This window comes from Manis pentadactyla, chromosome 1, assembly GCF_030020395.1.
Source record: "Manis pentadactyla isolate mManPen7 chromosome 1, mManPen7.hap1, whole genome shotgun sequence".
NCBI lineage: Eukaryota > Metazoa > Chordata > Mammalia > Pholidota > Manidae > Manis > Manis pentadactyla.
In genome coordinates, this window is record NC_080019.1 from 97833728 (window position 1) to 97977906 (window position 144179).

Consider the following 144179-nt stretch of genomic DNA (forward strand, 5'->3'; position numbering starts at 1 on the left):
CGTATTTACTTTAAATGAAAGCACAATCGATGTACGGGCAGTATGAGATTTTGTGTCAGGTTCTAAAGAGGTTTCGTGTTACAATAGAAAAAGCAAACCAAAATAGAACAGCCACCAAAATGGCTGACTTCAAGTCCAATCCTAGCCACACAACACTGAGTAAACCTCTTGTTTTCTGTGCATGCTTTATTTCTCATATTTCAAGTGGGTGTCATCCTAGTTTTCTTCTCTCACCAGCTTATGAAATTCTTATGCTATAAAATATATAAATGTCTTTGTAAAGAATAAAACTTAATGTAAATGTGACATGATTATTATTAGAAGTCTGCTAAGTGAAATATTTATGTTTATGTTTTCTCAGTTAATTCGGAATAGTTTCCAGAATTTCACAGTACTTAGGTTTTGTAACTGATGTAGCTTTCTCAAAAACGTAAATGGATTGATGGGTGGGCAGGTAGATAGATATTTAAAGGCATACCTATTTAGAGAGTGAAAAAAAATGTGTTCTAAAGGAAGATTTAAAATGTATTAAGAAAACCCCTCTTTCGGAGTAAGTGATTTTAGAGAGTTAATATCATTGTAAATGTCTCAACTCATTATACACTCCTATGTAATTTATATACTTCTTAAAAGAAAAGTTGCTCAAGCAGCAAATTCAAAGTGACAAGACTCTTTATATCATATATGTGGCATTACCAATTTTGTAGCATCTGTAGGAGATGCTAAAAATAGTATGGCATTAAATCATAGATGTGCCTAGACAGTTCTAAGTTCTAGGTACTCACAAGTCTAAACTCACAAAGAAAATATGAAGGCATTAGGAAGTTCATTAATATAAATAATAGAATGAACAAGACAGATACTGCCTTAGGTAGTATAATTATAGGTCAATAACTCTTTATTAGTTGTCTGTGTTATCATCTCTTTATTTCAGCACTTCACTTCTTATACTTCGATCTGATAATTGCCTTTATACACTCTGGACCCTTTTGTTATTTTCTAGCAAACATACTGACCTAGTAAAGAGTCAACACACTCAGTCAACATTTAAGGATTTTCGCTAAATCTTTATTAATACTGAATTTTAAAAGTTTTATTTTTTTCTTCTTCAGTGGTTTTCAAAATAAGGTTATGATGTGCCTTGGTGTTTTTTTCTTTATATTTATACTGATTGGTTTTGTTGACCTTATTTTATCTGGAAGTTCATAGTTTTCATCAAATTAGGATATTCTTTGGCTGTTCTGCCAAGTATTTCTTCCCTCTTCAGGCCTTATTCTCTGTGTGCTTCATGCTATTTCTACACCTTCAAGCATGCTGCTTCTCTTCTGCAGCTCTGATCTGCTTCGCACCATCCAATGTCCTATTTACATCATATATTGGTTTGTAGCTCTACAAGTTCTACTGCCTTCTTTAAAACTTTTGGTCTCTTTGTTCAGGCTTCTAGTTCTCTCCTCATCATATTTATAATTTTGTTTATATCCTTGAGCACTTGGGGCATATGCATTATAGCTATGTAAGATGCTTGTCTGCTAATTATCTCATCTCGGTTATTTGTGCATCTTTCCTTTGATTCATTTTCTGCTAGTTTTAGGCCATATTTTTTCATGCTTGTTTGCGTACATTGTATTTTTGTATTAGATCCTGGAGGTTATGAATTGTACATTGTTGGGTGATAGATTTTGCATTATTTAGTTATTTGGATTTTTCTCTGCCATGGAGGAAAGCCACTTGCAGTCAGGTTGATTCTTTGGGGGACAGCTATTGAGTATTTTAGGGGTAGATTCAAAGAGTCTTTAGTCTATAGCTGATTTGGCCAAAATTTTAAAATGATACCCATAGGTGGACTATCCCTAATGTCCCATAAATTTGAATATATTTCTGATTTTGGCATTTTTTGAGCCCTCAGATTTGTTCAGATTGGCATTAACAGTCACCTCACAGCATTTCACTGCATTCAGGTACCGTAATTAGGGAAATAGCCGAGGGATCTTCTCGGTAGTTCTCTGAATGCTCTCTCTGCTGTTGACATCTCTCCAGGATTCTTTCCAACACATCTGGGCCTCCTCTACCTCCACTAATTCTGACTATGGCTCTGAACTCACTGAGATTCCTTGGCTTTCTTTGGCTTCTCTTTTCCTGCAAAAGAGATTGGAAACTGCCTTCAGAGAGAAAGAAGCCTGTGCCAGTCATAAGGGCGATTTATTTGTTCCCTTCCTCAGGGATCACAGTCCAGTTCTGGCTGTTGTCTAATGCCTGGGATAAATGACCATATATAGATATACACATATATTTGTTGTTTTGCTTTGTTTTGTTGTTTTCCTAGTTGTTTATAGCAGCAAATTCATTCTTATAGCAGCACTTTATGGGCAGAAGCAGAAATACCCTTGCAGTCATTAAACATATTTTTCCTACCTCTTTTCACTGGAAGGGTCAAGAAATAATGACATATCATAGATGTATGAATACCCAGTACCCAGATCTTTGCTTTAAAATACTAATATTTGCTTGAAAATGAACCAGGACTCCTTAGAGCAATGATTGATTTTAGATATGGGACAAAGAAAGTAAAAGATAACTTAGAAATTGTTGTTACGCTGGAATGCAAAAAAATACTAAAAAATTGATGAAGGTCTGTCAAAATTTAACAGGTGCCTGAATAGCTCATATGGATGTTTGGAGAAAACTTCAGAAATTCCAATGGAACACAGATGTAAATCTACACTGTAAAAATAATACACTAAATATAGACTTATCCCAACAAAGCCTAAATTTAAAGCCATTACAGAATAAAATAGATCCATCAATAATTTAGCTGCTAGGTATTAAAATTCAACACTTTCAATGAAGATAAAAAGGTTCCCTATAATATGTAACCTATAATGTTTCATATGTAATTAAAAATTACTAGACATGTAAAGAAGCAGGAAAATATGATGGCCCACTTGTTGGAATTTGTAGACAAGGACTTCAAAATAACTACTCTGCATGCGTTAAGTAATTTACATCAAAAGGTGAATTGAATGGTGAAGACATAAGGAATTTCAGGAGAGACATAAATCTCTTTTGAAAAGTACCAAAAAGAAATCTTACAAATAAAAAGGTACAATATTTCAAGTAAAATTATTGGATGGGATTAATAACAGAAAGGGCCCTACAGAAAAAGAATAATTGTACTTAAAAACCAATAAATAGAAACTAATCTCATCTGATGCAGACAGAAAACAGACTGAAGGAAAGAAAAAGAGCCACAGTGACCCTAGGGGATAATAAGAAACAGTCTAAAATGCAATGCAATTGTTGTCCTAGAAGGAGGAAAGAAAGTGGGAAAGGAAAATATTAATATTGCCTAAAAATAGCTTTTTAAAACATCAACCCACACATCCAAGAAGAAAGGAAATCCCAGGCTGGATAAACAACAGTGCAAACTACACCAGGTCAGAGCATAGAAGAACTACAAAAAAAGAGATATAAAGAGATCCTCTTGAAAGCAACTAGTGAAAAAAAAAAAAAGTAATGCATAATGGTAGAAAAACGATAAACAGGACATCTGATTTATCATCAAGAATAATGGAAAGCAGAAAGCAATGAAATGACATCTTAAAAGTGTTTGAAAATACACATTTATCCAGCATTTTACATACAGTGAATGTATCCTTACAAAAAGAAGGCAAAATAAAGAAACTTTCAGATGAACAAAACTCAAGAGAATCAGTTGCAATCTGAGCAGCACTGCAAGAACCACTACAGGAAGTGAATGAGGCCAAAGAAAATGAGAGCGAAAATAATTCTTGCATTGTATGTGAGGTGGTGTGATATTAATTAAAGGGAGAGAAAAAGTTAAGGATGTGTATTGTAATCCCTAAAATAATCACTATAAAGTTGCAATTGACCCCTGAACAACATGGGTTTGAACTACATGGGTTTACTTATACATGGATCTTTTTCATTAAATATACAGGAAAAGGTTTTGGAGATTTGCAACAATTTGAAAAAAGAAGATTTTCTTTTCTTCAGCTTACTTTATTGTAAGATTACAGTATATAATACAGATAACACACAAAATATGTGTTAATCGACAATTTATGTTATCCATAAGACTTCAGGTCAACAGTAGGTGATTAGTAGTTAAGTTTTGGGGGAGTTAGAAGTTATATGCGCATTTTTGACTGTAAGGTGGTTGCCACCCCGAACCCTCCATTTTTCAAGGGTCAGTTCTAAGTGAAAAAGTTCATAATAAAATTCCATATGGGAGATAAAGTGGAATACTAAAAACAATTATTTTAAAAGAAGACAGCAGAGGGATAGAAACTGGACCCTTAAAGGCTCCCAACACATTGCTTCCCTCTTTGAGGTAGACTGGACCCTGTAGATCCCAAGGCAGAAAATCACTAAGAAATGGATGGCTTTCTACCAAAATTGAGGCAGAAGATCAAAATCAGAGTGGCAGGTGAGTAGGACTTTGAGAAAATGCAGGGGCAACTGGGAAATGATGTGGTTAAAAAAGATATGACTATATTTTCTAGAAAATGGCTAGGTAGTGTACAAAAATGGGAAACTTGTGCAAACAGGATATTCATGGTCACCTGCCCTAATCCAACATTTAATCAACTAATTGCAGAAACTGAACTCTCATTGACATTCTAAATGGGATATTAAATGTGTCCTTTATTGGAGAAACTAACTTGTCCACCCAGGCTCTCACCCAGAATTTGACTTAAGGGTGGGAGCAGCTGGGGCTGGGACTCTTATCTCCCTCCCTCATTCTGCAAATTCTTTGTAGAACTGGAAGGAAGCTGAAGGCCTTAGTCAAGAAAGCAGTCAAAGAGAGCTTTTCAAGAAAGAGCTCATATGTCACTTTTCAGGAGATGGAAATGTTGGGACCCACAAACCCTCTGTGATGCATGCTGGGGCCTGCTTTGGTCCTCAGTGTGGCCTCTGCTGGGGGCTCACCTATCTGAATTTCTGGCCAGAGGGGGCCCTGTGCTCTCTATCCCCTGCCTCCAAGCCCCAATCCAGTGATTTCACCACAGATAAATAATAATTCCTTCCAAGCCTTCCTGTCAACTTGGGTTTGTGTTAGTTCAGGTTTGGGTTAGGGGAAAGTAATAAGAAATGCGGTCCTAGAAAAATCTGTCGCCCTTTGCCTACTCCTGTTTATAACATATAGAAATGACATTTCTCAGTGATTCCTAGGACATGGCCATCCACTGGCATTTTTCTCTGTTGAATTTTGCAGATGATACTGTAATGATCTTTGAAAATGAAAAATAGCAAAATAGTTTTATTGTTTCCTAAAAAATAAAATAAAGTAAAGCAGTGAAGAAGGAACAATGAGGCAAGGAACAAATGCTAAAAAACTGAAAGCAAATAGCAAGAACCCAAATATAACAATAATCATGTTAAATACATGTGGACTGCATGCTCCAATTAAGAGTCACAGATTGCCAAATTGGGTAAATAAGCAAAATTCATCCATATGCAGGTTAAAAGAGATAAATTTTAAACACAGGTGAGTTGAAAGTAAAAGAAACAGAAAATATATACTATGAAAACAGCACAATAAAGCTGATATGGGTATACTAATATCAAATAAAATAGATTTTAGGACAGGGTGTTACCAAGTATAAAGGGTATTCATAATGATAAAAGAGTTAACTTAACAAGAGTATTTAAAATATTAAACTTGTATGTACCTAATACAGAGCTCAATAAAACATGAAGCAATAATTGTCAAAACTAAAGGGAAAGCTAGAGAAATCCATTATTGTTGGATATACTGTATGATTTTATTTATATATGTTTCCAGAATACAAAACACTAATAAAGTCTGGGGAAAATCTCAATAATGGTTGTTTTTGGTGCAGATTTTACTTTATAGTAAAATATATATTTTAGAGACAAGTACTTATTTTTTTTCTTTCTGGGATGGTTGTTTCACAGGAGTACACATTTGTCAAACTCCTTGGACTATATACTTAAATCTGTGCATCTTATTGCCTTTAAATTATATCTCAACAAAACCTGAAAGCATTCCCTAGTATTCTACATGATTTCCTTTTGTCCCTTACCACATTTAATATTGGATTTTCTATGTATGTATATGCATTTTTTCCCCCTGTTGAAATTATACAGTCCTACCTCAGGTATTCATTTACCTTTGCAATTTTGCAGCACTTTGCCCAATTTAGGTAATCAGTATATATTGACTGAGCAAGTAAAAATTAACTGTAAATACTGAATCCAACATTTTAAATAAGATTAACTCTGTTTTATGTTGTAGAGGAGGGGTTAGCGCACAATGCTCCATGGGCTAAATTCGGCCCACTGTTTGCTTTCACATGACCCACAGGCTAAGGATGGTTTTTACATTGTAAATGGTTGGAAAAAAATCAAAAGAAGAAAATAATTGTGTGACAAGTGAAAAATTATATGAAAATCAACTTCAGAATACATCAAAAAGGCTTATTGTAACACAGGAAAGAAGGATGAGAAAAGATGTACTATGCAAATATGGATCATGATAAAGCTGATATGGCTTTATTAGTACCGGATAAAGTAGGTTTTAGGGTGCAGGGAATTACCAGATATAAATAAGGAGAATTTATAAAGTTTAAAGTGCAGTTGGCACTGTTGAGCTAGAGCCCAAGAATCTGGATTATCACAAACCCTAGCACCCTCTGTAACAAAAACTCTGCTATAGTGTAATTGTAATAACAAAATAATTCCTAACGTGAGCCATACAAATAATCAGCTATTTCACAGGATACAAAATAACATATGGGGTCATGCAACAGATTTAGTAAGAGGAGTATAAGTGATTATGTAGGCTACAGGAGTAGATACAATTAGGAAGGCTGTGAGGTAAGGAGATAACTGGTTTCTGCCTACACAGTTTCAGCAGCTTTGCAAAGATGAGATTTATAAATACTTTATAAATTAAAGAAATTAACTACAGCACCACTAAACTGAAAGTACCACCTACACCACTTGCACAGTTTTCTATTAATAGTGAGTGAAGCATTAGCTGCCAAGGCCTTGGAATAAATTATTATGGAATTACAGCTTGCAGAGATGAGTTATTGCCTCTCATATGCACATTACTTGTAGCGAGAAAATACCTTATTTGGAGACAATCTCTTGTAAAGGCCAAAAGCTACACACAGTTACAATGACATAAGAGCTTAGACTTACAGCCTTATTAATGTTTTATAGAAGTGGGGTGGAGAATATAAAATGGATAATAATTTAAATGAAGATGAGATGGTTCAGTACTTCTTGATCTTTTTCTGGTTTCTCAGCTACTTCTAAGAGTACAAGCAGGCATTCCTTGTTTTAAAAGAAACTCATTATTCTGTGCCATTATTTATTAAGGAGGGAATAAATTCCCCATTGATTACATTGAAGATGATCATTAAGAAATGTTGAGGTCCACATTTAATCAATTGTGATATATCTCTGCAATGTGGGTGAAAGGAGGTTTCCAATCAGGACCATCTACCTATAATTAATATAATGATCATAGCTCTCACTGGCAAATAAAAAAACCATTGGGAATTGCTTAATCAAAAAGGAAAATTTATTACCAGAATAGAATATAAGGGTAATTCACAGTTCATAGTGGCCTCATGTGACCAGGCCTTAGGGAAAAAACTAGAACTACTAATGTGATTACCATTAAGGATTTCTCTTCAATTATCACGTTGGGCTGTTCCTTGTTGAATTTTGCTGTTGACAAACCTCCTCTCATTGCTGAAAATGTCTGCCATTCGCTTTCAGTTTAGAATCTTCTATTGGAGAGGAGTGCCATAACTGAAATTAAATATTTTGCTAAGAACTATTTGACCCATTTGGTGTCAGTAACTAATCACTCCTAGTCTAACCAAAATGGGTTCTGTAGCCCTATTATTGCATCCGGAGAAAGAGGTCTCACTGTTCTAATCTGAAAGGTACTCATAGGTCAAACCAGAAAATAGAGCAATAGATCTGAGTTGACAAAATATCAGTTTGTCTAAAAAATTGCCTCATCCATAAGACAAAATATAAAACTTGCCCTGTTATGATTTTATAGGATTGCTGGGCAAAAAAACAAAATGATGTATATTAGCAATATTTAAGATTTTTTTGGTGCCAATCACATGGATTTCCTCTTCCTCACTATACTTAAATAATTTCTTTCTTTATAGTTCTTGTTGGGAAGCTAAGCTCCCTGCACATACTACAGAAGCTAAAAACGCTAGATTCTCACATTCCAAGTTTCCCTAACACCTCAGGCAAGAACATATGACCTAGGTGGGCCACACAGGAGCATTCACCAGGGACTGTGCATCATGCCATGTACACTGTCCATGAATAGTGTTTGGTGTTGGGCCATGGCAGTCAAGGACATTGGTCAGCTGGACCTCATTCCACTTAGCGGTAGCAATGGTGCTGTGACAATATTCAGTTTCTGTTGCATCCTGTCTTCATTGAACAGGTTTGATGGTCCTTCTTATTACCTCAGCCCGTGTTACTACTTTAAGATACTGGCTCTTCCAGTTGCTTGGTGCCATTTTCTATGCTCTTCAACTGGAATACATAAACTCAATATATTTTCAATGAATTTCTTCTTTGCTTAGGCAGAAAGGATTTAAATCTGCTTTAGATGGTTTCTGTTGCTTGCAATTTAGAATTCTAACTAGCAGTGAAAGTACTGAAAATATAAAATTAATTAATGCTGAATGTTTCATTTTCAACTATAGTCCTTAATGCACCAACCTGAAAAGCTATTGAGAAAATAACAGCAAGAAGATGAACTTAATATGAGTCTATGTTCTTTTAAAATTAACATATAGAAGTATTTGCCAAAATTCATTGAGAGGACACTTATGATTTATTCATTTAATTGTATATAAAATTTACCTCAAAACAACATCAATAAAGCATTGGAAACATATATTTAACTCCGTTAAATGATATGCATGTTGAAGTATTTGTGAGAATATACTAATGTCTATAACTGTTTAAAAATGTACCAAAAAATTAGATCACCTGATGGTTAGAGGAATGTGTAGATGAATACAGATGAATAGATATGTGAAAAATCAAATATAGTAAAATGTTGATTGCAGTATTGACCTAGTGCATATATGAATGTTTACTGTAAATTTCTTTCAACTTTTCTATATGTTTGAAAATTAGCCTAACACAATGTTGGAAGAAAAAAAAGCACTTAATGAATCAGCACCTCCTAACACAGAGAATGCATTCTCAGTTAATATTTTTTTGCACTTGAGAATGTAGAAGAATCTCTATTCCTACTACTTTCATGATAGTATTTCACCTTGCTTTAAATTCACATACCTTTGGAGTTTTTAAGTTCAATGTGTACCGTGTTCACTCTTTACAATTGATCATCTTAAATATTCATTTCAATGTTGTAATCCCACAATGAATAGAAACACATTTTAGAATTAGAGAAGAGCAAAATCTAAAATATAAATTATTTGTATACTCACTATTCAGTGATATTTGGTGTATGTTCTCCTAGAATTTGCTTTAATAAAAGCCCTTTTAAAAGTTGGAAAGACTAAAGCAAATATATGGGAAGCATGTATTATGTTTGTCATTTAACAGATCTGGCCAGACATCCTGCTTCTTAAAATCCAAATTTATTATTTCCCAACTGAACCTTATTATGACAAATATTTGTTTTTATCCTTCAGATTTCTCATTTGACCTATTCCATGGGTATTTTATGTTCTATTGATTTTCTCAGCTAGTACAATATTGTACATGTACTTCATAATACAATATTATTGGATTGTACTATCTCAATAGCTTAGGGACTAAGATGTTTATCAAGTACTACCTAATAGGCACCACTATAAATAGTGCCACAAAAATAATATAAAGGAAATTAAACTCTTTTAAGAAATATTAAGCAGGTGTTTTATTGAATGGTTAAGATAGATAACTTCTCTGAGCACCTGTTCTCTGAGCCTTAACAACTTTAAGTAGAATAACATACTTGTAAGCACCTTGTCCAGTACATGTCACATGCTCGGTAAATGTGATAATTGTCATTACTACATTACTTTTGATTTGCACATTAACATGTTAACAGACTAAAATGTGCAAAAAATGTTTGCACTCAAAAAAGTTTCAACACTTTCCCATATTATCACATCATTGATATTTTTATTAAGCCTTTTTACATCGCTAATGTAGGCCTATCTTCACTTTTGACAAGTTCAATAACCCAAACTCTAAATCTTTTGTCTCACTAAATGAGACTTTGTTATTTAGGAATCTAAGATAATGAAGCTTATGTTTTAGATTCTCTGGTAAGACATCATTCTTCTACCTCGTTACTGGAAATGACTCTGGTAATCCACTTCTTTGTAATGAGTCATTGAAGAAAATAAAGATGTTGAAGACATTTAATTAAGTAAATTCTTCAAATTACGTAATTTTACTTATTTGAATTAAAGTTTTCCCATTTGTCATGTAGCAGCCATTACTAGGTTGTAAAAATCATTTGTGAAATTTTCACTTTCCATCAATGCTATTTTTTTCAATCACAATGAAGAACACACGAGACATTAATTTTACTCTCTTCTTTATCTAATGAAATTTCCCTTCCAACCCAACTTATGTGAGTCCACTGACATGTGGCAAGTCCCAGCCTCACAGATGGATCAGTAATGGCAATCACACAATCGCTGAGTTTTGCAACACAGGTGCTTGGATTGGCTTTGCTTGCCTGCCAGCATTTCAAAGCTTTTGGCAGACCTTTATGGCTGTAAAAAGAAGCAGGGAGAACACATACTCATTCAGCTGGCACTCACGCTTCTCTGAAAAGGCCCTGCAGTTAAGCCAGACTTACTGCTATCATTGCCTCTTAGTCCCCCAATCATTGTCAGATTCTTGATCTGTCTGCAACTTGCAAAGAAATTGCTTTGGTTTAATTACAAATGTGAAAATTAGTATGGAAATAATGTCTTCTTTCCTGTACTATTTACTACCAACAAAGGAGTGGAAACTCAGAAACTGGAAGACAGTATTTTTTCCTTACCAATCCAAAATGAAATGTTTCTACACCAAAAATAAAAATATATTTAAAAAGAGGTTTTCTTTGATGTAAAGACATAAATGCTATGTATTTTCAAATTAAACCTTAGATTTTCCAATCATGCCTTTGTCCTTCATACTTGATGTATCTAGAGAGAGTGATTGCTATTTATATGTATGTGGGTTGGTCTGAAAATACTGCTTGTGAGATGTTTTTTGGTATAAATGCATATGAAACTGTGTTCAGTAAGAATTAATGCACTGGGCTCATTTCCAGGAATCCTAGTATGAATTAGAGGTAGACCCACCCTTGAGGAACTTAGTAGAGTTGAGAAATTTAGTGTCACACATTCTACTAAAATGTATGAATAAAGTGGTGATAACTGCTAGGGAAGAGGCAATTGTATCTAATAAGGATCAAGGAAAACAATAGGAAGAAACTGACATATACTTAAAAATTGTAAAATGTGAAGTACTTCATTAGGAAAGCATGCAGATGTAGGTAGTTCAAAGGGAAATGGAAGAGAAGGTTTGTTTTGGATAGTGGGATTTACATATGTTAGGATTAACTAGAGATGTGATTGGAGAGTTAGTCTTGGATTAGAAACATACATCTAATAATTTATCCTAAGGAGTATGGGGTTTACTTAAATATAGGTAATGAACAGAATATGTGAATTACACCCTCAACTAATAAACTTGTTCCACTGTGAGTTTCCTCATCCCAGCTGCCCCATCTCACGGCAGTACACTGAGTTAATCAACCCCCAAAATCTTAACAATCATTCTCAAGTCAATCCATTTAAAAGTCTTGATGACTTCAAGGAATATTCCATCTTCTTATGTGAACCTACACTTTTATTCACTCTCAAGCCACAGCCATTTTCCATCTGGACTATTTTAATACCCTCCTATTGGTCTTTCTCCTTCCACTTGGACTACCTTCCCCAGGAATCCATTTGTCTAATAGCAGTCAAAATGATCTTTTAAATCCTAATAAGAGCATGTCATTTCCAAGTTTATTACCCTCCTCATTTAGAGGACAATCCATCCAATTTAGAATTAAATGCAAAGTCCTAAGGCTCTTATAAGGCACTACAAGTTTCAATTTTTTCTCTTGTGGCTTATTCTAGCCTTTCTGAATTGTTTTCCTCAAACACAAGAAGCGATTTTTGCTTTGTAGTCTTTGCACTAGTCTAGAATGTTCTTTCTTCTCAGGTATCTGTATGACAGTCTCATTCTTGTTATATTCACCTCAGATTTAGGTATCACTGAGTTGGGAGACCATTTCTGACCACTCAACCTATGTCATCCTGTAGGCATCCACTATCATAGTGACCTTCTAAGTAAGGCTTTCTGAGTAGTTAGAAATGGAAATATGACACTATGGGTAAAATTGCAATATTTCCAGAATCTCTTGTCAAGCCTCAGTGTATCTCCATATCCACATATGGATTAAGGGTTTGCAAGGGGTAGAGAGAAGTAGTCCATGTCCACATCAATAGGTGATCACATGGGGGTGTGAGGGTGTATCTGGACTGGAGAGGTTGGGTGGGGTCCCTTTTGGCAGATAGGTCATGAGAGACATGGGAGAGCAGAAGTGGATGACTGATTGTAAGCAATAAACAAGTTTCTCACACTTTATTTCTCCCTTTGACTGATTCCGGTTTCAAAGGTAATTTGACCTGAGCAGGGAACTTATTTTATCCCCAGAGTTACAGACTCTTGCAACAAACATAAAACAATGTACTTCTTTCTTTATCAATAAAGTTTTGTTGTGTAACAAAAAAATGTCAATTACAGTATTTTATGTGTAAAGTCATACTTGCTTTACTCAGAAACTACAGATGCCATCTGGTGAAAACTCTAGGAAGAAGTAGCTTTATTTTGATCAGAAAACAGATCTGATTGTCTGAAAAACAGAAAGGACCTGTCTGGACATGAAGTTCTGACTTTTTGTCCTTTGTTACCCTCCTCTTACATCTATCTACAGAAAAAGGGAGGAAGAAAGTTGTATGGGTCCCATGAAGGGTAAAGAAATTCTGTCTGGGTGTGGTTATGATAAAATGTCAGTGTTACTTTATCTCATGAAAATGGGTAAGGGCCTGAACTAGGCAGGTCCTCATATCCATTTTATCTATTCCAGCAACCTAAGGTATAGATACATTCTGGTATTGATTAAAGCAAATTGAAAATGCCCATTTTACTATTCCATTATGGAAATTAAAAACTATAAATTGTATTTTCATTTAGGAAGTTCTACTGGCTATTTTTTTTCCTGTAAAATAATCAGTGTGGAATGTGGAATGGCCATTTTGGCTTGGAAATGTTAGGGGCAGTTATTACCAGCTACCTATAGGCACTGAGGAACTTTAGTAAATCCCTTGCCAAATGTAAAATTTTGAATAGCACTGCCTTCATGGGCCCTCTAGGATTAGTTAGCAGCTGAATGCTGCTCCAAGTAGTTGAAGAGATGTTGGATGGAATTATTTAGCATCATCCATTATATTGCTGAACAATACTTGCCAAAAGCAACAGTATGAATATTTTTTGTGTGTGTTTCCCTGAGAATAATTAAAGAGGTTTAGCTGCCTTTTTAAATTACATGCTATTATTTGTTTTGACTAGGTAATATACGCACATACTACAAAGAAGGCGTTTGAGGACAACATGAAAAATTTTTCGGTCCCACATTTATATTACTGCCATCTAGTTCCTTCCTCAAAGACATTCACTATTATACTTCTTAAATGGGCTTATAGAAATAATCTATGTATATTCAAGCATATATAGCACGCATACTGTTTTTAAATAAAAAATAATTGTGCATGCATACCATTATATACATTGATTTCTTCAAATTAAAAATCTTGGAGGTTTTTCTGTATCAGCACGTAAAGAGTTACCTCATCTAACTGCTGCATAGTATTCCATATTATGAATATACCAAGTTCTCTTTGATACTTTCCTATTAGTGGACATTTATGTTGTTTCTAATCTTCCTAATAAAAAATAATTTTTAAAAAGTCTTGTAAAATTTCTAGAATACATGTACTACTCTAACCCTTTTTTTCCCCTGAGAAATAATGTCATTTTTTAATTTATAGACAAAAAGTTGTGTTGAACACACTTTTTCTTGAATTACATCAATTCTTTTTTATTTCAATTTCCATGCTTAGCAAGTTGATTGCATTGAATCTCCTTTTTTAATCTTTTTTATTTATCTTTGTCTTGTTTTACTTTTATTATTTTATTTGCTTTTCAATTTTATAATAATTTCACTGTGTTTTCAACCAAAATAGTTCTCTTTTGAGTTGCTCCTAATGTGGGCTTCATACCTGACATTTTTTTTTTCCTCTTACTTCTTTCCTGGGCTTTGCTAACTCATGTGATGACTTTCTCTGTTATCTACCACATCTTTCCTTAATTCTTACATGTATATTTTGAAGTATTGGTTATGTCATTGTGTGGTTTATTGTTAAGATATTTTTTATTTAATGGCAAGATATTTGATTCCAGTTTTTGTCTGTTCCATGAAACAAGGTTTTTCCCCAGTAAGTGTTTTTTATCCATCCTTTATTTTCCTGTTATCTTCCTTCTTATTCAAGCATTTTCATGTAAATCTTGTGCTGGATTCTTAATTTATTTTTTGAGTTCTGGGACCAATAATTTGTAGAAATTTTATATAAGGCAGGAATTTTCCTTAGGACATTATTGAATTGTGACACTATTTCCTTTATTTGTTATAAATTATTATATTCAAAATTAATTTTGATATTTAATTATGAAATTTTTATTAAAATAGTTTAGTAGTCCCAGTTCATCTTGACCTTCATCATCCAGAGTTATCTTAAAACAATGCAAAGAAGAGGCATTAAATATGCCTGAGCAGCAAGAATTGATTTATGACAACTCAGGGTTAGCAGCACCATGCCTCTTGGCTCTATTGAGAAAGACACCTCAATAAAAAATAAAAGGAGTCTTTAAATACTACTGGACATATAAACATATTATATAAAGTATGTCTGAGAGTGATTGCAACTATTACAAAAATAAAATCATTGGTAGATAATGCTACTCAAACTGAAAATTATAATGCTATGATTCAGTAAAAATAATTTTATAGCTCTTATTATCTGTTGGTTATCTCTTTTATTTGGTGGTGTTGACATACATTTTTGGTGGTCTTTTTCTATAGAGCAACTAATACCAGCATTGGGACTACAAGTCCATAACACTATACCTGAGTTAGTTACTTTTTCTTGGGTCATATACCTCTTTGAGATGCTGATGAAAGGTTTATGACACACTGATTTACCTATGGTGCTGAAGATGTAGTATTTTTTCTTCTTTTTCCAGCACTGGAATTTCTTCACTGATATCACACATAATTCATCCTACACACCTTTACCTTCCCAGTATCTTTAAAATATTTACTCCTGTAGGTCAGCACTTGGATGCTATCATTTAGACTAATTGTATTTCTAATATTGAAAGCTGAGCCAAGCACAGAGCAAACAGACCCCTGAAGGTAAATCCTGGTGTAGCTCAGGGTCATGCAAGGCTGAAATAATGTGAAATAAAAATAAGCAAGTAAAATGAAAAATAAACAGAAATGGGACATTGCTAAGGCTGTTTTCTTCCTATCCTACCTATGTTGCAGAAAAAACTCTCTGGAATCCAGATAAATATCCTGCCATGGCAGGGACCTCCACTAGAATTTCCTCTTAGACCCTACCAGATATTGGATATCTGGTTGATAAATTAAAGTTACATTAAATATAATCTGCTCCCTCTTCCTTTGCCTGTGTTTGAAGGATTAGATCAGGAATTCTCACTTATTTCTGCCAAAATATCTCCACATTTATATTACATTACTGTGTTAACATAGACCTATGTAAAAATAATTCACCTAAGAGGAATGACTGTATTTCCTGACCTCCTCTCCTACCACCCTCCCTTACTTAGTTCCTCCAGCAGTTTAGGTTTGTCTCATATATCCTCTGTTACCAGACAGGCTTTGTCCCACTGTAAATCTGTATCCTTACCTTGCCGCATTTTATTCAAGGCTCTGACATCATGTAATTATTCATTTATGTAATATATGCATCATGTAATTGTGCATCCCACACCACAAGAATTGAAGCTTCATGAGCGTAGAGGCTTTTCCTCTTTGAACTCCCCCAGTGCCTGAAAGTATACATGACACGTAAGTCACACTAATGGCTGCTCAATTAATATGTTTGAATAAACACATTTAATGAATAATAAATCATAAATGAAAATTTACCCCAGTATATCCTGAGATAACTTTTGAAGTATATATGTTATATAAGCATATGTTTTTATAATATACAGAAATTCATTTATATATATATATATGGAAAAACACCAATAAAAGAGGTTATCTTTGGCATATTTTCTTTTTCATATTTTCTAAGATCTTTTTACAGTGAACACATACTTTTAAAATTAGGACATGTACTATTAACTTTTTTTTTTACAGATAAAGAACAAAAAAAAGAAGGTTAATTAATTAGGATATGGATAAAACCATCAAATTGTTTTGAAGATGGTGAGCCCCAGGTACCTGTCCTCTCATTTGGTCAAGAGTCCTCCTCTAAAACTGCCTTCAAAATCTGTTTAGTAGGACCACCTCAAATGGGAAAATGTCCCAAGATATTTCACCACTGAATTTCTTTAAATAGGATCCAAACCAGACTCACTTTACTAAAATTGACTTCCTATGTATCGGACTCATAATACTAATGTGAAAAATCAAATACTTTTCATTAGGACATTAGCATGTAATAATTAAAATCTTTGTTCTAAAGGAAAATGACAGTTAAAAAATGTTTGAAAAGATAATTAAAGGACACTGTGGAACAATTTAAAATGTTTTTCAGGCACTAAAAAATGTGTATGAAATGATGGAATTCCACATAGCAGTGCAGCCAATGACCAAGAAGCTCGGTGCTCTAGAACTTGACGCACTTGTTGGTAGCCTTTAACTACTCTGAGAGACGGACAGCTGCCTCTCTAACTGACTGTATTACCAGGTGAACTGAGAGAGAGGACATGTACTCACTGTCTTTGAAAGCTTCAAAAATCTTAAAAGAAGTAAGTAAAATGTTCTGTTAGATTCTAACAATATTTTGCCTGTGACTTCAAAGAGACATCTCCAAGGGAGATGATTAAAATGTTATCTTTCATGGTTATATGAAAATGTTAATTCACTTACTGAAGAGAATATTACATACACATTTCGTTTAAAATTGAAATGCCACAGCAGATGTTAGCATTTGAGTTTTTCACTCACTTATTACCTTGCACAAAGATAGTCACTTCAAAATTAGATATTACAATGTTGTGAAACAAAAATAGCACATTTCATCTAAAGAAAAGCAGGGAAATGTCTAAGAACAGTGGGAGAGGAAAAGTCCTCTTGGACTAAAAATGTTGTTTTGTGCCTGGGGCTATAGACTAAAGGCTCTTTTCTGTTCCTGCAGTGAAAAACAACAGCTAAACCAAGTTCTGTTTCTCTTGAAACTAGTGACTTTCTGGGAAACCTCTTTAAGAAAAATAGCAAAATTACAAATAGTATCTTCCAAGGTACTTGGAAGTATTCTTGCAAGTGAGGATTCTTGAAGTTTAAGTTGTATTTGTTTCATGATAAATATTTCTCTGGGAAAAATGTTATTTTTTAGGGTCTATTTCCAAAGGCCTAACAGTATAATGGAAATTTGCATTACAGATGCAAATGTAATTCTTTATAGTGACTACTGGACCATGCACAAAGTTTTGTATCTGTGCCTTTGCATTAGTGAAAAAGGGAAAAAGGACAGAGGAAAGAGGAGAAGAGAGAAAATGAAAAGAAAAGAAACCTTTTCCCCCATTTTTTCACAGCCATTCTACCAGGAAAACAGTATGACCATGAAAGCTTAAATTTGATATAGAAGGGAAGAAAAAAAAATACTCTAGAACATTAAGAAGCACTAAAAATGAAAAAAAATAATAATAACTTTATAAGTCTATCTTGGTCTTAGCAATGACTTTGAATTTGTAGTCCAGGTTGGATTAGATATATTAATAACATTCCTCTGGTTTCCCTCCCTCCTCAACACTTTAGCTATAATTTGGATTGGCTGTCCTAGATAGATGATAGATAGACAGATGACAGATAGAGAGATGATAGATAGATAGATAGATAGATAGATAGATAGATAGATAGATAGATAGATAGATAGATAGATATAGATAGATAGATAGATAGATAGATAGATAGATAGATAGATAGATAGATAGATAGATAGATAGAGATTAAATAGATTAGATGGATCATTTTCTTGGCATATTCATTTTCAAGGATTTTGAAATACCTACTATTATCAAGTACATTATTATAGCTTATTGTTACTATAGCTTATTCCAGAGACTTCTTTGATAAGCTTCTCTTTTCCTTGTTCTATCTGAACTGTTGAAGGAAATCAAAACAATTAAAAAAGAATGGAAGGTTTCACTTCAAACAAATAAGGTTATACAATAATTGCTTCAAGCCAAAGACTTCTGCTAATTCTTCTGAGATGAAAAGCGACTCTTGGGACTCACTTACCTAGTTTAATAATCATTAAGTAATTAATCCTAACACCATCTCTTTATGAGCTTGGCAAGAATGATTACTTGTGTTTGAGAGTTCACATGACAGCTGATACCTTTTTTCATGAAAAGTACACTGAAAAATGAGAATCAAAATCTGATTTCTTAACTTGAAACTGAGTTACTGTTACCAGTTATTGGTAGCAAACTTTGAGTTAGCTCAAAACAAAAAATGACCTTCTGAAATGACTGCTATTATGTAAACCACTGTAAAATATTAAATAGATTTCATTTTCTCTTTCTTATTTTTCAAACATACCTCTCTCCAGAGCTTATATCTTTATTAGTAAAATGATATCTATTGTAGAAGTCCTAGAAAAAAAAATTGCACCCCAAATTTATTCTATACATTCAGTAATCTATTACAGTTCCTCGTTCAGAAGAAAGCTGTTAGTTTCTCAGATATCAATAACAAGTATATTTCCTTCTCACATGAAATTAGACATTTTACAGTTATCTGCTTTTGAGTGTTAAAACAATGTGAATAGCCTCCAAGTTCTTTAAATTAACCATCTACAATGGATAATTCATTTCCAATCTTTGCTGTACATTAGAACAAATCAGAGATGATTAGGAAATATTAATGGCTGGCTCCCACCCTTTTATTGTGATCTAATTGGTATGGGGTGTGACATGGATATTGGGATCATTAATAACTTCTCAGGACATTCAAATATGTAACAGTTTGGAAACTACTGACCTATAATTTCTTCTGTAGAGAAAGCACTGTCCTTTAACCTGTCAAGACAAACAATACTATCATAGAAAAATAAATCAGTGCATCTCAACTTGATGAAATCAAAATAACCTGAGAAACTTTAACAATATCCTGATATCTGGGTTATACTCTCAAAGATTCTAATTTATTGGGTTGGGGTACACAGGCCCCAGCTAACTCCAGGGATTCTAGTGTGAAGTCAATGAGAATTACTGAGTTAAATATCCCATATATCAATGTGAAATTATCTATGATATATGTATCTCTGATTTCCTATATCTCATCAATTCTTCTGTCCTGAAACTCTAAGAGCCTAGACAGTCCATTTGGATAAATTCAGTTCCAAATGGTGACAGTAGTGCCTCTTCTTTTCCTCCCCTATCTCCTTCTCTTCCTGCCCCTCCTTCTTTTTTTCTTCCTCCAAATTTGTTTTCATGCTTCCTCTGCTATCCAAAGACTCTCAATGCAATTTTTCTCCTTCATACTGGAACTGAATTCTGCTGTATCTTATCCTCTCACTCAGTCAATCAAGAAGCACCATACAAAGTGTGGTAACATGGTGTAAGCAGTTCCTAGCTGGGAATACAGAGGTGAATCTCAAAATCTCAAGACACTGACTGTTAATTCCCTTGAAAAATTCAAGGTAGTTTTTTTTTTTTTTTTTTTGTAGATAATTATTTTTTATTGAAGGGTAGTTGACACACAGTATTACATTAGTTTCAGGTGTACAACACAGTGATTCAACATTTATATACATGATAATTCTAGGTACCAGCTATCACCATACCAAGTTGTTACAATATTTTGACTATATTCCTTATGCTATACATTACATCCCGGTTACTTATTTATTTTACAATTGGAAGTGTGTACTTTTTTTTTTTTTTTTTTGTGAGGGCATCTCTCATATTTATTGATCAAATGGTTAACAACAATAAAATTCTGTATAGGGGAGTCAATGCTCAATGCACAATCATTAATCCACCCCAAGCCTAATTTTTGTCAGTCTCCAATCTTCTGAAGCATAACGAACAATAACGAACAAGTTCTTACATGGAGAACAAATTCTTACATAGTGAATAAGTTACATGGTGAACAGTACAAGGGCAGTCATCACAGAAACTTTCGGTTTTGCTCATGCATTATGAACTATAAAAAGTCAGTTCAAATATGAATATTCATTTGATTTTTATACTTGATTTATATGTGGATACCACATTTCTCCCTTATTATTATTGTTATTATTTTTTTAATAAAATGCTGAAGTGGTAGGTAGATGCAAGATAAAGGTAGAAAACATAGTTTAGTGTTGTAAGAGAGCAAATGTAGATGAGCAGGTGTGTGCCTGTAGACTATGTGTTAATCCAAGCTAGACCAGGGCAATAAAACATCCACATATGCAGAAGATTTCTCTCAGAACGGGGGGGAGTGAGGTTCTAAGCCTCACCTCTGTTGATCCCCAATTTCTCACCTGATGGCCCCCCTGCGACTGTGCCTGTCTTAGGTTGTTCCTCCCTTGAGGAATCTTACCCGTCTCTGGCTAACCAGTCATCTTCCGGGGCCATACAGGGAAATGTAAAGTTGGTAAGTGAGAGAGATGCCTTATTGTTTGAAAAGGTTAGCTTTTTACTTCTTTGCATATTAATGCCCTGTGGCTTCTATGCCCAGCATTTGTCTTGAGGTATCTTTACCACTTGGAAGAATTTTGATATTCGGTAAATTTGACGTGAAGCACGAATTCTATTTAAGGGTTGTAATTAGGAAGGAAGAAGAAAAGCTATAGAAGTAGCAGGCGGAAGAAAACATGGGAAGATTGATTATTTCTTTGACATATCTTCTTGTAGAGTAACTTCAGCATATATAGGTTTTAAGCTACTACTTAAATTGCGCACACACATTAACATAATAGGAGTATAGTTACATAACCAAAGCATATCTGTAATTACCAGCCATCTCCAGTGAAACCAAGAAAACCATTAAGGCACCTTAGGCATTTGTGAAAACTTATCTATGATATGGTGGATATTGTACAACTGAACTTGAACAGTCTGAGAGAAATCAGACAAATTAAAACAACCCATTCCTGGGGACTGTTCACATGCCATATGTTCTTTTAACAGTAAATAGTCTGTAGTTGTAAGAGTTTGGAGAGCTACAATTTGCACTTCTCCAAATTCTTGGTTGAGTTCCAACAGTATAGATCCAGTCAAATTTGTTGTTTTACTGTATACACAGGCCAGCTTAGATATCTCCTTCCTCATTCCCATGGCAAGTCCAGGAACTGGTGGGATGAGTGCATCTACAGCTGTAGCAGTGCATGGATCTTTGTTGGGGTTTTTTGATGATCATCTTCTGGCATGAGTCTTCCAGAGAGTGCAGATGTTGGAAGTTCTTTTTCATATCGTATCTTAGTTCATTTTCGGGGTAGCCCAATTAGGCTTTGATCCTCTGTATAAACACAAACAGACCCTTTGCCTACACTTTTATATGCCCTTTATACCCTTGTGTAGAACTCGTTGGAGGTTACCACACAGGAACTGCAATTTTTTTTTTTTTTTGATTTGTTTTTCGTATCACTAATCTACACTTACATGACGAATATTATGTTTACTAGGCTCTCCCCTATACCAGGTCTCCCCTATAAACCCCTTTACAGTCACTGTCCATCAGCATAGCAAAATGTTGTAGAATCACTACTTGCCTTCTCTGTGTTGTACAGCCCTCCCTTTTCTCCTACCCCCCCATGTATGTTAATCTTAATAACCCCCCTACTTCTCCCCCCATTATCCCTCCCTACCCACCCATCCTCCCCAGTCCCTTTCCCTTTGGTACCTGTTAGTCCATTCTTTAATTCTGTGATTCTGCTGCTGTTTTGTTCCTTCAGTTTTTCCTTTGTTCTTATATTCCACAGATAAGTGAAATCATTTGATATTTCTCTTTCTCCGCTTGGCTTGTTTCACTGAGCATAATACCCTCCAGCTCCATCCATGTTGCTGCAAATGATTGGATTTGCCCTTTTCTTATGGCTGAGTAGTATTCCATTGTGTATATATACCACATCTTCTTTATCCATTCATCTATTGATGGACATTTAGGTTGCTTCCAATTCTTGGCTATTGTAAATAGTGCTGCAATAAACATAGGGGTGCATCTGTCTTTCTCAAACTTGATTGCTGCGTTCTTAGGGTAAATTCCTAGGAGTGCAATTCCTGGGTCAAATGGTAAGTCTGTTTTGAGCATTTTGATATACCTCCATACTGCTTTCCACAATGGTTGAACTAGTTTACATTCCCACCAGCAGTGTAGGAGGGTTCCCCTTTCTCCACAGCCTCACCAACATTTGTTGTTGTTTGTCTTTTGGATGGCAGCCATCCTTACTGGTGTGAGGTGATACCTCATTGTAGTTTTAATTTGCATTTCTCTGATAATTAGCGATGTGGAGCATCTTTTCATGTGTCTGTTGGCCATCTGTATTTCTTTTTTGGAGAACTGTCTGTTCAGTTCCTCTGCCCATTTTTTAATTGGGTTATTTGTTTTTTGTTTGTTGAGGCGTGTGAGCTCCTTATATATTCTGGACGTCAAGCCTTTATCGGATGTGTCATTTTCAAATATATTCTCCCATACTGTAGGGATTCTTCTTGTTCTATTGATGGTGTCTTTTGCTGTACAGAAGCTTTTCAGCTTAATATAGTCCCACTTACTCATTTTTGCTGTTGTTTTCCTTGCCCGGGGAGATATGTTCAAGAAGAGGTCACTCATGTTTATGTCTAAGAGGTTTTCGCCTATGTTTTCTTCCAAGAGTTTAATGGTTTCATGGCTTACATTCAGGTCTTTGATCCATTTTGAGTTTACTTTTGTATATGGGGTTAGACAATGGTCCAGTTTCATTCTCCTACATGTAGCTGTCCAGTTTTGCCAGCACCACCTGTTGAAGAGACTGTCATTTCGCCATTGTATGTCCATGGCTCCTTTATCAAATATTAATTGACCATATATGTCTGGGTTAATGTCTGGATTCTCTAGTCTGTTCCATTGGTCTGTGGCTCTGCTCTTGTGCCAGTACCAAATTGTCTTGATTACTATGGCTTTATAGTAGAGCTTGAAGTTGGGGAGTGAGATCCCCCCTACTTTATTCTTCTTTCTCAGGATTGCTTTGGCTATTCGGGGTCTTTGGTAGTTCCATATGAATTTTTGAATTATTTGTTCCAGTTCATTGAAGAATGTTGCTCGTAGTTTCATAGGGATTGCATCAAATCTGTATATTGCTTTGGGCAGGATGGCCATTTTAACGATATTAATTCTTCCTAGCCACGAGCATGGGATGTGTTTCCATCTGTTAGTGTCCCCTTTAATTTCTCTTAAGAGTGACTTGTAGTTTTCAGAGTATAACTCTTTCACTTCTTTGGTTAGGTTTATTCCTAGGTATTTTATTTTTTTTGATGCAATTGTGAATGGAGTTGTTTTCCTGATTTCTCTTTCTGTTGGTTCATTGTTAGTATATAGGAAAGCCACAGATTTCTGTGTGTTGATTTTGTATCCTGCAACTTTGCTGTATTCTGATATCAGTTCTAGTAGTTTTGGGATGGAGTCTTTAGGGTTTTTTCTGTACAGTATCATGTCATCTGCAAATAGTGACAGTTTAACTTCTTCTTTTCCAATCTGGATTCCTTGTATTTCTTTATTTTGTCTGATTGCCGTGGCTAGGACCTCCAGTACTATGTTAAATAGCAGTGGGGAGAGTGGGCATCCCTGTCTAGTTCCCGATCTCAGCGGAAATGCTTTCAGCTTCTCACTGTTCAATATAATGTTGGCTGTGGGTTTATCATAGATGGCCTTTATTATGTTGAGGTACTTGCCCTCCATTCCCATTTTGCTGAGAGTTTTTAACATGAATGGATGTTGAACTTTGTCAAATGCTTTTTCAGCATCTATGGAGATGATCATGTGGTTTTTGTCTTTCTTTTTGTTGATGTGGTGGATGATGTTGATGGACTTTCGAATGTTGTACCATCCTTGCATCCCTGGGATGAATCCCACTTGGTCATGGTGTATGATCCTTTTGATGTATTTTTGAATTCGGTTTGCTAATATTTTGTTGAGTATTTTTGCATCTATATTCATCAGGGATATTGGTCTGTAGTTTTCTTTTTTGGTGGGGTCTTTGCCTGGTTTTGGTATTAGGGTGATGTTAGCTTCATAGAATGAGTTTGGGAGTATCCCCTCCTCCTCTATTTTTTGGAAAACTTTAAGGAGCGTGGGTATTATGTCTTCCCTGTATGTCTGATAAAATTCCGAGGTAAATCCATCTGGCCCGGGGGTTTTGTTCTTTGGTAGTTTTTTGATTACCGCTTCAATTTCGTTGCTGGTAATTGGTCTGTTTAGATTTTCTGTTTCTTCCTGGGTCAATCATGGAAGGTTATATTTTTCTAGGAAGTTGTCCATTTCTCATAGGTTTCCCAGCTTGTTAGCATATAGGTTTTCATAGTATTCTCCAATAATTCTTTGCATTTCCGTGGGTTCCGTCGTGATTTTTCCTTTCTCGTTTCTGATACTGTTGATTTGTGTTGACTCTCTTTTCTTCTTAATAAGTCTGGCTAGAGGCTTATCTATTTTGTTTATTTTCTCGAAGAATCAGCTCTTGGTTTCATTGATTTTTGCTATTGTTTTATTCTTCTCAATTTTATTTATTTCTTCTCTGATCTTTATTATGTCCCTCCTTCTGCTGACCTTAGGCCTCATCTGTTCTTCTTTTTCCAATTTTGATAATTGTGACATTAGACCATTCATTTGGGATTGCTCTTCCTTTTTTAAATATGCTTGAATTGCTATATACTTTCCTCTTAAGACTGCTTTTCTGTGTCCCACAGAAGTTGGGGCTTAGTGTTGTTGTTGTCATTTGTTTCCATATATTGCTGGATCTCCATTTTGATTTGGTCATTGATCCATTGATTATTTAGGAGCGTGTTGTTAAGCCTCCATGTGTTTGTGAGCCTCTTTGCTTTCTTTGTACAGTTTATTTCTAGTTTTATGCCTTTGTGGTCTGAAAAGTTGGTTGGTAGGATTTCAATCTTTCGGAATTTTCTGAGGCTCTTTTTGTGGCCTCGTATGTGGTCTATTCTAGAGAATGTTCCATGTGCACTTGAGAAGAATGTTTATCCCGCTGCTTTTTTGATGTAGAGTTCTATAGATGTCTATTAGGTCCATCTGCTTTACTGTGTTGTTCAGAGCTTCCGTGTCCTTACTTATTTTCTGCCCAGTGGATCTATCCTTTGGGGTGAGTGGTGTGTTGAAGTCTCCTAGAATGAATGCATTGCAGTCTATATCCCCCTTTAGTTCTGTTAGTATTTGTTTCACATATGCTGGTCCTCCTGTGTTGGGTGCATATATATTTAGAATGATTATATCCTCTTGTTTGACTGAGCCCTTTATCATTATGTAGTGTCCTTCTTTATCTCTTGTTACTTTCTTTGTTTTGAAGTCTATTTTGTCTGATATTAGTACTGCAACCCCTGCTTTCTTCTCACTGTTGTTTGCTTGAAATATGTTTTTCCATCCCTTGACTTTTAGTCTGTACATGTCTTTGGGTTTGAGGTGAGTTTCTTGTAAGCAGCATATAGATGGGTCTTGCTTTTTTATCCATTCTGTTACTCTGTGTCTTTTGATTGGTTCATTCAACCCATTAACATTTAGGGTGACTATTGAATGATATGTACTTATTGCCATTGAAGGCTTTAAATTCGTGGTTACCAAAGGTTCAAGGTTAGCCTCTTTAGTATCTTACTGCCTAACTTAGCTCGCTTATTGAGCTGTTATATACACTATCTGGATATTCTTTTCTTCTCTCCCTTCTTGTTCCTCTTCCTCGATTCTTCATATGTTGGGTGTTTTGTGCTGTGCTCTTTCTAGGAGTGCTCCCATCTAGAGCAGTCCCTGTAAGATGTTCTGTAGAGGTGGTTTGTGGGCATCAAATTCCCTCAGCTTTTGTTTGTCTGGGAATTGTTTAATCCCACCGTCATATTTGAATGATAGTCGTGCTGGATACAGTATCCTTGGTTCAAGGCCCTTCTGTTTCATTGTATTAAATATATCATGCCATTCTCTTCTGGCCTGTAGGGTTTCTGTTGAGAAATCTGACGTTAGCCTGATGGGTTTCCCTTTATAGGTGACCTTTTTCTCTCTAGCTGCCTTTAACACTCTTTCCTTGTCCTTGATCTTTGCCATTTTAATTATTATGTGTCTTGGTGTTGCCCTTCTTGGATCCTTTCTGTTGGGGGTTCTGTGTATTTCCGTGGTCTGTTCGATTACTTCCTCCCCCAGTGTGGGGAAGTTTTCAGCAATTATTTCTTCTAAGATACTTTCCATCTCTTTTCCTCTCTCTTCTTCTTCTGGGACCCCTATAATACGGATATTGTTCCTTTTGGATTGGTCACAGAGTTCTCTTAATATTGTTTCATTCCTGGAGATCCTTTTGTCTCTCTCTATGTCAGCTTCTATGCGTTCCTGTTCTCTGATTTCAATTCCATCAATGGCCTCTTGCATTCTATCCATTCTGCTTATAAACCCTTCCAGAGTTTGTTTCATTTCTGCGATCTCCTTTCTGGCATCTGTGATCTCCTTCCGGACTTCATCCCATTTCTCTTGCGTATTTCTCTGCATCTCTGTCAGCATGTTTATGATTCTTATTTTGAATTCTTTTTCAGGGAGACTGGTTAGGTCTGTCTCCTTCTCTGGTGTTGTCTCTGTGATCTTTGTCTGCCTGTAGCTTTGCCTTTTCATGGTGATAGGAATAGTCTGCAGAACTGGGACGAGTGACGGCTGGAAGGACTTCCTTTCTTGTTGGTTTGTGGCCCTCCTCTCCTGGGAGAACAGCGGCCTCTAGTGGCTTGTGCTGGGCAGCTGCGCGCAGACAGGGTTTCTGCTTCCTGCCCGGCTGCTATGGAGTTAATCTCCGCTGTTGCTGTGGGCGTGGCCTGGCTCGAGCAGCTACTCCAAAATGGTGGAGTCGCGTTGGAGCAGGAGCGGCTGGGAGGCTATTTATCTCCGTAAGGGGCCTCCCTGCTCCCTGCAGCCCAGGGGTTAGGGTGCCCAGAGATCCCGGATTCCCTACCTCTGGATTAAGTGACCCGCCCTGCCCCTTTAAGACTTTCAAAAAGCACCCGCCAAAACAAAACAACGCCCACCAAAAAAAAAGAAAAAATTTTTTTAATTAAAAAAAAAAAAAAAAAGTTTTTAATTTAAAAAAAAAAAAAAAAAAAAAAGGTGGTCGTTCGTTTTTCTTTATTCTGCGGTGCCAGCCTCAGGCCTCTGCTCACCGGTCTTTCTGCCCTGTTTCCCTAGTATTGGGGTCCCTATCCCTTTAAGACTTCCAAAAAGCGCTCGCCAAAACTAAACAGCAAAAAAGCAAAAAGAAATGGTCGCGCGCTTTTCTTATGCCCTCTGTCGCCCAGCCTCCAGTGCCTGCTCACTGTTCTTGCTGCCCTGTTTTCCTAGTATCGAGCGCCCTGCACTCTGGCCCTGATGGCTGGGGCTGGGTGTTCGGCAGTCCTGGGCTCCGTCTCCCTCCCGCTCTGCCTGCTCTTCTCCCTCCGGGAGCTGGGGGGGAGGGGCGCTTGTCTCCCACGGGGCCGGGGCTTGTATCTTACCCCCTTCGCGAGTCACTGGGTTCTCTCAGGTGCGGATGTGGTCTGGATATTGTCCTGTGTCCTCTGGTCTCTATTCTAGGAAGGGTTGTCTTTGTTATATTTTCATAGATATATGTTGTTTTGGGAGGAGATTTCCGCTGCTCTACTCACGCCGCCATCTTCTGCCCCTCTCTCAAGGTAGTTTTTTTTTACACCTTTCAAGGTACATGAAGGATTAAACTAGGCTTAAAATATGCAATGTCTGGAGAAGAAACCAGGTCAGATAAATGTATTTTGTTTTGTGTGTGTATAGTTATTTGTGTTTTCATTCACCTCAAAATTACTATGTCCCTTCTATAGGCTTATTATCTCATCAATTAGTAATTCTAATGGTGAGGTATTGGATCAGGGATAGACAGATTGGTATAAGCTAAACTCATGGAAACTGGGGTCTAATTGAGGACAGAATTTTCTTCTTTCCTATGTTCTTTCTTTTCTTCCTTCCTTCCTCCCTCCCTTCCTTCCCTGCTTCCTTCCTTCCTTCCTTCTTCCTTCCTTTTCTTTTTTTTCTCTTTCTTTTCAAGAAAATTGGAATTTTAGATGTTCATATTTGGATATAGTATTATACTTGTGGCCTGGTTATAGAAAGATTTTGCCTTTTCTGTGCCCTGAAAACTTGTAATGCCTTCCCCATATTTTGACTGCCAATATTTCTTCATTCAGTAACTGACAACAAAATCAGTCTATTATCTTTCTCTTCAATCAACTTGTAAGTAAAATGCTTCCAATTACAACAGCTCTTGCCAATGAGATGTCAAAATGACTACTGTGTTTTATCACAATTGGTCCTAATGTATGTTGTTATATATGATAAATATTTTTCAAGTTAAATATTTATGCACAATAAATATATATTTATATTATAAAATATATTTTATGTCCTGCATTAGTATTTAACGTGTGATTAGATGACTATCATAGGATCATCATCATACACTATCCTTTTCTAATGCAGGTCTTTCTTGACTGACATTGGGGTTGCATCCCAATAAACTCATCCTGTAAGTTGAAAATATCATAAGTCAAAAATGCATTTAATACAGCTAACCTACCAAATATCATAGCCTAAATATGTTTAGAACACATACATTAGCCTATAATTGAGCAAAATCATATAACACAAAACCTATTTTATAATAAAGTGTTGAATATTTTATGTAATTTATTGAATACTGTACTGAAAATGAAAAAACAGAATGGTTGTATAGGAACAGAATGGTTATAAGTGTATTGGTTGTGTGGTTTATCCTTGTATCCCACGGCATAGTTAGCAAGGGACAGAAAAGGCAAAATCTTTCTATAACCAAGCCATAAGTCTAATGCTATATCCAAATGTGAACATCTAAAATTCCAATTTTCCTGAAAAGAAAGAAAGAAATTAAAAAAGGAAGGAATGAAGGAAGGAGGAAGGGAGGGAAAAAGGGAGAAAGGGAGGAAGGAAGAAAATTCTGTCCTCACTTAGACCCCAGCTTCCATGATTTTAGCTTACATTGCTTGTAAGTCAAACCATCATAAGTTGGGGACTGTCTCTATCCCAAAACCCTCATTTTTCTCTCCTTCTTGGAAGTGTTCAGTGAATTCTTTACCGTGATCTCTTGTTGGACATTAATATACCCTTGTATGTGTAAATGTATGTATGTGTGTATTTCCCTTTGTGTATATTTTTAAATCTGCTTTATTCTTTGACATCTGCAACTTCCACCAAGATTGTGTTGATGAACAACACTACTGGTTTACATTTACATTAAGTACATTTAGTAAAAAAAAAATTATATGTCTTATTTTTCTTGCCATCCTAATTTAAAAAACAACTCTTTATTAAGAGAATACTTCTGCTGAGTTCAGTAAGACCACAGGTGCAACAGGAAATCTTACTGACTGTTGAGTGCGTCATACTTCTCCAGCAATGAAGGGAAAGTTCCATTTCTTAAGATATTCTGCTAAAATGTTATGGCTACAATTATGTTAAGATTTATCCATAAGATTTAATTTCTGATAGCCCAGAAATTATCATATCTTTAAAAATTATACCCTTCATGCTGATAATATTCAGCAGCCAATTTTTTTTTGGAAAAACAAATCTAGTTATAATGGTTTAAAAAATTTTTAAAGGTATGTGACTTGTTACCTTAATCCTTATAAATATTACATGGGTAATCAATTTTCAGTAAGGCCACATACTGTAATGTCTTGCAGAGAGTGGCACAACATGATAACATGTTTTCAGTTTAATAATTGATCAAGCTAAGTGTCATGACACTGGCTAGACAAATTACACTTGTTCTGTTGTAACCTTAGACATACTAGTCCCTCACACTTTTGAGAAATGCATCTAAAAATTTTACCAGAATTAGGGACAGCCTCCATGGCTTTGTACATTTATACTAAGATAATATCTCCCCACACTCTGCTCTGTAGGAAGGGTTTTAACATTTTGAGGTTTTAATACTTACACAACTCTTAGTATCTCAAACAACTAAACCTTTCATCTCTAAGCCTGCAGAAATACAAAACTCTAAAAGGTATTTAGAGATTCTCCTTTCCATTTTTCTTTATTCAACAGTTTCTCCCTTGGCCTGGGGACCCTGAATTAGAAACCCTGAAATTGCCCTTTAAATGGCAATCATAGTAAATGAAACTGTACAGACTCTGTTATACAAGTTTTTTTTTTTTAAGCCTTAACCTGAATTTCTGCAGTAGTGTTGGACACAGTGGATTCTTGCTAGGTTATTTATTTATTGAACAAACATGGAGGTTTTTTACATGGTGGGTAACACTTCTTGCTGCTTCCCAGGATGAGGGAAGAACTGTAAACCAAAAATGTCTATTTACAGCACCACTAAAATGATATCAAAACTGACTCAGTTTGTATAACAACTCTCTCAAACCAGCAGAAGCTGATAAAGTAGCATGAACTTTGAGAAACTTTTTGAGTGAGGATGACAACCCATAGTGGGTCTAACTATAGACACACTTATGACCAGTGAACAAAGAGATATGACTGAACCAACAATCCACAGACCTATATGCACTTTATTCTATCCTGGGTGCTAGTTTTCAATGCTTAACTACCATAGTCAACATACACTGTCCTTATCTGGGAATTATAATCCTCTGATTTTGCCCCTTCAGTGAACTACTCAGGGAATTTTTCAATGGACACATGTTCCTTTACCAAGAAAGTTAGTAAATGCAGCTTTGTAATTTTTTAATTATAAAAATAATATCACTTGTATGCACAAAGTATAACCATTTCTGTCCTAGAACTGAACAATATCCCTATTAAAGTTCTATTTCTGTGTCCAGCGTAGTGTTACCCTATGCCAAATGGTACATGACTTCTGACTTTAGACTTTCACTCAACCACTTTTTTTAGTGAGTTACAGGAAGAGCAATTTACATATGTACATCTTTGGGGAGAGTCAGAGATTGGGGAGGTGAGGAAGGGCAAGGGTTAAAAGACACAAGAATATAATGTGAAGATTCTAAGCATACATATTTTTGAAAATACTGAATAGAAGTAATTACAGTATTTTATGTACTATGTCTTGGAAGCAACATTTTGTTTCTATCATTAGGTGTTTCTAAGTGACCAACCCTCTTTAAGATTCATTCTTGCCACCCTATAAAAATTAAACAAATTATTTTGTGTTTGGTTTAATATCACCTATGACATTAAATTAATATTAATAAGAGGAGATAGTGTTGTAAATTATAGTGTCCCATGTGTCAAGACATAATTCATTTAAAGAAGATACCTTTTTTATAAGTGGTAATGATAATGCATTATGCAACTAAAAACAGAATACAAATACTTGTTAGGAGAAAAATTATTCAAGTTATCAGAAAAGAGAGTTTGAAGTTGCAAATCATTTTATTATGCATATAATTAATTGTCAAACTTAATATTGTGAAATTTCATTAAACATGTTTTAGCCATTTGGGTTTTGAAATGCTAGGTACAATACTAAATGAAAAATATGAGGAATCGATATTATCCTTCTGGCATTTTGTTTCAGCTATATAATAGCTTTCTTACTAGGTGATATTTTTGCCTTGATCTATAGGAAAACAAACATTCTATAAAGGTTGAATGCATTAATTAGAGACCTGCACAGCTTTCTTTCTTGCTAGTATAATCATTAAATTGATTTTTCCAGTCCATCAAGTAATTGTTCCAGCGATGGAATCCTGCTTTCCATTCCCTTTCTGCTTCATCAATATTTCCTGTAAAACATGAGATAATTTGTATTAATGTAAATTTTAATCTATGTTTGCAATGATTGAAAAATAATTTTGAATGCAGATGCCATTTTATCCAAGTATACTGCATATCAGTTTTTTAATCTTCATTATTCATTATCAGCTTTACTCACTATCTGAAAAACTTTAAATAAAATTTTATGTATTATATGAAATTTATAGATATTATATATACAATGTTATATAACAAAATGCAGAAGAGTTTATATATTATGCCAAATTGTATTATATATATTTGCATTAATTTCTAAGAAGATATATAGATATTATTCTCTTTTCTTGATCTCTCTACATATAACAAAAATCTCATTTAATGAATTGCACATACATATATAATTTTATAGCAGATGATTATTTCTGATGAAAATGTTAGTTATGAATATTTGTTAATGCATAAGGATAACCTTATAATTTGCATTCTATATAGATTTCACATTTTTCCTATATCAGTATATCTTAATTCCAAACAATGTCCAGTCATTAAAAAGTTTATTAAAACTACTATGCGCAATCAGGTTATTAATTACTACCCAATTAGAAAGATGACTAAGACAATCTCTGCTTTTCTGTAGTTTGCAAAGTGTATGTGTCAAGGGAGAGGAGTATTTATGCCAGAAATAATGTGAGTCAATGTACCAAAAGTTTTATGTACTACACAGACCTTGAAATCTTGATTTATTTGGAATCATAGTACATTAAAATATAAAGTTTGTGAGCAATAGACACTTTCACATTTTAAACTTTAAAATAATATATTTATGTTCCTAATATAAAGACCTATATGATAGGGCTAGAAGATGGTTTAAATTATTTAAGTCTACAAGTATTTAAAAAATTTGTAATTCTCTTACTTCTTATCCTTTTAGTATGCAGAGCTATAGTTATTGAATTAAAAACAAAAATTTAACTTATTTCAACTATCCTGAAAATAGGGAAGGACTGACATTTTAAATATACACTTTTCAATTAAGAATTTTTAAAATTAATTATAACTTTGTAAGATATTAATTTGAAGTTTATGTGATCTCATACCATGTTATAATATATATGAAGTGTCTCCTTTATATTCATACTATTAACAATGGAGCATATTCAATGATTCATTTTCAATTTATATGAAAATCAAAGTATTTCAGACATTTGCACAACCATTAAAATATCCCCTGCAATTTACGATATATTTAGGTTTGAAATGTTTACAATGCTTGGACATTGGACAAATATTTAAGGATATATATAAAAATGCCCCATTTTTATGTAAAAATGGCTTTTAAAAGGTCAGTGACTATAATTATTTTGTGAATAATAGAACTTTTCAAGAGCCAAAAAAATGAGTCGTGGAAGAAAGACATTACCAAAAGATCATACCATATGATCTACTATTGTGTTTTTTTAAATAATTAAATGCTGTTTAAATGTTACTTATGCAAAATAAGGGTCCTAAAGTTCAGAAAGAACAAAATACTTGCTATAACAAGTCAATTATTAGTAATTTAGCATTTAGATAATGAATTTTAAAATTTAGAGAAAAGGTCCTAGATCTGCTTTTCTCTTCTTATGCCTGAAATGATACCAAATCCTTGATTCACATAAATGTAGATTTCCTTATGTGTCATAATCAAATATCTATACAATTTAGTGTATTGAAATACTTACTTTTCAATATACAAATGTTTTGTAAACCTGGGTACATTTTCCCTTTAAAAGTACTGAACATTGATTGAGACAATAAAATATGAAACATTTGATTATTTTCTAACAAAATCCAGAAGAACTGAATAACCATAATAAAAAGATGATAAAAATTTGGAGTTCTATGACATAAATCAAACCAAATCTAGAAGTTTTTTCCTCTCACCTACTTCTACAGAACTGGAAAATTGAAGTGAAAAGAGATTTATTATCTGTGAGATGTAGATTTGTTTTGTAGTTAACAAAGCACTGCAGTGTGAAACAAAGAACGTCAGAATAGGAGTGATATGGGCTGTAATTCCAGCTTGAGCACTTACTATACTAGTGACAGAAAATATTTTGAACTTTTCAAATTAGTTTTCCAACTGTACATGGTGTTGGTAAACCCTGTTTTGCCATGTTTACTATGAAGGGAAAATCAGATGGTTTGTACATTAGATATATGCATCTATCAGGAGTGCCACTAAGAGGAACTTACTGTCCTTGTTACAAAAATGTATTCCTAACTTTGTTCTTTATTGAATTCATGTATACCTAGATCAATATCAATATCACTAGTTCATAAGCATATTGACACAACTTTGTCAGGACTTCTGTGATCTTTGTTTTGCCCACACTGTTGTCTCATTTGAGGGGAAAAAGTCAGGCTTTCTTCCCCATAGAAAAAGCAGTAATTTTTTGTCATGTCAATTAAAAAAGAGTGACCAATAATTTCACCAGAGCTGAGTGTATTTAGTCAAGTCTGAAGAATTAAGAGAGAACACAGGAGGGGTGAGTCAACCCAAAATTCTTAATGGAGATGAAGTTAAAAGAAGAGATTTAATTGGTATTGAATTGTGTTTAGGATTTATAATAAAAAGAAAATTTCATGTACCTTGAATGTTGAAACTCTGTCCTCATTACTGGCTTATTTCCCTGTTTGTCAAACAATTATTAAAATTACCAAGAAATATAATTCTTTCTGAAGTAGATAAAAAAAAAATTTGTTGTCCTGTTATAATTTTAAGTATGGTGTGACACAGTAGAGTAAACTAATATAAACTCAGGCCAGGCTTTGTGAGGGCTTCAGGTACTTTTAAAGTGAAACAAAAGGGTAATTTGATTAACAAGTTACCTAAATCTTCATTATTTTTTTGCTTTGCTTTGCTTTTAATGAGGAATGAAAAATTCAGTCATATGAAAACAATAAAACAGTTTGATTTTTTCTCCAAACCACCTCCACTCTCTCATCTTTGGTGGCCAGTCTTGATGACTGATGAGCAAATAGCACTAATGATTCTCTGAAGTGACCAATCCATGTGGCAACTCCACTCCTAAATGTATATGTAGTCTTCTTTAGTTATGTCAAGAAACAATGTTTCATGATTTACTCAAAGGCCAAAGGAGAAAACACTGGACTTAATGATTTTCTTTATTGGGAAGAAGTGAAGTTTAAAGACTTTTTCCTTTAAATTTACTCTACCACTTTTAGTGAAAAATGACATCTATTGACATTGAATGGGTCATTTCTCTATTTTCTTTTCTTTCTTTTTCAAATAATCACGAGATATGATGAAGTTAACACATTTAGCGAAAAATATGAATTTGAAAACATTTCAACAAACATTGGACATTTTATCTCTTGTTGGTGCATGCTATAACAGCATAGGCATGTGCTGAAGTATAGTAACAGTTAAGTGCTGAAATTCATGTGTTTAAACAAGTCTTAAGGATCGTTTTATTTGAGACTGTTTATTGCTAAAATGTAAACTGCTGCTCAAGTAGCATTTATAAAGCTTATTGGGCTTCGATTTTAAGTGAGGTAAACACTTCTCCTGTCAAGAAATCCAGTTGGTAGTTATTCTTTGAAATTTTCCTTACAGAGCTGCTTTGAAAAAATATTCCATAAAAATTTCAACTCAGGTTATCTGAATAATCCTAATTTTCAGGTTATCTGAATAACCCCAATTTTTATTCTTTTGCATTAAAGAAAAATGTTTGAAGCTTTGTGACTTGAAAAATGTAAAATATGGGAAAAACATTGTTCTCAATCTTTGTAATCCTCTATTATTTATTTATAAACCTTAACATGCAACTTCAAATTGGTTTCCTTGTTTAAGTGTAAAAAGTTCTGATTAATGAAGAATTAAATATATAAAGGATAATGAATTAATTGTTGATATGTGTTAATATGAATTATAAAGAACAATGAATTAAATTGTTATAATAATCATATATGCATTAACTTTAAAATTTATTAAATATATTTAACATAACTTTTGGGGAAGTATACTCTGAAATAAAAAGGTAAAATATAACAATGTTTTCAAGACACACTGGAACCCTCCTAGAGCCCGGCACTAACGCAGAGCAAGGGTAGTTCGCACAGCTCAACTAGTTGAGCTGCAACTAGGGAAAAAGTGAGTTAGGAGTTTGTTTATTCAACCTGCTTTATGTCAGTTGAGTATTTAGATATAGAGATAATTGATATTTATTTTTTCAACACGTAAATCACAATAGACCACATGTGCTTGAATCAGAATGGCTTAGTTTGGTTTATAATAAATCAGTCATTTAAAGTCTTCTCCACCCCCTCTTATTGTCACTCAATTACAGACCTATCATTTAAAAATATTTCAAGTAAAGATTAAGAATGTGTAGTCTGCGGTATGTTAAATGGTACCTCTCCAGGTCTCTTTGGCAGATTAACCGTGTTGCCTCATTGTTATTCACACCCGGAGGACACCAGGGCAGATCACAGTAGCTCTGCCAAGGGATGCAAAAGCCCATCTCTGGATATATATTATGTCGCAGAACATTTGGTGATGCACTGGTATATCAGAAACATCTCCCAAACAGATGGAGTGCACAATTATAATTTTGGTGAGTAATGTCTGATAATCAAAAGGCACATTAAACAATCAAATCCAGCTCTGAGGTGCCTGTATTTGCCTGAAACTAACCCCCAACATCTTTAAACAAGAAACTAAAAACATCAACCCTGTGGAGATCTCTAATACACAGCCTAAAAATTGTAAAATATGGTAATGAGCAGAATGGGAAAGGTTAAAGGAAATGGTCAATAATATGTCTGATAGTTGAAAGTCAATTATTTTTATTTGAAAAATAAAGGTAAAAAAAGACTTGAGCCACATGGTTAGAAACAGCTGGGCATTTTAAATCTCAGTAGTGAATTGGATATATCTCTTATCTTTCTCACAGAAGATGTTATCATTCAATTTGATTTAAATATTTTCTTACTAATGAATTTTGAAATGATATGCTCATCTGAATAAGTTTTCCTACTATTGCTTTATATAAGTCTAAGTAATCATTTCCTGAAGAGTTGTTAACTTACTATCGGTTTATTCTATTATGCAATATGTGTACATGTTCTTAGGTATATATCTTGAGGCTCCGAATATTTAAAAATATTTGGATGGTGTTTTTAAATATGTAAATTCTGGAGTTATTTTCCCTCTTAGGAATCAAGGCTTCTACTACTTATCAATTAACTTGTTTTGACCTCTTTTTTAGTACAAATTATATTTGGTCCTATTCTACTTTTTTTTTTTTAATTAATTGATTTATTTATTTTGTTGTCATTAATCTACAATTACATGAAGAATATTATGTTTACTAGGGTCCCCCCTTCACCAAGTCCCCCCCCCACATACCCCATTACAGTCACTGTCCATCAGCATAGTAAGATGCTGTAGAATCACTACTTGTCTTCTCTGTGTTGCACAGCCCTCCCCATGCCCCCCACACACATTATACATGCTAATCATAATGTTCCCTTTCTTTTTCCCCATCCTTATCCCTCCCTTCCCTCCCTTTCTCCCCAGTCCCTTTCCCTTTGGTAACTGTTAGTCCATTCTTAGGTTCTATGATTCTGCTGCTGTTTTGTTCCTTCAGTCTTTCTTTGTTTCTATAGTCTTTGGGTTTGAGGTGAGTCTCTTGTAAGCAGCATAGAGATGGGTCTTGCTTTTTTATCCATTCTATTATTCTGTGTCTTTTGATTGGTGCATTCAGTCATTTACATTTAGGGTGATTATTGAAAGATATGTACTTATTGCCATTGCAGGCTTTAGATTCATGGTTGCCAAAGGTTCAAGGTTAGCTTCTTTAGTATCTTACCGTCTAACTTAACTCACTTATTGAGCTATTTTAGACACTGTCTGGTCATTCTTTATTTTTGTCCTTTCTTATTCCTCCTCCTCCATTCTTTATATGTTGGTTGTTTTATTCTGCACTCTTTTGTGCTTCCTTTAACTGCTTTTGTGGGTAGTTGATTTTATTTTTTTCCTTTAGTTAGTATTTGGTTGGTCTGCTTTCTTTGCTGTGATTTTATTTTCTCTGGTGACATCTATTTAGTTTTAGAAGTGCTCCCATCTAGAGCAGTCCCTCTAAAATACCCTGTAGAGGTGGTTTGTGGGAGGCAAATTCTCTCAACTTTTGCTTGTCTGGGAATTGTTTAATCCCTCCTTCATATTTAAATGATAGTCGTGCTGGATACGGTATTCTTGGTTCAAGGCCCTTCTGTTTCATTGCATTAAACATATCATGCCATTCTCTTCTGGCCTGTAAGGTTTCTGTTGAGAAGTCTGGTGATAGCCTGATGGGTTTTCCTTTGTAGGTGACCTTTTCCCTCTCTCTAGCTGCCTTTAAAACTCTGTCCTTGTTCTTGATCTTTGCCATTTTAATTATTATGTGTCTTGGTGTTGTCCTCCTTGGATCCTTTCTGTTGGGAGTTCTGTACACTTCCATGGTCTGATCGATTATTTCCTCCCTAGTTTGGGGAAGTTTTCAGCAATTATTTCTTCAAATACTCTTTCTATTCCTTTTTCCCTCTCTTCTTCTTCTGGTACCCCTATAATGTGGATATTGTTCCATTTCAATTGGTCACACAGTTCTCTTAATATTGTTTCATTCCTGAAGATCCTTTTATCTCTCTCTGCATCAGCTTTCAGCTTCTATGTGTTCCTGTTCTCTGGTTTCTATTCCATCAATGGCCTCTTGTATCTTATCCATTCTGTTTATAAATCCTCCAGAGGTTGTTTCATTTCTGTAATCTCCCTCCGGACTTCATCCCTTAGCTCTTGCATATTTCTCTGCAGCTCCATCATCATGGTTATGAGCTTTATTTTTAATTCTTTTTCAAGAAGACTGGTTAGGTCTATCTCCTTCTCAGGGTTTGCCTCTGTGATCTTGGACTGTATCAATTTCTTCTGCCTTTTCATGGCGATAGATATATTTGTGGGGAGCTGGAGCGTGTGTTGGGTAAGAGAAAGTCCCTTCTTGCCAGTTTATGACCTTCCTTTCCTGGGAGAACAGCGGCCTCTAGCAGCTTGTGCTGGGCAGCTGCATGCAGATGGGGCTTCTGATCTTGTCCGGCCGCTATGGAGTTTATTTAGCTCTCCAGTTGCTGTGGGAGTGGCCGGCCTCAGGTCGCTGCTCCAATATGGTGGAGCTGAGTCAGAGGGGTGCAGGCGGGAGGCTGTTTATCGTGGTGAGGGGCCTCCGAGCTGTGTTGCAGGGGTTCGAGCATCCAGAGCTCCCTTAGGTTCACAGCTGCTGGGCTAAGTGTCCCAGGACGCTTCCGTCCAGCTGTGGGGTCCCTGTCCCTTTAAGACTTTCAAAAAGCACTCGCTTTTCTTTGTCCCAGGTGCACTGGCTGCGGGGACCCGCTCACAGGTCTTACTGTCCTGTTTCCCTAGTATCCAGGACCCCACACATGCACTGTGTTTGCGCTCTGGTGCAGATGGCTGGGGCTTGGTGTTCAGCAGTCCTGGGCTCCCTCTCCCTCCCTGCTCTGACTCCTCTCCTCTTGCCAGGAGCTGGGGGGAGGGGCGCTTAGGTCCTGCCAGGCCATGGCTTGTACCTTACCCCCTTCGCGAGGTGCTGGGTTCTCGTGGGTGTGGATGTAGTCTGGTATTGTCCTGTGTCTTCTGGTCTCTCTTTTAGGATTAGTTGTATTTGTTGTATTTTCAAAAATATATTTGGTTTTGGGAGGAGATTTCCACTGCTCTACTCATGCTGCCATCTTGGTTCTCCGTCTTATTCTACTTTTTAGTTCTATAAATTGTTTATTTTATATATTTATAGATTTGTCCATTGATTCAATAAATAATTCTATAAAGATTGGCTGAATATCAAGTAGTCCTCTATTTTAGTTCCACTACTAGCTTTTACATTTCTCTAGGAGAAAATTTCTATTTAATTTTCTTTATTTTAGTGCTGACTTGCTCCTTATATTGAAAGCCCTCAAATGTAGCAAAACTTGCTACAAGAAAATTATTAAAATACTGAGCACATTAGAGTCAAGTCATTGTAAAAAAAATCCCAGAATAACATCATCATCGTGTCTTGGATAGTCTACCTTACCCTCCTTTTACATAATCCACAACCAGTCATTTAACCAAATACTAAAAAACACACACCTGTCATTTCCAAGACTCTGGGAAAAAACAATGTCCAGAATCGGCATTGTTGAGCACGTAGTTTACTGTATATTCTTGGTGCCTCTGTATTCAAAGTAAAATATTTTTGTTCAGTGCTTTTGAAGGCAGGCCATCTTGTACTATTGTTCTGGGTCCCATTTGGATTTCTAAAAATGAAAGAGAGACATTATAATTCTAGTGAAATCACTGTTTGATAAAAGGAATATTTTCAAAATTGAGAGTTTTTAAAAGGTCAGAAAGAATTATAGATTTGTCTTGATGATGTCAGGCGTGAGTGAAGTAGGTTGAGTGTTTTCAGTGACTGGAAGTACTATGTTAGTTAAAAGTGTAGGAATTAAAACTGAAGAACTTTTTATATAAATTTATGCTTAACGTACAGGAAGAAAAAAAGTATCTTCTATTTCAATAATGCTAATGTCTTCTTCACATTTAAACATGCTCAAAGGGGCAGTGTTAATTTGTTTCATTTTTGTTCCTTAATCCCAATCCAGTTTTTTAGAATGAATATTAATGTCTTTTACTCAATATCTCTTGCATCTATTTCATTTTATTTGTTTTTATTACTGCTGTCTAACTTTGGGACTGGTTACATATGTCATTATTTAATAACCTTATTACTTTAGGAAACTGTCTTTTGTCTCACTTTTAAGTTGATCATACATTCTTGTAGATATGTTTACCGCTGAAAAATCTTTCAGTTATTCCCTACTGGGTTCAGATAAAGGTTAATGAACTAGGCGCTGCCCACATTTCCGAGTTTATTTTCAGCTATTCTCTTCATGAGCCAATCAACAGGAATAAGGGATAGTTCCTTAGTAGTTCCCTTTTCTATTTCACTTCCTTGCCTTGCCTCTGCTTTTATTTCTGCTTGGATTCCCATCAGTCCCCAACATCATGTGTCTAAGTGGATTGAGAACCTTCATATTCTCTTTTTGTGCTGATATTTCCATACCTCTTATTGTGATTTTTAAATCAATAATACTTTCCTCTATTTTTTAGAAATTTAAAGTTTTGGGTTCATTTACACCTGTATAGCACTCAATAATATGTTATTGCCTAGGTCACACAAACAGTAGTAGAGTGAACTTTTTTGGAAGTGGATCCAAATAGTCAGTCACTAGCAACTCTTATTGATTTCCTTTAAATATATTTTTATGCTATAAGAATGAATCAGACACTGCCCTAAAATCTACAACTACAAATAAAATGGGAGACGTAGTTTCTCTCAGGGACTTTACAACCAAGAACCAAGTGTAAACAAAGGGGCCCCAGTTGTGAGAAGAGAGAGCAATCAATACTTGTTTAAAAGGAAATTACCTGAAGGAATGAGATTCTAGCTGAAGTAAGGAGAAGGAATAGGAAATGAGCCACAAAAAAAAGTTGGGACAGCTAGAGAAAGGGAACAGAATTAACATAGGCATAAAGAATGCATGTTTATTTTAGTGTGAATAACAATGAAAAAAGTAGTTTTCCTGATTCTAGGATAGAGGAGATCCTATTAGGACTTTAGCTTTAGTTTTTTAGTGTTATCACATTAAGATCTGACAGCCTAAGAGAAAGGTTCAGACTTCAGCTTGTAGGCATTTACTATTCTTGAGGCATTTTCCTCTAACTGGCTTTTTGTAACCATAGCAGAAACACTGACCTTGAGGTATGTAAAATAATCAAGAAACCTATGAAATAGTCACAGATACTTCTATCATAAACAGAAGACTAAAATGATAAGGGCAAGTAATTCATTCTTCTTCCTTCAATACATTGTTAAGCAAAATCATGTAAGAAAGACTCCAGTTGAACATTTCTAAAAATTCAGCACATAAAATTCTTCATCATTTGAATAGCTCTGTCAATTCTTAATTGATAGAAAATTGGGAGTAGTGACAATAGATTCAAGAATTTTTTGGCCAAAAGCCTGTGAACCCAGTAAATTTTGGGCACAGAAACAGGCAGTCATCCAGGAGTTATCTACAGGCAGATTTTACCTTCAAGAACTTGTATCAAATAAACACTATAAATTCATATTTTGTATTACAGAAACAGACATATTCAACTATGAGTTCAGGAGCTTTAGAGATAAATAGCTTGTGGATGGACTACTTGATTCTATGTAGGAATGGATGATTTAATAAGAATTATTAATAACCAGAGCTATTCAAATGAAACCAATATCATAACAGGATTGAAACCTCCTGCTTTAGGATATTATTTAAGTGAGGTCATGAAGAAAATCTTTCCAGATCACAGATGGCACATTTGTCTAGGTGAATTGTGTAGTCTTATTTCTTTCTTTTTAAGCTTTAGAAATTAACAAGTACAGCTGCTGGAGGCTGGATACTAAGCCAGGAGAACCATTGGTCTGATTCGGTACAGTAATTCTTACATTCCTAAATTGCCCACTTTCCTTCTAATCCCACTCTAATTAACTTATGGCATTGTTTTAACAGCACATTCATTTCTGACTACTGCAAATGGTGACTTAAACAGAGCTGTCTTGTACTTGAGTTCAAGAGCAAAGCACTAACGGCACTGCCAGTGTTGATTTGACAAACTTTGTCATATGAAATAACTCATGACAGTCCAAATTGCAATTCAGAGATAATAAATTTCTTTTGCCTATGGATGCAGATATACTTTGCAAAAAGTGATTGAAATAGTTATGAAGTGACAGAACATTTTACTCTATAATTTGAAGAAATCTCCAAAGACTTTACAACTTACGAGAGACAATTCTCTTCTTATCTGTAGCAATTAGAAACTTTGTGGAATGCAACATATTTTTTCAGACACACAATTCTGAAACACCATACAATTTTAATCCACAATTGTAAGATCCATTTAAATATCTTGGCTTTGCTATTTTTCAAAATTATTTTCTGTTTGTGTCATGAAATAGGCCTCAAAGTGATAATACCTAAAATTTTCCATGAACTAGAGAAATCTCTGCTCATTTTTATCATCATATTCTTGTTCTACTCTGCTGTATATAAAAGTAGTATCATCCATTACACTTTCCTGTTATACAAGTTTGAAATGTTTCAAGACATAGTTTATTTAATCAAAAAAGACAAAATATCTTCCTAATATCTATGTTTCAGCAAATTACCTGCTTGTCATTGATATTTGAAAACAGATTTGATAAAAATCACTAAATAGATTTTTTAAAAAACATTGACTCAGGATACCTGATATGAAGAAGTAGTATGCATTCTGCTTCATGCATCACTTTCTTGGGGTTATAAATCCAATATCATCTCCTAATGCTGACACAGGAATTAAGTTTTTTTTAAAGAATTAAGAGACAGTATATCTAAGAAAACTCTATTATGAATTTAAAGTTAACATATTTCAGTGTGCTGAACAATCTAGTAAAATGAGGTCATCATTAGTATTAGTAAATTAAAAGTCCATCTGAAATATTCCATTGTTATAAGAGGGCTAAAAAGATACAGTTCATATTGGATAATTTCTCACATATGCAAAAATTCATGGATTCATATTTAGATAAGTTTTTTCAATTTAACAAATGGAGGGACTATTAGGAAATCTGAATTTAAAGAAAAAACTCATTCATTCATTCAATAAATATTAATTGAATACATACTATATCAGGCTTATTAAAATCATGGAAGATTCAACAAAGACAAAAATAGAAATTCCTGCTTCTTGCAGTTTTAATCCTTTAAGAAAGATAGATAATAATCAAGATATACAAATCACATATAGAATATGTTAGATAGGAATCACTACTAGAGATAATAAAACAAAGATGGGGTAACAGGAAATGAGAAGGGACAGTGGGAGGTGTAATAATTAATTTATTGGCCTTTGTCCACTATTCTTTTGATGTAACCTCTAAGTCTTTGGATTTTCACACTGACCTGATTATGCCATGATTCATGGTGGGCACCTGATTGTGTTTGCTAAAGACATGACTCAGGGTAAGGCTGCTCACACTAATAATCCCAGGGAAGGAACTGGCCATGCCAGAAAGACAAACCCTGTGACTAGAGGGTTGGGACTTTGAGCTGTATGGTATCAGCCTGACTTCCAGGAAGGGGAGCAAGCAGAAGATTGAGTTCAACCACATGGCCAATAAGTCAATCATGACTGTATAATGACACCTCAATGAAACTTGGACTACAAGCTCAGGTGAGCTTCCTGGGCTGGCAAAACTCCACGTGCATATTGCCACAATTAATGCCATGAAGGTAACGCCTCTCTGAGGATACAGAATATGTGCCTTTGGAATCCTCTCAGTACCAGATCCTGTTTTATGTATCTCTTCCTTTGACTGGTTCTGATGTATGTTCTGCTGTTATATTAAAAAAAGAATTATAAGTAAAGCATCTTCCTGAGTTCTGTGAGTCATTCTGGTGAATTATTAAATCTGAGGGAGCCTGTGGAGATCCCGAGTCTGTAGCCAGCTAGTCTCAAGTGAAGGTAGGCCTGATGACCCTGAACTTGCAACTGGTGTTAGAAATCTTGGGTCAATTGGAAGTATGAAGGACTGAGCCCTTCACCTTGACTTTGGCTAACTCTGGGTGGGGAAACTGCAATACTTGATAGGAAAGGAACTTTAAGGAAATGGGTAAGGAACTTGATAGAAAACAGGAGGGAGTCACACAGTTTTTGGAGGAACATTTTAATAGAAGGAATAGAAAGCAAAGGCCATGATACATATGTGTGCCTGGAGTTTTACAAAAAAAACAAGTAAGAGAGTGTGGCTAGAGTGGAGACAACCAGAGGGAGTAGTCTGAGTTGAAGTCAGAGAGGTGACAGGAGGCCCATATTATTTAGTGAGCTGTAGGTTCTTGTAAGCTTTGAAGAAGTCCAAGAGGTTTTTGCACAAAGAAAGGGCAAGATCTCAATATTTAAAAAGATCTGGCAGTTCTGGGAATGGACAGCAGAGAATCTAAGGCCAGAACAGGGAGACCAGTTAGAAGACTACTGGAAAAGTTTAGGTGAGAGAGGCTGGGTACATGAACAGGGAGGTAGTAGTAGAAATTGAAAGAAGTGGTCAGATCTTGAATATATTTTGAAGGTAGAAAGAGCCCCATTGGCTTAGCCATTGGATTCAGTATGGAGAGAAAGAGAGCTATCAACAATGATGCCAATCTGGCCTTGGAAATTGGATGGACGAGTAGAGATGCTACTACCAAAAAAGTAAATGCTTCAGGAAGAGCTCGTTTGGAGGAAAATATCAAGAATTCAGCTCTTCCCATGTTAAATTTGAGATCCAAATAGAGATGGTAAGTACGCAGTTGCAATTTAATGGTTAATCTTTATTTTACTGAGGGAATTTGCATCCCTAATGGATTCACAAGCTCTTTAATGTAGTATGCCCTTAGGAGTACTAAAAATGTAACTCAATTTATACATTTCAATAAGAAATGATATTTAAAATGTAGATACTGCAATAAATTAATTCATAGGATATACAGCCACATGTCCCCTTCTGGATTGTACCTCCTTGTTCTATGCTTATCCTGTCTTCTTTTCAGACACATCTTCCTTTATGACTCAATTAAAATAGCCAATCTCTATTTCCTCATATTTTAAAATATATTTTAATTGTGCTTTTTTCCTCTTCTGTCATTAGAGAGTGCTATGATCTGAACATTCGTGTCATCCTAAAATAAGGTGATGGTTAAACTAGGGCCAGGAGCCTCAGGGTCCTCATGAATGGGGTTAGTGCCTTTAGAAAAGAGGCCCAACATGGGTTCCTTGCCCCTTCCCAATGTGAACACACAGTAAGAGGAGCTGACTATGAATCAGGAAGAGGATCCTCGCCAGGAGGTGACTATGTGGTGCCTTAATATTGGGCTTTCAGCCTCCAGAACTGTTAGCAAGAAATTTCTGTTTATAAGTAGTTTTGTTACAGCAACCTGAATGGATGAATGTAGTAGGTAAGTGCTATGCTAGCCATCATTTGATTGCTTTGTTTACAACCTGGAACTGTGCCTGACTCACAGTATTTAGGCTGGAAATATGACTAGAATAAGTGAGAAACAGCATGACCGATAGTTCAAGTTATCTCACTTTCCTTTAATTGTAGTAAATGTTCACATTTAAAAACTACTGCTGCATAGAAAATTAAAATTAACAGATGACTGTTTCTCCAATTTCAGAATTCTGAGCCAAGTAATATGAAATTCTGCTACAAATAAGTTTTTAATATGGCTATAAGACACTGTCAGGAAGTTTTAACATGTGACTTACATACATGTCAACTAATTTTTCCCTAAATAGCTTCATATTTAAATAAAAATTAATTGATAACATAGCCTATATCTGTGTCTAAAGGATCCTCATTTCAAAAGTAAGATGTGCAGATTCAGAGCCTTCAGAAAAAATTAGAACTGATTGAGCAAAATTGAGCAAAAAGAAAACTGAAAGGAGACAGTATCATGATTAGTAGTGGGAACAAAGAATGAAAGATTTCACAAGTTGCTACTGTTATTTTTACATATTTGAATAAAGAACAAAGCAATTTTCAAATAGTAAACAAATTTACCCCTCATATTTAAGTATATGATGATGAACATGAGTTTCTAACATAATTAGAAAAATTTGAAGACACATGTGAAACAGTAGTGTTAATAAATAGCAAATGAAAAATAAAATCCTGTAAATCCTGTATCTGTCAAGTCTATATTCTCCACCTCATTTTGCATACTGGAAACTCCTTAGGATAAATGGAGATTTTTAAATACATCTAAATTTTGATACCTTCTAGAGGAATTTTCTGTGACTGTAGTATATTTATAAATCTGACCAAGTTCCATAACTGATTTCGTATAATTAAGTGTTCTGAAATCTGTGCAGTCTTTAAAAGTGACCCAAAGGTAGCTTCTTAAATTAAATAAATGAATTAATTGTAACATTTATTTTTAATCATATATCCAAATTAAATGAGTTTAATGCCCACTGAATTCTATTAAAGCAACTTAGTATTAATTCATGAATCTATTTCCAATAATTCACACTGACTCCATATTAATCTACAAGGCTATATCCTATGTTGATTGAGCAGTTTTATAAAACTTCTAAAACTGGGCTTCACAGTTTTCTACATGAAATCCACAAGATGAATCTTTAAAGACATAAGGAATAATTTAAATAATTTTGCTTTACATATACACAATACATACACACACAAATGCACACATTCTTGTGTATCTGACTCCTGATGAGTGTGTGTGTGGTGTATATTCTGCAACTTGAATATTACCAAAACAATTGAACAAATATCATTTACATAAAAAATTAATGTATAACATATCATACTATTACAACTCACTGTAAAGGTGCCAAATTATGTAAATAACAACTATATTTTGAGCTTCAGAGCAAATCACCTCTTATTTATTCTTGCATGCTCAATATCTATCACTAGCCTTAACAAAAAGTGTATGTTCAACAGATGTTTGTTGAAATGACAAGTGAAAAGCCTCCAGAACTTTAGATCTTAGATTAATTCAGTATCAATTATAAAATATTAATTTTCATAGTATTAGAAGAGAGAAATTTGCTTTATTTTCATGTGCTAAGATGAAAGAAGTCCTATAAATATTATTCTTCTAAGATTAAAAAGTTAAAATCTCACATTGATTAAGTGCCTAGAGCAAAAATATATACATGTGACTTGGAAGTCCTCCATCAGCTGATGAGTAGTCACAATATGCACTAGTTTCTCTTAAGCCTATTCACAAATGGTCACTCTTTTCCAAAGCTCATTCATGGCCTCCAGCTAGACTCACTGTCAGTTGTTGGGCATCTTTTTATGATTGTGCTATTTTCCCTTTGGATGTAGTAAGGGCAAAAAATACTACTTACTAAAGCAGTATAGGGTGTATAATGATATAGTTGTCCATAGAGAACATTTATAAGTGGGTTATTTACAGTTTAGATTGTATGAAATGCAAATATCTAAATGTAGTTCACTTTTGGTACTTGCTTCTTCCCATGTCCTGACATTTCCATTGTAAATTGTGGAGATGAGGGAAGTAATTATGGAACAATTCCCTAGATTCATTGGTTTGTTAAATTTCCTTCGTAATTCAATGGGTTTGTTATTCTAGATAGCAATCTGGGTATCTAGAGGGGCAGGATTGTATTAATACATGGTAAAAGTTTGTAGTAATTCAGAAATTGCCTTAACAATGACTTCTTGGATCTAAATGTACTGTGTAAGTAGAATCTATGGTCTAGTTGGTTATTAAATTTTTATTATTTCATTATTCCTGGCTAGTGGATTGGGATACATTCACAACTTCATAGAGGAATAGGAACACAGATAGTTATGAGAGAAAGAAGAGCAGAGCAGAAAAGATAGCCAAGCGAAAGGGTGGGGCAGGGGAAGGAAGGAAAGAGAAGAATCCCAAAGGAAATATACAAACTGTATGATCATGTTACCAACTTTGCTCAAAAGGCAGTGTGCTAAATCTTTTAGGGAAGGGGAAAAGAAAGAGAGGAAGATTTATTTTCATTCAGCATTGATAAAAAGGAACAAATTACATTTCCATTAAATAAATACTATTAGGAAGATGAGATATATTTAGCTGCACATCATCTTCTAACTAAAGGATGAATTTTGAAAGTACAGCAGATTGCTGCATATGAGGTGAGATTTCTTGAGTGCTCCCTGGTGTCAGGAACCTTGTTGAATCATCTACGTATTTTAATTTTTGTATTACTAGTACCTCAGAAAGACCTTAGCCCAGGGTGTCAATCAGTGTTGTTGAACATGATCATTAAGAAGAAAAAGAAAAAACAGAGTAAAAAAATGTCTGAAACACAAACATGTTTCACCTTTTAATACAAATTTTTTTTTACCTAAATTTAATACTAGGAATCAGGTGCTCACTTAAAAGCACACTTTCTATTTTTTTATAAGAACATTTAAATCTTAATTAGTATTTAGAAGAGGTTTTTGTACTTAACTCACTCTCCTGAATACTTCACTGAAGTAGTTGGATAGAGTCGTGCAAACAAACTGATTCCCAAAGCACAGTTCTCATTTAGCAATTAGGTTGTGTTGCACATCTTTGGTTGTTCATCAGCCAAAGGGCAAAAGGTTGCCAGACAAAAGATCTCTAAGATCTTTTTTATGCTGTTGGTATGATGGATGAACAAAGCTTTCATGGTCTGGAAGATTATTCTTTCTTCTTTCCTCAGCATTGTTTGGACAGAATAGTTTGCTTAATTATCTGGAAAGTTAAAGAGGAATACCAGGCAATGTTCAGCCTCCTTGTTAGCCAGAAAATGAACTGGGCTGAATACTAGATTGATTTAGAGGGGAACAGGAACCTGTCTTCCTTCCCTGCTTCCCTTTCTACCCTTTTTGCTTCCTTTCTCTCCCTTTCTCCCCTTACCTTTACTATTTCCTTCTTTGCTTTAGGAGCTGAACAAATGCATCCAGACATCTTGCCTATTTCTAAATGTGGAAGTGCTTTTTATTTGTACCTATTTTTGTTTTCTAGTGACAGTGGAACAACTGCTGTCATTTGGAAGCAATCATCTGAATCCCAAAGGGTCTGTAGAAAGCTGAAATGCACTTTCATATAATGGCACTGGAGCATTTATTTTATTAAGGGTCAGATTTAGCATTAATTATGGATAAGAAAATAATCCCAAACTTGAAACAAATTGGCTTCTCTTCAACTCTTCCAAATTCTATCTGTTTCACTCTTCTTCATGTTGGTTTGCTCTAGTCTGTGCCATAAATTTGATGGCAGCAAGCCCACAGTTTCAGGAATAAAGCTAGAGAATGCCAAGAAAAAGTCCTGGAAACTTAGTTTTGTAGTAATACAAGCCTTAAAATATCTTGATTTTAAGGAAACATTCGAACGTTAGAAGAGATCTGGGAAATCAAATACTCTAAGAAAATTAAACAAAACTGTAATTATTGTGGTTTTTTCTTTAATGGGTAGTTTGAGTATATCAAATAATTCTTCTTGAGTTTGAAATTATTTTCTTTATGTTGCTCTACACTGGAGATCCCTGTATTTGAGTAATCACCTCCATTAGACTGGAAAGCTCAATGAAAGCAGAGAATATGTCTGTTCATTCCTATAGCCTAGCACAATCAGTGCTCAATAAAAGCTGCTTGGTAAAGATTTTACCTACCAAGGGTTTGCTTAAGTGAGTAAACCATTAGATTGATTGTATTGGAACCTAGTGAAAATTTAAATACAAATATATAAATATCTCCAACGTGTAAAGAAAAGACTGAAGTTATATTATGAATATACTGGAAACTAAAATTTTAAAAATATCTTTGTATATTTGATTTTATTTGTACATCTAAAGGACATTGCTTTTAGGGAAAGTAAAGTAAAAGAAACAAAGATACCGTGTTAAGGTGGCATGGACAGCAATGACACTATTTTTGGAGAAACCTGTCATCCCAAGATATATTTCAAGTAAGTTTTATTGCAATACACATATGTAGAGAATAGAGCCCCAAATCATGCTTAATGAATTTTCCAAAGTGAGCACCCAACACTAATGAATTTCTAATCATTGGAATGGTTATACATACAAAATAATCTTATTTCATTTTAATGATCAATTTTATATAATTTAACAAATTATTGAAAACCTTTGACAAGTGATATTATATCTATATTAACATTGGAGAGATAAGAGTAAATATATTTGTTACCTACCATGTAAAATATCATGTTGTTTTTATCAATAATTCTATTAATTATATGACCAACAATTAGTAAATTAAAAATTATCCTATAAATATTTTCCATTACTTAAAACTTGATGATGTCCCATATCAACCTTCAATTATTTCTCATTGAGGTATCATACCTTATTATCATGTAGTTGGAAGTATTTTATAATCAAAGATTTTCTATTATCAACTGTTCCTGTTAATCCTTTTCTGGATATTTTTCCTAGTTTTTCTTTTACTTATTTTTTTTTCATTCAAAGATAAATATTATGCCTTTTAAGTAAAGTTCAAGTTTTCTTAATGTCTGATCTCCTATCCAGATTATCTAGAATATTTTCATGAAGTTATCCTTTCCTGTTTTTTAACGTTCCATAATGGGATGTGTGTCCCAATCTGCACAATGCCTGTCATTTCAGTCTCTGACAACTTTATTCATTACTAACTTCAGTTGATAAGACAGACCTTTACTCAGGCCCTACCAGGAGTTGAGAGACACTGGAGGTATTTTTTATTCCTTCTTAAAGAGAAATTTCTATAAATGGTCTCTCTATGAATTTTACCCAAAGGTTCTCTGCTTTGTGCCCCCATTAAATGTATCTAGGTTCGCTTTTACGACTTGATTTTTGTTTTACTTGAAGCCAGATACATTCACCCCTCCACACGAACAGCTTTTCTTGTCCTTCAGACTAATGATGACCTTTTGATTTGTGAGACAATGAGGTTATTCTTATCTGGTGCTGTACCACATGAGAGCCAGTATTCTGTTGATTTTTTTTTTAATCCACAATAAAATATCAAACTGTGTTCAAAATTTTTTTTGAGGAAGCTGTTATTCATTCATTGAATTTTATTGCCTAGTGCATGCCAGGAAGTCCTGTATGGGCAATGTATAGAGCAGTGATCAGAACTGATAAGGTCACTAAAAACATAGATTCATCAATTTAGTCTGGATATTGACAAAAAAGTAATCAACATTAAAAACTGAAGTAATAATATTGTTCATGAAGAAAGACAAATGGTATAGTCAAACATCCTTAAAAAGCATGTCATAATTCATAACTGGCTATTGACTTATAGACAAGAGTTGTGAGATAAACTGAAAGGTATTGAAAGGAAATCTTACTTTTTACATTATTTCTGTGCTACAGCTTCCTGGCTTTTACTTAGAGAAATGTGAGAAGGATGAACAAAGCAGTCTTTGCAGTTCTCATAGACACTAAATAGAGCTCAGGCAGTTCCTTCCAGATTGTTTTTAGGTGACAATGATGAATGTGATTTCCAAATGACTTGCTAATTGCAGCCAAGTCAGTCACAGGATTTTACTTCTTACATCCAAGGCAGATGTACCATAATAAAAGCAAAAAGATAACTATTTTGTTTTCTCAGTAAGGTCAGATTATCCCTGGCCAGTCTTGTCCTAACTCTCTGTGTTGCAACTTCTAACATCCTGTAAAACTTGCTCTTGCCCCAAATCCCTGGGGAAGGTGCTCCATTGCTTGTGAGGCACTTTGCTCCGCCAGTCCCATTGTCCCTTGTATAAAGGACATTAAACTCGACATTACTAAAGTTTTAGTTTTGTCATTTGACAAGATTAAAATAAATTTGTAAATTTTAATTCGATATTCTATAAAAGTTTCAATTTAAGAAAGGGCAATTGCAAAGAAGTTTAATTTCATATTTAGAAATTAGTTTTTCTCACTTTAATGTTCTTATTCATTACATATAAATGATCTCCATTGTACTAATGGAAGAAAAAGAAAGTAATTAAATACAGAAGATATAAAACAACCAATGTGGCTCTATATAATAATTTACATGGAGACCAAAAAAACCTATCTTAATTTATACATAGTCTATTATAAGCCTGAGTAACTAATAGACTATCTGAACTCAAACCTTATGGACAAGACAAAATTAGGACTTGTACATTCTTAAATTTTAATCATTTTTATAATTGTTAAGTTTCTTTGACTTCTGCAATGGTTACTTCATGATAAAATACTTTATATTACAAGGTCTGAATAATTTATTTCCTAATAACTCAAATTGATAAGTTAAGAGAGCATTGTAAATAGTTTTTTTGGTAATAAATTATTTCAAAATGAAACCTGAGATTTCAAATTCTTGTTATGAGTAGTATTAGTTTAAAAATTCTACAGATACATTTTCTGGTTTATGTTACTTTTTCCCGATTCTCTATTTCAGGTTCATTAATACAACTCAAAAGTCTTTATGAATACATTTGATGAAACATTCATTTCCCAGAGGATGTCTTCCTTAAGTAGAAAAGAAGAAGTTCAAAGATAAACAATAAAATAACTCAAATGCATATTCAGAGCTTTAGGGATTCCAGCTAAGGGAGAAGGAAACCTTATGTCTGTTATAATGTTAATATTTACATCAACTTTTGCCCTCACTGTGTTAATTATTACTCTTCCTCATCTCACTTAACACCTAATGTAAATCCTAAACATGGAAACTGAGCTCTGCCAGCCCCAGAGCCAATCTTGACTGCTGCAGCCAGGACATAGTAATCAGGGGGTCCCTGAAAAGTTCCCATCCTCTGGTCCCTGCTGCCCAATCTAGTTCTCATTTCAGTGTCCAGTTTTTCTTTGTGTTTTCCCATTAACATACGGGCCATTTACTGAACTTTCCTTGGATTCCTTTCTTAGCTTTTGCCAAGCGAGGCTCCTCCTAGGAGCATCGGCGTTTGTAGGCCAGCTGACTTGCAGTTAGGGATACCAGATTTGGCAAAAACAAAACAAACAAAACAAAACAAAACAACTCAGTTAAAAATGAATTGCAGCTAAATAACAAGTAATTTTTTAGTATAGGTATACCCCATGCATATTTATGGGACATACTTACACTAAATAAAAGTATTCGTTGAACTGTTCAGCTGGTTTTCTTTTTCTTAGTGTATGTCTCCTAAACCTGTATTTATCTGGTAACCCCACTTACAGTATGTGTCTGGTTTATTTTAATACCTGTGGAATTTTGAGCAGCTTAGTCTCTAAGCTTCCAAATCCTTTTCACTCCACCTGCTGGTGATGATCATATTTCTTTAGAGGGTTGTCATAATGTAAGTGAAGTCCTGAGAGACAGCTAGCACATTAGCAGTTAATACACTTTAATTGGTGTCATTAATACGGACAATACTATAGGCTTAAAGTTATTAATCCAATGGCTATTTGATCAGAACTTTCTCAAGAATATTCTGACCATCCAGTAAGGCTATTACTACTTATAGGTCATGTGCAAAGCATATTCCTTAAGGCCTCAGACATTTTTGTTATAACCATAGTCATTTTTACTTTAACAAATTAATTTTCCATCAGATGTTGCATAATATTCCCCTGAGTGATAACAGACACCTAGAGGACAGTACATAGTATGTTCTATGATCTTGGGGTCCATATGTGTCACCACTGATCCTAGCTCACATACAAGAGGGTGTTTTCCTCCCAGCTGCTTGTCTTGCTGTCAGTCTGCGACCTCTTAGACTGTTGTAAAGCTGCTTGCATCCTGCTTAGTTCTCAGAAAACTGCTGCTTCAAATTTGTCTCTCATATTAAAAATAAAGGAGTAATTATTATAGAATATAGGGCACATTACAAGCCAACAGGTTCCAAATGATGAAATACAACCTTTTCTATGAAATAATTATCAAAGAAATATTTCATGACAGCTTTTTTTGATAGATCAGAATATTTGGGTGGTGGTTTGTTAATTTGTCCTTTGCTTCTCATGTTTTGATTCCCACAGGTTGTTCTCTGCCAAATCCAAATTACTGACAGCCTAACTTCTAATCAAGTGGCTCACATTTTATTTGTAAAAATGAGGTAGACTCATTTGGTAAAATCAAATTAGTCACATTAATCACTATATTATTCCCATCAGCACACATGCATGTTGTGGTATTTTCCACAAAAAAAGCCAAAAAAACCCCACAAACAATTGTGAAATATTGACAAGACTGAAGCCATTTTAAGATGGAGCAGGAGCAGCCACTTCAGAGAAACTACCTTCCCTGCCTTTGTCTGAACTGGGCTGAAACCGACTGGACAAAGCAGCAACCACTTTAGGCAAGTGTGTGAGAAATCAGCTGGAGGACCACATCCTGAAGCGAGACTGATAGCTGTGGGCTTCCTGAGGGTCAAGCCAGCATTCGGTTCATGTATAACCCAGAGTGGCTGAGCTTCTTAGCACCCAGAGGTAGCTGGTTAACACCTATAGGAAAACTTTTTTCTTTCCTTCAACTCATGCAATTGCCCCCGTCCTTTCCCTCATAAAAACCCCTTGCTTTCACCCGATAAATGAACACTGCCTAGCTATTAGCAAAAAGGTTATATGACATTATTCTCTAAGCCTTCCCTGAGTAAATTCATTGGAATAAAGTTCAGACCTGTATTTGAAAACCTCTTCATGGTTATTATAATAGGCTCCAAATCATTTTTAAGGAACATTCTAAGCTGCCTTTAATTGGACTCTACAAAGGTTGCCTTCTATTCTGTTTATAAACAGCCTGAACTGCCACCTTTTCCTTCTTGTTAAAAAAACTAGTATGAAATGGGGATGTCTTCTATTCCTGACCTAGTCAACCTAACTGACCACTTAGCTTGGACACAGCTCTCGGAGAGCTAAAATTACAAATTTACAGCTTCAGTAACTGTCTCTTCAGCCCCTTCAATGCAGTGAGGCTGCTCCAAGGGAAAGTAAGGTTGTTGTGTTGTTTTATTTTTTAAATCTTCTCTCTTAACCATCTAGGACAAACCTCCACAACAATCAGAAATGAGGCTCTCATTATTTTGGTTGACACCAGGGCAACTGTTTCTGTGCTCAGCCCCACCAGACGCAAACAACCCCTTCCTCAGAGTAGAGGAAAAATCCAAAAAGGGACGTTTCTAATAACTCTATAGCAGTTCATAAATCTCTTCCCTTGCCTTTTTAACTACAGATGATCATTCATTTACTGGAAATAGATTTCTTAGGAAAATATCATGTGTCATCTCCCTTTCTTAAAAGGGGAAAATAATCCTTGAGGTTGATTCAGCCTCCAGCTCAAGCAGCACTGAAAATCCTTCAACAATTCTGTTTTATTCTTAAACCAAGTAACAGGGAATCAGAGTGCTCAGCCCTCTCAGTGAAAACTATCAAGATCTGGGCAAAATTTACAAAAGACATTGGACAGACCTAGTCAGCTCCTCCAGTAAAAATTCAGGTAGCAACCCCTCTTTAACACTAAGCAGCACTCTTTAAATCCTGAAGAGCTTGCTCAAATTAGACCAATTGTAAAGGAATATAAGGCTCAAAGTCTTATGATTTGCTACAACACACTCATCTTAAATCCAAAGAAACCTCATGGATGAGGATGTGGATTTGTTCCGAACCCTGGGGCCATAAACAATATTGTCATTCCCCAACACCTGGTTGTCTGTAATCCCTATATTTTCCTGACCTTTATTCCTAAAAGAGTAAATTCTTTACAGTCACTAATCTCTGTAGTGCTTTATTTTCTTAGCATACCCATAGATCCTGAAAGTCTTTTGTCCTTGCCTTTACTTGGGAAGGTAACAATGCACTTGGACTGTCATGCCACAAGGGTACTCTGAAAGCCCTTCCCACTTTTTGCACATCTTAAGGCCAGGTTTACACACACAAGTTTTTCATATGGGTCAGCTCTTACAATATGTAGATGACTTCCTCCTTTTCTTTCCTCACGAGAAGCATATGAAAGGATAGTGTCCACCTTCTTAACTATTAGCAACCAAAGGCTGCTAGGTATTTAAAGAAAAACTTCAATTTTTTCAGACACAACCCAGGTACTTGGGACATTTGATTTCAAATCAGACACTCCTCTTGGATCCTGAAAGTCTTCAAGACATTTTAAATTCTCCAAAGCCACAAACAAAAAGACAACTTCGTAGACTCCATGGCCTTGCAGGATATTGTAGGAAGTAGATACCAAACTTCTCCCTGATATGCTGACCCTGTATACCTATGAAAACGTGACAAAACCAACCTCGTAGACTGGGCACACATGGCTTTTTGTTAATTAAAAGGACTTAGCTCCTTCCCATTAAGGCACCCTAATTATGAGCTGCCCTTTTTCCTCTTTATTCATGAAAAGGAAATGCCTTGGGGTGCTTACACAGAAACATGGGGAATAACATAGACGTCTTGGCAATTACAGCCAGCAGTTAGACGCACTGGCAGAGAAGGGAGCAATCTCAGCTACAGCAGCCTTCACTAAATCCACCAAAGGAAAAGTCCTGGGCTTACCTCTTAGTGTCTGTGTTCCTCACTCACTAGGGGTCCTGCAGAATCCCACCGTACTCAGCATCTCCTGCCAGTCAACAATGAACTCTTACCTCTGATTTCCCCTCATTCACTCTCCCTCACTCTAACAGTCTTGATCCTGCAGTTCTTCATTTTCCTTCTGACAAAACACCTCATAACTGATTAACTTTGACCAACTGCTGACACCTAGAGCTGATTGACAGAAAACTCCTATCATGAATGCCTTTTGCTCAAGGTTTACTGATGGCTCTTAAAGATAACGAGGGAATGCGGGGTTCCCGGTATGCTGATACAATTCCTTTTGATGTGGTCAGAGCAGCACCACTGAGGAAAGCTCCTTCAGCCCTACAAGCTGAACTGCATGCTCTAACCGGAGTCTGTATTTCAGCTAAAGACAAAAATGCAAATATTTATACAGTTGGTAAGCCTTTGGGGTTGTTCATGATTTTGGTATGCTATGGAAACAAGGAGGATTTCTGGTGTTCAGAAGATCCCAAATTAAAAATGGGAACTTTGTCAAGGAATTACTAAATTCAATGCAACTTTCATCTGTCCTGGTGATTATCAAAATCCTTAGGCATTCTAAACTTCATTTGGATGAGGCAAAAGGAAACAATCTAGCTGACCACGCAGCACAAAGCTAAGGACCTAAGGTCCGTTAAAACTAAAGATGTTATTGCTGACCTTGAGCTTCTTCCAAAGGCAGAGTTCAAATTGTGAAATACAGATCACCTTACCAGGAACGAATTTTTGCACTGAGAACAGTTGTATTTTCATGCCATTTACAAATATTTGCTATGGCCCAAGTAACAAATCAATAATATTAGAATTAAGGGGAAAAAGAAAACACAAAAAAACAAAAAAATAAAAAAGCCTTGCTTGAAATGATTCATCAGGTGACCCACTAATCATCTGACAAATATATTTTGTCAAGCAATATTGGTGGTGAAATGAATCTAAGGCTACAAAGAGAGCCTCATTGTGCTATGTGCCTATAATTCAACTCAGGGAAGAACCCTGTTCAGATAGCCCCTGGTCTTTTTAATCAATCTACTGGTTCCTTTGAGGTATGGCAAATGGGTTTTATCCAGTTGCCTCCCTCCCAAGGCTATAGATATGTTGTATTGATTTGTATGTTTTCTCACTGGGAGAGGCATTCCCTTGCTGATCTGCCACCACAGCCACTGCTAAGACACAGTTAGAAAAGTTTATACCTATGTGGAATGTAACTTCTAAATTACAAAGTGACTGAGAAATGCACTTCACAAGTCATGCTATGAAATAAGTATGTGAGATATGGCACATACTACAACAATTCCATTGTGCCTATCACCGCCAATCCTCAGAAACTGTGGAAAGCAAAGCTAACATGGCCATAGGTGCTTCCTCTGGCCCTGCTGAACCTGGGATCCATCCCTTTGGGTAAACATAAAGCTTTCATCCTTTGAAATAATTACATGTTGACCTATGCATTTAGCTCTATCTGCCTTTGATATCCGGCAGACTAAAGAAGACATGCTTTTGTATTATAAGTAAATAGCTAAAGCTATTGATAAAAATCACAGCCTGATAGAACAATCTTTCTACAGTAAGCTCTTGGAAGTTGAAGACATTAAACACCACAATCTACAACCAAGTGAAATGGGAAAAGACATTTTCAAAAGGACTCTTTACAACCAGGATGGAAGGGACCAAATCAGGTTCTCCTAACAAATCCACTTGCTTACTTTAAAGGTATAGACATTTGGATTCCTGTTTCTCATTTAAAGAAAGTGAAAGTGCCCTGCTCCCAATTGGACCATCCAGCCAACAGATGATTTAGAATTAAATATTGCTGGGAAGTGAAACAGACATTGTTTGACATGAATAGCTTTTCCCAAGACTCTGGACCAGGGCTGTATACTTATAAACATTGTTCTGACTCTGCTCTTAATCTTTCTGACATTAGACCTACCTTGTAACACTGACGAACTTTGATTCTTGGTAACTCAACCTTTCTGGTTTGTCCCAGAATATTGATCCTCTCTTGAATAATAATTAGATGTCAAACACCTGGTATAATCATTATTGTTCCCTTTTTCATCTTGATCTTTGCCTGGAAGGACAATTCCATTTTCTACATATTCCAACACCTTGTATATGGTGGGAACCTACAAAGTGTTGAATTTTTCTCAGAGGCCTTGCTCTATACATGATTCTGGAGATCCTTTAGTACATTTAATCACTTATCTTTCTTCCATTCCACCACTAACTTTCTGTTTTAGCTGTATTGTTGAACCTTCATATAGACTGAGGCTTTCTTGGACTTCTCCTAGGTTGCCTTGCCTGAACACTTAAGCAAAAGATTTAAAGGATGATATTTGCAAAAAGGAAATTTAAGATTACCTGATATTTCTCTATTTAGTCATACTCTACCTATAGATAACTTTCTCAGTTGCTCATACCTCTCAAACCTCTGGTTTAATTGATTTTGTTATAATGACTTCATAATTTGTGCTCCCTGAGGGTATATTTTTCACTTGTATTTGGGAAGAATACCAATGGGAATCATACTATTAAATCCCTATCAAAATAAAGCCCATTGTAAGATTGGATTAGCAGTTACACCTCTTTCACTGTATAATCAACCAGACACTTAGCACTGAGCATCACCTTGAAACTTATTTAACAGACTACCATGCTGCACTGGTTGCAGACATAGCCAAGGGTGTGCAGCACCCTGGGGTGCCAATCCTAGACAAGCTGCCAAGTTTGGATGACTTCTTTTTTGAGTAGGTACTACCATAAATGTATACTTAACTAAAAATCTATCTAAAACCCTGGGGGATAAGGGAAAATCTGCAGGTAAAGCAATTGCCACCCAAGAAAAATCTTTGGATTCCCTTACCTGTTGTGTTAGGTAACAGATTTGCTCTTGATTACCTCCTCGCTGAACAAGGGAGCATTTGTTCTACCATAAACACCTCTGGTTGTACTTGAGTAAATGCCTCTCTCCTGATGTAGAAACAGAACTAGATAAATCTGAGCACAAACCAAGAGGATAATGCAGTGTCACTGACACTCCATGGTTCTTTGGTCTTTGTAGCTGGCTGCCCTCTGGAATTGCTTCCTCGTTCAGGACAATCCTCCAATTTGGACTCGGCATTTCATTTACTATTGTTGGACTTTTTGTCATTATAAAACTTTCTCTCTTACGTATAGCTTGATGTTATAATGATGCCACTCAGATAATGGTCACTGAGCAGTTTGAAATTATTTCTAAGTCTTATGAGAGACAGCACATAAGGAAGTTCTGGAAACTATGGAAGGCATTTGGCCCTAAAGTGACTTGACGGTAAAACCTTTCTCCCCTCTGGTGCTCTTGTTGTCCAAATGTCACCTACGACTCTTAAGGAAATCACCTTCCCTCCAATATGGAACATGACACACTGAGAATGAGCTTTCCTGCCGTGAGGGATGAACGACGTTTAATGACTGATCAGCAATATTTCCAGTGGTTGACCACCGATACTCTCAGAGAATGATCTAGATCAAAAGTGGGAGATGTGAAATACTGATGTGACTGGAGCCATATTTTAAGGGAGCTGGAATGGCTGCTGCAGAGAAACTGCCCTACCTGCTTTTGTTTGAATTGGGCAAAAACTGTTGGGAAAAAAAAAGAACTAGGAAAAATTGCATTTGTTTTAAGCAAATGTTTGAGAAGTCAACAGGAGAATGGAAATCTTAGTCACAAGATTGATAGTCATGGACTTTCTGAAGATAAAGCCAGCAGTCAATTCATATATAAACCAGAGTAACTTAGTTTGTTAGCACCCATTGAAAAACTTTTTTCTTTCCTTCAGCTCATGGAATTGCCCCCTTAATTTTCCTCATAAAAACTCCTTGCTTTCACTCTAAAAGCAGGACATTATTTGGGTTTCTGACTGAGTGTGTGCTCCCCAAATTGAAATTATTTAACCCCAAATAAATGCTTGTTTGCCTCTCTTTGTGCCTCTTTGTATTCAGGTTCACACAGTCAAAATGCTTTCTGCTGTCTTTTGTCCCCACAACCCCTGATTTCATTTTCTTGCTCCACCTCACAGTAAAGGTGTCTGAAAAAGTTGATGCAAATTGCAATTTCAAATTCCTCTCCTCCCATTCTCTCCTGAAATTCCATTAAGGTTTTAGGTCCCTCCATTATATCAAAATATCACTTATGTTTGCCACTAATAATCTTCACATGTTGAAACCCACAAACCTTTCTATAAAGTTTCATATAGTTTTCATTATACTCATTCTATATTTGATGCAAATATTCATTCCCTCCTTGAAATGGCTTCTTGGTCTTGGGGAGAGCTTTTGTTCTCCTAGCTGCCCTTTCAAACAATGCTATTCACTCCTTCTGCTGAATGCTCTTCCTTCTCCTGATCTCTAACCTAGAAGTGCTCAGATATATGCTTTGTCTACAGTTTTCATAAGTGATACCCTGTGTCACAGCTTTAAATGCTACTACCTCTCCCTTGATTTCTAGATTTCAGTATCAGAATAGCTATTTTATTGCTCCAAGCGGCTGCAAAATAGGTACCTTAAACTTAAAATGTTTAAAATAGCACACTTGATTACACAATCTCAGCCATATCCTCCCACAGTCAGCCTAACCTGATCACACAGTGACTCCTGCAGCAGCTCAGGTCAAAAACCTTGGAGTATCTTCACTTATTTTTCATATTCCACATGAATCTTTCAGCAAATACTGTCAGATTTTCTGTCGAAGTACAGGCATACCTCATTGTATCATGCTTCACTTTATTGCATTTCTAAGATAGCTTCACTTTTAACAAATTCAAGATTTGCAGCAATCCCACATAGAACAAGTTTACTGGTACCACTTTGCTAATAGTATTTGCTTACTTCCTATCTCTGTCACATTTTGGTATTTCTCACAATATTTCAAACTTTTTTCATTACTATTATATTTGTTATGGTGATCTTAAATGTTACTACTGTAATTGTTTTGGAGCACCAAAAACCACACCCATATAAGATAGTAAACTTAATCAGTAAATGTGTATGTATTCTAACTGTTCCACTGACCAGCCATTCCCTTATCTCTCTCCATTTCCATGGGCTTCCCTCTTCCCTAAGACACAACAATATTGAAATTAGGCCAATTAATATCCCTACAATGGCCTTTAAATGTTCAAGTGAAAGGAAGAGTCAGATATTTCCACTTTAAATACAAAGATAAAACAATTACGCTTAAGGGGAAGTCTTTCAAAAGCTGAGATAGGCAGAAAACTGGGCTTCTTGTGCCAAACAGTTAGCTAAGCTGTGAATGCAAAGAAAAAGTTCTTGAAGGAAATTAAAATTAAAATCGCTACTCCAGTGAACTCAGGAATCATAAGAAAGTGAAACAGCCTTATGGCTGATATTGAGAAAGTTTTAGTGGGCTGGATAGGAGATCAAACCAGTCACAACATTCCCTTAAACCGAAGTCTAATCCAGAGCAAGGAAAACTCTAATTCTCTTCAATTCCATGCAGACTGAGAGAGGTGAGAACCCTGCAGCAGAAAATTGGAAGCTAGCAGACGTGGGCTCATGAGTTTCAAAGAAAGAGGCTGTCTCTGTAACATAAAATTGCAAAGTGAAGCAGCAAATGCTGATGTTTCTACATCAGCTACATTTGCTACAAAATGCTGCAATAAAGTATCCAGAAGATCTAGCTCAGATAAGTAATGAGGAGAGCTACACTAAATAACAGATTTTTCCATGTTGACAAAACTGTTTTCTATTGAAAGAAGATGCCTCCTGGAGCTTGGAGAGGAGAAAAATCCTGGCTTCAAAGCTTCAGAGGGTGGAGTGACTCTTGTTAGGGGCTAATGCAGCTATTGGCTTTACGTTGAAGCCAATGTTATATACCATTCTGAAAATGCTATGGTCTTTCAAAGTTATCTTCAGTCTACTCTTCCTGTATTCAATCAGTACAACAAAGCCTTGATGTCAGAAAATCTGTTTGTAACATGGTTTATTGGATATTTTAAGCCTATTACTGAGGCCTACTGATCAGAAAACATTCCTTTCAAAATATTACTGCTCACAGATAATGTGCCTGGTCACCCAAGAGCTCTGAAGGAGATGTACAATGAAATGAATGTTGTTTTCATGCCTGCAAACACAATATCCATACTGCAATCCATGGATCAAGGGGAAACATCTACTTTCAAGTCTTATTATTTATTTAAGAAATACATTTCATGAGATGATAGCTGCCATAGAGAGTGATTTCTCTGATGGAACTGGGAACAGTAAATTGAAAGCTTTCTGGAAAGGATTCCCCATTCTAGATGCTATTATGAACATTCATGATTCATGGGAAGAGGTCAAAATACCAATATTCATAAGAGTTTTGAAGATGTTGATCCTAAGCTTCTTCATGATCATCCATGATCAAACTTATGGATAAGTTTGAGGGGTTCAAGATTTCACTGGAGAAAGTAACTACAGATGTGGTAGAAATAACAAGAAACCTAGAGGTAGTGGAGCCTGAAAATTGAAGTAGTGATTGAATTATTGCAATCTCATGATAAAACTCATATAGATGAGAAGTTTTTTCTTATGAATGAGCAAAGAAAGTGGTTTCTTGAGATGGATTTTGCTCCTGGTGAAGATGCTATGAAGGCTGTTGAAATAACAACCAAAAATTTAGAACAGTATGTAAACTCAGTTGACAAAGTTGTGGCAGGGTTAAGAGGATTGACTCCAATTTTGAAAGAAGTTCTACTGTGGGTCAAGTGCTATCAAACAACATCATGTGCTACAGAGAAACTCTTTGTAAAAGGAAGAGTCATTTGATGCAACCAACTTCATTGTTGTTTTAAGAAATTGTCACTGCCACCCAACCTTCAGCAACTACCACCCTGAACAGTCAGCACCCATCAAGACAAGACCTACAACCAGCAAAAGACTATGACTTAATGTAAGCTGAGATGTGATCAACATTATTTAGCAGTAAAGTATATTTAAATTAAGGTGTACGGGGGGCAGAGCCAAGATGGCGGCATGAGTAGAGCAGTGGAAATCTCCTCCCAAAACCACATATATCTATGAAAATATAACAAAGACAACTCTTCCTAGAATAAAGACCAGAGGACACAGGACAACATCCAGACCACATCCACACCTGCGAGAACCCAGCGCCTAGAGAAGGGGGTAAGATACAAGCCCCGGCCCAGCGGGACCCGAGTGCCCTTCCCCCCAGCTCCCGGCGGGAGAAGAGGAGTCGGAGTGGGAGGGAGAGGGAGCCCAGCACTGCTGAACACCCGCCCCAACCTTCCGGACCAGAGCACAGACACAGTGCATGCACGGGGCCCTGGATACTAGGGAAACAGGGCAGCAGGACCAGTGAGCGGGTACCGAAGGCTGGCGCCGGAGGACAAAAGAAAAGCAAGCGGCCATTTTGTTGTTGTTGTTGTTTTGTTGTGGCGAGAGCTTTCTGGAAGTCTTAAAGGGACAGGGACCCCAATACTAGGGAAACAGGGCAGCAAGACTGGTGAGCGGGTGCCTGAGGCTGGCCCCGGAGAATAAAGAAAAACGAGCGGACAATTTTTTTTTTTTTTTTGTGGTCGTTGTTTTGTTTTGGCGGGTGCTTATTGGAAGTCTTAAAGGGGCAGGGAGGGACACTTAGTCCACAGGTAGGGAATCCGGGGATCTCTGGGCACCCTAACCCCTGGGCTTCAGGGAGCAGGGAGGCCCCTCATTAGATAAATAGCGTCCCAGCTGCTCCCCTCCAACGTGACTCAACCACTTTGGAGCAGCCGCCCGAGCCAGGCCATGCTCACAGCAACAACGGAGATAAACTCCATAGGAGCAGGGCAGGAAGCAGAAGCCCTCTCTGCGTGCAGCTGCCCAGCACAAGCCACTAGAGGTCGCTGTTCTCCCAGGAGAGGAGGGCCACAAACCAACAAGAAGGGAAGTTCTTCCAGACGTCACTCATCCCAGCTCTGCAAACTATTCCTATCACCATGAAAAGACAAAATTACAGGCAAACCAAGATCACAGAGAGACCAGAGAAGGAGACAGACCTAACCAGTCTTCCTGACAAAGAATTCAAAATAAAAATCATAAACATGCTGACAGAGATGCAGAGAAATATGCAAGAGAAATGTGATGAAGTCCAGAGGGAGATCACAGATGCCAGGAAGGAGATTAAAGAAATGAAACAAACTATGGAAGGATTTATAAGCAGAATGGATAGGATGCAAGAGGCCATTGATGGAATAGAAACCAGAGAACAGGAACGCATAGAAGCTGACATAGAGAGAGATAAAAGGATCTCCAGGAATGAAACAATATTAAGAGAACTGTGTGACCAATCCATAAGGAACAATATCCCTATTATAGGGGTACGAGAAGAAGAAGAGAGAGGAAAAGGGATGGAAAGTATCTTGGAAGAAATAATTGCTGAAAACTTCCCCAAACTGGGGGAGGAAATAATTGAACAGACCACGGAAATACACAGAACTCCCAACAGAAAGGATCCAAAGAGGACAACACCAAGACACATAATAATTAAAAAGGCAAAGATCAAGGACAAGGAAAGAGTTTTAAAGGCAGCTAGAGAGAAAAAGCTCACCTATAAAGAAAAACCCATCAGGCTAACATCAGACTTCTCGACAGAAACCCTACAGGCCAGAAGAGAATGGCATGACATATTTAATGCAATGAAATAGAAGGGCCTTGAACCAAGGATACTGTATCCAGCACGACTATCATTTAAATATGATGGCAGGATTAAACAATTCCCAGACAAGCAAAAGCTGAGGGAATTTGCTTCCCACAAACCACCTCTACAGGGTATCTTACAGGGACTGCTCTAGATGGGAGCACTCCTAGAAAGAGCACAGAACAAAACACCCAACATATGAAGAATCGAGGAGGAGGAATAAGAAGGGAGAGAATAAAAGAATCTCCAGACAGTGTATATAACAGCTCAATAAGCGAGCTAAGTTAGGCAGTAAGATACTAAAGAGGCTAACCTTGAACCTTTGGTAACCACGACTTTAAAGCCTGCAATGGCAATAAGTACATATCTTTCAATAGTCACCCTAAATGTAAATGGACTGAATGCACCAATCAAAAGACACAGAGTAATAGAATGGATAAAAAAGCAAGACCCATCTATATGCTGCTTACAGGAAACTCACCTCAAACCCAAAGACATGTACAGACTAAAAGTCAAGGGATGGAAAAACATATTTCAGGCAAACAACAGTGAGAAGAAAGCAGGGGTTGTAGTTTTAATATCAGACAAAATAGACTTCAAAAAAAGAAAGTAACTAGAGATAAAGAAGGACACTACATAATGATAAAGGGCTCAGTCCAACAAGAGGATATAACCGTTCTAAATATATATGCACCCAACACAGGAGCACCAGCATATGTGAAAGAAATGCTAAGAGAACTAAAGGGGGAAATAGACTGCAATGCATTCATTTTAGGAGACTTCAACACACCATTCACCCCAAAGGATAGATCCACCGGGCAGAAAATAAGTAAGGACACGGAAGCACTGAACAACACAGTAGAGCAGATGGACCTAATAGACATCTATAGAACTCTACATCCAAAAGCAACAGGATATACATTCTTCTCAAGTGCACATGGAACATTCTCCAGAATAGACCACATACTAGCCCACAAAAAGAGCCTCAGCAAAATCCAAAATATTGAACTTCTACCAACCAATTTTTTAGACCACAAAGGTATAAAACTAGAAATAAATTCTACAAAGAAAACAAAAAGGCTCACAAACACATGGAGGCTTAACAACATGCTCCTAAATAATCAATGGATCAATGAACAAATTATAATAGAGAGCAAGGAATATATCGAAACAAATGACAACAACAACACAAAGCCCCAACTTCTGTGGGACGCAGCGAAAGCAGTCTTAAGAGGAAAGTATATAGCGATCCAGGCACACATGAAGAAGGAAGAACAATCCCAAATGAATAGTCTAACATCACAATTATCGAAATTGGAAAAAGAAGAACAAACGAGGCCTAAAGTCAGCAGAAGGAGGGACATTATAAAGATCAGAGAAGAAATAAACAAAATTGAGAAGAATAAAACAATAGCAAAAATCAATGAAACCAAGAGCTGGTTCTTTGAGATAATAAACAAAATAGATAATCCTCTAGCCAAACTTATTAAGAGAAAAAGAGAATCAACACAAATAAACAGAATCAGAAATGAGAACGGAAAAATCATGACAGACTCCACAGAAATACAAAGAATTATTAAAGACTACTATGAAAACCTATATGCCAACAAGATGGAAAACCTAGAAGAAATGGACAACCTCCTAGAAAAATATAACCTTCCAAGACTGACCAAGGAAGAAACACAAAAGTTAAACAAACCAATTACGAGCAAACAAATTGAAACGGTAATCAAAAAAATACCAAAGAACAAAACCCCGGGCTGGACGGATTAACCTCGGAATTTTATCAGACAGAAAAAGAAGACATAATACCCATTCTCCTTAAAGTTTTCCAAAAAATAGAAGAGGAGGGAATACTCCCAAACTCATTCTATGAAGCCAACATCACCCTAATACCAAAACCAGGCAAAGACCCCACCAAAAAAGAAAATTGTAGACCAATATCCCTGATGAATGTAGATGCAGAAATACTTAATAAAATATTAGCAAACCGAATTCAAAAGTATATCAAAAGTATCATGCATCATGACCAAGTGGGATTCATCCCAGGGATGCAAGGATGGTACAACATTCGAAAATCCATCAACATCATCCACCACATCAACAAAAAGAAAGACAAAAACTACATGATCATCTCCATACATGCTGAAAAACCATTTGACAAAATTCAACATCCATTCATAATAAAAACTCTCTGCAAAATGGGAAGAGAGGGCAAGTACCTCAACTTAATAAAGGCCGTATATCATAAACCCACAGCCAACATTATACTGAACAGCGAGAAGCTGAAAGCTTTTCCTCTGAGATCGGGAACTAGACAGGGATGCCCACTCTCCCCACTGCTATTTAACATAGTACTGGAGGTCCTAGCCACAGCAATCAGGCAAAACAAAGAAATACAAGGAATCCAGATTGGTAAAGAAGAAGTTAAACTGTCTCTATTTGCAGATGACATGATATTGTACATAAAAAACCCTAAAGACTCCACCCCAAAACTACTAGAACTGATATCGGAATACAGGAAAGTTGAAGGATACAAAATTAACACACAGAAATCTGTAGCTTTCCTGTACACTAACAATGAAATAATCAAAAGAGAAATCAGGAAAACAATTCCATTCACAATTGCATCAAAAAGAATAAAATACCTAGGAATAAATCTAACCAAAGAAGTGAATGACCTATACTCTGAAAACTACAAGTCACTCTTAAGAGAAATTAAAGGGGACACTAACAAATGGAAACTCATCCCATGCTTGTGGCTAGGAAGAATTAATATCGTCAAAATGGCCATCCTGCCCAAAGCAATATACAGTTTTGATGCAATCCCTATCAAATTACCAGCAACATTCTTCAATGAACTGGAACAAATTATTCAAAAATTTATATGGAAACACCAAAGACCCCGAATAGCCAAAGCAATCCTGAGAAAGAAGAATAAAGTAGGGGGGATCTCACTCCCCAAATTCAAGCTCTACTATAAAGCCATAGTAAACAAGACAATTTGGTACTGACAAAAGAACAGAGCCACAGACCAGGGGAACAGATTAGAGACTCCAGACATTAACCCAGACATATATTGTCAATTAATATTTGATAATGGAGCCATGGACATACAATGGCGAAACGACAGTCTCTTCAACAGTTGGTGCTGGCAAAACTGGACAGCTACATGTAGGAGAATGAAACTGGACCATTGTCTAACCCCATATACAAAAGTAAATTCAAAATGGATCAAAGACCTGAATATAAGTCATGAAACCATTAAACTCTTGGAAGAAAAGATAGGCACAAACCTCTTAGACATAAGCATGAGCGACCTCTTCTTGAACATATCTCCCCGGGCAAGGAAAACAACAGCAAAAATGAATAAGTGGGACTATATTAAGCTGAAAAGCTTCTGTATAGCAAAAGATACATCAAAAGAACAAAAAGGAACCCTACAGTATGGGAGCATATATTTGTAAATGACAGATCCGATAAAGGCTTGACGTCCAAAATATATAAAGAGCTCACACGCCTCAACAAACAAAAAACAAATAACCCAATTAAAAAATGGGCAGAGGAACTGAACAGACAGTTCTCCAGAAAAGAAATACAGATGGCTAACAGACACATGAAAAGATGCTCCACATCACTAATTATCAGAGAAATGCAAATTAAAACTACAATGAGGTATCACCTCACACCAGTAAGAATGGCTGCCATCCAAAAGACAAGCAACAACAAATGTTCACGAAGCTGTGGAGAAAGGGGAACCCTCCTACACTGCTGGTGGGAATGTAAATTAGTTCAACCATTGTAGAAAGCAGTATGGAGGTTCATCAAAATGCTCAAAACAGACTTACCATTTGACCCAGGAATTCCACTCCTAGGAATTTACCCTAAGAACGCAGCAATCAAGTTTGAGAAAGAAAGATGCACCCCTATGTTTATCGCAGCACTATTTACAATAGCCAAGAATTGGAAGCAACCTAAATGTCCATCGGTAGATAAATAGATAAAGAAGATGTGGTACATATACACAATGGAATATTACTCAGCCATAAGAATTGGGCAAACCCTACCATTTCTAGCAACATGGATGGAGCTGGAGGGTATTATGCTCAGTGAAATAAGCCAAGCAGAGAAAGAGAAATACCAAACGATTTCACTCATCTGTGGAATATAAGAACAAAGGAAAAACTGAAGGAACAAAACAGCACCAGAATCACAGAACTCAAGAATGGACTAACAGGTACCAAAGGGAAAGGGACTGGGGAGGATGGGTGGGTAGGGAGGGATAAGGGGGGTAGAAAAAGAGGGGTATTAAGATTAGCATCAATAGCGGGGTGGGAGAAAGGGGAGGGCTGTACAACACAGAGAAGACAAGTAGTGATTCTACAACAGTTTGCTACGCTGATGGACAGTGACTGTAAAGGAGTATATAGGGGGGACCTGGTATAGGGGAGAGCCTAGTAAACAAAGTATTCGTCATGTAAGTGTAGATTAATGATTAAAAAAAAAAAAAAAGCAGTTCCTATGTGGTGACCTCTAATGAGTTCTACACAATGATATAAAGGGCATATAAAAGTGTAGGCAAAGTGTCTGTTTGTGTTTATACAGAGGATCAAAGCCTAATTTGGCTACCCCGAAAATGAACTAAGATACAATATGAAAAAGAACTTCCAACATCAGCACTCTCGGGAAGACTCATGACAGAAGATGATCAGAAAAAAAAAAAAAAAACTCCAACAAAGATCCACGCACTGCCACAGGTGTAGATGCACTCATCCCACCAGTTCCTGGACTTGCCATGGGAATGATGAAGGAGATATCTAAGCTGGCCTGTGCATACAGTAAAACAAAAAATTTGACTGGATCTATACTGTTGGAACTCAACCAAGAATTAGGAGAAGTGCAAATTGTAGCACTCCAAAATCTTACAACCACAGACTATTTACTTTTAAAAGAACATATGGCATGTGAACAGTCCCCAGGAATGGGTTGTTTTAATTTGTGATTTCTCTCAGACTGTTCAAGTTCAGTTGGACAATATCCACCATATCATAGATAAGCTTTCACAAATGCCTAAGGTGCCTAACTGGTTTTCTTGGTTTCACTGGAGATGGCAGGTAATTACAGGTATGCTTTGGTTAGGTAACTATATTCCTATTATGTTAATGTGTGTGCACAATTTAATTAGTAGTTTAAAACCTATCCATGCTGAAGTTACTCTACAAGAAGATACGTCAAAGAAATAATCAATCTTCCCAGGTTTTCTTCCACCTGCTACTTCTATAGCTTTTCTTCTTCCTACCTAATCACAACCTTTAAATAGAACTCGTGCCACATGTCGAATTTACCGAGTATCATAATTCTTCCAAGTGGTAAAGACACCTCAAGACAAATTCTGGGCATAGAAGCCACAGGACATAAATATGCAAAGAAGTAAAAAGCTAACCTTTTCAAACAATAAGGCTTCTGTCTCACTTACCAACTTAACATTTCCCTGTATGGCCCCGGAAGATGACTGGTTAGCCAGAGACGGGTAAGATTCCTCAAGGGAGGAACAACCTAAGACAGGCACAGTCGCAGGGGGCCATCTGGTGAGAAAATGGGGAGCAGCAGAGGTGAGGCTTAGAACCTCCCCTCTCATGTTCTGAGAGAAATGTTCTGCATACATGGATGTTTCTTGCCCGCGTCTAGCTCGGATTAACACATAGTCTACAGGCACACACCTGATCATCTACATTTGCTCTCTTACAACACTAAATTCTGTTTTCTACCTTTATCTCGTATCTACCTACCACTTCAGCATTTTATTAAAAATAATAATAATAGAGAAATGTGGTATCCACATATAAATCAAGTTTAAAAATCAAATGAATATTCATATTTGAACTGACTGTGTATAGTTCATAATGCATGAACAAAACCGAAAGCTTCTGTGATGACTGCCCTTGCACTGTTCACCATGTAACTTATTCACTATGTAAGAATTTGTTCTCCATGTAAGAATTTGTTCGTTATGCATCAGAAGATTGGAGACTGACGAAAATTAGGCTTGGGGTGGATTAATGATTGTGCATTGAGCATTGACCCCCCTATACAGAAATTTATTGTTGTTAACAACTATTTGATCAATAAATATGAGAGATGCCCTCACAAAATATATATATATATATATAAACACACTTCCAATTGTAAAATAAATAAGTAACCGGGATGTAATGTTATGCATAAGGAATATAGTCAAAATATTGTAACAACTTGGTATGGTGATAGCTGGTACCTAGAATTATCATGTAGATAAATGTTGAATCACTGTGTTGTACACCTGAAACTAATGTAATGTAATACTGTTGTCAACTACCCTTTAATAAATAAATAAATAAATAAATAAAAATAAAAAAAAAAACAGCAGTGGAATCACAAAACCCAAGAATGGACTAACAAAGGGAAAAGGACTGGGGAGGATGGGTGGATAGGGAGTGATAAGGGGGTGAAGAAGAAGTTGGTTATTAATATTAGCATACATGGGCAGGTGGGAGAAAGGGGAGGGCTGTACAACACAGAGAAGACAAGTAGTGATTCTACAACATTTTGCTATGCTGTTGGACAATGACTGTAAAGGGGTTTATAAGGGGGACCTGGTATAGGGTAGAGCCTAGTAAACATAATATACTTCATGAAGTGTAGATTAAAGATAACAAAAAAAAAAGAAAGAAAGAAAAGGGGGATAACTTCCTGATAGGATAAAACTAACTGTAAATCAAAGATTAATGCATGCTTTAAATATCCTTAATTTTGATCACTTAAATGGTGTCAGATGATCGGCTATGGAGGTACACTTTTCTGATAATATTCCTTTCTCTTTAAGAAGAAACAGAAAAAAAAGCAGTTCCTGTGTAGTGACCTCCATTGAGTTCTACACAATGGTATAAAGGGCATATCAAAGTGTGGGCAAAGGGTCTGTTTGTGTTTATACAGAGGATCAAAGGCTAATTTGGCTACCCAGAAAATGAACTAAGATACGATATGAAGAAGAACTTCCAACATCAGCACTCTCTGGAAGAGTCATACCAGAAGATGAGCAGCAAAATCCTCAACAAAGATCCAGGCGATGCTGCAGTTGTAACTGCATTCATCCCACTGGTTCCTGGACTTGCCATGGGAATGAGGAAGGAGATATCTAAGCTGGCCTGTGCATACAGTAAAACAACAAATTTGACTGGATCTATACTGTTGGAACTCAACCAAGAATTAGAAGAAATGCAAGTTGTAGCGCTCCAAAATCTTATGACTACAGCCTATCTACTGTTAAAAAAACATATGGGATGTCAACAGTCCCCAAGAATGGGTTGTTTTAATTTGTCTGATTTCTCTCAAACTGTTCAAGTTCAGTTGGACAATATTCACCATATAATAGATAGGTTTTCACAAATGCCTAGGGTGCCTAACTGGTTTTTTTGCTTTCACTGGAGATGGCTGGTAATTATAGATCTGCTTTGGTTATGTAGCTGTATTCTTATTATGTTAATGTGTGTACACAATTTAATTGGTAGTTTAAAACCTATACCTGCTGAATTTACTCTACAAGAAGATATGTCAATGAAATAATCAATCTTCCCATGTTTTCTTCCGTCTGCTACTCCTATAGCTTTTCTTCTTCCTTCCTAATTACAACCCTTAAATTGAATTCGTGCCTCAAATCGAATTTACCAAGTATCATAATTCTTCCAAGTGATAAAGATACCTCAAGACAAATGTTGGGCATAAAACCCACAGGGCATAAATCTGCAAAGAAGTAAAAAGCCAACCTTTTCAAACAATATTGCTTCTCTCTCACTTACCAACTTTACATCTCCTTGTATGGCCCCGGAAGATGACTGGTTAGCCAGAGACGGGTAAAATTCCTCAAGGGAGGAACAACCTAAGACAGGCACAGTCGCAGGGGGGCCATCAGGTGAGAAATTGGGGATCAACAGAGGTGAGGCTTAGAACCTCACCCCCCCTGTTTTGAGAGAAATCTTCTGCATCCGTGGATGTTTTGTTGCCCTCGTCTAGCTTGGACTAACACATAGTCTACAGGCACACACCTGATCATCTACATTTGCTCTCTTACAGCACTAAACTATGTTTTCTACCTTTATCTTGCATCTACCTACCACTCCAGCATTTTATTAAAAATAATAATAATAATAATAATAATAATAAGGAAGAAATGTGGAATTCACATATAAATCAAGTATAAAAATCAAACGAATATTCATATTTGACCGGATTGTTTATAGTTCATAATGTGTGATCAAAACCGAAAGTTTCTGTGATGACTGCCCTTGTACTGTTCATCATGTAAGAACTTATTCACTATGTAAGAATTTGTTCACCATGTAAGAACTTGTTTGTTATGCTTCAGAAGATTGGAGACTGATGAGAATTAGGCTTGGGGTGGATTAATGATTGTGCATTGAGCATTGAGTCCCCTATACAGAATTTTATTGTTGTTAACAACCATCTGATCAATAAATATGAGAGATGCCCTCAAAAAAAAAAATGAAATTAAGGTATACACATTGTTTTTGTAGGCATAATGTTATTATACACTTAATAGGCTACACTGCAGTGCAAACATAACACGTTTTATATGCCCTGGGAAACAAAAAATTCATTTGACTCACTTTATTGTGATATATACATTATTGTAGTGATCTAGACCTGCAATGTCTATGAGGTATATCTGTACATACTCAATCTGACCATTTCTTTCAATGTGCACCTAATCCAACACGCCATCACTTTTTAGCTTGGTTGCAATAATAACTTCCTAGCTCTTCTCTCTTCTTCACCCTAATTTACCTACCAATCAGAGAGATGTTTATAAAGCATCAGTCAAATTATGTCACTCAACTGCCCCAACTCTTACATGGTTTAGCATTTCATTCAGATTAAATTCCCACGACTTATCTAAGCTTTAGATCCTATATATCTGACCCTCTGTACTCTTTGACTTTACCTTCTACTACTTTCCCCTCACATATATTCTTCCAGCTACACTAGCTTTCTTGCTAGTTGCAATATCCTAAATGCTTGTCTCAAGTTAGGTCTTTGCTGCTTTCTTTTCTGAGAAAACTCCCCCCTTGATATCCGCATGACTGATACACTCCATTCTAATACAAATTTGTCAGGGGCTGCCACTCTACGCATTACACTGCGTTCCACTCACTGCTTGCCCTTTGCTGTTAACTAACTTTGCTTAGTATCTTGTCATAGCTCTGATCATTATAAGACATATCACATCTTTGTTCATTGTCTTTTTCCTTCTATTAGATTATATGGCCCCTGAAGATAGAGATTTTCTCTGTGTTTTTTCTCCCTCACTATTTTCCTTTTTTTTCCCTCTTTTCCTGTGTATATGTTGATTACTCCTGTATCCCTGTCACCTACGTTATTCTTGGTGCAACCAGGCTTTCAAATATGTTGAATGACCTAATGGAAGAATGAATAAATAATACTCCATAATATGTGACCCAACCTTACAAAAAAATTAAACTTGTGATTGGCTAGTGGTCCATTAAAAATGTAGATTTTTATTTCAAGCTAATTTGTCATACTTCCAGAAATATTATCAAACTAGCAAAAGCATGTTGCATATTGGGTTTTAAGCAAACATGAAATTCAAACACTTGACATGATTGCACTGTTATTTTGGTTTGTAATGGTTTATGAAGGAAAACACACTTTTGTAATTAATATTTTACATGTAGTCATAAAACAAATATTATTTTGATATCAATCCTTAAAGACTGATACACTGAAATTAATTAATTTAGATAAGATAAAGACTCACTTACTGTTATATAACAGAAAGCTGTTGACAAGTTTATACTAACATTTCATTTATAATAAATCTATAGATCATCCCAACAGTTTAATAGTACCTGTCATGCTAATATGAAGGAGTCCAGGAAAAAAAGTAACAAAGAGAAAATAAAAGAGGGTGGAGTTATGTTTTTTAGCAGTCTGATCTTGAGCATTATTGTTTGGCAAGGGAAGTTGGAGCAAGAATAATTTTTTGGAGCTTTTCAGTGTGACCAAACACATTTCAGTCACATCTTATTATGGAACAATTGGAGAAACAAGGTATTTCATTCAGTAAAGTTTTTAAAATCACATTGTGGCTACTACATTGTTACTTTGTGATATTTAAACTCTTCTTGTATACCTGACAAGTCTTTTGAAGTATTTCATTTATACATAAATTACTAAAATTATTATTTTTAGTTTTTAAAAAACAATTGAATAATTCTGATTTCAGACTGAATTTAAGATTTACAGATGGATGGAACGTTATACTTTTTCCAAATACACAAAATATTTGGCTGAAGAGAGAGAACAAATCACGTTATTTCCAAGTAAATGGATGCTATAAAAATGGATGCTATAAATATTTTCCATGTTTTAATGAGACCCTTTATACTACAAAAGCATTAGTTTTCCCCTACTCGACTGTGATAAAGCATTTCAAAACACTTTTCAAACATGTTTTAGTTTTATGGCTATCTTCATCGATGTAGCCCTTTGGGGAATCTGGTTTCTTCTTCTCCTTCCACTTTCACTGATGGTAAGATATTGCTGCACTCTGAAATGGTTTTGCAAGTGATCTTATGTACACTTTAAATTATCCTATAACATAATTCTTCCTTTTCAAATAAGTTACACTAATGTGTATATTTTTTTCACCTACATTTATATTCTATCTGTTAAATTTAAGGTACTTTACAGGAACACTACAGCTAACATTGTTTTACTCTCTACTGAGTAATTCTTCATTTAATTCCCCAGGGGAAAAAAGATATGAAGTGATAGAACATTGATGTTATTATGATAGCAATAGAGTAAATCTCAGGAGATTCGAATCCTTACCCTTTTGTGAAGTCATCAAAATGTTCCAGTTAGGTTAATTATGATAATGTTCCACAAATAAATATAGAATCAGAGGGTAAGGATTTTTTTCTTCACTCTGGAAATCACATGAACTATTATCTGTCAGAAAACCTAATTATAAGCCTGATAGTAATTGCACTAGATGGCCAGATGACAGTATTGCACAAACTTAAACATGTCTCTATATCTCATGATGTCTAATTTTAGTCTGTTTTCTGTCTTTACCCTTGTAACATTAACCAGGCTGGTATCCTTGTGGTAACATTAAAATTATAACTTTGCAACCAAATGTATTTCTTAAGCATATTTAATGACTGCTTTCAGTAATTCATGGTGAAGGCAGTTTGGTGAATGGATAATACAAGAAAGTGAAAGTTAATATTCTTGACTCATAGTTCATCTTTGTTTGGCTTAGCATTTAGTTTAATTGCACCTAAATCCCAGTACAAAAATCAGGAACTATTGATATTTATTTTTTATAGATCAGTGTACCAAAAGATTGGCAGTTTAAGTAATATATTTTTTTCCCATTTAATAAATTGTTCTTTTTGTGATAAACTTCCTTGTAATGTAAGAGACTAAATAATAAATGAATAGAATACATGAGAATAGCAGCACGTATACTGCTATGAAGTTACTTACAATTCTTTTTAAGTAAATTTTTTGGCTTCATGATATCAAAATAGGACAAAAGAAAAGTGACTTGTGTCAGAATATTTATTTCTAACAAAACATGCATTAGGAAATGTTAACTACTTTACAGCGCCTTTGAATAAGTAATCTTTGAATAAATGAAAAGACAGAGCAAGTAACTTGCTTCAATTTTGCAGTTTCTCTTTATTTGTTTGAAGACCTAATTGATTAATTAATGTTGAGCCAGGAAGTTAAACAATTGTACATTTTTTTGGGGAAGCAAGTTTAGTCTTAGATAAAAATAGGTTGAAGTAATTTATGCCTGCTGGGCAAAAATTATCATTTTTAATGGAAAGGATGCAATTATAACATATGTTTCACTATGGGAGAAAGGAGGTATTTTCATATTCCCATTCTACAGATAAAGAAAAACAGTAAGGAATTTTAAGTTACCTGCCTAATATTATACATACATAGTATCTGTAGAAGGATTAATGCTGGGCAGAGCAGGGCTGTAACATACAATTGGAAAAACTGTGTAACTACATCATGAATGGCTCTCTTGCCTTATGTACTGGAGGATCTCTGAATATAGCACCAAGAGAGATTATAGTAAATGAAGATGCTCTGCAAGGATAGGAAGTAATTCTTCTATCTTACATTATGCTACTAATTGTGTTCTGGCTTATTTTCCTGCTTCAACTCTTCTGGTCTCCCTGATAAATCAAGTTTGATTTGACCAATTTCCTGTATCATGGAAGTAGTGCTGAAAGGATATCATGGAGAGCTGCTTTATTTAATTTCTTGGCTATCAAGTTACTGCTTGGATGAATGATCAATGGGTATATATGTAGGTTGTGTTGATATTTCAACATATATTAGTGTAAGATAAGGGGTGCAATGCATAAATGGACCTGCGTGCTATTTGTAAAAGATTTATTTATTTATTTATTTATTTATTTTGGTATCATTAATCTACAATTACATGAAGAACATTATGTTTACTAGGCTCCCCCCTTCACCAAGTCCCCCCCACATACCCCTTCACAGTCACTGTCCATCAGCATAGTAAGATGCTGTGAAATCACTATTTGTCTTCTCTGTGTTGCACAGCCCTCCCCGTGCCCCCCTCACACTATACATGCTAATAGTAATGCCCTCTTTCTTTTTCCCTGCTCCCCTATGTTTATCACTACACTGTTTACAATAGCAAAGATATGTAAACATTTTTAAGCTCTTTTTTAGAGATGGGATTGAGGGAAAAACAGGAGAAAGCGAAGTATCTGTAGGTGGTAATTCCAATTAGCAAAGGCTGAGATGATATTGTGGTTTTTGTTTTGTAAGGAAGCTCAAACACTGCAACTAAAGATACCAATTTGAATGCAATTCTTATGACCACAGAATAATGTTTCCTTTATTTTTGCCAACATGTCCAATTTAAGAGGATTTTGTGTATCTTGGAAAGTGATAAGATCTCTTAAAGTAACTGAAAGAATAAATTTCATGTAACAGAATGAGAACTACAAATGTTATAATTGTCTTAAAATACAGATGGGGGAACAGGTTGGACTTTCATCTTCATTCACAGTGGAGTGGGTGAAACTGGAGAGCCTCCTTATCATAAAAAATTAGAATACTGGACAAAAAAACCAAACACCAATAAGCCCTCCCAAAACAAACAACCAGACAAAGAACCAAACAAGGCAAAGAGTTTTAGGAACTGGATAGTAAGTAGCACAATTCTGTCTCATTTGAAGGAGGCAGAGTCCACCTTTACCACAGCTGATCACATGAGAATAACTTTTTATCCAAGATTCAGGGAGTTTGAGCCTAAGCAGAGTAGCGTAGCTCCACTGACGTTAAGAGACAGAAATAAGAGTTCTGGATACAGGTGCACCTGGGACCTGTGGAAAGTAGTCCAGACAGGAGAGAGGTAGGCAAAGGAGGTGGTCTAGAATTCTCTGCAGGTGTTGCCTACAGATCTCTGGCTGAGGCTCGGGCTGAATACAGGCAGGGTATGCTGTAACAGGACTACCAGAGAGAAGACGCTGCAGGGCTGAGAGCAGAAAAGAGATGGGAAAAAATGGAGTGAATAACTCTCATTATATTGTCAGCACCTCATTTGTTTACATCTCATTAATGCCTCTTAAATACTCAGTGTCCAGCAGCCTGGAAGACCATACATTAGAAGTAAGGAATGCTATTAGGTTTAACCTAATCCTGCCCTAACAGACTCTTAGCCAAGTACCTACAAATCCTTACAATACAAACTTCTGTGCTTTAAGTCCTGCCAAGTTGGAAGGTCTATAAAGTACCTTGAACCTTCCATGGATCCACACTATAAAATTTCAAACAAAGCCTTTTACACATTTGAGACAAATTCAAGTCTATACACATCCCTTAAGCGAACTTCCTGGTAAAATTTTAAAAAAGTATTATTCAGTGGCAGCATACATTCTTCAGAGGATGACAAAATAATATGGGATGTACACAGCACATCCACAAAGTCTAGGAAGAAGTGGAATGCAAAAAAGTAGGAAAATAAAAACTGAACCCCATGAACCAGATATTGGCTGAGCAAACAAAACCTCAAAGGTATTTTTAATATGTTCAAGAACTTAGATAATAATACTTTAAAAAATAGGGAACAGGGAAGAACTCTTAGCAGAGAAATGAAACTATTTAGAAAAGGAAATTTTTGATCTGAAAGCTAAAATAAGTGAAATAAAAAATCACTGGATGGTTCAACCACAAATTAGAGAAGGTGAAATTGTTCATGAGATTGTAGAGAAATCAATAAATAGTGTCTAATTTGAAAAATAGAAGCAAAACTGAAGAAAAAAGACCAGAACTTTAGAGACCTGTGGAACCACTGTGAAAGCCTGGTGTCTGTATAATTGTATTTCAAAAGGAGTTGAGAATGTGAATGAGGCAGAAAGAATATTTGATGAAATACTGACCCCAAATATCTCAACTGTGACATTAAAAATCAGTCAGAACCTTAGTAAAACCCAGACCAAAAAAATGCCCCCAGAAACAAAGAACAAAAAAATTATGCTTGGCAACATTATGGACAAACTATTGCAAACCAAAGATAAAGAGGAAATTCTGAAATCAATCAGATGGGGAAAAAAGATACCACAATACAGGGGGAAAATCATACGAATAAAGGCTCACTTCACATCAGGACTGAAGAGATGAGAAGAATAATGGAAGACATCTTTCAACTGATGAAAGAATAAAAAAAAAGATCTACTCAGAATTCTATATGCTTAAAGAAGTGCTTCAATTGTAATAAAATAAAGGCATTTTCAGATAAAAGAAGGCTAACAGAATTTGTAACTTGCCTATCTGCACAATAAGAAATCCTAAAGGACTTCAGCATGAAGGTAAATACCAGATGAAAACTAGAATCCCCAGGAAATTGGGGATTCTAATAGTAATACAAGAAAATATAAATTGCCTGATGATTTCAACATACAAAATATGAAGTCCTTTAAAACGTAGAGTCATCAATACAGTAACTTTATGAAATATTTTGTCTTAAATTATTTATTATCTTCAGAATTATAAGAAAGAATTAAAAACATATTCAAATTATGTAATATGGATATGGCTTTTAGGGAGAGGACAGAATCAGATATAAGTAATTCTAGTGCATCTTTGGTAATAAGATGTCCTTCTTCAGTAGAAATTTAGGTTGATGTTGAGAAAGCATAAGGCAATGCACAGCTACAGATAATATAATAGCCTACATATCTTGGAAAAAATATATATCTTTACTCATAACTAACCCCTATTTGTTCTCAATCATTAACTATTATTAAGTATTATATATACCCATGTCAGTACTTTAATGAATATTCTTTAAAATCATAGTTTCTCTGTCAAGAAGCTAGCTTAGTGTAGTTAGGAGGCTCAGCATACAGTGAAAGATAGCATTTAGACAAGTTACAGTTAATAACTTCTTTTGAGAGTAACAAAAAGGTCTGAAGCAATTATAACTCTAAGAATTAAAAATACCATAGATGAAACATGTAGGTACTCAGGACCTTAAAAAACATAGTAGCACTTATGTCATTAAAAAGGAGAGGGGTAGATGTTCTAAAGAAAGACACAGCAACTACAAGGCTCTAAGGCATAGTTAAGCTTGGAATCTTTGGTATTCATGAGATCACTGGCCTACCAAGCAGCCAGGTGTTGTTGGGAAATGCAGGTGACAATAACATTATCGATGCCTCTTAATGACCAATGAAAGAATTTTAGCTTTATACACAGTGGATAAATATCAAAAATTTTTAGATTATATCATATGAATACCTTACAGAGAGACACATACAGTAACATGGAATTTACATGAATTCCAAATGAAGAATGGTAAAATAAACAGAAATACAATATCACTATAACATTTTTTCAATTATAAAAGACAGTACACGAGATAGATTGGGTTAATGCATCAATCAACTTGTGAGTTTTTTGAAAAACTCCGTTGAAAAGTAGATTCTCAAATTTCTATTTCTTTTGTTATTCTAACTGATACAAATTATTCTAATGTATAAAATTCATTTTGGGGTTCCACAAATGTATTTTTCTATACACATGCATTTGTATATTTAGAAAATATATGAATTAGAGAATGTATTCAAATAGATTTTTTCTTCTTATTCTTGGTGTAATATCACAATATTTATAACATAATATGATGTAATATGAGAGAAAATGTTATTTTATAATGTCTCTGATTACCCAACATCAGCCCTATGACTGCTCAAGTGGAAAACAGTTTAGCTACATGAAAATCCTTATACCTCCTGTCCAACACTGGTCACCTGAAGGTTCTGAACAAACTTACTAGCTAAAAAAAAAATTGATAAAATGGAAAATTTTTTATTTTGGGTAATCTGAGGGCCAACTCCATCACTATCTTGCCCTTCAATTTTCCTGAGCAGGCACGTGTTTCCTCATGTATCATGTCCCATTGCTTAAAAGCATGAGAAGATACATTCCTACTCTTTACAAACCATGTGACCACTATAAATTTTAAGGTAAAAATGTGTGGTCATGGTAATTTTGGTTCTCAAGGTAAAAATCTACATACATACAAACTTTGTCAAACATTGATAATGTATTTTGCAGTGTTTTGGAAAGGAAACCAGAAAATGTTTTTCATAAAAGTTATTTGATGATAGCTTTTAAGTACCCTGACACAAGGAATTGAAATTCACTACATAATAAAAAGCAGAACCAGTTTAAGGTAAAAAGAGAATACATAGTTAAGACTTGGTGTGTTCTCACTGAATTCTATGCCAGAGATGCAGCAAAGCTAAGCAAAAACAAACAAAACCAAACCAAATGAGAACAATGACAATAATTGACACTTACCCATATTTTGCGAAGTTTGCCCAGCGTTTCATCATTGATCTACTCAAAATCTCCTCAGCTTTTGTGTAATTAACTATTTCGAGGGGTAAACCAAAGACAAATTCAATTTCATAACCATGCATCACTCCCATCCATTTTGGCCAAGGAAGTTGGGAGGATTGGTGTTCAAAATAGTAGAAAAAGGCATCATGTCCCAATTCTGAGAACTTTTTGGTGAACTCCAAGGCAGGGCATATGATATTGTGATCCCCAAGAACATCATCCAAGGCCTCACGGTAGTTTTCAGCTCTCTGATCGTCTAATAAGTCTATGTAATAGAAAAGGATCGATTCCCTTCCAAATTCATTCACTCCTGGAAAAAACATTTTTAAACCTTCTTGAAATTCTTTCCTAGTTATGATACTGTTGTTGTCTTTGCTGAAACCAGGCGCACCATATACTAAAAACGCTGTCCCTTCATCTTTATTGACACCCACCAAGATCTGGGTTTTTTTGAACTGTCCAAGTTGGAGTAGTGTGTCTGGCATGTCAGTGAGAAAATCACCATCCACAGTTGGACCAAAGTTGATGGACAAGAGAGTATCAGAGGGGACAACCAATACTTCATTCCGAAGAATTTCCTGGGGATCTTTGTTTCGAAGGCATTTGATTATCTCAGTCTCACTTTCTCTAGAGCAACCAATAAATTTAGCTAAAACCAATGTTCTGTTCCTAGCTTCATCAGGAGATTTTACTGCCCAAGGGGCATTAGAGGACCCGCTTTGCAGAATTGCTCTGGTAAACAATGGGTAGCTTCTAGGAGAAAACAAATGAAAGCTAACTGAAGCCGCTCCTGCACTTTCTCCAAAGAGAGTCACACTTTTAGGATTTCCACCAAAAGCTGCTATATTTTTTTGGACCCACTGAAGTGCCAGCTGTTGATCAAATAAGCCCATGTTCCCTGGTGCCTCAGGATTTCCTGGTAAAGCTAAGAATCCTAGGGCACCCACTCTATAGTTCATTGAAACCACAATAACTTTTTCAACTCGAGCCAGAAACTTGCCATCATAAACAGGTAAAGATGATGTTCCAGTTTGAAAACCACCACCATAGATCCATATCATTGCCGTAGCATTTTTTGGTTTAGGTACTGGAATCCACACATTCAGATATAAACAGTCCTCACTGAGATCAGTATTTGGGTTCCACATCTCTGATCCAGGGAAGCCTGGGAAACCTTGATCTATGTTCTGATAGCAAGAACTTGCATATTTTGTGGCATTCCACACATCAGACCACTTGGTCAAGAATTGCGGCTTTTTAAATCGAAGTCTACCAAGAGGTGGCTGTGCATATGGAATTCCAAGAAAGGCTGTTACGGTGCCACCAAGAACTGGCAAGTTCTTCCCTCTGACTTTTCCATTCTTGGTTGTAATTATGATGTCCTCTTCAGTGTGTGACTTCCCGTTAAGCACCCAGAGCAGAAGAAACTGCAAGAGCAATTGGGTGCATGTGATTGTGCCCTTGCTCTGCATATTGATTTCTGAAAGAGAGGTAAGTTAGGAAATTTTAACAGTCTCATGCATCTAGTATTATATTTTATTGATGATAGTTAACTAAAGTATAGTAGTTCTTATTATTCCTACAAGTTGTGAATAATAAATCTACCACTTTAAAGGCTTATGTAAAAAAATAAACAGAAAATGGAGATATTTTAGTACTCAATTTAGAAATCAATGGAATGGAAACATAGAAATTCCACTTATTTCAGTTTGGGAAGATTCATTCATGAGTCTCTGAAAGGAAGATTTAGTATTCTAAAGAGGAAGTTTGTCCCAGGCATATATATATGTACTTCTGTACCATACATAGCCCCACCAAAAGTGGCATTCAGTGGTAGTCAGCTTATCAAATATATAATTTCTTCTTTGGTTAGAGAATGAAATACATACCCACATATTCTCTAAAATATGTACCATTCTATTCATGGCTGACTGGCTCTTGACAGAGCTGTGAAGAAGGTGAAGGACCTTCAAGGATCTTTAGACTTCTGTTACTGCCTTTTTTCTGTTCCCATGGTCCCTTCTGTGGTCCTTTTTTGCTTAGTGCTTTGTTCCTCTATTGGATCTTAGTCTTTGGGCAGAAAAGAATTTGGTCAATCTATTCACAGAATGTTAAGTAAATGGTAGTTGGCATTCATCCTACAAATTATGAAAACTAACATATCTGCCACCACTATAAAGACCTCTGGGAAAAACTGGAAAGGTAGGGTTACAGATATCTATCTGATAATTTCTCTGAAATTGAATAATCAAGAAGGGTTTCTCTTCCTGAATTACAATGACAGTGGAGGGAAACAGTGACTGATAATGTGATATATGAGAGAATACAGTGAATCCGGAGGAATTTTACACTGAGGGATTACTCAAGGCACATCTGTTAATTTGATAATTGATTAAAGTATGAGCACAAGTGAAGTTAAGTGTTAATATGCTCAGATTTACTTGCAGTTTGAAAGTGGAAAAATTGGGTGAAATAAGAGGACAAAAGCTGGGAAATTACTGGGAAAAATGAAGGAGGAAAAGTAATCTTTGAGGCCTACAAAATCTTAATTACTTGACATTTGATTAAATAATATTTATTTGATGACATAAAGAGACTAATTGGGGAGGTTAAAATTTTATTAAAAATTTATAATGCACACCTGAGTTTCTTTAAAAAAAATCTAAAAATCAGATTCTGAAATTCCATGTGATAGAGGGACAGAAAAATTTAATGAAGGTTATCATTTAAATGAATGAACACCTTTAAACAATTAAAGGAAAACATTAAAATAGTTAAATATAAATAATGATTCTCATCTACACAATAATGACAAAGGTCCATAAAAGTACAAAATCTGTCCTTTATTATTTTTTGATACTATAATTATAAATCCAACCTATGTATCCAAGGAGCTAATCCTGTGAGCACTGAACATTTGTATTCTTTGAAATTTAGATTGTTTTAGAAGGTAGAAAACAAGACCCCATCCTGATAGCTGTCCAACATCTAGGATGCTCAGATTTTAAATCAGCCTTAGTCACCACTGCTCATGATATGCTAGTGATCAACAAGTATTTTTTGATGCCTCCAAAATATCTGAAAAATCAAATCCATTGTGTACAGTATTTTGTTCAGTATGCACTCTTATGGTTGTATCTCCATTTCCCTCTCTGTCACTGTCTCTATTTTTATTTATGCCTGTGTCTGTGTCTATATATATCTAATTTTATTGATGTCTATAGGTATGTGCATATATAATGTATATACACACACACACACACACACACACACACACACATATATATATATATATATATACATCCATATATTATGATTGCTGTAAGAATAAGATTCTAAAAAATCAAACTAGGTATTTTTTAATGTTCTCAATTTTGATATAATTGAATTTGTACTAAGACCAACAAAATATAGTACTGAAGCATATAATATTTTAATACTATTTCTGTACTATTATGATGTTTGGGTATTATTATAATCATAATAAATGTAATTTTTATAGGTACTAATAAGCAAACAAAATTTAATAATTCTGTAAAGAGTCCTATAGACTTGATACTAATGAAACTTAATATTTCTGAAGTTAAGGAGTTTTAAAAGCAGTGCTAATACACATTTTTTTTTTGATAATTTCTAATTCCTTTCTTGTAAATAATTGGAGCTCGACATTTGGAGAAGAACAAAATGCTGTGATTTATTTATTTTGTTTCATTTTTAAAAACCTGCTTTGGAAAGGAAAAAGGAATTAAGATAAAAGCTGGCTTACTCTCAGCTACATTTTAGCAGATTAGTCACAAATCTCTGACAGTATTCATCCTCCCTTTGGCCTAGCTCAGTCAATGTTTTCCTGAGTCTAATGTAAAGATCACCTACTTTTTTCTTGGTTTTATGTAAATGTTATTTTGTCTTTATAAACTGAACACTAAACCCTAATAATTGTTTGTTGCTGATAATTTTAAAAGTTTTGTTCTACAGTTTATTCATTTTATTGCACAGCAAGTATAATTACTACCAAAATATTTTGTTTTCTTATGTAATTCATAAATGTAATAATTTTCATTGCATATGTTAAGAAATAGCTACTATTAACACCTAAAAAGTTGTAATATCATTTCCATATCAGTTTGATTTACATAACTATTTTTTATATTTTGTGCGAATTAGGTATTAATGTTATATAGTGTGACTTAAAGGAATAATAATTTTTTTTTCTCATCAGTAACCTATAGTCATCACTTTGTAAATAGCACAATTAGTAACATTTAAAAAAATCATCATAAACATGCATTCACCCCAAAAATGGCAATATAATTCCAACTCACCAACATGCTACGTGTTGGTTAGTGCTATGTCATATTTAAAGCAAAACTTTAATGCAAAAGTATGCATTTCCTCACATACTCTCTGTTTGTGTATGCTAGTGTTTTTATATTTAGCTGTAATATTTTATTTAAACAAGCATTATTTTGTTCTTTTCATAACCTGTTATTCTCTAATCCTACATAGTACTCTGTTGTTGTGCCATTAAGAGATGTTTACATTTTTAGTATATGTTGTCACATGATTAAACAAGTAAAAGAGAAACACAAGAAACTAAGAAAATATTAGTCTATATCTCTAAATCTTTACTAGTAATTATAATAATCAAGAAAACTTCATTGTTTTTGCATCTATAAATTCTGGTGCAAATTGGCTACTACTGCATTAAATAAACAATTTAAATTCTGAGACTACATAACATGTTTATCATAAAGAATGAGGAAAACTTTTATATCAAGTACAACTGTGTATTTGAATTTAGATCAATTAACTTTTTGTTGTAGTATTTGAAAGAAAGGCAGGAGGTTTAGGTTTTGTTTGGAAATGCAAAAGAAAATGAATGATGGGAGTGGGAAAGTGAAAAACCTGAGAGATAAAGAATACTACGTTCCAAGTTTATCAAGTTCTTCTCCAGAAAATCAAAATCTACTGGCAAGTTTTGGAAAATACTCTAAACTTTTAATAATATAACTCTCAAAATTAAAAAAAAAAGGGAAAAAATTTCTTCATTTTTGTATTTTTAATTAAATTTTGAATGTAGTATCAAAATTTCTTGACCGATTTTAAGGAATATGTAATGTTATTCTATAAGATATGAGTGCAATAAAATGATTGGTGTAAAGAGCTATTTCCTTGCCACATATTTGCCATAATTGGATATCAACCAATTTTTCAAAATAATTGGCCACCCAAGGACTTCTTAAAGATGGTCAAATATTCTTAATAGTGTTTTCTGAGTGTAGAATTAATTTTCCTGTCTTTTAAAAATTTATAACAAACGTAATATTTCTATGGAAAAATAAAGTCTTTTCAAATGTTGGGGAAAGAGCCATCTAGACAATACAGTGTAGAACTAATGCCACTAAAATGTATTTGGTCAAACTTAAACAACTAAGCCTTTATACCAAACCTAAAATGCTTTTTTTGTTGCAGTCTAAGTGAAGTGGGGAATTGAGGAAGTCTGTTTATAAATAGACTATAATACTATCTTTCAGGGATCCTTCAGATGCCCACTGGGCACTGAAAGGATATGTACAGATGGAAGACACTATATACATTATGAGGTGCGAGTAGCATAAGATCCGTCTCTCCTCAAGCAGGAAGAATATCCACAGATTTTTCACTGTGTGAATAATTTGAACATTTAAAATTAGAGGGTTATCTTAGGCCTTGAAAGTTGACTCAGTTCTTAGGTTGATGTTTATTCATTTATAATTCTCTAACATTTGGGACAGTTCAGTTTTGATAAGAGTGAGCAGATTTTGACATGAAAACATTAAAGTAAAGACAACATACAATTTAACTATGTATCATTAATTGTTACCAAGAAATGAATCAAAGCATAAACTGAACTTATAAATACGACGACTTGGTAAGATACTATTAACTCATATTTTAAAACCTAAATTGTGGGGTGCATCCCAAATAGTTCTTTAAAAAGCAGGACATTAAAAACAAACAATAACCAACAAACTTAGGAGAATAAAACAGAACTTTGCAAATCCAATTAGAAATTTTACTTGGCAAACAAATGCCATGTTCTTTCAAATTCACAGAGAATTCTAAAGATTGTCATTTAAAATATAAAGCAACTCTTTAAAAGCTCAGACATCTCCTTAAGTATGTACATAAGTGAAATAATCATATTTATCATAAATATGAGGTAGTTTATATTGTGGAAGGCATTACAAAGACTAGTGATAGTATCTCTTACTTGAGTTTATTATGAAGCAAAATATTCATAAAAATTTGGAAGCCATACCCTTAAAATTAAAAAATAATTACGATTGAAATCATAAATAATGAAATAATTTTGTTTGCATTTCAGTTTCATTTAATCATTCATGCATTTTATACTCAATGCTCAATCCTCTGGTTAAATAGGAGCTGATATCAAAATAAAGGTAGGGTTGCAAGATTATATGATGAACATAAAGTCTGTATTTGCTTATTGTTTCTATAATAATAAAGTAACAGAAAACAAAATATTTTGCTATAATTTGAACACAAGTGAATATTAAAAGGGGACAAACAAGGCAAAAAGGAAAAAAGTTTTTAAATCAAATTAGGAAATAGATTTCCTTTTAGATAAAAGAAACTTAGACCTGATTCTTTGCCAATTGATATTGTTAAAGTTTCAGATGACAAAATGTTTGATTAAGAAAAGTACCCTGTCAAGCTAGACAATAAGAGAACTATTTCACGCCACTTAAAAAAAGAAAAAGGAAAGAAAAATAGAGTAAGAGTAGTCAAAGACTATTTTTGTTCTTCTTCTAAGCGAAGATTCACTAACCCATGCGTTTAGTAAAACAGCATAGAATGTTTTCCCTTAAGGAATGCACTAAGAACATACATCGCATGTGATTCCACAAGTGCTACGATCCTTTATACAAAGTTGAATGCATTCATTATATCCTCAGCAGTTCAATGGACTCACCCTGTGTTCCCTGAATAATAGGCAGATTTGATGCATGTGCCCTCTCATTTGCTTCATCGGTCCCTTTTGCTGTAACTGTCCTCCACAGAGCACCCAAGGGGCAGAGCAAACAAGTGAAGGGATAACAGTCTCACAGAATGAGCTTCACAGTAACTTCCATCACTGCACGAAGATGTAAATTGAGAACAACTTACCGGACTCACGGCAACAAAGATGATAAAGTTTGCAAGGAGTGGAAATAATGTAATACTTCAGGGAAATGCAGTAAGCAGCGGCTGCTCCAGCCTGTAAATTGGACTGCACTGACATTACAATCAACTGTTACTGACAAAGCTCGCGAGAGTTGGCAGCAGCAACTTGATCTAGAAGCAGCCAATCTTTACTTTCTGACATCTGTTCAGAGGCTAATTGTGTGAATGTGGTATTGATTCATTTACAAAAGTATTACTGGATTCATGCTTTACGGTTGCAGGAGCTCATTTAACAATGAAGAAAAAGAATGACGAAGTTTCTTTAACTCACAGAAGCTGAAATTGAACAGATAATGCACGTTTTTTTTAACACTACCAGAAATTTAAGTTTTTTTCCTCTTTTATAGAATGTACAGATTTCATATACTCATTTTAAGACTTAAAGATGTACACATTGTTCTAAGGAAGTGTTGTTATTGAAATACTGTATACTTTCAATCCTGCCAGTTACATAGTTATAAAGATAAAAATTGGAATGCAAAAGATGTAATAGGTAAATAGGGAATGCAAAAGATAAAATAGGAAACAATGCAATTACTCTGTAAATAAAGCTCTGCAAATCACAGGGTTAGTATATTAACTGAATAAATGTCTGCTTTGTACATATGTCTGTCTAACCTCCACACTCCAATACCTAAGTCATACCAACCTCAAGCTGGCAATTTCCTATTTAGAGGATCCACAGGCAGGTAAGTGTAATGAGAAGCCACAATTTTTTGGTCAAAACAAGGAAAATATAGTAAACAATCTTCACCAAACTCTATAGAAAAGTCACATTTGTCAGCTGGAAGAGTGTGAGGAAGTTTATGTCTTTCAGAGTATAGTCCTTGAAATGTGTAACTGGCAAAATGAAAAAAAAAAAAACACCTTAATGAACTGCTTAATACCAGGCTTCTCAATGCAATTACATTCTTTACCTCTTGCAAACAAGAACTTTCACTTGTAAGTCTCTCACTATTAGGCTTGCTATAGACCTGTGTAATCATATGTAAGCCCACTTTTGTTCTGAATATTGTGTTAAAATTTCAAACATGCACATATAAGACCTTTTATTTGTTATTGATACTTCATTGTGCCGGTCAGTAGAGTTGACAATTCACATACATTATTTTATTGCAAAAATACATGAGTTAAATATTATTAACCACTTCTCCAGATGAGGAAGTCAACGTTTAATAAAGATCAGAAACTTACTACCATTACTAGCTGTGGGAATCTGAATTTTAACCTAAATTTGTCTGATGTCATTTCATGTCAATTATTTCCAAGTTTACAGCCATTTTGGTCTTTCAAAATTATCTTTTCTGTAAAAATTGCCACTTAGAACCTGTTTATTAGGTAATAAACCTCACAATGATTTGTAAAGTATTTAGAATAATTTATGTAATGAAAATTTAGTTACACAAAAGTTACAGAATACATAGTCTATCTAAAAGGAAGAAAACAAATGAACAAAAAAGTTGTTGGGGAGGAATTCAATTCATAGATACAGGGAAATCAGTGTACAAGATGAGGGAGAATTCATTCAAGTGAGAGGAGCAGAGAATGGCAGCTGCCTTGCAGGCAGCAGAGAGCAAGGAAAAACAGAAAGAAAAGGAAAGCTCATTGAATGCCTACTCAGCATAGGGCACATCCCCTGCCAACTTCTGAGGCCAGTGTCACCTGGCATCCAGTGTCTGCTTGGATCTGCATGGCATGGGAACTAAGTCCCTACCACCTCAGGATTTGGGAGAGCTGCAGAGCATTGGATGGAGTGAGATTATGTTCTGAGAACTTTGAAAAACAAATAAAGGAGATTTTCAGGCAGGCTATTGAGGAGCAAGATCATATAGCTGCAGCTCAACCCAGGTCACTCTGGCAACGGGAACTTGCCAGCCTAAATCAGAGCTCTCAGCAGCTCATTCACTTATCTGAAGTAGGACGGAGACAGAGTGAAGACTTGAGTTTAAGCCTGGAAAATAGAATGACATAGCAAAGGAACAAAGACACCACTGGAAGAGCACAGAGATAAAACATAATTAGGTGAACAGTGAGAAGTTTATTTAAGGCAAAAAGGTGCCCAGTCAAAAAAGGAGATTATGGGCAACCTCAGAGAGGAGGTGCCTTTAAGGGCTTCTGGATTCTGTCTTTTAAGGCTTCCAAAAATGGGATAAAGAGTCAGGGACAGGAGGGTGTAGGCTTGTCATGTGGTCTCATGATACCTATCTTCAGTGAGAGACACTGTATCATCATCTGTAGCCAGGCCTCCAGATAATTCTGTAAGATAAACTTAACACAGGAGTTTATTGATCTTGTTCCTCTCCAAGAGAGTAGTTCCCCTGAAGCATCAGGAACGTATCAGTTAAGACTGCTTGTCTTGCCTTAAGATAGGCTATTGGCTGATTACCAAAGAATATGTTAGGAATATAACTTCCCAACTCTCTGCTTTTAAAATGTAATCTTAGCCTTAAGATAAGTCCCTCCTGTTCTTACTATGTTATTTATATCATGGCAGTTTTAGGAAAATTAATTATGATACTTGTCCCATGTCTCTGCCCTATCTCACCTGTGTGTTCCACTGGCTAGAACAATTCTCAAGGTCAGCCCAGATTCAGAGCATATGGAATGAACTCACATTGCAGAGGGCTTGGGTCCAGGGAGGACTCTTTAACTCTGTGAGTCCTTTCTGGTTCTCTGGTTTTATCTGATTAACTCTTTGAGTCCCATTTAGTAGGATTTACTGGTCTTTTTATCCCTCCACTTGCTAATATCTATTTCCTGCCTAACAAAGGTAGAAATATTCTAATAAATACAGAGAACAAACTGGTGGTTGCCCTAGGGGAGTGGGTTGGGGAAAGGGAGAAATAAGTGGAAGGTAATAATAAAGATGTACAGACTTTGAATTGTAAAACAAATTAGGTCATGGAGATGAAAAGTACAGCAAAGGGAATATAGTCAACAATATTGTGGTGATGTCATATGGTGACCACACTTATCATGGTGAGCATTTCATAATATATATAATTTGTTGAATCACTAGGTCATATACCTCAAACCAATATAAAGTTTTATATCAACTATACATCAATTTAAAAAAACCCAAAAGAAAAGGCTTTTTAAAAGGTAAGTACACTGGAAATTTTTGCAATGGTTTGTAAAGTAATGGCATTCCTATTTAAAATCTAATCATTCCACTTGAAAGAGGTTTCACTGGTTAAACATATGTGATGTTTTATTCAAATGTCAAAATTCTTCTCATCACCATAGTTTCACTGCATTGTTTTCTGTGCCACCATGTGGTTGGTCTTATTCTCAAATCCTGCTATTGTTGAGGGATGTTTTTGATGTTAACAAATTCAGCAGACATTTGCATACTCTTCATTGCCACTCACCAATATGTAAAATATATCACATATAGACGCGCATTTCATTTAGATCTTTAAACAGGAAGCTAAACAATAAAATAATTGGTTACAAGAGGATTTTTGTTTTTAGCACATTTAAATTGGCTGACTAGCAACCTCAACTGATTATAAAACCTGGCAATTTTTCTTCTGCTCAGTATTTTTGCTTCAGTGAAGCATGACCATTAGCTATTGCCTCTTTAGATCATTTTCTCCCATTTCTATGCCACATTATTTGATGCATTATTTCAGTGCATTTCTTATTTCTGTCTTATTTGAGGGTTTCTTCTTTTGGGGCTTAAAATACAGCCACTTTTCTACTTCTGTAATATTATGGCTCCAGGAGGAAGGCAATTCCCTACCCAGGGCAAGTTCTCTACGAATCCACTGAGACTGAAAGAAAACAAGGGTGAGATTTTGGTGAAAGGGTTTTTATTTCTCACAGCTCTGTCTCTCTCTTGGTGTGCTCCTAAGTCCTCCCTCTCCAGTGGTGGGGTATTCTCCATCCCCTGTAGCTTAGCTCTGCTCCTCAAATTCTGACCCTTCCACCAAGGCATGTGCTCCCCTTCTCCCTGCTCCTTGCCCTGGGAGGAACTCCATGGGTAGGTCCCTGGTGACTGTTGGGTGCCTGATCAATTATGTACCAGGAACAGAGGGGAGGAGAGAATGGCCATTACTCTACACCCCTTACTGTGGATGGACTGGCAGCTCTGCCATGGTAAACATCCTACTGATGTGCAGACAGGCCCTTATGTGCATATTGCTATCAAGGCCAGGTGAGAAATTCTGGTTGAAAATTTCCATTTACTCAACAGATGTCAGCATTTTTTCACATATATTCACTGAGAGGATGGTAATGTTACGTAGAAAGATAGACATGAGCAGATGGGGAAGGGGAAGATGGCATTCAAGGAAAAAAACTGCCCAAAGTCTGCCCAGATAGGGGGGTTCCACATAAAGACAGCAAAGGCTTTACAGGGAGATAACTTCATGCCTATCCAGACAAGCCAAGCTGGTCCCAACCATGTCCCAAAGCAGGCACAATTGGACAAAACTAAAAACTGCTCAAACCACAACCCCTCATAATCTCATTAAAATAAAATTGTGGTTTTGCTCCCTCTGCCCTCATGGGCTTCTCAGTGTGCATTTTGGGAAAATATATGTGCACCAAGAGGAATGGGTGTAGTATTAGAGCTGTCAATCAAATAACCTTACCCCATCAATCAAAAGAAGTGCTTGTCAACTAGGTGGTAATATAAAGGCCCGGCCTTTGTCTACCTTAACTCTGGCCCACTCCTCCCTTGGAGTGTATTCAAATAAAACTTAAACTGTGCTTCACACTGCCTTTCAATTTTTTGTTGTGGAAGGGAAAAGAACCAAGAAGCACGAATGCAACCCATAACAGTAGGGCTCACACAGTGAGCGTTTCAGGATTAGGTACCTGTTTCCTGTTACATGACATATATTTGATGGTTAATGATCATGATGTTAAATGTTGAGTATGTCCTGTAAGTGACACTGAAATGTCACAAGGTACTTGACACAGTATTAACATTGCTCATTTTTTGTAACCATACATGCTGAATCTTGGGCAAGACTACCATTAGTCTTGACTCTTATCTAAGACTAGTTTCAGTTAACCTATCATAATGACTTTTTGATTTAAAGGTTGTATTATAACTTAGTTACCACTGGGCTAATTGTTTTCTAGACAGCAGCATTCAGGGAGATTTGAAACAATGGGACACAGTAATCCTATATTATACATTATTATTCCTTAGGCATATTGATGCTACAAAAATGCCCTAACCTTTTATTAATACCTTTTTTTACAGGAGCAATGTCTTCTCTAAAGAAAATATGGATTACAAAAAAGTATATTTCTATTTTTTACATATCACAGAGATAAAAAAAATCATTTGATGTATTCAAGTTGTTTTTTCACTACATGCATAGTTATTACAGTTACAAATTTACATATAACAATAGTTGAATAGGTTGTTTTAATTTTGTTTCTGTTTTTTACATTTCATGGTATTAATTTTCATTAAATATTTTATTAACTGAGTGATATATTATCAATGATTATACTGTAATTTATTACAGCATTTGTTGCTTATATGATGACAATAATTTAGCTAATAACTACCATTTGAAAACACTGTTCTAAGCACTTTTGACTAAAGTAATAAAAATATTTTCTAATAGCTTTTATACAAACACTATTACAATTGGTATTTTTGTATATGGATATTTATGTGCCACTTTTGTTTATTTTCTTAATTTATCTTCCTAGAAGTGGTATAATTGAACATGACTAGTACAAAGTAGTTTCTTTTCTTTGGGCAATCTTTTGAAACCCTCCATAGACTATTGAATAAGAATTAGATTCCAACAATTCTGTCAAAGAGGCAACATTTCTTGATCAGAATCACTCTGAACAGGTCTCTAGAGCTGAGACTCGACATTCATACCTAGATGTGGCATGTGTTGAAAAGGTATATTTCTTGACAGATTTTAGAAATGGGCCCAGACTTGAAGGCACTACACTTCTTTGAGAGTATGGTGGAAGCTGATACAATGTGTCTGCAGGGGCTTCTGCTGGGGGCTGAGTTTGTTCTCCTAAGTTCTTGTCCCCACCCCAACAAAGAATTGGAAGGCAGAGACACAGTAGTGAAGGAGGAAGGTTTTATTTGAATACACACTAAAGGAGGAGTGGTCTGGTTAAGGTATTTTGAATAGGCAGGTTTATTTGAATACACTCCAAGGGAGGAGTGGGCCAGAGACAAGGTAGACAAAAGCACGCTCCTTACTGTGAGGTTTCTTTTCTATCATGTTTTTGACATGGTAGAGCAGTCCTTGATAGACTTTCTTAGGCTGTGGGCGTTTGATAAAATTGGAGGATTGAAGACATGGGCTGCTCTGACATTTTTATCTGGGGAATTTTTGTCATCTGGGCAGTGCCTTAGCCCTTCAAGTCACTCTTGGTCCCTGTGACTTCGTTTAATTAATCCTCTGAGTTAATCTCTGGCTTTCTGGTCTTATCTGATTAACTCCCTGAGTTCTTGGTGAGCCCTACCCTCTTTTCATTCTGCTCATATCTGTCTTTCTGCATAATATTTCTTATGGTATCATAAGAGGTAAAACAAATATCTTTTGGAGTTAAGGGAGAGAGAGTGATGGGGAGCTGAAAAATCCCTGTGCTATTTATATGGGGATATAGGAAGTTTCTGGGAAGAGGTTCTGCAAAGAGGTTTACAGGCATCAACAATGTGGTTAGAGTCTAGACTCTAAGAAGATGATTGAAATTAAGACAAAGCCACAGCTTCTAAGGAAATATGGTCTCAAGTCAATTTTCATGAAAGCTGCAAATACAGGACCAAAGTAAGGAAATAAACTCTGAAGCTCAATTACACAGGACTTGAGCAAAGAAAGAAAAACTCACTTTTTTAAACATGAAGGAGAGCAAGAGAAGCAGCATCCTCCTTTGTTTATAATCAGACTTAGTAAACTGGCTTAAATTCACTCTGACCAAACATTCGATTAATCTTGGAGTTCTACTTTTAGAAAAACAGTACACTAACATGCCACCAAATCAATCTGAGTGCGCTTTAAAATCCAGTTCCTGGGCCAAATCCTTGGACTTTGGCTGTAGTAAACCTGGGGTGGGAGGTTTTGAACTAACCTCGTGTGAGATTGATCAGGGATGTTCACACACCACACTGTGTATCTTGGGGCCTGGTTCCTCAGATAACTTTTCCTTCATGTGTATGGTTTATCTCTTTTCTCCTATTTGTGTGTTATTACATTTTTAGTTTTAAGCTAATTTGGAAATGTGTCAAATATAATATTTTGTAGTCTATTTTCATATACCTGATGCTATCAAATATTTTTCTCCAGCTTAATTTTATTGCCTGTATATTAACCATTTTTATGCATGTACTGTAATTTATCTGACTTTTGTAATAGATTGTTTCAAATTTATCATAGGAATAGCAATATAAAAATGAACATAACAATTGTAAATATCTGTATACATTTATTTTTCATAGAATAATTACTTAAATCAGAATGGCTCAAAAGGAATTTACCCTTTATGGCTAAGACACATATAACCAACCACCTCCACAAAGTATTAACAATTTATGTACCCCTACTGACAATCCAAGAAATGTCTCCTTTATGCTAAAAAGACAATTTATTATTATATATTTCCCATTTTTCTGTTTCACTTGATAAAATATGACTTTATGTTTAATTCATTTGATTACTACTATGATCAACCATATTTTCCTACATTTATTAGTTTCTAGAAATGTAACTTCTTTTATAGATATAATTTCAAATTTATGAGAAAGTTTCAAACCAGTGCAAAGAACTCTCATATACCTTTATCCAGATTCACCACATGTTAATATTTTGATCCATTTTCAATATTATTGTCTATTTCCTTACATATGTGTATATGGTAACATATGTATGTACCTATATTTGCCTATTTTTCTGTTCTGAATTATTTTAGTGTTACTTGCAGGCAACATGCTCCTTTGACCAGAAACACGCTTCCCATAAGATTATGGAAATCTTCCTTCTCTCTGGCTATAGATATAAGTGAATTTGATCACTTATTTCAATCAGCAGTTTGATAAATTAAAAAAATGAAATAGCCTGTTACCAAGGGGCTATTGTCTAAAGAAGGACAACTAATGTATATTGAAGGAATAATATATTTGAAACAAAAACTTCTCACCCTGATGAAAATAGTGAGTCAGATAAAAATTAAGAATTGGTATTAAAATCATTAGGTATGTAATTGACGGAGAACTGAATATTTGACATTCCCTTGAGATGCCATAAGATTGCATTGAGAATTTCATAACTTAAGCAGAATGTCAGATTTAGCATAGTGGATGGTGGAGATCGGTGGAATATCAGGCACACAGCAGCATGAAGTCTACCTGAAAAAAATTAAATTCAATCTTTTATGATCAATCTTTAAGATATGACTTACACTTTATGTGAAATAAAGAAAATAAATGAAAAAGCTCAATTTTATCACAATGAAGTAACCAGACAACTCTGGAAAGTGGAACACTCTGGCCTGGTCATTTCAATGAAACAACTAAGAAAAATTTTGTGCAAAACTGGACAACCAAATTATATAAGGGACTTAATCATATGCAGTGCATGATACTGACTATGAATGGGTTTGAATATCACAAAGGACATTTTTGGGGTCAATTTACACTGTTTTCAATGATTCTGAAGCAAGTGTGTGTGTGTGTGTGTTTGTGTGAATGTGTGTGCATGTGTGTTAGAGAGACACTGGCTGCAAAAATATGCAGCCCAAGATGGGAAAAAAATGTCAAGAGATATGTATGTTTGTGTAGTATAAAATAAAATAGTTATGTTACTGTATTTGTGAGGTGGGAAAATGTAGCATCTTTCTTTTTCTGTTCTATGATTTGAAAAGTTTTCTAATTTACATTTTGGAGTCACACAGTGACTTCTGAAACAAGAGCTAAGAAGAGCAACCAATGGTACTTTCCCCAGCAGGATCTTGACTTTGTTCCCACAGTAATCTCTCCACAGCTTTTTATCTTTTCAACCTCTGACAATCTTCTGTCATCCAGGTCTTCTTTCCTTTTATCCTCTTTGCAATATTATCAGATACCTCTTTGCTTTTTCTTTGAAGCTTTCTTTTTATTACATCAGGATGACTTTGCAAATGCCAACATTTAAATCTTATTTCTGGGGAGAGAAGGGAGAAATAGAATCAAAAACTACAATACAAAAATTATGAACTGCTGAGATTCATCTCTGTTTTGCAACTGGAACACAAATGTAATGCCAAAATAGTCTGACATTTAGCTAAGCATTGGATTCCTGGTGCATTACTGCACTTACTAAATATAATCAGGAACCTATTAATTAATCTTGCTGGGTCTTAGTACAGTCTGTATCTCAATATGGTTTTTTAGCTTGTTCATATTTGGTGATTACATTCACAGAATGATTTTACCAAACAAAAAAAATTTATTCAGAGCATATTTTGAAATATGGAGAAGTTTATTTTGATGACTGTGAGAAACCTTATATTGTGATAATTTGCTGCCTCCAAGTAATGTTTCTACCTTTGACTTCCTCCTTAAACACATCAGATGGTACTTTAATCCTTTCCTGTATAATCATTCTTCTGATGTCAGTTTTCTGGCTCTGTTTAAATGAGCAACATGACATAAGATGTAGATTAGTGCTACAAATTCCAAGACACATGACTTGAAAGGATGATCTATCTGTAGACCTTACAAAGTATTCTTCTACAAATAGATAATAGGTACTCTAATTTTTTAGATACAGTAATTGTTAAAACTATGGATATAGATCTGTATGTACATCTGTATCAGCAGACATAGAAAAGACATGAAGGGCCCTCTAGAGAGAATATGTATTTCTATGTTGTGTACTTTATTAAATTTTGGGAAAAATCACCTGAATTAATGTATGGAAAAGCATGCAATAAAGTATCATATTCTTAATGTAGCTCTATTTTATAGTTTTTAAATAACCAGGAAATATTTTGATCTGTTTCCCAAAGCACAATAAATTGTAGTGCAATAATGATTAGGCTCCCAGTTCTTCTCACTTGGTCTTAAAGTGACAAATGCCCCTGCTTCTGCTATAACAGCCTGTCAGTAGAGGATTTTTAAAAGGAGCAATGTCACCATACAAGAGTAAACAAAAGCACCGTTGGGGCGGTGACAGCAATCCTGAGGAAGGATGGCTCTATCAGAAGAATGCATTACTTTTGAAGCAAGGATTTGAAAACAGAAGGATGGATGGCCAGCCCTGTTTCTATTTCTCCTCCTTTTGATCTGCATCATTCACATAGTCATTTTTAAGTGAGTGTTGTACTCAGTGATTACTTCAGTTTAAGCCTGTGAATACGCTAGGCTAAGTGGAGATAAAAGAGAGGGGGTGACTTTAGCATGAACACCTTACCATAGTTCCTGAAGTATTAACTTTCTTGTGTCACTTTCTTGTACCTGAATTTATAAAATGTAAGTCATTTTGTTTATCTTTCTATTCACATCCTTGTAAATTCCTTGACACATAGTAGATACTGTACAAAAATTTGGTAGTTGATTCAGTGTATAAATGAATGTATAAAACATATAGATCATTTTTCTCACCACTGTTTTAAATGTACACTGTACCTGTTTCTCTAAGAGTTTCATTTTGAAAAAGAGAAAGCACCCTTTTTTAAAAAATAAAAAATATTTCTCATGACTGGGGATAGCTTTTGAAACCATTCATCTACTAGAAGTGATTATCTACTACAGGGATTTGTCAGTGCATTTCCCCAAGGTGTTTTCAGGACCAATTCGATTCCAGCTGGATACACTCAGTGAAGCAATTTACTTGAAGGTTAGACATGCCTCTTTTGTCTAAGAAATGTAATAGAAGATCTGGAATATCAAATTCCAGATGAAACTCTTGAACTAGTCATGCACATTGCTAAGGTGGGTTATGCTGACTGTGGTAGTCGTGAGATACAGTGGCAAAGAGAGACTTCTTGGAATGCATAGGTACACCGTAATTATAGCTCTTATGCATTAATAACTATAACTGAAATCAACAATTCGCTACTCTTGCTTTCGAGGAAGACTTGTGTAGAATTTCACCATATCCAAGCTTAACAATAACTGATCATTTATGATGTTTTGAACGCAAACCACTAGTAATATTTTGAGAACATTCTAATGAGAACTTAAGTTTTTACTTGAATTACCCAATATATAATGGGACTCAGCTGTCTCCAATTGCAGATTGTACTGTATTTGTCTGGGATACTTCAGGTATATACCTGTTGTCTATACATAATTATTAATAGTGCTGCTTTCCCTTTCAGAAACTTAAAGACAAATTATATAGGCCCCTACTGATAGGTGAAAATGAGTCAATGAGAAATATACACATATAAGTGATGAACAAATATTAACTTACAGTTTCAGTAACAATACTTTTTTGTAATGATACAGCTGTTAACAACATATATATTCAATCCAAGTAAAGAGCAATACCCTTAAGAGGTCACTCTATAAACAAAGTGAGATCTTCAGAATCCCATTGGAGTGATTAATCTGCATCATATTTTCTTCAATGCGTTGCCAAGACATTTCTTCATCTAGTAGAATCAGAGTGGCATACAAAGGATTTATTGACTGTGTATTCTGGATTGTGACATCGTGATGAACCAGACCCTGCTTCTTGCCACTCACACTTCACCTTACAGTGTTGCAGCTGTGCTTAGCAGCAGAATGTCAGATGGCACAGAGACATCAATTGATTAGTACTCAAGAACAATGTCACCTACCAGAACGGACAACAGACAAATCGATAGAGACAATGCTGTGTTTGCAGGCCTGAATGAAGAAGCACTTTAAATAGATTTAGGGCTGCAGTTTTTAAATGTGCGTCATTTGGAAACTTTTGCTTGTAGGATGTGGCTATAATCTTAATCATATAACTAGGCATGTTTTTCTGGACTCTTTGCTTTAGTGCTTAGTCCTCTTTATTTGTCTACATATCTAAAGGTTAGTATAACGTTTTAAAGACTTTTGTTCTCTGCCATTCAAATACAAAATTTTCCAAACTCTATTTTTTAAATGCATATCCTTAGCAACCTTCCTGTGATAGTAAATTAACATTATAAACCTGGACTAGAGAGAATAGCCAATAGAAGTGTTGCCTGAAGATTCTGGAATTCATGAGCTGTCAGCATGAGTTATCTGTTCACAAAGAATGGCTTTTATAAGTAAGTCTTATTTTCATTATTTCATTTGGCATCATTTTATATAGCATATTTTGAATTGTTTGCCCTCAAACTTTGGCTATAAGCTATATCTAATGGCCTTAGAATGGATGCCAATATTTGGAAAAAAACATATGCCAGGTTTCTCAGCTTAGCTTTGGTAAATAAGTTCTACTGATATTTTCAAAACTATTCCTGGGAAACTGTTTGATTATTGTAGCTTCTTCTCAAATTTATTTGAAAAGATGCTGATATGATAGTGAAAATTCTACTTCAACAAATACAGCTTATTGCTGCTTTTATATAATGCATGATTGCCTGTAAACTGTTATTTCTCACAAAGAGTGTGCATGTATTTAAGTGCAAACATAATATTGCTTTGGACAAAAAATTGATATACTTCTCTGAGATGTTATCAAAGTGCCTCACTTGCTGCAAGGGAGGACTTTACTTGGAAGATCCAAGAAGATTATTGGAAAAGAGAAGCCCACAGATCCTAACTTTCTCTATGTTTAGTTACATATTTTAGCTCTGAAAATACAACTTTATAACTGATCTCACTGACTCTTGGAGCATACATTTCTGCTGATGGTGGTGACAGAGGGGTAGACTTCACATTTGCTTAGTAATTATAATTTGATCTCTGTTGGTTTAAAATAGTTGTTTTCACTTAAATATTCAGTCAATACAGAGTTTAGACATATTATTGGGTCTATTTTCTGCTTCAAAGTGTCTCTTCTCACCATGGCTTTCCAGTTTGATACCTTGGTTCTAATCTCCATGGAAGCCATGGTCCATTCACACCTTCTTGTCCTCACTGGTCTCTGTGTCCTGACAGTTACTCAAGAACTGATGTCTGCTTGGGTACACCCAGTTCAGCCCAGTGTTAGACCATCAGGCTGGTATGCACTGGTGATGACTGGGTAGCTCCCCACTGCCTCAGATCACAGCAGATTCTGCTGCTGTCTTAGTCCAATTCTGGGCACCTTGCAGGTCACCAGTCCTCAGCATTGCCATATACCCACAGTATTTGAAAGCTTCTGTAGCTCTTGCGTGCTTCAAGCCAGCTCTGAGATAAATACCTGTGACACCATCTCCAGCTCCCTTCTGCCTGTGAATGTCAAGCTGCTATGTCTTGCCAATGGGTTTCAGCCCCGGGAAAGTTCACTATGGATTCAGTGAGACCAAAACAATGACAGTGGAATGTTCTTGGGGTGAAAGGGTTTATATTCAACTTTATTCCCACAGTGGCCACATAATCAGTACTTATTCTAGGCTGGAGTGGTGGCAGCACTGAGGACAGGGACTGGGATGGCTGTGTGGTGGAGAGGCCCAGAGGATGGCTGTATGGGTGAAGAGGCCCAAAGGCAGAGACTGGCATGAGGCATGCAGACTCGCTCTGAGTAAATGGGATTCCACGGTGGCAGTGATTGACCTGCCACCATGGAAATAAAGTTGCGTAGAACCCTTTCACCCCAAGAACATTCTACTGTCATTTCTTTGGTCACATGGAATCCATAGTGAACTTGCCCGGGACTGAAACCTATTGGCAAGACAATTGGTGTAGTCGGCAGGATTCATTGGTGAGGTGACCAAGGAAAAAGAACAGGCTTCCCTCATGGAAGGAGTGTTTCAGCAGGCTGCACCTATGTACTGGGAGACATTCGAGTGTCCTCCTGTGGACGTATGGTACTGTGAAGGGGTGGAGGACTGGGGTCTACCCCAAGAGAAAAAATTTGTTGCTGACTGAAAATGTCATCAGCTGTGGAAATGGTAAAGAATGTTGTGGTAGCCTGAGAGGAAGCAGCACAAGAAGGAGCAGCAGCCCAAGGAGGAGCAGCACGAGAAGCAGCATGAGTGTGCACCTGGCCCTGGTTGGTTGGTTCACTACACACCTGTGGGCAATAAATTGTTATTAACTGTATATAAAGAGCTCCTCCCAGGGCTCTGGGCAACACAGTGGCATGGCTGCAAGGCTGCAGGAGAGCAGAGCAGAGGCTGGAGTGGTGGCAGCACTGAGGACAGAGACCCAGAGTATGGCTGTGCAGGCAGAAAGGCCCAGGGGATGTCTGTGTGGGTAAAGAAGCTCAGAGGTAGGGACCAGCTTGCTGTGTGCAGACTCACTCTGAGTAAATGGGATTTTAGGGACCAATCTGCCACCATGGAAATAAAGTTGGGTATAACCCTTTCACCCAAAAAATGTTCTACTGTCATTTCTTTGGATATATTGAATCCATAGTGAACTTGCCTGGGGCTGAAACCCATTGGTAAGACATTTAATCTGCAAAAATATTACTCAGTTTCATCCAACCCCTGTAAAACATTGTTTCCCCAAAAAGACTAAGGCTGCCATTTTATACTAGAAGTTAAAAGCCTGATATTCTCAATGTAGATTTTTCTATCACTTGTCATCTCTCCAACATCTGAACGCTAGAGGACATTACATCTGACCCTAGAACAGTGATTCTCAAAGCGATTGTGAATTGGAATCACCTGAAGGTGATTGTTAGAGAAGATTTCTGGGCACTACTCCCAGAGTTCTGTTTCAGTAGGCCCGCGGGGAGACCTTCCTAGGAGCTTTACCACCAGCACAGGCAGAGCTTTCTTGGAGCGGTTGTGGACCATTAGCCAGTTGTGAGTCACAGCTGGATCTGGTTCAAGAGGGATGCAGGTGTTCTCACATTCTAAATAATGACAAGACTCTTCTCTGGCTTTCCAAGAGGTCTCCGAAGTGACTTAGTGTCACATTTACAGCTGCACGTTTTCTTTCTGGCCTCGATATAGAGATCCGTCTTTTCCCACAAATTACAACATCTTCAAATATTCTCTAGAACAACACTTAGGGACTGTGCTGTGGAAATGTATATTTTGTACCTGAATGGAGGTTCTATATTTTGAAAGCTCAAAATCCAAGAAAGAATCTTAAAAGGTTATTATTTTCTATCTTTCCCTTTTTGTTCTTTTTTCCTTTTTTTCTTTCCTTTACTGAATAATCTGTTTCTTCTCTGATATAGAGAAAATGGAAGTTCCACGGCCAGGATTCTCACCTGACCCTGGTCTGCTTGCCCACTGGGCATGTGCAGTGCTGACAGGCACAGGCTTGCACACGTGTGGGCAATTAGTTATTATTGACTCTATATAAAGAGCTCTGCCCAGTGCTTTGGGGTTGTGAAGCTGTGAGGCTGTGAGATGGTGGAGAGGCCCAGAGGCAGAGACCGGCTTGCTGCATGCAGACTTATGCTGAGGTGATTGGGATTCCAGTGCTTGACCTGCCACCATGAAAATAAAGCTGGGCATAAACTTTTACCCCAAGAATGTCCTGTTGTCATTTTTTAGTCTCCTCAAATCCAGAGTGAACTTGCCTGGGGCTGAAACCCTCAGGCAAAACACATGATATGGTATTTATTTTTTCCTAAAGGGTTATGTGACCTTGGATTTAAATAACTAAGTCTCTATTTTTTTTCCCTGAGGGATTGATAATGACTGCAGTACAGATATAAATCCCCATGAGTAACAGGCTTGGGATGTTTATACTTCTATATTACAGTCATTAAGGTCTTTCCCTTATATATTATTGTAACTTCATAAATTCTCTGGTGTTATTTAAAAGGCTTACAAGAGGTCTGCACGTTGGAGTATGTACGCTGAACATTTTGAATGGAGCTCTGAAAAATCTTGCAACACACACAAGAATGACACTGTTTGATGGTTCTTGGGTAACCTGCAGGAAATTATTGATGCATGCCCTTTCCAGGCAATGATGAGAGGCATAACCTCAGCCTAGGACACATGAAGCACATGCTCAAGCATTGGTGTGGATCCCATGTAGCTCCGTGATGGTGGTGTGACCTGTGCTGGCTGGGCTTATGATGCTATACTTGTTTTTCCGTACATGGCCTCCAAAAGTCTCATCTCTGACTGCAGGCTTCAGTGTCTTCTAAACCCCATTCTATGCCATATGAGCTGTGTCTCTCTGAGGCCAAGCCGCATGTCTTTCCCTATCATCTCTCCTATTCTTATTGTGGTATTAGTTTATGTTCTGCTACTTTAAGTACCTTCCAAAGGCACTGATACTTTTGCTTTCCAAAAATATTTAATTCTCTTAACAAAGCCCAACTTTTATAAATCAAGAGCTTTGACTTTAAAAAAGACTCTCAAAAGCCTATATTGTAAGGATATTTTTATTTCTTTGTTTTTCCATTCCTGCCACAATAAAAGTTCTCAAGGCAGTGTGCATTACCCAGGTGCAGTCCGGACCTCCTGTAAGTAAGGCAACATGATCTTAGGGGTAGGATGACAGCCACCTTGATTTATTGCTGTAATTACAGATAAACAATAGCTACATCATAATAATTAATATAAATACTGCAAAAAGCAGTATTCAGCAAACAATGCTCCAGATCAGATACCTCTGTAATTTCTCAAGAGGATACCAGCTTTTTAGTCTCAGGAACATGATAATCCAGGAAACTGCTTCTCTGACAGAGTTTTATTGATCATTCTAGTCCCAGTGCTTACCACTGATTTGAATATTAAAAATGTCAATTCATTTTAATTCAATAGGTTAATTAAGAGAAGAGAGAGATGTATATAGTGGGGAATTTTGGTCACTCTAAGTTTTTTCATTCACGTAGTAAGTGGCAATAATCCCAGGTATTGGGGATTTATTTATGACAGAGATTCTTATAGTTGCATAACTTTGGATTTTTCTATACCTTTAAAAATTATATTCCAAATACCTTTTTTCAAATGTGAGTTATATATATTAATATCTAGTGCTAGAACTTAAAAGAAGTTTTTGAAATGCTTATTTATTCATTTAAAATAGTAATAAACCTGTTACATGTCAGTTTAAATAATTTTTAAGCACAATAACTTGATTTTGTAGATCACAAAATAATTTAGTCTGAAGAGTAGCAGTAACATTTTTGGAAATATTTTTACTATCTTAATAGAAAGCTAGTTGGATTCTCATATCTACTTTGGCATTTAATCGGTTGTGATGCCACGTCAGATAGCCTCTGGAAGACTTCACTGTACATTCATGACATAGCAAGTGTGAAAAGGACAAATGAGGTCTCAGTGAGGTCTCAGTGTCATGAAAATGGTTTTGACTTCATGAACCCCTGAGAGGTTTCTTAGAAACCCTGGGAACCCCAAACCATGTTTTGAAAACTGTTGGTCTGATTATCTCTTGATAGTTTTCTTGTTCTGTTCTAACCACTAAACATAATACCTTAACATAAGAAAAATAAGGAAAAGTAAAGAGTAAAGAGAGAAAAATTAAGAAAGAAGAAAAAAACAGTTCCTTCTTCTCATGTTAATTCATCTTAATTCATCTCCTCTTAATTTTCTCTTTATATTTTAAAAAATTTTCCCTAATGAAAGTTGGAGTATAAACTGATGAAATTAAAAACAGCTCCCACACTTATTTGTTCAGTCAGTAAGGGATTATTATATTCCTCTTAATTAGAAAATAGCAAATTATGGTCCCCAAAGGAAAAATTTAAATAATGTGAAATTTGGAAGTTTCAGCTTTAATACTATCACCATTTGTCTCAATTAAAATCCCTGATATTTAAAATTTTTATAATAGAGACTCCGACTTACTGTATATCAACCAAATTTACACCTTGTTCAAGAAACTCTTAAAAGTGCCTAAGTAAAAAGTGTTATAATTCAGTTTAGAAATATAAAACTGAAAGACAGGTGGTGCATAATTTTGTTCATAATTCATCACCATTGGTTTATAGACTTAAAGTTCAAGAATGACTGCTAATAATAAATACAGAGACAGATGAGGATTTCTTATGTATGATTTAGAAAAATCAAGACTAAAACGAAGAGAAAGTAATTAATAATATTTGTGATGTTCCCTATGGTCCCATATCTGTTCCACTGAATTTTTAGAAAGTGTGTTTGTATGTGAATGGCAGTGTTTGTATAAGACACACATACAGACAGAGAGACACAGAGACAGAAAGTAAATATAACTAGGTTAGGGCCTAGAATATGCTAGGACCTATGTGCTTTTTTCCATATATAAAATCAGAGAAGCTCAAATTTATGTTCAGAGTTGTGACTCAGACAGCAGAATATTAGAGATTTAAATATTTTAGTATTAAAGAACCAAGAAATAGACTGCTACAATTCATGTTTCTGCCAGTTATTTGTATTCATATTCTGTCATGTGATTTATCTACCTTCCTTGGGAACCATCGTTCAACACTTCAAGTCACTTCCGGCTTATTAATATCATCTTAAAGCTCCTTTACAGCTCAAGTTGACTAACTCTGTGCCTTTGGAATAAAATATCTTTTTCCCTGAATGGTTAATTTTTCCTGCTATGCTGTTACCTTCACTTCAAGGAGAATTAACATAGCATCACAAAAAATGTATCTTGATATCAAAGTTTTAGTTTTCATTTGGAACAATATTATTTCCATATAACAAAATGAAATTTTTCTCCTGATAGCCTGGAAAGCTCTGTGGTTGGAAATTATTTAAATCATACTGAGATCCAGAAAGCTAAACGTGTAAACTCCTTTAAGCTCAGAATATTTTCAAACCCTTTTACTAAAATAAATATATTCTAAATTTATCTTTTCCATCAAAAAATTCTCTTAGGAATATTTTACCTTAAAGTGTGAAACCACTAATTATAATAATTTATTTCCTGGAGAATGTATCACCCTTAAAGCAAAGCGACATCACTAAACATTACTAAAAAGAACCTCATAAATGTCTTTCACAACAGAAGGCTCTGTCATTCTCTGAATGTGCGAGTGGTGTGTGATCATGTACATCTCATCTAAGCATCTGTGCAAAGTTTCCAGATTCATGCCATGAGTCCTACATATTGGATAATTTATCATAGTGCCATCTGTTTAAAAAACATAGTTGCCAACATGGATGGATTATTAAGAAAATAAATTATTCTGTGTCTTTATGTAAATGCTTTTGATTATATATGCATGTGAGTTCTGCATAGATCATTAGCTTTTAAAGGCAAAATAACATTGCAAAGATGAAATGAACATTGAAAATAAATATAAGCCCAACCAGAGCAATAACTCTTGACTAAAATGATAACTAAGTATTAGTTGTTCTAGTCAGTTCATGAAAAAACCTATGAAAAAAATAATACAGTGATAACTTTTGGGGAAAATAAATCTGTGTATCTAAATCTCTCTCTCCTCTCTCTCTCTCTCTCTCTCTCTCTCTCTCTCTCTGTCTCTCTCTCTCCCTCCTTTCTCTCTCTCCATTGTGCTGGTGTCATATGGACATAAGCTTATTTCCTTAGAAACAGAGTATGGACACATGGTTATTTAATTAGTGTGTAATTATTGCCCATTAGCATTGCTAAAGATTATATTGTAAGTGATCAACAGTGGAATAGAGTGCAGCTCATTCAAGCTCTTATATCTCACAATTATTTGAGAAAATGACCTTAAATTGTAACTCATAGAAATTCTGGCTACAAGGAATTTTGAAGTCATTTAATTCAGTTCTTTCATTTTTATGGAAAAGATCATATTATTTAGAGTGATAAGTATTCACATGATAGATAGTTGTATTAGTCAGGGTTCTCTGGAGAAACAGAACCATTAGAAGATATATCAATATCTATATTAGGTATATTAGATATCTATATTAGCTATAATATGTATCTGCATTGTATATATTTATTAGGATATATACATATATGTATATGTATGTATGTATGTATATGAGAGAAAACTTATTATAAGGAATTAGCTCACATGATTGTAGGAAGTCTAAAATCTGCAGGGTGGGTTGGCAGGCTGGAGATCCAGAAAGAATTACTGCTGAGTCCAAAGGAAGTCTGCTGACGGAATTCCTTCTTTCTCACAGGAGGTCAGTCTTTGTTCCTGTAAGGCCTTCAACTGACTGGATGAGGCTTCTCCACATTGTAAGGGCAATCCTCTTTATTCCAAGTCCAATGATTTAACTGTTAATCTCTTATTAGCAGAAATATATTCATAGAAACCTCTAGAATAATGTTAGACCACATATCTGGGCACCAGGGCCCAACCAAGTTGACACTAAAAATTAACCATCACACTAGTGTGTGTATGCTGTATGTATGTTCCAGTAACCATGACTGGAGGACTGTTCGGGTATTTACATATCCTCTCACAAGTATTTGTTACACATCACCCTCCCTTTAAGGAATTCAGTATGAAATTGCCATTACTAAATATATTTCTGAATAATATAATAAATACATGACTGCCCTATCAACTGAACTAAAATGTCCACTTACATTAAATAACCAGTTTTGAGATGTTATATAAATACTAGATAGCATGTTTGTCTAAAGTTTTTTACATTGCTTATAAAATTTATGAAAGATCTTCACTGTAATTTATTTTGAAAGATAAAAAAGCATTAGTTTATTAAAGCAAGAGTATTACTAAAATATTTGCACCACACATCACACAAATGTTGAAAGAAAACTTTGCAAATAGATTTGATAATAAAATATTTTAATTAAAGCACAGTATACCATTTTTTTGTGTTTCTGTATCTGCATTTCTGCCATTCCTTTTGCTTTTCTACTGATGCTTACTCTCCCAACAAAACCTGAAACTCTCTCTTGTTCTCTATTTTCTGTAGATGCCCTTCCTCCATGCTCCCAGGGCAGCTTGTATATATTTCAATGCTTCCAGTCTCCTATGATGTAGTTCACAAGTTTAAGGAAATCAATATTATTTTCTATAACCAATACTTTAGCATACTTGGTGCCCTATAATACAGACTTCTATTGTCAGAGTACTAAGGTAAAAGTTTCTGCAACTGTGAAAGGGATCTTTTCAGTCTTACAGCATCAGTCTTTGGAAATTTTATTAACTGAAATAGATTGAATTCAACTTTCTGATAAGAATAAGTATAGATTTCACTATGACAGCTGTATTTGTTAATGTTCCTTTTCTTTATTAAAAAACTATGTCTATTTAATGTTAGACTTTAAGATCTAGAATCTAAGTTTCTTCCAAGTTTTTTTCATTTGCTTACAGTTGAAACATGTGGCTTTTTTATTTCAACATTAATTTTAATTAAGGCTAAATCAAATATCTTTGGATATATAATATTTATTCCTCTAGGTGTGAATATTTGATGAAAGTTATGGTATCTTTGTCACCTCTTTATGAGTGGTACCTGTCTCTGCGATAATAATACTTCTCAATAATTATTTTAAAAACACTAAATGAATCAGGTATACTATGTGACTGTTATTAGGAAGACTTGCCTTGAGTTTCAACCAAGGCTAATCATAATAAAATTATGAATTTATTTTCCTATGCTCTCAACACCATTTTTAAAGATCCATTTTGCTATTAACATATTTCTATACTTCACTAAATTCAGGGGCCTCAAGCTGTTTGTGTTTCCCATCAGAAAGATTCTGATTAAATATCTCCCACTAGGTAGTGTTTAATAATATAAATAAATTGATCACCAAAGATTAAAAAAATATATATATACCTATTATAGAATTAGCAACAGAACTTGGTAGGAATAAGTATGAAATCATATTAATTGTAAAAGGCTGCACTGGACATTTAAGTACCTTTTATTTTGAAAATCATCAAAATAACAGTAAAATATGAATACCTTATATGTAGATAGAGTTGCAATATGATAGTAAACATATCAGCTTATGCTCTTCCCCAAAATCTGTGAGACATTCGGGCACTGCTTGGTGTTAACTGCATGAAGAAAACCTAACTGGTCCAATCCATCTTTCAAGCGGGATTGTCAAAGTCACAGTATCTCTTCATGTAAGAACTAGCAGTTGCCAACTCCTGGGATGGTAAAACAGGGCTAAGAAATTAAAGAAAATGGCCTCATTTGGTAAAAATCAGAGTATCCTTTAAGCGTTTTAGCTTGGGGAAATCTCCAGGGTTTGCAAATTCAGTGTACCTTTTGCTGTGTAGCATATTACCACAAACTTACAGGCTTAAAACAACACAAAATTATCATCTTAAAGTTTCCATGGGTCAAGAGCACAGGCCCAGTTTAGCTGCCTTATTTGCTTATAAGAATATAATAAATAAATATTGTATTCTTATAAGAGTGCTGTGAAGGTCAGGTGGGCTTCATCCATTTGGAGGCTTGATTGACAAAGAAGCTGCTTTCAAGCCCCCTCAGGTTTTTGAGAAGAATCGTTTTCTTTGCAAATGTAGGACTGAGTGCCCCAGATTGCGGCTGGCTAGAGGCTGGAGGTCATTCACCTGCTCGATGCTGCCCAGTTCCCTGAGGTTGCTGCAGTTCCCAGTCCTGCTGGTTTTCCCAACAAGTCATTTTACTTCATTAGGCCAGCAAGGAGAGTCCCTACAGCAAGTGTGCTAGACAGATGGAGTTTTATTTAATGCAACATAACTACATGAGAGCCATCCATCATCTCTCTGCCAAATCACATTGATAAGAGCTACATGACTAGTCCTATCCATGCTCAGGAAGAGAGGATTACATAAAAGCATGAACCTCATTTGGCTGGGATCATGTCATGGGAGCGGAGGGACCTTAGAATCTGTCAGCTGTGTTCAAAAGAGAGAGTTTATCAGCCCCAGATAAAAGCAGCAGAAGTAAAAGTTTATTTTAAGCCTTACACTAGTAGCAAATGATGACACTAAGGCTTCAAAATAAATCCTTTTTTTTTGTTCCCAGAATTAAAACCTCAATATGATGAAAAGTTTATATCTGGCCCTTTTTCTTGACTCTCTGACTTTATTTTATCTGTCAGCATCATGAGCCAGTTTAGCTCTGGCTCCAGTGCCCATGCCAGCTTCATCCCTGGCCTCCACCCAGTGTTCACCACTGCACCTTCTTGGCAGGCGATGTGTTTCGGATGCCTGCCCTCCACACCCACTTCTGAGATTTAACATGGGAAAAAGGCCCCTAGGGGAAAAGGTCTGGGAAGAGAGACCCCAAGACAAGCAGAGAGCTCAACAGAAAGCAGGGGAAAATTGACTTAAGAACAGAGAAAATAATATGATTAAAATGAAAAAAATGGAAAAAGAAAGCCTCTCCTCCTTAAGATCTGCATGTTATATCTGGGATTTTTTAAATTGCAGAAATAGCTATAAAGTACAAAATTGTAGGTGGCAAATTACTACCCTGAAGGCTGTATATTTTAAAAAAGGAAAATGAAGCAGGCTGCTATCTATTTCTCCTCCTCTGTGCAGATGACAGAGGTGATCCTCAATGGTGGGTGAGCAAGGGTGTGATAGATTGGGAAAGAAGGGAAAGAAGTCTAGCTGAGCCCAAACCAGTCATTAATATGAAGGGACCAGAGTTGGAGGCACAGGCCTGAGGTATGAAGCTAGGGTCCAGAAAGACAGGATCAGAGAGATAGCTAAGATAGCTTTTGGAGTGTTATCCTGGGAAAATAACAACTATGTTGTTCTTGAGGATAATTTCTGGCTGCTCGACTCGCAGGCTGCATGTGACAGGATTATAGCAGATGGTGGGCATACAGAGACCTGCATCCCACAGCATCAGGGAATCCTAAACCCCCTTTGCTTTACTCATCCTGCAGGAAGCTACTCATTCATTCATCAGATACAGCAAGGAACGAAGGATACAAAATACCTTCTCTCATAGAATTTATATTCCATTCAGTGGAATCAAACTCTAACATAATAAATAAGTATATTATACAGTCTAGGTGATAAATTCCACAGAAATAAATAGCAGGGCAAGGTGATCAGAAGAGTTAAGTTAATTATTCAACTGCACTCACTGAGAAGGTGACATTTGAAAAAACTCTTGAAGGAAGTGAAGGTGGAAGCTCAACAGGTCAACTCTGAGGTCAAGTCATTCCCGCTGTGCTGAGGAATAGCAAGGAGACAAGTGTGTCTAGAGTGGAGTGAACAAAGAGGGAGGTAGTTGTAGATTAGATTCTTATATAGGACTTTGTGGGCGATTAGCAGGGTTTGGGCTTTTACTCTGAGTGAAAGAGAATCCACTGGAGAGTTTAGACAGGCAACAGGAAGACTGGAGATTTCATGATTCATAGGTGACGCCTACCAGCAGGTTTCAATGTCCACCCCTGAGATGGATTTCTGTCTCTACTCTTTCCTAATTCCAAGTAACAATAATCCCATCAGATTTAGAAAAGTTTCCTGTATTTGGAATTAATTCCAAATCAATTTGTCTTAATTCCAGCAATAGAAGATAGCCACTTGTCTGTTTTTAACGTGGTTTGGCAAATAATATATGAATTTACAAATACCCTGTTAACCAAGTAGTACTTGACAGATGCACTTTATAATTTTATTTATCGTTCATATTGATATTTTTATATGGTAATAACATTTAACAAGTCTGTTTAAGCCTGCAAAGTATTCTTTTAATGAATTTGTTCATCACCAAATCCAATGGTAGTGATCTTTGTTGTATAGGGTCTGGGACTGAAGCCTGGTTACACAAATTTTCCATATATGTCTTTTAACTCTGCTAGAGAATGATCCTCCTTCACACCTCTGATTTCAATGTTCCCTAAACATTTCCTTCCCCTTCTCTCTTTCCACCACTTACTTAGACCCACAGAAGTGTAGCCAATTGTCTGGTTGCTGGTTAAAAACTATTGCTGTGTATTTTTCTATTTGACTAAGTTAATCTACCAAAAGACTGGGGATTTTGTATCTCCTTTCATCTTCAGTTCAAACCAGTGTAAGAGAACAGAATGAGAATGTTTGCTCTCCAGACTTACATCATTCCCAGTTGGGCTCTCCCAGGCCTGGACGGAGGGTCAGTCCATTTGACTCTCGTTTCAGTTATTTCCACCAAACTAGGCTTGGAAAACTGGCATTTTGTCTTTTTTTTTTTTTTTATGTCTTTTTTCAAATTTATTAGGAACTCTAGGAGTGGAGAAATATTTTGATAGGCTTCTAAGCTGTTCTTTGTCGATTAAAATCTTATATTGGTCTCAAGATATAAGAAATTTGGAAGTATGGTAACTGAAAGAAGAGGGTATCATTGAGAAGCCATGATTTTCCATTATTTTCAGCAATGTGATACAATTTTCCTTGCAAATCTCATTCTTGCAGTGGTAATATGCTGTTACTTGGTGACAGCATTGCCTTGTATTCTAGACTTTAGGGCTTAATCCCTTTTGACTGAGCAAGAAGAAGTAGGCATATTATTTATGTCTCTCTGTTCATGACAACAAAAATAATGAAATGACCACTACAAAGCTCTATCTTAAAATGCAAACAAGAACATTAACATAGATTACTCTATTTTTAAGTGAAGAAAGTTTATGTATGGGAAATTTATGCATAGATCTTAAGTATATAATTAAATGAGTTTTGACCATTTAATGAACTCATAAAGCCAACACCCCAATTGAGATACAGAGCACTTCCATTACCTCAGAAAGTTTCAGGTGCCTTCCACAAATATTTTTTAGTGAAAAAAAATCATAGACTAAGTAACTGGCAATATTCATAAAAATATTTTTTCGAAGATCAAACATCACATATATAGTAAGTAAACCACAAAACTTTCAGAAACTTTCCAAGAGGAGAGTCCGTTTTATCTTTTTTCATTAAAGGGAGTAAAAAGGTCACTATTCAATGAGGGGAAAAGTATATTCTTTCAACATAAAAGTATAGTTAATACATTTTACTATATAGTCAATATTTATAAGAAAAAGGTTTATGACATATTGCCATGCTGACATAGTGTGTTCTTTTGGATATGATTATATAATTTGTAGAAAATGGTTTAATTGTTTCAGAGGTTATTTTACATTTTATCATTATTAATTCTAGATATTTTGGTGCTGAAAAAAATCAATGATCAATTCTAGTTTAGACTGACAGATATCCCCAAACTAAGATGTCTGTTTTTGAGTTATTCATTCTGAATAAAAGCACAATGCTTAATGTTGCTACAGAGTGTAAAGGTTATTGTCATATCAATAAAGATGAAATCAGTAGTGATCCATCTGTTTAGAAGCCATAATTGTGAAAGCTGAGTTATTACTTGGGAACTTGAGTTTTATACATTTATGAATACATTATTGAGATATTAACTCTTCTTCTCTTTTTGGAGCTATAGACAATAATATGAAAGAAAAAAAGAGACTTTCTTGTCAGAAAATTTCAAGCATTTTTTGAATACAAAGAAACCCCATAACTTATTGCAGATGGATGCACTCTACACATGCCTCTATAATCATAGCTCTACATCTCCCCAGGGGTGCCGGATTGTCACAATAGACTGTCAGAAGCCATTATTTTCTTTGTAACTTGTATACAGCACATTGCCTCTTGAAATCTTGTCTGCATTGCAGCTCCCTGTGAGCATCTTTTATCAACCCTTCTGAACTATAAGCTCTTTGAAGGCAGAGTCACAGTGTTCATCTCTGTTTCCATGCTTGTAGCATAGAGACTTGACAGTGGTAGATTTTGAGTAAAATATTGTACTTTCCTGTATCTGCTCTTGGCACAAATGACCTGAGTAGAGAGGTTATGAAAACAGGTATTCCATTTCCATGATGTAAATCATGGGAGAGCCAGGACCTGTGGTTCCTGTAAGCTGGTAAACTAAGCTGTTTATAGTTGTCATTAACATTTGTCTCAACAACAGAAAAAATTTAAAAAGCACTTTCTCATGCGGATATGACTACATTAAGATTTTTATAGTATTTTCTCTCCAATACATTGTGAGATTTAATGCATTTATTCATCACCTACCACATGCAAGGCACTAAAGAAGCAGGAGAGGAAAATAGAAGCCTGCCCCTGCCACACTCACAGATCTCACTGCACATCTCAGAACGAAAGCAATCAGGATTCAGGCTAAGACTACCCAAGGAGGGAAGGGAACACTGTAATTTAGGATGGAGTTAGACATCGTTCTGTGTGAGCAGTGCCAAGATTCTGCTATAAGATCGAGTTCTAAGGGCATTGTTGGAAAATGTGTTTCTAACATAAGATTGTAGGTCATGCATTTTAATATGAAGTCAGCTCTCCTTCTTGAATATTTTAAAACAGAGCCTAAACAGGCTTTTATTTTTTACTAAGGATCTTGTAGTGGAGATTTATAAGTACTACTGCTGATGTTGAGGGGTGTGTAGAATGGGAAGGGATCAGAGGCTAAAGTAGTAAAACTTCTGATGTTTCACATAACCATACTTCCAGGTTTCCAGAATCAGGTTACCAAGACAAATCAAGAAATCTGGGGAAGATTCATCTCTCTAAACTGAGATTAGAGACAAGGGCTATGGAAGTACAAAGATGGACTCAACAGATATCCTAAGTTAAGTAAATTTCCTCCGATATTATTAATTTACCTTTATTATTTCATATATCAAGCTCATATTAGATTAGCGTTTTAAGTATTAGTGATCTCAAATAATACTTCCATTCTATGGAACAATTAAGAACATACAAATAATTAGTATCTTCTTATATGAATTTAAAACTGTGAATCAAATTATATATCATATTTCATTAATATTTTCAATTATTAAACCTCAACAAGTAGGCCTTCCAGTTAAATAAAATTTTCTTTTTTACTGAAAGAGAGCTTCAAGGAAAAAAAACCTATTTTAAGTTCTAAATTACAGAATATTTTTTCATTCAGCCAATCTACTAAACAACACAAAGTGTGATCCTTAATAAGTGTTCAAAAGTGTGAACTTAAGACAATATATAACATAAATTATACAAGTAAATTTTATAATTTGTTCCTACAAAGATGGAAATGTGGGTTGATATAATTTGGAAATATGTTTAATGAGTGTGGAAACAATAAAGAAAAAAATCTATTTAAACATGTAATGTTTCCAGAGACAAAGGGAATAGGGATTATTTTCTTTTATTAAGAGAAACTGAAGTGAGAGAATTTCCTCATGCTGGTCCTTAGGCAGGACCTCACCTCATTTCTACCAGTAGTTTGCCTATTACTTATAATAAAAGTTTTTTCTAAATACAAGAAAAGAGAGACATACTATGGAATTTCTAAAAAAAATATCACTGCTAAAGTTTCCCATTTGCCTTATAATTTATCTCCCTTTTTTCTCCCATGCCCATTTAATTCATTCAACACTCTAATACTTTTGGCCTTTAATTGCAATACATTGTCCTCAAATCATCCCACACCATCAATATTAGCATCTAAATATGATAATCGATGTAATATCTAAAAGTCAAGTTTGAAAGTCTTATTCCTCCTTAGATTTCCTACATAACTTTGGGCTCACAAAGCACCTTACAATTCTAAACACTAATTGAATGAATTCTCAGTAGCTGGCTAGTGTGGGGACATGTGTAAAAGGTAAAGAAAATGATGCCCTCATGCGTTGAATATTCTCATTATCTATGGTCCTCAATTTTCAAAGAATTAAGAATAAAATGGTTATGAATAAAAAGTGATTAATACAATTTTCTTCCTTTTCAGTGGTAGAGCTTTGAATCAACTAAACAGAGCCTCCAAGTTCTTTTAATCTTAGGTTAATCAGCAGGGTTACATTAAAGAAAAGTCACTAACTCTAATAATAAATTAGGTAATTTTACCAATAAAGATTTAATCATTCCTGGGACTATTTTAAAGTATTTGCATTTTAGATGTACTATTTACCCCAGTGTTTCACCAATATACACCCAATATAATAAAGTGAAGTATATGTGTTCAAGTCTTTAGTCACACTGGAAAAGGCCAATTTAAAATTTAGATGCTATAATCAGCCTGTATTAGGTGTCTGCTTTCCAAATGATGGGTATGGATGCTTTCATAAATCTGGTTGGAAAACAAATTATCTTCTAGCAAAAATGGTAGATTCTAAATACATGACATCACAGCAGAGTTATCCTGAGTCATCTTAAAAGGGATGGTAGCATCAATGTCTGATTGACTAAATTAAGCTCCTTAATAAAGAATTAAGTGGAAGGCAAGTACTAAAGGAAAAGCAGAATATTACCAAAGCAAATTAATTAATTAATTCACATATCTATGTTCCAAGGGCTGTACTAATGTTTGAGCATATCTCTATCCTATAGCCATAAAACTAAATGAAAAACAAAAACTGAGTGAATAAGCAAATATGTGATAAATATTTTTATAAAACAATAATATACCTGTAGAGAAATAAACAGATGTAATATATATATATTGAAATGTTCCTGTATGTCTGTATATACAGTCTTACTATGGAGGGATTGCAGGTTTGGTTCTAGATCACCACAATAAAATGACTATTGCAATAAACCAAGTCAGCTAAAGTGTTTTGATTTCCCAGTGCATATAAAACTTATATTTGCACCATACTGTAGTCTTTTAAGTGTGCAATAACATTATGCTTAAAAAAATGTACATACCATAATTAATACCTTAATTAGAAAGGACTACATTGCTAAAAAGTGCAAACCATCATCTGAGCTTTCAGCAAGTTGTAATCATTTTTGCTGGTGGAGGTTTTTGCCTCCGTGTTTATGGTTGCTGAAGATTGGGGTGCTGGGCAATTTCTTAAAATAGATAGCAATGGAGTCTGCCACATTCCTTTCACAGGTTCTCTGTAGTGGGACATGATTGTATAAAATGCTATCAAAATGCTATTTGATAGCATTTATTCATTGTAGAACGTCATTCAAAATTGGAGGCAGTCCTCTCAAACTTTTCTGCTTCTTTATCAACTAAGTTCATGTCATATTCTAAATCCTTTGTTGTCATTTTGGCAATCCTCACAGCACCTTAACTGAGAGTAGATTCCATCACAAGAAACCACTTTTTTTCCTCATCCCTAGGAAGCAACTCCTCATCTCTTCAAGTTTTATGAGATGTAGTGATTCAGTCACATCTTTAGGCTGTACTTCTAATTTTAGTTTCTTGCTATTTCTACCATATCCAGTTACTTCTTCCACTGAAGTCTTGAACCACTCTAAGACAGCCGTGAAGCTTAGAATCAACGTCTTCCAAACTCCTGTGAATATGGATATTTTGACCTCTTCCCATGAATCATGAATGTTTATAATGGCATCTACAATGGTCAGTCCTTTCCAGAAGGTTTTTGCCCGGATCCAACAGAGGAATAGGTCTTTAGGGCAGCTATAGTCTTATAAAACATATTTATTAAATAATAAGATTAAAAACAGAAATCACCCCTTTTTCCATGGGCTGCAGAATGGATGTTGTGACCATAGTCATGAAAACAGTATTCATCTCTTTGTACATCTACAACAGAGCTCTTGGGTGATCAGGTGCATTATCACTAAGCAGTAATATTTTGAAAGGAATGTTTTCTGATCTCAACAGTGAGCTTAAAATATTCAGTAAACCATGTTGTAAACAAATGTACTGTCATCCAGATTTTGTTCTTCCATTTACAGAGGACAGGCAGAGTAGCTTTAGCCTACTTCTTAAGGGCCCTAGGATTCTCAGAATGGTAAAGGAATATTGGCTTCAACTTAAAGCCACCAGCTGCATTAGCCCCTAACAAGAGTCACCCTGTCCTTTAAAGATTTGAAGCCAAATATATTGATGTCTCCTCTCTAGCTCTCTTGCTATAGCTTCTACATCAGCCTCTGATTCTTCACTTTGCATTTTATGTTCTGGAGATAGCCTCTTTCCTTAAACCTCATGAACCAACATCTGCTAGTTTCCAACTTTTCTTTTGCAACTTCCTTACCTCCTTCAACTTTCATGGAATTAAAGAGAATTCGGGTTTGCCTTGCTCTTGATTAGAATTCAGTTTAGGGCAATGTTGTGGTTGCCTTGATTTTCTATCCAGCTCACTAACACTTTGTGTAAGTCAGCCATAGGCTGTTTCATTTCCTTATTCCTGAGTTCACTGGAGCAGCACTTTTCATTTTAATTTCCTTCAAGAACTTTTCCTTTGTCACAACTTAGCTAACTATTTGGCACAAGAGGCCTAGTTTTCCACCTATCTCAGCTTTCAAATGCCTTCCTCACTATTCTTAATTGTTTCTAGGTTTTGATTTAAAGGGGAGATAAGTGACTCTTCCTTTCACTTGAACACTTAGATGCCATTGTAGGGTTTTTAATTGGTCCAATTTCAATGTTGTCCTGTCTTGGGTAATAGAAAGGCCTCAGGAAAGGTAGTGAGATGAGGGTAAGGCTGGTCAGTGGAGCAGTGAGAACACACACACACACATTCATCGACTAAGTTCACTGGCTTTTGTAGGTGTGGTTTTTGGTTCCCCCAAGCAATTACAGCAGTAACATCAAAGATCACTGATCACAAATCACCATAGCAAATACAATAGTAATAAAAATACTTTGAAATATGGTGAGAATTACCAAAATGTGACCCAGAGAAGCAAAGAGAGGAAATGCTTTTGGAAAACAGAGCTGACAGACTTGCTTGAAAGCAGTGAAGCTACAAACATTCAGTTTGTGAAAAAGGCAGTATCTGCATCGCACAATAAAGGCAAGTGCAATAAGATGAGGTGTGCCTGTATTACAGTATGAGTGGGTGAATTAGCAGGAAACAATGTTCCACTTTAGATTGGGCTGTCAGGGAACATAGCTCTTGCGAGTTAACATTCAGGCTCCTATCTAAAGAGTGAGCAAATCTAGCCAAAAGAAGCAAAGGAGCATTTCAGACAAATAAAAGACAAGAAGTGTAAAAGCCCTCAAGTGAGATAGAGATTTACGTGTTGGAAAAAAGGAAAGCGGGTTAGTGTGACTGGAACCTAACAAGGGAGAGACCATTGAGAGATAATAATTGTGCTTTTGAGGGAGTTGATGGACTTTTCTCTGTCCATTTAACAGTTCTGAGGTCCTTTCTGTTGATTTCATTTTCAGGCAGCTTTCTCTGCATTGCAGCAAACATTAGCAGCTCCAGGCTTCAGTGCTCCAGAGGTAGGAGACAGTCCTGTCTTCACAGATCTAGTCTTTTCTGAGGTCTTCCTGTGTGATTTTAAAACAATTCCATCCTTCCAATTATTTGGGGGCAGCAACTGTGTTATCTTTAACTCCTCTCTCACACTCCAAATATAAGCTATAAGTCATTCTAGTAAGAGACACCTTCAAAGTATTTCCAGTCTGCTTTGATCACATGGGTCCCAGCTCTCATCATCTTCCTCATGGATTATTGCAAGAGGCTTCTCCGTGACCTCAACTTCAGGCTTGTTCTGCTTTGTTCTATTTTTTACGCTACAGACACTTTTCCCAACTCATCTCTCTGTCTCCTATCCTTTCTCTTTGCTCACACAGCAACAATCACATTAAAAAGCCACAACTGTGTACAAGTGTTTCCAAACTTTAGTTCATCGGGTCTGTCTTATGAAATTATTTAAAAAGTTATATGAAAACGTACATGTAATGCTTACTGTCATGATTCCTAAGTTCTAATTACATATTAGCTGCTATTAATATTGCTGTTGGTTATAATGATTAATCAAAGAGACAAAACAGGCTATTCATAGAGACTTTTACTTTTCTTGCTCTCTTTCTAATAGTTGTCATAGGTTAATACAGTTCCATTAGAATTTAAATAATGCCTTTTATTTTGTAAGGCCCTTGGTTAAATATGTTACTTATTTTGTATTAATTTTGCAATAAATCTGCATCAAGTAGACAAACAATATTACTGAGACTCAAGGTTTTGATTTTAGCTGACTGAAAAGTTACAGAAATATCACCTTGTAAGGAGAGCTGCACTAGTTATAGGCACAGGGACTGACCCTGTGTGTGGCTCCCCTATGTTTATGGAATTGGTGAACAGCGACATGAAGCTCTTAACCTCCACAAACACTGAATCTGAAGGGTGTAATCAAGAGGATGTTGCAACAAATCAATGGACTTCCCTTATTATTTATTCACAACTTTTCCCTTAGGGTCCCTGATTCTTTTATCTTCTATTTGAAAGGAAGTAGAAAAGGGACTTGGAGAAAACAACTCATCCCAGAGTGACTCTCCATATTATATTCAGACGATTTCTTGTTTTCTAGCTTTATTTTTCTAATCATATTTTTAGTTTTACAATTTAAAAGATAGACAGAAGGCACTTCATGATAGGGACCAATCACGTTTTTTTAAAAAAATCATGTGCTGCGTGCAGTAGTGAGAGCACAGTTCGCTTCACTTTCTACACCAGCTACTCCTTACTTGCAGCATTAAGGGGCTCGCCGTCTCATCTGGTTCATTTTAAAGCTGGTGAAATATCTCCAGTCTCTATGCATTTAAAAAAATGAGACATCTCATACTCTCTATTCTAATTAATCAACTATTTATGAAATGACAGCATAACTATTGAAAAAAGGAAATATGCATAACAAGGTGCTAAACATGTCCAGGAAGAATCTCCTACCAAGAAAAAAATTGAACTGTATGTATAATATTATGAACTATGCTTTAATGTACTGCTTTGTGAGTTCTACAGGGGGAAAGGTACATTCTTGACAAATAATAATAGAAATACATTATCATTTAAAACCTCCATAATAAGACATTCCTAATCTGGGTGCTTTATGTGAACTAATGCTCCTTTTCTGGCAAACACATAATTTGGTGGACAAAATCTAAGTTTTGTTTTATATGTAAAATATGTGTATTATAAAGCAGCTTATTTTCACCAGTACATTGCATAAAATTTACCATGGCCAAAGTATATGTCTTAGTTTATTCTGGAGTCTGTTTCTCTTTTTAAAATAAAACATATATAACATATTAATTAGAGTTGTGTGCTCTATTCATTGTCTGGAAATTATGATCATTTATTTGCTAGTGATATTGAAACCGTTACGTCATGGACCTTATGGAATGTGAGTACAGTACAAAAATATAAAGTAAAAGTAATTGATGTCATTATTTATATCAGTGTTACCATGTTCTACAGCTTTCTACAGTTTCAACATGTCATTATTTTAAAAGAAGTAATGACCATAAGACAATGTATAAAGTAATTAGGGACAGATTCTTGTATCCTACAGGAAAAGTGCATAAAGTTCATATTTTTTATAACAAGTACTTTTGAAATTAAAAATTTTAATGAAGCATTACTTGATTATACATTTTAACTGGGAAGTCAGTGAGAATATAAGTATTTGTTCAACTCCAAACATTATAAGTAAACCATAGAATATGCTTTCATTTACATACATATGCAAATGTAATTACTACATATATACACATACACGCACACACACACATTAACCCCAAATATGAGAAAATAACTCTTTGAAAACAAGATGTATCTTGAATATTAATGTCTTTGAAACTGGAAAGTAGATGATAAGATAAAAAATGATGGGGACTAATTCAAAAAATGATTTATTATGTGCCAGGTAAATCAGATGAATTAATTCTCACAACAATACTACATTCTAATGTGAGGATACTGAGATTCAAGGCAATTAAATATTTGTGGTCACATGGCTAGAAATTGGTTGTTCATGTGTGGAGCATCAACCATCACACTTCTATCCTTTCTCCCCAGTTGCTGAAACTTTATATTAAATAACTGCTATCCTGAAAATTGCAAGTTTGAATAATGTGTTCTCCAAGCTCCACTTCAGTGCCTATATTTTATAAGTACTAATAAAAGTTAAATAAGACCTTGACTCTTATTTATCTCTCTCATGATGACAGAAAGGATCATTACCACATTTGTTTTTTATTTGACTCCTTTGATCTAATTTGACCTAATTCAAAGATTGGCAAGCACAAGCCTTGAGGTAAAGCACAATTCTTAGCAGCTAAATTGTTTGAGTAGTTGCATTATTTAATGCATGTTGTTCAGAGTTTCTCACCTAACGGTTATGGTGTATATTTAACATTGAACATTCAGCAGAGTCTAGAAGGAAACCCTGATTCTCTGTACCCCTATCACATTTCAAAAGGAAATAATAACAACAAACAAAAACAAAGCTCTGTATCAGTTAGATTGTTGGTCTATGCCAGTGGTTCTGAAAACTGTCTGCACGTTTGAATCATCTACTTTTTTAAAGGCTAATATCTGGACCCCTCTACCATTAAATTTTGATTTAATTTGTCATCGTGAGGAATGGATGATCTATATTTTTAAATACAACTTTACATCTATATCTATTATGGATATTGCTATAAGAACCTCATTAAAAATAGTGAGGAAATATTGTTTCTACCTGTTTGGCAGTGTCACAACATTTATTACTGATACAGTACATTATTAGGTTAAGAATAAATTCTTCAGTGGACAACAGACATGCTACATATTTCAGAACATGAGAGCCTCTTATTAAATGCTGTGAAGAAAGCTCTGGGGCCATATGATAAAAGTACAAGCATGGATCATTTTTTTATGAGGGCCATAGAAACCACTGTCATTTAAATAGTGTGTCCTTTCATTCCACGAATATCCATTTGTAAATTTTTCTTTGTTTTTCAGTAGTGGCAATGGATGAAATATTTCTAGATTATAAATTTCTAAGTGTGCAAAATGGAAAACATTGTGTTTGGCCATTTGTTAAAAGGTGAAAGGCCTGAGGGAAGGCAAAGTACAAGGAATTTTTACCTTTGTTATCATGATTTACAGTTATGAAAGGGTCAGTCTGGGCTGTTTGCTAAGGTGGCTTTATATTTTTATATACTCCTTCAAGGCTTCTCAAAATGTTGTTACTCATCTTGTTAAACAGACAAAGGGAAAGCCCAAAAGGATGTAACTGTTCTTGGACTGGTTTCTAAAGAGTGTTCACTTGAGATTTTGGTTGATAATTTAAATGCTAACATTACTATTACTAACAAACCTTTGTAAAGTCATATAGAGCAATACCTAAGACACTGCAGCATGTGTGTATACCTATCCCCTCACAGGCCGGAATACCCAAATCCACGGATTGTATTTGGGAATTTGCCAGTTCTTAACACACTTAGAAGGTTGATGTATGAATCAAACAAACAGTTTCAAATTCAAGACTACCACCCACTACCCTAGGAAATAAAGCTGGATAATGGTTTCTTTTTTTAAAAAAATGAAGCTAGAAAGCAAATGTTTTTCCTGATAATGCTGTGTAATTAAGAGCACATCTGTGAGTTACATGTGATGTTAATAAGGATATGTCTGTACTTGTTTGGTTTTGACCTTTTTCACACAAAATAGGAATTAGAAAGCTAGTATTTTTTTCTAAAGAATTTGCTCTTCTGCATAATGGAAACAGTATTTTAAAGCATACTTGAGACAAAGAATCTCAAGAATATCTGGGGAAGGATTCTGAGGAATAAAAACTTGTCAAATTAGTAGGTGGGATCCCTTGCCTCTTTGTCCTTTCATCACAGCCTCACGGAAAAATACCAGTCTTTAGGGGGATTTAACCAACCTCCTGAAATATACCTGCACCTTGGCTACTGAGCTGATCTCATAGGAGGGCAGAATGGCATTCATTGTTTTTCTCAGTCCTTTTTGGAAATTTTGTATTAATGTCTCCTTGTAAGCTTAAATGCCCATCTTTATAATTATTTTAGGTTCTCGCCATTGTTTTTAAATTGGCAGTAACTTCACCTCATCTATTTCAACAATTGGCCACCTTGCCATAAAGTTGGATTTTCTATACTCGTCTGCCTTCATTATTTAAAAAAAATTTTTTCTACCTATTCTAGCAGAGAGGTGGGGTTCACCAGAAGTCATCCGGGCACCTGTGTTCTGACTCCCATCTTCTCTATCATCACATATTGCATAATAAATGTCAATGCATGTGTTGACCTGTTCATGGACCTCTTGGACAGAGAACATGTGTTTCCTTACATTTAACACAAAGAATCACCTTAGATTAAGGTATTGATAAAAACTGATTATTTTACTAAGAAAATTTTATGAGAATTGAAGAATAGTTTTATGTCAAACACTGAGTAGAACTGCACTCAGTCACCCAATTTAAAGTATTATTGTCTTAGTCTCATTAGATTGGTGCCAGAACTATGTCCCTTTTCTTTCCTTCCTGCATAAAGAGCTTGGCAGTTCTTGTCCTACTTTTCCCACTCCTGAGTATTCCTCATGGGTCTCAATCTCTCTCTCTTTTTTTTTCATGTGGATAAAGTAAGCTAAGTCAGATTTTTCATAAATGCATACTGGTTTCATCTTTCAAAACTCTTCTCAGCAATATGAAAAGGCACTCTACTTGCAATAACAACTTGTACTCAATAAATTAAAGGCCCTGTACTTACCAGAAACCACTCTCCTTAGAAGGAATGGTTAATTACAAATATCCCCAAACCTATTCAGACACAAAAATTATTCAGCTATTCCTTTTCAATCCTGTACTTTTCTTTCATTGGGCCTTCATTGGTTCTACCCCAGTCACATGTCAACGTGCTTTAACTACTTCCATATTAAGGAATCAAACAAACATTTGCACCCATACCCACAAGCATGCAACTAATCCAAAGTCTCAAATACCACCTATAAACAGGTAATTCCATAATTCTATCTTTTATTTGCTTAATGGTCATAAGCTTCAAACTCAGAATGCCCAAAATCAGATTTGTCATTTTTTTCCTCACAAATTTGCCCTTTCTCCAGGTTTTTCTATCTCAATAAATAACCTGCAATTATTCAAACTTGGAAATATCTTTCATTTTCAGTTCTGTCCCCCACTACATATAATGATCACCAAAGCCAGTTGCTCAATTCTACCTTTCAAAGTCTCTGAAACTGTATACTAAGGTCTCAGCACGTTGCCACATGGATTACCACATCTATGTCCTGAACACTGAACTCCTGTTGGTTTCCTTGTATTTCACTTGCCCCACTGCAAAATACGTTTCTCAAGTAAAAATCCAACTATGTTGGTTCTGCTTAAAATTTACCAATGAATTCCCATTGCTATTGTTAAAAGAACCTGAAACATTTAATACATATTACAATGGCTTCCACATGAGGCTTCTTTCCCAGACCCACTTCACCATACTCTGCACACAGATATTCTAGACTCCTTTACAGTGCTTCAAATATGCCACCTTTTCATTCTAGTCCAATGCCATACCCTCTATTTCAATTGAGCTGGGTTTAAATCTACCTAATTCTGTAGTCTACTTTTCTTTATAAATTTAACTTAATGTCATTTTACCTGAATGCCTTCCCTAAACCCATAAACTAGGTTTAAGTCCCAAGATACATGCTCTTATCTCACAATGTTTCTCTCTATACATCACACATCTAATTATTTTGTCTAGCTAATCTACTATATGAGGACAGCTTATCTTCTGTCTTATTTTCTACTACATTCCAGTGTTTACACAAAATTTTCAACAATGCATAATCTATAGAATTAATTTTATGGCTGGCCATTAAACCTAAATACATAGATATTATTTATGTTTCTTTATTTTATAATGTAAATCCTTTCTGTGTTATTCTAAAGCCACATGTTTATTTTGTGAAAATTAGAGACACAAATCATCTGAGGCATCCCAGAAATTAAAGGGAATGTAGCATTAAGGTACTGAGTTTATTGCAATTTTGTGTACTGCATTGAATTGTGCTTTGAAAATAAGGAACAACACATCAAACATATCATATAATGTCATTGGCCACATCATGTATTATATAATATAATTATGATCAATAATTTATTATTTATATTTATTTATATTTTATTATTTATATTTATTATATCATAGAATACTATGACCATGCTGTAGAATGAACATTCTGAAGTGAAAGTTGTGCACTTGCTTATAATCTCCACCTGAACAAACCCTGGTTCACTTTTTAATTTCACATTCAGGACTAAGTGATAGGAAGAGTAGTCTCTTTGGACAAATGGATCAGTGAGGCATAGAAACAGAAAGGTAAGGACTTGACAAGTCACTTCTTGAGTAAAAGAGGAATACAAAAGGGAGTTGATGTCTGGATATCATCTATGAAAAGGTATGAAAAAGTATATGGAGAGAAATGCCTTCCTAGAGATCATATTTATAGTTCCTTCTTTTTCTTTCTGAGATATATTAAGAAGGAACTTTCCTTTTAGCCAGGAGTTCATTTAAAGTGTCAATTAAATATGATCTTTTTGTAACTTGTACCTCACCCTGAAGTTGGTAACAAAGAAAGAATAGGAAGTAGTAGTCAGTCACTTTAGAGATTGAAGGGTCAATAGTTGCTCTTCCTAAGATACATTCACAGCAGGCAAAAGATATATGTAATTACAATTTAAAGCTTAGTCTAAACAGAGGGGAGGGAAATATTGGCACTATTCTATAACCCCTTGAGAGTGTTTTGCTGTGTCACCTAGCCTCAGTATAAGAAATGCTTTTATCCCTTAATGGCCATGTTGACCATTTTCATCTGACACACATGCAATCATCTGTGGTGATGAGAGCTATTTGGGTGTTTGAGGGGGTCTCAAGGGCAAGTCACAAACGTCAGAGAGTTCTCAGGTATGCACTCTTTCTGGTTCCTACCTGAGTAAGCACCTGCTTAATTTGTTTCAGAGATCCTGATCCCTTGGAATCAAGGATGCCAAAATGGTAGAAATAATGTGCATAGAAGCACTAGGGGATCTATTGATGGTGACGAATAGGTTGTATGTAGCCATATGTTCAAATTATTTTATGTAAAGCATTTCCCACATCAATTATTGATTGGATCATTCCTATGAAACTTAAATACTGAAGCTTATCTTGTCCCCAGGTACACAGTGACTCTGAGAAGAATCCAGTCCTTCTGCTCTTAGGTCCAGACAAAGGACTCAAGCAGAGTATACCATCCATGATTAGGACATGCTCTAACTTTTAAGAAGTACTATCCCAGGACTTCAGGCAGCCTATGGATATTGAATCACTTGAGGTCATTCCTATCTACACTCTATGGCAGAAAGTAAAAGTGTAACAAAGAAAACAATGCTATCTCAGCTCTTCTAGGTTTCTGCCAAATGAACATCCTCAAAGTCCCCAGTCCTGAGAAATTTTATTTCTGAGATAGCGGGGAGGGAGAGATTGCAGGTCTTTGCCATATCTCAAATTGTGCTCAAAGCAACTGACATAAAATAAGGATGCAAGGTGTTTTACCTTTTAGGGAAATATTGTGCTTTTCAAAAATCAATAATTTGAAAGAACTCAGAAAACATACTGCTATACTGAGTGTTCTCTGAGTTCCCTAGCATTTTGCCTTCTCATCAGGGAAATGCACACACACACAAAAAGACAAAAAATTATATAGCTGTGGGTAGACCATGGTAGTCTTCAAAGGCTCCTATAAACTGTCACAATATATACTGAATTCAGAATGCCCTACAGTGTTTACAAGGAAGCCACTGATTTTCAGCACCAGATTTGAAGAGCAAATATAATTAAATATTAAGGCTAATGAGAATAAAGAAAAATCCTGTCTGCAGGATGGTTGAAGGCAATGCTTCCAAATGTTCTTCACAGCATAGTATATATAGAAAATAGTAACACTGGCAGGGGATCACAAGAGTAACTGAGAAAAATGTTTAGGACTTGTAGGTTGCCAGGCCAGATACCCCAGAAGCCACAAGCTCACCATGCAACGGTGACAGGAATAAATACAGCTGTGCTTTTGAAAATACAATACTTTATTGAGGTAAGGTAGACACACAAAAAACTGAATGTGTTTAATATTTAGTGCACATTATTTGATGAGTTTGGTGGTAAGTATACTCTTGTGAAGCAATCATTACAATCAAGACCATACAATTACAATCTTCAAAAATTACCTTCATATTTCTTCAATTGTTTTTTCTTTTATGGTAAGAGTACTTAACATAAGATCTACCCTTATAGCAAATTTTTAAGTATAGGACACAGTATTGTTAGCTACAGGCCTAAAGGCCTATGTCGTACAGGGAAATGCACACACACACAAAAAGATAAAAAATTATATAGCTGTGGGTAGACCATGGTAGTCTGCAAAGCACTTACCTTGCATAACTGAAACTTTGTACCATTTGATTGACATCTCTATTCCCCTCCCAGCAGCCCCTGGTAACCACTGTTCTACTCTCTGGTTCTACGAGTTTGACTATTTTAGATTCCTCATAAAAGTGGGATCATGCAATGTTCATTTTTCTAGTCTGGCTTATGTTTCATAAAAGTGGGATCATGCATTGTTCTTCCTAGTCTGGCTTATGTCACCGCCAGCACTTTGCCCTTCCCTGCACGCCAGCCCCCACGGGCTCACTGATGGAGCAACGCCATTCTCAGGCACTTGAGGGTTGCTGCTACTTTATCTTTATAGGAAAGCTCATTGCTGACATGATTTAATTGGAAGCCTGTTTCATGTAGGTGTTTAAAATATATCTTGTGTATTAGCTTCTAAGGCACTCTTTCGTGATGTTTTTCTTGAGTTGTTTTCCTGCTTCATCCAATATTTATTTGCATCTCTATTTTTCTTGGTTCAATTTGCCAGGATGTTTATCTAACTTATTTATTTTTTCTAAAGATCTGGTTTTTGGTTTGTTTAATTTTCTATAGTATGTTTTTTGTTCATTGATTTCTGCCATTTCCTTTATTGTTATTATTTCTTATGATACATTGTGGCCCCTTGAAAACAACTTTTTTAGTTGAAGTCCTTGTTCATTTAAAAAAATATTGTCATTAAGGAATAACCTACATTTAACAAACTGCCCTTACAGTAAAATTCTGTAGGTTTGGTAAATGAATATAGTTGTGTAACAATCACCATAATAAAGATAAAGTTCCATCACCCCCAATTTCTCATATATGCTTTTGTGGTTGAAAATTTCCCGATTCCCAGTCTCTAACAACCACTGGCCTACACTCTGTTTCTATTGTTTTGTCTTTGCCAAAATGTAATATAAATGGAATTCTAGAGTATGTAAGCTTTTGGATGTGGCTTCTTTCACATGGCATAATTAAATTATAATATATACACGTTGCTCCATATATCAGTAGTTTATTTCTCTTTATTGGTGAATATTTACACAATAGACAGTCTATTTATCCAAATGAGAGACTTTGTTTACTTCCCCAAGTGAGAGGCTTTGTGTTGCTTAACAAACTGTTAAAATCATTCGTGTACATGATTTACTGTAAGTATGAATTTTAATTTCACTTGAATAAAACCTACCAGTGAGATTGCTGGGTTGCATTTTAAGTGTATGTTTACTTTTAAAAGAAGTTGCCAAACTGTTAACTAAAGTGTCAGCAATATTATATTTTGCATTCTTATTAGCAAATTGCTCCACATGCTGGTCCACAGTTGATATTGTCAGATACCTTTTTGTTTCTATCTTTAGAGCTATACTTATAGGTGAGTAGTGATATCTTATTACAACTGAAGTTGATATATTTATGTTTTTAAGAAAGGGAAACATTATTTGTTGACCCAAGGAAAAGTCAAAGTGCGTTCTGTAGGAAAAAGATGGAGGAAATGCAATTTCAATGTCTTTAAACAGAAGAATAAAATTGAGTGAATGAGGAAAGAGATTGGCTTTTAGTAAAGAGCTAACTCCTTTCTGTAAGGAGTTCATTTATGGGAAAATACGAGCAGGCATATTGTGTGGGTTGAGATGCTTAGAGGCAAGTAAATTTATTGGCTAGAATTTGAGGAAGTTCTCTTCTGATTGTTAAACTTTTCCTAGCAAACTGGGATGTAATATCATCAACTGAGAGTAAACATATACAAAAAGCATTTATTGTTTTGAGAGAAGAGGTAATGGTGATTAATTGTGGTTTAGTAAAATAGAAGCATGAATTAGCTGGAGCAGAAATTGGCAAACATTCTTTGTAATGGAAGTGACAGTAAATACTTTAGATCTTATAGGTTATACAGCCTCTGTCACAACTATTAAACTTGGCCACTGTAGTGCAAAAGCTATCATAGACAAGAGTAAAAGAGTGAATGTGACTGTATCCCGATAAATATTCGTGGATACTGACATTTGAATTTCATATAATTTTACATGTCACAAAATATTATTATTATTTTGACTTTTCCTAACCATTTAAATGTAAAAAACAAGCTTGCAGACCATGCAGATGATGATACTTTTCAACTACATGCCATTGTCAAATCTCTGAACTTTATATACGAAAGGCATAATTCATATTGAATACAAATTATACTTTTAACAGCTGATTTTTAAATAACACCACAAAACCCTGAAGTATCTAGAAGCTACACTTCCAAAAACATACAAGACTCCTTTGGAGAAAATTTTGAAAATGTGATAAAGGACATGACAAGAAAAGTCTCTAAATAAATAGAAGCATCGTCCATGTTCTTAGAAGGAATGATATAATAACATAATCAGTTCAATTATTTACAAATTAATCTATTAATTCAACTCAACTGCCATCACAATTAAACCTGAGTTGTTGCAGAAACTTATAAATTCATTCTAAAATTAATTTGGAGGGAAAATTGTATTATAATAGCTGGGTCAACTTTAAGAAGAAGAATAAAGAGAAGTTACTTCATCAGGCAAAGGATATGCTGAAAAGCTACAGTTATAGAAAAACAAAAGAAAGAGAAAAGGGGGTTTGGAAACATTTTTCTAAAGTATTTAGTAAATTATGAAGGCAGCATAAATCAATGGAAGAAGAGGCAGATTTTTAAGCAGAGATTGTAGAAAATTAGGTTAATGTAAGTACGTTACGAACCCAAATAGATTCTAAAGCCTGTACAAAAGTGGACTCTATCTGTATTACAAATCTACATTTGAAAAATAAGACAATATATTTAAAAGAAGAAAATATAGGAGAATATCTTTAATAATTTAGAGGCAAGAAAAAACTGTCTAAAAATTTTCAGAAGCACAAATCAAAAAGCAAAATATTGTGAATCAAATTATATTATAACTCTTTAGTGGAAGACATCATAGAAAAAGTTAGTATATATAAGTGACAGAACATGAAAATTTATTTATAATGCCTAAAACCAAGAGGCACATATTAGGAACTCTTGCATATTAACAAATAAATACATAATGCCAAATCAAAAAAGAACTACAAACAGATAATTTTCAAAGCAGAAACACCAAATCTAGAAAGTTTTAAAAGAGATTTAAAATAATTAATATTTGGAAAAATGCCAATAAATGCTATAACAAAATATCACTTTGGGCCTTTATTACTGGGAATAAGTGTACTGGTAATATGAGGAAATATGGAGTCTGCTGCAGGGCTATAGACATGCAAAGTCATATGAGAAAGCAAACAGGAGCCTTTTGGTCAAGTCAAATATATTCATATAATTCAGCAAATCTTCTCCTATGTATATAGTTTAATAGGGAATATGAACCAGAGACTTTATTCCATTGTTCTTTGTGGTGTCAGGCAGGTTATAAGCAACCTGGGATTCTCACCTTAGTTGAGTGGATAGGTAAACATGGTAGATACATTCCATGGTATGAATATTACGAATAGATGTTAAAATGGATTTTAACAAAAAGCTTAATGGAAATAGTTAGAAACAGAATAAATTATTAAAAAATACAAACTCTATAAAAAATAAATGGACATAAAACAATTTCATTTTGAAGAAGACAAGCAAAAATACTTATGTGTTAAATATATTTAAATGGTTATCTAAGTGGCACTACATCAAACTAAAAAGCTTCTGCACTGCAGAGGACACCATCAGCAGAACAAAAAGCATCCTACAGTGTGAGAGAATATATTTGTAAATGACTTATCTGATAAGGGGTTAACATCCAAAATATATAAATAGCTCACATGCCTCAACACCCAAAAAGCAAATAACCTGATTAAAAAATGGACAGAGGATATGAACAGACAGTTCTCCAAAGAAGAAATACAGATGGCCAATAGGCACATGAAAAGATGCTCCACATTGCTAATTATCAGGAAGATGCAAATTAAAACCATAATGAGATATCACCTCACACCAGTTAGGGTGACCAACATCCAAAAGACAAGAAACAACAAATGCTGGTGAGGATGCAAAGAAAGGGGAACCCTCCTACGCTGTTGGTGGAAATGTGAATTAGTTCAACCATTGTGGAAAGCAATATGGAGATTCCTCAAAAAACTAACAATAGGAATGCCATTTGACCCAGAAATTTCACTTCTAGGAATTTACCCTAAGAAATCAAGATTCCCCAATTCAAAAAGACATATGCACCCCATGTTTATCACAGAACTATTTACAATAGCAAAAATATGGAAGCAACCTAAGTGTCCAGAAACAGATGAATGGATTAAGAAGATGTAGTACATATACACAATGGAATACTATTCAGCCATAAGAAAACAAATCCTACCATTTGCAACAACATGGATGAAGCTAGAGGATATTATGCTCAATGAAATAAGCCAGGCAGAGAAAGACAAGTACCAAACGATTTCACTCATCTGTGGAGCATAAGAACGAAGCAAAAACTGAAGGAACAAAACAGCAGCAGACTCACAGAACCCAAGAAGGAACTAGTGGTGACTAAAGGGAAGGGGTTGGAGAGGGTGCGTGGGGAGGGAGGGACAAGGGGATTAAGGGACATTATAATTAGTACACATAATATAGGTAGGTCACAGGGAAGGCAGTACAACAGGGAGAATACAAGTAGTGACTCTATAGCATCTTACTACACTGACGGACAGTGATTGCAATGGGTTGTGGGGGGGAGTGGACAATATGGGTAAATATTGAAACCACAATGTTGCTCATGTGAAACCTTCACATGATTGCATTTCAATGATACCTTACTTTTTTAAAAAAGAGTTATTGCCTTAATTTTAAAATAAGAGTTATGCATGGAGATTTGGCTGAATTAGAGCAGGAGAGATGTGGACATCCCATTACAAGCATACTGTAGATAATGGAGATGAGTCTCATTCTTAGCTGGAACATGACTGCCTACTTAGCGAGTAGTATTTCCTAGGTCTTGGGAATTTAGAGATAAAAGTCACATTGCTTTCCCTAGAAAAAGTCATGTATTAATTCAATTATAATGTTACATGTTATGATAAATATTACAGAAGATGTAATTATGTGATTTTATGAACTAATATAATAAGTTCCCCAGCTTAGCCTGTCATAGAGGGAGTGAGAAGGTGAGAAAATCTTTTCTATGTTCTGAAAGAAATATTAAGAAAATGGATGATGACAGCATGTTTGGAGAAATGAAAATATCTGCATATTGTTAAAGACTAGGATAAGTGTAGATTAGTTAGAGAAGTGCTTGGGGCAAGAATCTAAGGCCTAAATGTGGTTAAATAGTGGACCTACATTATGTTTTTAGCAGTAGAAGGAAATAATTATATTTTTAAAGTATCATTTCTCAGTAGCATAAGATAAATATAAAATTTCTAATTTAATTTTATTATGTTTCCTTATTGTTTTATAGTCAAGTAATCGGGGTTTTAAAAAATGCTTAGATCAAAATGGAACTAGTTATTCTTTGAAAGCATTAAAGAAGGGGAGCCTGGAGACAGTAGTTAGGATTTACAACCCCAGGAACATAGGAAGAAGAGGTCTTAGAGCCTGTGATTCCTTAAGTATACTACTAAATATTACACTCAGACACTTTTTCAAAGTTTTCTTTTAGTCCTTCTTTCCTGATGATACATATTTTTCTCTCTACTAATCTTTTAATCTTTACCTAATGTTTTCTTTGATGCTAATGAATATCTAAAAATCATTCATTTCTATGTAAATCTTTAGTCATTTGGCAATAATATCAGAATCACTTTTATTTTAATCATAAAGGAAATCTCATTTGTGTTTATATAAATATTCTAGGTTTATTTTCAATGCTATTCTTTTTTCTTTTTATTCCTTATAAATGATATCAATTAGGCCCTCTGTTACGAGCCAGAAATTCATTCAAACCTACTATTTTCAAGGAAAATGTAATTCAAATAATCAGAATTCTTCAAGACAGAGACTGCCCTCAATACATGTTTCAAATCTGTAGCATTTAATACGTAGTTGGTCAGAGATACCTTTGAGTATCTAATGAGGATGACATTTTCATCCCAGAAAAATGAACATAATTTTTTTCATCAGATGTTTTGTAAAATTTATCGCTTTCAAAATTTATGTCCCTCACATAGATAGAATAGAAAAATAATCCTTACAAAGAGTTATGTCTATCTTAATTTCATCTTTCATGCAAAATTTAGTTCCACTTCAGAGAAGTAAATAAATAAATAAAATTACTCAATAAAACCAAAAGTAAGCTATATTTCTATGCAGAAGTATATTTCAAGAGGAAGCAGCTACATTTTGGTTTGCCTAAGAAATTGAAATTTCAAGCAGTCTTTTACATGTCAAATTACATGTGATCTTTAATATCCAGTTGATTTGGATTTTTCACATTTAAAAATGATTTAATCTGAGATACTCATAGCAGCAATCAGTATCAGAACTACCATTTGCTTTTCTAGATTAGCAAAGCCTTGTTTTAAGAATCACTGGATTCTCAAATAATTTTGTGTTGAAATATGTATTGTTCTTTTTTACTTTGGGTTAATGAGGTTACATCTGGTTCAGGCTGAATTATGGATAATGTATTGACAAAATAAATCTAATTTCAATTTTATGGTCACTTTAACAAAAATATAATTCAAAAGAGTATTAACAATTCCTAGATCTGTAAGTTTTGGCTTTCATTAAAGAAACAAAGTTTATTATGTTTGTCTCCAACTGAGAAAATTAATTCCTCCAGCACTGAGCAATTTGTATAACTGCCTGCCTCTAATCTATGGTTTCGGTGCCATTTTGGCCTAAAGAAAATGCAATTTTTCAGCAGCAAACATTATGGTGACTGGTGGGTGTTGAACTGAAGATTCATCTTATTTGTAAAGCCAAAAATTTCTTCCAAGTCTTTACTGAGCTTTTTCTTCTCAAATAATCCTGAGTGTTATTATTTTGTTTGTAGTAACTGAAATTTCCACAACTAGTTGAAGCAAACACTTCAATTCTACCTTGGGAAAGCCTGCAGTACTATGTGTGCATAAAGCTTCCAAGACTGTTCCTGTATCTTGATCAAAGGGTTAATTTAAAAACCTGTTCCAGTTAGGTTGATAATATTAGGCAAGCATATCTGTTTCTTTCCAAATAACCATAATAAAATGGAAATCAGTTGAACATCAAAAGTTGTTTTTGAGTTATAGATACAAAGTTGATTTAAATAACCAAATTACAAGTACAGAAAAGCAACTGGACCTCAGTTACCACTGAAATAGGAACTCAAAACTTACAAGGGCTCTCTAATTTTCTCACTGTATTGGTTGTGTTTTCCCTTATTTTTATATTTCCCTATTCTGGGAAACACGATTGTTGAGATCTTCCAAATTTTAAATACTATAATTTCCACTGGAGAAGAATTTATCTAGAATGTCAGCTTCCAGAGACTCATTAATCCAGCTTGGTTCAGATGGAGTCTATTCTGATCAATGTGGCCAGAGCATGAGGTCATATAACAAATTAGAAGCTTCCAGAATAGCAACGTGGATAGAATACTTACACCAACAGGATTAGGGGACAACTGGAAAGATATTTTTATTGATGTCACTATCATATATTGAAAAAAGTTTTAGTGCTAATGGATGCCATACAGAAAAGAATACCACACAGTATGGCTTTCTTCTAAAATAAAACAAACTAAGCCTCTCAAGTGTTTCATCAATGTTTACAACCAACTACTTTTATTATGCTCAGTGTTTGGTTTGACAAATAATTTTTCACTATGTGGAAGCTATAGAATGCCATTAAGGTTTTCAAAAAAAGGTTAGCTTTTAAAAAATGAATTCTTTTCTTAATTGTATCAATAGGAATGAAACCCCAATCAGGAAGTAGAAACACAAAAAAGCATTATTTGTTTTATCCATTTGCCTAAAAAGACAAAAATGGCATGTCTCTCAATACTACCAAGACATCTATAAAAATAAGTAAAGAAGAAGTTGTAATTCTTTAGTTAGATAGCATCATTTTTTTGCTTTGTTGTTTTTATTTTGATTTGTATAAATTATCAAACTTACTTAAGAGTTTGAATGAATAATATACTTATTGCCATGTACCTGTTGGGGGTTGAATTTGTTCTCCTAAGTTCTTGTCCCCACTGCAACAAAGAATTGAAAGCAGAGGTACAGTAGTAGTGAAGCAGAATGAAAGTTTTATTTGAATACACACTAAAGGAGGAGTGGGCTAGAGTCCAGGTAGATAAAGGCAGGTTTATTTGAATACACTCCAAGGGAGGAATGGACCAGAGTCAAAGTAAAGGCAGGCTGCTTAATGGGAGGCTTCTTTTTATGGGATTTTTGCAAGGCAGAGAAATCCTTGATTGACATTCTTTGGCCCTGGGGGCTTGATCTGATTGGAGGATTGAAGACATGGTCTGCGCTCTGACATTTTTATCTGGGTAATTCTTCTCATCTGGGCAGTGCCTTTGCCCTTTAAGTCACTCTTGGTCACTGTGGTTTCATTTGATTAATCCTCTGAGTTAATCTCTGGCTCTCTGGTCTTATCTGATTAACTCCCCAAGTTCTTGGTGAGCCCCCACCCTCTTTTCATCCTGCTTATATCTGTCTTTCTGCCTAACATACCCAAAAAAGCTTTAGTAATTTTAATTATATGTCTTATCTTATTTCCTCTATGTATCTCCTCCTTGTCTCCACAATAGACTCTTTTAAAGTAAATACTAGACAGAATGTTATTTTCTTGTAATACTGAAATATGTATACCTACAAGGAAATATGAATTTTAACTTGGTTTTACAAGATTGTTTGGCTCAGATTCCAATGTGTTTTATATATTGGATTTGCCTGATAAGCATCTTAAAAATCTTTAATTTTTTTTCTTTTAATGTATTTACTTCAGAAATGGGATGGGTTTCTGGCATTTTGAATTTTTCATCTCTGAGATGTGACTACTAAAGAAAGTGACTGCTCATAGGTAGTTTCTCTTTGGAGTGATGAAAAGATTCTGGAAATAGATAGTGGTAATGACTACATAACCCTATATACTAAAATCCATTAATTTGCACACTTTTATTTAATGAATTTTATGTATGTGTATTGTATTTTTCTTTAAAAATTAATTTAATTCAGAACATTTAACCAGAACAGAACTAAGATGTCCTCTGGCCCAGTAGTTTCCAAGCTGGCTGGCTATTGAAATTACCTGGAGAGGTTCCTGTATAATATAGATTTTTCTGGACATTCTTATTTCATAGGTTTAAGGTGAAACAGAAATATTATATGTTCAAAGAGATTTGTGATTATGATTAATATTTAGGTTTCAGAACCATTTAGAGGGAAAAAAGGCCAAAGAATTGTGCCAGGCCAAGATCAAGAGCTAATGGCAGCTGGAGCCAGAAGCCTAGCCTTTTCAGTTTGCTTTTCTCAACCTTCTCATAATGCGTTGCTACTTCCCATTACAGCAGCTTCAAACCAATTAAACTGATACACATGGTCTTTTATGTCTCTTGTATGTTGCATGGTGACCCAGTAAAAGCCATTGAAGCTAGATTTCCTTCTTATTCACCCTAGGCCAGCAAGCCAACTCTTCCTCAGCCCTGCCCCATTCCCTTCCAAATCTCACCTTCTCTCTTTGCTCTGGAAAAAGAGAACAGTGGGTTTTATGTTGCAAATTTGGGAGGTCATGCTGAGGAAGAGAAAGTAGATCAAAATAAATTGTGATTCCACAATTTATCAAAGTAAATTTTGTTTCACAATTCTGTTTCAACATGATGGATTGACTTATATTATTATTGTTGTATTGTTCCTGCCTCTTTTTGTCTGCTTGCCTTTTCAGATTTCTCTTTCTCTCTCTTTCCTTCTTTTCTTTTCTCTACTCTGAGACAAGGTCTTTAGTTCCTGAGAAGATCAAGCAGAGCAAAATCAATATTATTATATTCTGTAATATATGTTACTAATGCCTATGCAAATACTCTAACTAAAACAATTATGTGGTTGTATGCCTTCAAAGGAGGGGAAGAAATAAAGGTGAAACTCTGAGGGAATTATTAAAGTGACTTTTGCTGTGACTGTTTTGATAACAGGATCTTCATCCTAGTTGGCGTAAAGAACATATCTGCAAGGGAACAGTCTAGCATTCTTTGCAGGAGTATGAGGTCATGATTTAATATGGTGATTCATTTAATTACATGAGTTGATAATTGTAAAGTGCTTAGAACTACGTTGGACATGTAGTACTTTGTAAGTGTTATTATTATCATTAATATTACCAGAGGAGTCACAGTATAGATTTCTCCCTGTAGTATAATCGTAAACATACTACTTCTGCACCAGTTCTTGAGACCATAAAGTTTGCATCAATGTGGGTGAAGTATAGGTGATACCTGGGGATGATCAAAAGGATTCTGGGATGGAAAACAAGATACAGAGGTGGACACAGAAGCTGAAAGAGAACAGAGCATTCAAGAAAGTATCAAGGACTTCCAGCTCTTTCTTGCCAGCATATGTTTGCACACAACTTCTCTCAGATGTTGTCTTTAGAGGAAAGCAGGAAAAAGTAAGGTTATTTGAGAGACTTAGTATTTTTTTCTAGGTACTGAACATCAACAGAAAGGCCAGTTTACATGATGAAAGGCATAAAGGGACTTCCTTTATTCCCATGTTGTATTTGCTTTCTTCTGAGTATCCACTATCCATTCTTTCCACACTGATGGCCTTATTTGGTGATTCATCTTCTCACACTCTCAAGACATACAGATGGAATGATTAATGGATAGATTCTGATTAAAGTCCTAACAAATTAGCACAGCCCTTTCCCCTAGAAATAAAGATTAGCTGTAGGCTTGTGATACAAACTGGTCTAATATGAGAGTGGTATTAATCCAAGAATAAGATAATAATATTATTACTAGAAAATAAATTGCATTTGTAATTTGCTTTGTATATATATAGAATGAGAATGTATCTGGGATTTAGGGAATTCACTGCACTGCATATATGGTTTCAGTTCTCTGGTCCCACCTCTTAACTCTATATAAATGTTTTCTCTAGAGCTGTGATCTTATTTTGTAACAATATTAACAGATGATATTTTTCTCATAGAATCCAATGTAAAAGACTTATTAGTTTAACTTGACAGCTATTCCTTCTAATTAACACACAATAACTCAGAAGCAGTGTATTTGAACTCACAAAGTCCTGTCATATAGAATTTATTTTTCTACTTTATTTAGTAGTTATATATGACTAAGAGTAATATAAACTTCAAGATCATAAGCACTTTGTGGACAGATGTGATTATATGCTGTATTTTGTATCTTATGCTATGAAGTAGAATCAGTTTCCCACTCAGATTGTTAATGAACTCTGTGATCTTTTTTCTCCATTGGTGCCTCCCCTGCTCCTGTATTGGAAACCTGAGTCACCTTTGATATAAACAAATGGACAGTGTTAAGGAAATTCAACCAGTTCTCGAAATAAATTTCTAGGCCCAAGATGAAACCACTTCTGCCCAGGGCACCAGATCAGCAAACTGAAACTTAAGTAAGTCTTGCGTGTTGTAAACAGTATATCCAGCCAACCAATCCCCAATTACCAAGCATCTGTAATGATTTCCTCATTCTAAATAAGGTCGAACCCCAGCCAATGAACTTAAGCCAAGTTCTCTTTACTTATTTCCTGATTGACTTTGTCTGTGAAAGCTTACGGTCTTTTTCCTTGCCTTGCAGTTCTCTAGACCCTTGAGAGTGGAGACTTCCATTCCACGAGGTGTGAAGTAACATTTGCTTAGATCCACTAAATTGTTTCTTTGATTATTTGAACATGGCGCATTATGTAATTTTGCTTTGAGATAGGTTGTATTAGCAAACGTGTCTAAAGGTTTCATATCACTCAGGATTTTGTGTTGCAAAATATACCTGAGAGGGAGGTTTTCTTATGAAAGAAGGAACAGAAAAAGAATCAATAGGTAGAGAATTTCAGAAATTTTAATCTGATATATTAAGGATTATACATCCTTCCCTTCTCACCATAGATTATACATTCCTCCATTCTCACCATCACTTCTGATATTTAAAAGAAAAAGAATAGAGCAACATGAGAGAGAGAGAGAGAGTCAAGTAGAAATTCAGCTCATTAGAAAGACTATTAAGGTCAGTGGTCCCCAAAATTGAAGTGTGCATATTCTAATTTCTAACTTTTTATTTAAAAACCTTTCCTTAAGTGGACAGCCATGTGCCAGTGCTGTATATGAAGTATCTTAAGTAGTACTGAAGAGTGCCCACATTCACTCATTCATTTTTAGTATATTTTAACCTGGCTTAGTTCACTATCTACCCAAAGCCATAGACAGTTAATTTTATGTGAATGTCTTTTAATAGTAGAATATTTATTATATTGTGAAAGGGAATATAGAATGACCAAAACTATTTTTTATTACTCAGAGATTTTTCATGTTATCTCAATGAAATACTAAAAAGAGATTTCAAATTATTATGTGTTATTTTTTTTTTGGTAACAAAAACCCAAATGTTCCAAATTATCTGAGAATTTCCTTGATATCACAGAGATGAAATGTTGTCTATAGTGGTTTACTTAGAAGATATTAAGAAATAACCAAATATTCTTTAGGAGAAAATATTAATTTCAACAATATATGAGAAAGCAAAGGGACATGCACTATGAACAAAATTTTTTAATATAGATTTCGGGAAGTGTTCTTATTACTGTTATCCCACTCAGTT

At 35.3% G+C, this 144179-nt stretch overlaps 1 protein-coding gene across 1 annotated transcript; it reads right to left on the reverse strand.

The window, feature by feature from the left end:
* Positions 1-31959: 31959 nt before the first annotated feature.
* Positions 31960-90477, reverse strand: BCHE (butyrylcholinesterase). The gene is made up of 4 exons (XM_036898362.2): positions 90349-90477; positions 83137-84658; positions 40482-40648; positions 31960-32331 (listed from the first exon to the last, which is right to left on the reverse strand). Exons 1-4 carry the CDS (start codon positions 90461-90463, stop codon positions 32207-32209), a joined length of 1929 nt encoding a protein of 642 aa, XP_036754257.2. The 5' UTR covers positions 90464-90477; the 3' UTR covers positions 31960-32206.
* Positions 90478-144179: the final 53702 nt, after the last annotated feature.

Coding starts and splice junctions, on each gene's coding strand:
- BCHE (XM_036898362.2), bottom strand. CDS start 90,463: ATGTCAGTGCAGTCCAATTTACAGGCTGGAGCAGCCGCTGCTTACTGC. Junction 84,659..90,348: donor TCTTTGTTGCCGTGAGTCCG/GTAAGTTGTTCT, acceptor CCTCTCTTTCAG/AAATCAATATGCAGAGCAAG. Junction 32,332..40,481: donor CAGAGTCTTGGAAATGACAG/GTGTGTGTTTTT, acceptor CATGTTTTACAG/GAAATATTGATGAAGCAGAA.